At 43.0% G+C, this 144,179-nt stretch overlaps 3 protein-coding genes across 6 annotated transcripts; 1 reads left to right on the forward strand and 2 right to left on the reverse strand.

Annotated features, from left to right (window-relative positions):
- Nucleotides 1–5,472: 5,472 nt before the first annotated feature.
- Nucleotides 5,473–8,969, reverse strand: LOC144270014 (voltage-gated potassium channel KCNC1-like). Its single transcript, XM_077826176.1, has 2 exons — nucleotides 8,478–8,969; nucleotides 5,473–6,276 (listed from the first exon to the last, which is right to left on the reverse strand). The coding sequence occupies exons 1-2, from the start codon at nucleotides 8,967–8,969 to the stop codon at nucleotides 5,473–5,475; spliced, it is 1,296 nt and encodes a 431-aa protein (XP_077682302.1).
- A 26,160-nt stretch (nucleotides 8,970–35,129) lies between these two features.
- Nucleotides 35,130–82,244, forward strand: LAS1L (LAS1 like ribosome biogenesis factor). Its single transcript, XM_077827255.1, has 13 exons — nucleotides 35,130–35,325; nucleotides 35,737–35,862; nucleotides 36,067–36,136; nucleotides 37,924–38,005; nucleotides 39,953–40,147; nucleotides 43,771–43,817; nucleotides 49,816–49,925; nucleotides 62,261–62,346; nucleotides 63,627–63,842; nucleotides 64,666–64,804; nucleotides 65,451–65,833; nucleotides 68,910–69,057; nucleotides 81,857–82,244. Exons 1-13 carry the CDS (start codon nucleotides 35,132–35,134, stop codon nucleotides 81,945–81,947), a joined length of 1,887 nt encoding a protein of 628 aa, XP_077683381.1. The 5' UTR covers nucleotides 35,130–35,131; the 3' UTR covers nucleotides 81,948–82,244.
- A 6,274-nt stretch (nucleotides 82,245–88,518) lies between these two features.
- On the reverse strand, nucleotides 88,519–114,630 carry ZC3H12B (zinc finger CCCH-type containing 12B). 4 transcript variants are annotated; one of them, XM_077827251.1, is made up of 7 exons: nucleotides 114,519–114,630; nucleotides 107,236–107,377; nucleotides 102,666–103,441; nucleotides 97,664–97,803; nucleotides 96,278–96,512; nucleotides 96,067–96,173; nucleotides 88,519–94,835 (listed from the first exon to the last, which is right to left on the reverse strand). In XM_077827251.1, the coding sequence occupies exons 3-7, from the start codon at nucleotides 103,274–103,276 to the stop codon at nucleotides 93,412–93,414; spliced, it is 2,517 nt and encodes an 838-aa protein (XP_077683377.1). In that variant the 5' UTR covers nucleotides 103,277–103,441; nucleotides 107,236–107,377; nucleotides 114,519–114,630; the 3' UTR covers nucleotides 88,519–93,411. The 4 variants fall into 4 exon arrangements, with proteins under 4 accessions (XP_077683377.1, XP_077683380.1, XP_077683379.1 ...); XM_077827254.1 differs by lacking the exon at nucleotides 107,236–107,377; XM_077827253.1 differs by lacking the exon at nucleotides 114,519–114,630 and having other exon boundaries at nucleotides 107,236–107,501.
- Nucleotides 114,631–144,179: the final 29,549 nt, after the last annotated feature.

The following is a 144,179-nucleotide window of genomic DNA, read 5'->3' on the forward strand; positions in this document are numbered from 1 at the left end:
ATGACAAAAGGGAACAAACACCAGATTAACATGGGACTGAGGTAAACTTGGGTCTAAATGGAAGTTTGTGACTGGGAGAGATTTTAGGCCTTGCTCTGATTTCCAAGTCATACTGACTGTGTAGATTGGGTTCTGTCATATGCGGTATGAGAACACCCCCAGCTGGACAAAGACTTAATAGTCAGTAATATTCATTAATCATGGAAACCTTTAGTTCTCTATGCAGCAACTGGGGAAAGAAAAACAAGAAGTTGGTGGAGGATGGAGAGATGAGCATCTTTCCAATTATGAGAGAGGAGTACGGCAACAGCATTCTGGACCATCCCTTATATTTAGAAAGTAGGGGCCAAGTATAGCAGTGGCATACAATAAACGGTGGTGAAAGTTACACCGCAGGTTTAAGTTGGACTCCTAAAATGGGTGTAATGGGGCCAAATGCTGGCCCTATTAAGCTCAGGTGGCACAAAGTGGCCAGATTCCAGCTATAATTAGCCAGCAGGGAAATCCTCTTGTGAAGCCAGGTGCTATGTCTGCTACCCACCACCATTTGTCAGTGCTGGGGAGAGAACATAGCAGAGCTACATTGTGTAAGGCAGCGGCTCTCCTCTGTGCAAGGCAGTAGCTCTCAACCTTTCCAGACTACTGTACCTCTTTGAGGAGTCTGATTTGTCCTGCATACCCCCAAAGTTTCACCTCACTTAAAAACTACTTGCTTACAATATCAGACCTAAAAGTACAAAAGTGTCCCAGCACACTGTTACTGAAAAATTGCTCACTTTCCCACGGTTACCATGTAGTTATAAAATAAATCAATTGGAATATAAATATTGTACATTTCAGTGTACCGTATATACAGCAGTTTAAACAAGCCATTTTCTGTATGAAATTTTAGTTTGTACTGATTTCACTAGTGCTTTTTATGTAGCCTGTTTTTAAACTAGGCAAATATCTAGATGAGTTGATGTGCCCTGTGGAAGACCTCTGCGTACCCCCAGTGGTATGCGGATCCCTGCTTGAGAACACTGGTGTAAGGGGATTGTTGCCCCCTTACTGAAACTTAGTTAGTGGGGCTTTTTGGTTGGCCTCTCCCAGTATCAAAAGAAAGGGGAAGGGCTGATGAGAAATCAGGATCCTGAGACTGACAGTCCCCAGGGCCAATGGGGAGAGGCCAACGCTCCAGGTCAGCCTGATTGACAGGCAGGCAGACCAACCAATGAGGGAGTCAGGAGCCCTGACCAGCTGTGCTGATGGAGAGCCGGGGTTGAGCGACAGCGGGGAGACGTGGGCCCAGAGCTGGGGCGTGGATGTCCACTGTGCCACAAGTAACACAGGAGCCGAGCGTGGTGAGCAGCTGGGGAGAGCGAGGGGGGACCCTGGGCAGTGACGGCCCAGAGGAGGGAGATGTCACCAGACAAGAAATCTTGTAGGCCGGACTTGGAGGAGGGGGGTTGTGACGCCGATGGGAGGGCCGATGCTGGGAATAAAGGGTCCTACCACCTAGAGCCTGAGGGTGCGTGACTGCTGCCAGAGCGGGTGTCTGACCTCTGCTATCACTGCAGCACAGCCAGGGCCTGGGACGTGTGAGGAACAGACTGAACTTTCCTTATGTCCCAAAGACTGCTGTTTGTGGATTCCCTGTGCTCACGTGGCAGGGTTACTTGTTTCCTTTAACCTTTTCCATTTTTCCCCCCCTTACAGTTGTTTAATAAATTGTATTTGCTTTGAACTGTATGTAATGGTCAGTGGTTCAGGGAAGCATCCAGTGAGAAGAGAATACCCCAGAGTGGGGATACCCTAGCCCCTGCCGTAAGTGACCACAACAAGACTGGGAGTTCAGCCTCCCAGGAATCCTGGGCCCAGCCTGATTGAGGTTACAAGGACTCTGCTGCATGGGAGAGTGGAAAGGAAGTCCTCGAAGCTAGGCAGGCCTCCATGTAAAGGAGTGGAAAGGAGGACTCAGATTCGTTCGCTAGCCAATTCCACCTGGGTAGTGCATAAGCCGGGAGAGTTCCCCATAATAGCAGGACCATCCCCTGCAACTTACATCTGGTCATATAAAGGCTGTATACCAATGGTATAACATCCCCACATGTAGGCAGCTGGCCTGGCTCTCCAGCCCATGAAGGTCTCCGTACCACACCCAGCCTTTTCAGATCCTTCCTTCAGAGCAGTTTTAGTCTTAAACTTAAAACATCAAAACAAAGCTGTTCTTCTACCCACCACAGACTCCAGCTTGCAGAGGCTTTCCCCCTTACCTCTTTCAGTGCTGAAAGGAGAAGAGACCACCCTACTCTTCTCTTTCCGTCAATCCCCCTGCTTCAGCACCAATTACAAGAACCCATCTCCCTCCTGCAGATCTCACCAACTGAGCTCTCTCAGCCCTTTATAGGGTTCACTGGATGCTTTTCTAGATGGTTTTGATAATCAAAAAGGGCTGACTGGCTCCAGGCCCTTAAAGGGGCAGACTACCTTGTTACACCAAGGCTACTCTAACTAACACTAGCCACATACAGAGGTTCAGATTGCTATAATATTGCCCTGATGGCTCCTCTCTCCCCCTGCCAAGCAGATTTGGGATGCAGGGGAGAATCTGATCTTATATTTTATGTGCCTGAGCTTCTGTTTCTCACTGGATGGTTTTTTAATATGTGAAATGTTTTGAAGCATATCCTTTTTTCTTTAGAGACAATTAATTCCTTTGTAATTGCATTAATGCAAAAAAAGCAAATAAAGTTTTAATAAAAATAAAGCAGCCTTTAAACTCACGCCCTTTGCAAGATAATCACACCGATGAACATAGAGTAATAGAAATTTTAATAAAGGTACAGTCATAATAGGATTTAAATTCACAGATGGAATAGTATAAAAGACATGTTTTTCTTCAACTAAGCAACATAACTTTTGTCCATCTTTGCTGAAATAGCCACAACATCTGATCTTGTTTCTTTACCTCAACAGAAGCATACAGTATTGGATATTATAAGGAAAAAAATTAGGAATAGATGGCATATAAAGATTACAAAATTAGAAATGTAATCTTTCTAGTTTATAACAATATAGGCAGATAAAATGTAATGAACATTATATTTAATACTGTTTTGTTTATGTTTTGTTTCTTGACAGAATAGTGCTGTTTAATTATTTTTATTAAAAGTAGAGCTTTTCTGGTTACATAAAAATCATGAGATATTGAACAGGTATTGATCCAGTTGACATGGGAAGTGAAATCCTGATCCTGTTGAAGTCAATAGAAATTTTCCATTGATTTCAGTGAAGCCAGGATTTCATCCAGGGACACTAAAAGATACAGAGGATTTCTCATACAAAACCAGCCCAACCAGTGGACTAGAACAGATTGCTTTTGCAATTTCAAACAAACTCTTTCCACTAGGATATGCAGCCTCCGGCTGCAGTCCAAGGGAATTGCCATTGGAGGACTCCCTTATTGCACACTGAATGCACCACCAACTTATTGGGCCTGATTCTGATCTCCCACTGTTTTTTTCCTACCCCATTGGCAGTGGGGTGTGTGAGGATCAGAATCAGGTCAAGTGAGTTTTAAAAGGAAAAAAATCACTAAAAATATTGACTGTAAGGACTGCAGATTTTAGATCTGTTCACTAGTTCACACTGGCCTCTATGTGCAGGCAAATCAGACAAAACGTACTACATCCCTTGCTTCTTTAATAAAATAAAATAAAATAAAAAAGGGCAGAATTCCTTAGGGCCAGATTACTTCCCCCCCTAGTCAAACTCATGGAGGGAAGGTGTTGTTCCACGCGGGAGTTTGACCCTGCCTAGAAGGAGCAGTGTGTCAGCATCCAACTTTGTGGATTCCCTGCCACCTGTGTTTCCACACACAGATCCTGTGCCAATGGACTCCAGTGAAAAAGTACTATAAGGACTTCCTCTAGTTCAGGGGTCTCAAACACATGGCCCGCGGGCTGCATTTTGCTGTGGTCCGCCAAGCTCCCCGTGCCCCCGCCCCAGTTATTTCCTGCGGCTGCCAAGCTCCCCTCCCCTGCCGCCCCGGCAGCGTACCTCGTCCCCGGTCCTCTACCTACCTCCAGGCACTTCCCACCACCAAACAGCTGGTTGGCGGCACTTAGTGGTTTCCAGGAGGGAGGGGGGAGGAGCGGGGAGCCATTTGCTCAGGGGAGGAGGCGGAGAAGAGGCATGGCAGGGGCGGGGATTAGGGGAAGGTGTTGGAATAGGGGCAGGGAGGGGGTGGAGTTGGGGTAGGGACTTTGGGGAAGGGTTGGAATGGTGGTGGGGAAGGGGTGGGGAGAGGCGGGGCGGGGCCTCATGGAAGGGGTGGAGTGGGGGTGGGGCCAGGGGCAGCAGGGGGGCAGTGTCAATGATGTAGCCCTCGGGCCGATGTATTAGTCTTCATGTGGCCCTCCTAGTAATTTGAGTTTGAGATCCCTGCTCTAGTTGCAGCTGTCCCAGGTCCTTTCCTAAAGGTGGAAGATTCCCCACCACTGGTAACAGGGCTGATGGGAAGATAATGTGCATCCCTACATCTCTTCTCCTCCCAGCCTGCCATAGCCTAATGCAGGCTGCCTCACTGTCCATGCAGTCTTCACCCACTTCCCACACCAGGATTCAGTAAAAGCCTCTTGGTGGGGTCCAGTGCCATGGAGATAACTGACTCTCCCCATTCCATGCAAGGTGAGATCTCACAGGTGAAAGATCCCACTCTGGGAGCAGATGCTCGGCACAAGATCTGACCCTTAACCTTATATGTTAGCTACACATTTCTCTCCATAAAGAGGGCATCTATGAAAATGGAGGTGTGACTGTCCCTGTGAGGCACACAGAGCCATATCCTCAGCTGGTGTAAATTATCACAGCTCCTTTGAAGGCAATGGAGCTGCACTGATTTACACCAGCTGATTATCAGGCCCAGAGAGTGTGCAGAAGACTGGTGCAAGGGTGTGCGCCTCATACATTTTCCCATTAGGCCCCACTTTGAACTGGCATTACTGGGGTTGAGAGTATTCAGCACATTGCAGATTCTTGGTCTACGCTTCAGTGCAGCCCTTCATCCCCGCGTTCTCTGGGAATCTATTGTCATAGCTTTGCACAGTGAACAGCATTGTTTTTTCCTGCTGGTGGGGAAAAAAAAAAAATCTTGTGTGATGAAACTGTCCAAAGTGAATTTTCTCATCTTGTTCTGACAAAGGATAGGTAAGATTCCAGTGTTAATTGGGTCACACTGAGTGTCACTGTAGTGCTGTTTGATATAGGGATAGGCCATAAAGAGCATTAGCCACTATAATAGAAAGCTATAACTCAGATCTGGGTACCTGACATTGATTTGAAATATACCAACAGGAGCAAGGGGGCAGACTTAATGTGGCATGGACTTTTCATAGGAGTATGTGTTCTTCCCACGATGTGGTGGAAACAAACCACACTGGAATTAATTCTGAAGGGCCCCGAGGCAGCAATGATCTGAAGTCAATGGCATTATTGCTTTTTGCTCATTTTCAGCTTCTGTTTGGTTATGGCAGTGGCATAATAGCCTTTAAACTTGACCAGGAAAATGGGGATTGGAATGATAATAGTTAACATGCCAAATATTGCAGCAAAGGCTGCCATCACCTGGCCAAAGGTGGTGAGAGGGATGATGTCGCCATAGCCCACAGTAGTTAGCGTGATCAGAGCCCACCAGAAGCAAATGATAATGTCTGTGAAGTGCAAATCCCCCCGGTAAGAAGGATGAACACCTAGCAACTCGCCATAGAAAAAGAGAGAACCAAAGAAGAGGGTTTCAAAGGCCAGGATCATCAGCAGGAAGCAGATCTCTTGGATGATGGACTTGAGCGTGTAGGACAGGACTCTCAGGATCAGAGGGGTCTCTATTAGCTTGATTATCTTCAGAAGTTTGAGGAGGTAGACTATGCGGACAAAACCCAGCCAAAGTGCTAGGCTAGGCATTTTCTGAATCTGCTCGGTGGTGAAGAGTTCAATGTAAACTGGGAAGAGGGAGAGGAAATCAGCCACATTCAGAGGATTTCTGAGGAATTTCTTTTTGTCTGGACAGAAGAAAAATCGCATGGAAAACTCAAAAGTGAACCAGAGGACACAGAACAGCTCCAGGTGGAGCAGGTAAGGGGCCTGGTGATAATAAGGTTCATGGATGCTGTGGATCACATCGGAACGGCCGAAAATGGTAAGGTTAGCAGCAAAGTACTCATACTGTGCCTTCGTCTCCTCACAGAATATGATGACGATTCCAATGATGAACAGCAGAGAAATAATGGCCAGACACTGCAGAGGGACAGAGAAGTCGAATGTAGGATCAGGTCAGTGTGAGGGTATCACAAAACTTCAAAGCCTCACTTCACATCCAGGATTCTCAGCATCAAACATTACCTTCTCCTAGACTAACTTTTACCCAATTTCTGTCTAGGAATTGATTCACATATTGAAGGTTTCTTTTTCTTTTCCATTCTTACCTGTCCAAGGCCAAGAGGGGGATCTGGGTCAAGGAAAATAATGTGAACTATTAGCATCTGGACTTGTAGAGAAGGGGAGACATCTGACAGCTGGAGCAATATGGACAGATTCACTGAGATTGCCCTAGCACAGGGATCGGCAACCAATCGGCATCCGCAGATTCAGCTGATCGTGGCTCCCACTGGCTGCGGTTCGCTGTCCCAGGCCAATGGGGGCTGCGGAAAGCGGGGGCCAGCACATCCCTCAGCCTGTGCTGCTTCCTGCAGCCCCCATTGGCCTGGAGCGGCAAACCATGGCCAGTGAGAGCTGTGACTGGCCGAACCTGAGGCTGCTGCAGGTAAACAAACCGTCCCAGCCCACCAGGATTTCCCTGATGGGCCATGTGCCAAAGGTTGCCGATCCCTGCCCTAGCACAAAGTGCTGGCTCAAGTGACTCAGCTGTTCTAGACAGACTGGAAAATGTCCTCTGCCTTCTCCAAACCTGCAGTTGCTGCCCCAAGTGCCTATTTGGAGAGGAGAGGAGAGGAATTAATGAAATGCACTAAATAACTATTTAACTGTACACAGCACAGTAGCAAATGCGCAGTCCTAGCATGAAGAGCAGTGGGGCACAGCAAAGGGCCACAGCCATGGCACAGCACTAGCAGGGAGACATAACAGCATTTTAGTTACAGAAAATAAAATGAGCTGAGAGTTGACACTTTTTTCCCCTGATAGAACAAGCAGAAATCACCTGAGTGTTAATTAAGCCCCCTGGCATAAGTGTTTAGCATTAACTCAACCATTACCTGGTTTAACTTCCATTCCAAGGTTTAGAAAAACAGGTGACCTGGTAGAACCCAAGGTAAAGAAGAATGTTTGAATCTGAGTCACTCCAGTGAACAGACTCTTAACGAACTTCACAGGCTTCCAAATTACATGCCTTGTATTGTTTAATAACAGGTAGATAGTAGGTCTAAAGCTGGTCAAACTCTCCTTTACAAATAACAGATTTACACTGGTGTAAATCAGGAGTAATTTTAATGAAGTCAGTGGAGTCAGCTGTAAAACTGGAGTGAGGTCAGAATCAGACCCTATATTAATTGCACATTTATCCTGTTTCCGGTTGGAGAACTTTCATGAATTGATCCTTATTTTCAAAAATATTTGCTGAATGCTTTGGAGGCATAATTTAGAGCCTATGGATCAGTGGTGGGCAACCTGCAGCCCAACAGGGTAAGTTGATTGAGGGCCGCAAGACATGTTGCTGGTGTTGACCGTCCGCAGGCACGGCCCCCTGCAGCTCCCAGTGGCTGCGATTCACCGTTCCTGGCCAATGGGAGTTGTGGGAAGCGGCAGCCAGCACGGCCCGCCGCTTCCCACAGCTCCCGCCGCTTCCCACATCTCCCATTGGCCAGGAATGGCAAACTGTGGCCACTGGGAGCTGCGGGGGGCCGTGCCTGCGGACGGTCAATGTCAGCAACGTGTCTCACAGCCTGCATTCAGCATACCCTGATGGGCTGCAGGTTGCCCACCATTGCAGTAGGTTGTTTATGAAATAATCACTTCAATTGTTTATTAATCATGTTGAATAGGGAAGGGGGTCACCTAAGTCACATGGTCTGGTTTCAGCTCCCAAGTGGGATTAGTAAGATTTTATAATATAAAAATAACTCATAGTAAATAGCTCATTTCTAGTATGAATTTTAATTAGTGCTAAAACTCATGAAACCTCTAGGATTCACAAATTGCCCTGGAATACCCAGGCAAATACTTCTATGTAACTAATAGCAGCATCACCTACCCAAATCAGAGCAAGCTGAACTGTGCACTAAAAATATTGGTGAATCAAGTTGTTATTCTGGGATGTTGTATTTAATTATTCAAGTACTGTATCTGTAAGCAGGACTCTGAACCCGTGCACTAGAGCTGCAAGTTCCTAAGCTTTTTCCACTGAGGTTTAAATTCAGCTAACCCCAACAGATTCAGGCTCATGCTGGCAAATCTATCTGGTTCTACACTGGGAGCATTACCTTGGCACTTAAAGAGGAAAAGGGCTTTTCAAAGATAGACCAGATCTTTGGCTGCCATCTGGCCCTCCAGCTGAAATCCCTTCTTTCCACCTGGACTACGAGGCGCTCGTCATCGGCATGTTCGTTCTCATCCCAAACATTAAATTCTTCCAGCTGGCTGTCTTTGTTGGTCAGCTTCAGCCAACAGCAGGGTGCCAGCTGTACATCACTTATCTCCCAGAAAGCCAGCTCTTCCTCTAAGACTGATCTGCAGGTGTCTGCAGGACAATGGAGGTGTTTGGTCCTGTAATAGCTCAACACATAGCCAAAGAGCTGAGCACTCCTGTCAAAGAAGAATTCTTTGGTGATAGGGTTATAATCGTATAGTGTGCTGGCATGGGGCTCTGTGAGGCTGCACAGCTTGGTCCCTGGGAAGGTCCGGAGGGTGCTGCAGTACATCTCATGTCTGATTCCTCCAACATTCAGGATGATCTTCTCTTTTGAGCCATCCATCCTTCAGGTGTCAAGTGGTGAGTTCACGTTCTGATTGGCTTCTGTTAATCTCTAGCAAGCCTACAAGAGGGAGAAAGGGTAAGAATGTAAATTAAAACAAAACCCTCAAGGCTGCAAATCTGAAGCAGGGCAGTTTTCCATGTCAAGTCACACCACGCTGTTAAAGCTCATTTTGTAACTTCCCTGAGCACTGGAATTTCCTAGAGAAAGTGTCCGACTCCTCTCACTACTGACATATTCTATTCAATATAGGCTCTTCTACTGAGCTCATCACTCATCTGAATGCCTTCCAATAATGCACTAAGCAACATGACTGTCTGTCACGTGTTGTTTGTTCTCTCATCTTCTCCCTATGGAAGAAGGATATACTGTGGCATGTCTTGTTTTTGGTAGAGGTTTTTTAATGTAATATAATTTATTTTTTAATATACATGTTGGCATGTATTTATGTTAGAGAAGGCAAGGTCCCATGTTCCAGAGGAGCAGAGCTTTTGACAACGGTCTTCATCCCAGAGCTTTAGGTGATCTTTTAGACTTCACCTATCCTGCTGGGTGTGGGAGATTTTCTCCTCTCTCCACATTACCTTGATGATCTGGAGTGTCACAAGTGAGATGATATGACTGCATGGCTGTCAACTGGACCATGTTTTCTGGGAGGGGAAGATAAATGTTCTCTGAGGTTCCCCTTTGTCTCTTTATTCCTCCCCTCTGGACTCATGTTGGGCATAACCATCTGCTCAGCTGTAGGATGCTGTTTCCTCCTGAAGTCTATCAACACGACGCCTGGGTCAGCCTGGAGAGGCTCATGAACAACATGAGGCACTCCCTTCTCCAGGGGCTGAATGTGATGCCTCCATAGCAATCCCAGACCCTGTTGCCCAGGACTCTGTCACTGAGCAGCATGATTCATGTACCGTTACTGATAACCCAGTTTCAGCTCCATTCTCCAAAGCTTAAAATATGTTGAGCCCAAATGTGTAGAAGCTGTTTCTCAGTTCTGTATTAATGTCATTACAAGAGAAATTTCATGAGTCAACCTCAGTCTCCTGCACCATACAACCTGTGGCCATGACAGAGAACTGGGGCATTTCAGAAAGGACCCATGGATATCATGCACATAGATACCTCTGTCATTTCTGACATACTGCACCGTCTTCTATGGCAGTCCTGGGATATACCTCTCAGTTCTGACCTGTATCACTGCGAGCTGTTCTAGACCTGTCCTCTCTTTCCTTCCCACTCACATATGTGCACCCCACCCATTCATTCCTGTCTGTACTTTATATTATGGTGTGGTCCAATTGTCACATTCTTCTGTCTTTGTGGAAAGCACTTGGGCAGAGAAGCACCAGCTCCCTTGTGTGGTACCAAGGAATGGGAGCTCAGCGCCTTTCCACTTGTGACCTACTGGTAATCAAGATTTGAACCTACAGTCCAGAAGTGAAGGGCTTGGACACTATCACAGTATGTTACTAGGCTCCCCATATAGTGCCCTTTCACCAGAAGGCTTGGTAAGAGAAGGCTGGGGCTAGCTCAGAAGTTCACTAAAAGCATAAATTAATTGCTGTTTGGCTGCCACAGTGACTGCCCTCAACACACATGCGCACACACCAAGGGCCTGATCCAGCTTCCAGTGAAGTCAATGGCAAAACTCCTATTGATTTCAATAGGAGCAGGATTGGGCCCACACAGTACATAGATACACACACTGCTTCGTGCTTGCACCACATAAACTCAAATACTGCAGCGAGGATATGAGTGACACAGCAAGTTAGACTAACCTTCTCAGAGTTCAAAAAACCTGTTACTGGACCTTTGCGAGAGCATTCTCTTTCCTTTTACAAGCAAGTAGCTGTGTAAAAAGCTGATTTTAAATGCCTTTGCTAAATTCTTATTCATCTGCTTAGGATGCTAGATGCCTCTTGCTCAACAGTACAAATCCCAAGTGAGAAATCAACTAAAAAGCTACATTTCAGAGCCTTACCTTGGAGCTATTGCAGTAGCTTTGTGACCAGAGGAGAGGAGAAGAAGCCTAGGAAGAGACAAGTTCAGTGAAAACAGAATGTTCAGTGGCTGGGCTCCAAGCTTAGGCTCAGGGATGCTAGAAAACAAAACCAACCAATCGAACAGAAAAGATGTTGAACCCCCCCCAATCCCCTCCAAGTCTGTCCTATCAGCAATCACGTTTCATCCTCTAAGGAATAATACTCAAACATGTCAACAACTGCCAAGCCAGATGTTCTCCTGGCCACATTATTCTTCCCTCTGCCACCCGCTGTGCTTCTTACAGCCTCAAAGAACAGTGGTATTTTGAAAATATGTAATGCTCAAGCTTCCTGGGCCTAATTTAAAATTAGAATGTTGAGCAACAGAAATGCAGGGAAAATTTGTTGCTTTCCTGACTGTTCCTTACTCAAGTTAAATTAAAAAAAGAGCTGTCACCCTCCTTTCATGTAAAGTGCTTTCCATTCATTTCTAGCTGCAGAGGAAATAAACTTTTGCACCTGCAAATTTTTAACTTGTTTTGGTCCCTGATTATATTAGGAAAATTTTAGGTATCTAACTGCTGAGACTGTTAAAAGAAAATTCACTATTCAAGACAGAGTGTTTGAGATGGTCTTTTAATTACTCCTCAAAGTCCGTTTCCAGATTTTCTCTGTCAGACTACCTGTAATACTATTCAAAGGAATTAGAGACAAAAAGGACTTTTCACGTCACCTTTCTCACCCCAGCATTAGGCTATTTCCTAAGAGGGTATGTCTACACTGCAATAAAACACCCAGAGATGGCCTGTGACAGCTGACTTGGGCTCACAGGTCTCAGGTTGTGGGGCTATAAAATTGCCTCACGGAGTCCCAGAACATGAGCTCCAGCCGAGCCCAAATGTCTAGACTGCAATTCTATAGCCCTGCAGCCTGAGCCCCGCAAGCTCGAGTCAGCTGACACAGGCCAGCCGCAGGTGTTTTATTTCAGTGTAGACGTACCCTAAGGCTCCAGTCTAGTTTTAAATTACACAAGCACAGAGGCAGATTCAGACCTCATCAGAGAAAGATCTACCAGATATTCCACCTAAGATTGGTTTGTTTCATTTTAACCCACTGCACCTAGTTATGCTCCCTAGGGCTCTGCAATCCCTCTCACTTCTTTCTGAAAAGAGGTATTTGTACTTGGACTTTCCATGCTGATTAATTGGGCCAGTTTTGGTCCCCCGATATGCACCACTCCTGCAGCTAAAAAGGCTGTACAGCTGCACTAGCCAGGCAGCTGAGGATTCCCAGGGTGGCGCACAGCCATCACAGACAGCCCCATGCTACGTGCTTCTAAGCGTTCAGCACAGGGACGTAGCTGGTGGAAGGGGGTATGGCAAAGTGTTGCTGTTCCCTGGCTGCCAGAATGGCCCCTTTCTGCTAGTTGTTGTTTTAACTTAAAGCTCTTGGCAATTCCGGGCCCCAGGGCAGAACAGTCACTGGGTGCTCTTCCAGGATGTCCAGGGCTTCCATATGCCTGCCTGGCTGTCTTTGTCGCCGCCGGTACCACCCCGTGTGCGCCTAAGAGCCCTGTGGCCTGTCCGGGCGATTTAAAAGGGCCTGGGGCTCCTGGCTGCTGCCGCTGCTACTGCAGCAGTGGTGGTGGCCAGTGCCCCGGGCTCTTTTACATCTCCCAGGCCCCTGGACAATTGCCCCCTTTCCTCCCCTTCCCCCCGTCGGCAGGCCTGGCTCTTGGCCTCAGGATCATGGAAGCACTAAGTCACCTTTGTCCACCCCCTCACACTCATGCAGTGAGCGAAGCTCGGCCAGACACAATGGTCAGGGCCGTTGTGTGAATACGTTTCCCTCTGCTCCAGATGCCGGGGGAGAGGAGGGGGATGAGTGGCCCCAAGTGAATCATAGATGCTGCTTCACTCCTGTCCCCGTCACAATCACTTCATCACAGACATCAAGTTTGACTCAGTCTTGATTAATCCCTTTTGAGTGTCTATCACCAACCTGTGCCCACTCAAGTGTTCACCTACTGTGACTCTAGTGCCTTTTGCAACATGGAAACCCTGTAGATACCTAGTTCTTTCCCTGGCTCTTGTATAAATATGGGTGTTAGCTGCTCTCCAGGCCTCAGGTCTTTCTCCAGTTCCTTCACGGTGTTATGGTCTGGTGTTAGCTGCTCAATTTTCCCATCTATTCTAAGGTCCCACTTAGTTTCATAGTGGATGGAAGAAATTAAGTCCACAGGCGTTACAGCACCTCCTACAGTACACTTTCACATGAGCACATTAAAACGTTTGCACTCAAAACGTTTGTTACTGAAGCCTAGAGGTATGTTCCAGATGCGAAAAGCCATTGAAATAATAGGAAACAAAATGATACAAGCTGTTACTGGGCTCTGAATAAGGCCCTTTGATAGCAATACAACAAGAGCCTGTGTTTTCCGATCATGGTTAAACACAGATGGAAAGTCCAAATCCAGTTCCAGAGAACAGGGCCCTTTTCCAAGTTTTCTGTTTGTCTGGTATTTTCCGAGAATTTACTTTCCCTGCATGAAGCACTGCAGGAGCTTGGCAGTGACCTTCAAATCTCTTCCCGCATTTCACTTTTCTTTGGGTAATGAATCTCTTGTTTCATTTTGACCTCGATTTATTCAGGCCCAGGGCCTGGCAGATTTGGGAAAGTTATTACTGTAATAAACTTTGCTGTGTTTTCAAAGACCATATTATAACAAAACAGATTCAGATCCACTAGTAGATGAAATGAAGATAGTGAAAGTGACTAGATCCAGCTGCTAACAACATCTGAGCTATTGTTTCCTGTTTTCCAATACCAGATTCTTTATAGCATTTCTCTGTATTTTCTCTCTGATTTAATAAAAACAGCTTTTGTGTATAACAAACCTTTTAGGATGTTTTTCCCATCTGCTCATACTGAGATATATAGGAAAGACCAAACTATGCTCTCAGTCACACCAGTCTAAATCTGGTGTGGCTTAATTTACTTACTGGAGTTACTCTGCATTTACACTGGTATAAACGGGGAAAAGAAACTGGTCCAAAGTAATTTATCATCTGAAAAAGATAGAATAAACTCCCAAAAAGGTTCTTGAAAGAAAGATGATTTATGAGTTGCTGGTGGAGATGATTAGCAATTTATTAAATACAAATGGTGCCTAAGAATACTAAACAAGTATAAGATATGCTGGGGTCCTGAAAGGCTGACAGGAAACATAGCCACTGGGGATACAAAGCAGTTCACCGGTTCAACTCCATCTCAAGTCAGTAGCAACTGAGGGACATATTCTCTTCTACCAATCTGGCCACTGTTGATGTTCCATAACCTGCTGGCCTAAATTAGAACATCCCTCTTAGGCTGCTCTAATGTACACCAGGACTGTTTGAGAGAGCCATCACTGGCCCCTGACACCTCCTCCAGCCTTCAGCACAGGAAAGAATGTGCCCCTGAAAGTCATTTGCCTGTTTGAAATGAGTTAGGGGTCAGACATATCCATCCAGTTCCTAAGCAACAGGTGTCTGCATCATAGAAATAACAATCACAACTGGCAATAACTGATTTCCTTGTTCTCAGTAGAGAAGGTAAGGAGCAAAACAGCCAGAGACTGAACTCCCTACTCACCCCTAGAAGCAGTCCCTCCTCACCAAGGAAGAGGCACATTGCTAGAGGGAGCTTGCACAACTGATGCTTATACTGTTCCTCTTCTAAGGATAAAGAGGCAGACTGGAGTCTCTGGGGCTTTCAAACTAGCACTTTTCACCAGAGCTTAATTCACTTAAAAGAATAAAAGAGAAACAGATGAGAAATCCTAAGTGCTTTAGAACATGGTGACCTAACTCTGCTTTGTAGTGAGGAGAAGAAAGAGAGAGAGATGGCCTCAATCATTGCTGCCAGAGAGTGATGTAATTGTTAGGACAACAGGCAGGACTAGGTTTACTGGTGTTAGGATATGAACCATCTGCAGAACACACAACAACTGAAGTCTTCATTTCCAGAAGTGACACCCTTTGTGGGGCACACATTCCAGAGTCAGAGCTCAAGCCACATCCTCTCTCCTGAATATGGGGATTTATCCCTCCTGAATATAAGTCGTAGGGACACTGTAGGCACAGGAAAAACTCAGCCCTATGCCTAGATCTCTTTCAGGATCTTCCCTCAGGGCAGTTTTAGTCTTGAAACATAAAATATAAGCAAAACACCATTCTTTCCTCCTCAGGGCTGAAAGAAGAACATACCCTTCTCGTCCAGTTCCTGCTTCGGAACCTACTGCAGAAACCCATCTCCCTCCAGTTGAACTCTCTCAGCCCTTTATAGGGATCACTGGACCCCTTCCTACCTGGGTCTGACACTCAAATGGGGCTGGCTGGTGGCCCTAGGCCCTTAAAGGGGCAGACCATCCTGTTACACATGCATAGTGCATATATCATCTGCCAAGCACTAGCAAACAAACCGATCTTCAAAGGTATTAAGATTACTTGAAAAGTAACTGAAAGATGGCAACAGTAAAGCTGTTTCCTCTTTTGAATACATTGTGCACTCCATACTGCCTCATAATAGTCCAGCTAGAAGCTTAGCCAGCCCAATTCTTAGGTTGTGTGTGTTCTTGATAAGACCAAATGGAGCAATCCCTATGGTTCTTGGTATATGGAATTAGAAAGGTCCTATGAAGGAGAAAGGGGATTACGCTATATTATCTACACCCTAAAGCCTGAAAGTGAGTTTGAGCTATAGTACACTTCATGCTACCAACCCTCAAATCACTGTTCAATACTAAGATGACAAGAATCACTTACAAGGCACTTCCAGATACACTGCAAATCATAGTCCCAGATGATGCTGTGGAGCATTTGTCTCCGCTGAATTCACTGTAGAAAGTTGATGCTCTGGAAGAGGGTGAATTTCCACTGCTGTCTGCAAGACAAGATGAAACGGGCATGGTTTCCACAATGAGAGAGAAATGGTATTTGAGGATATCAAACTGTTAACTAGTGATCAAAATGCAATTAACATGAATAACTGTAAGGTGTCAAGAATCATCCCGTTTCCACCATTTTCTCTCATTCAAACTTGAGGAAGAAGGTTTTGGAGGCCATACGGGTTCCTCTTATTCTACAATATATTTAAACTTCACCCATTTTTAAAATGGGAAAAGAAACCAAAACAGGGAGAGGTGAACTGATATGCTAGCATCAGAGCTGTGATTAGAATTCAGGACTTCCTGGTCTCTAACTCCAGGCATGACTCACTAGACCACAGACACTTGGAAGTATTCTATTACTATGTACAAAATTGCGCTCAAGATAAAAATTACAGATAAATGAGCCTAGCTGAACTAAAGCACATGGATGAAATACAGTGATAAGGACACTTCTATGCATTCAGCAAAACAGAAATATATTCTCCATCCACTTGATCTCTTATGCCTGGTCTGCACTACAAAGTTTTGTTGGCTGAAGTTGCATTTTGTCACTGCAGGTTTGCATACATCCTCACCCAAAATTGGTTCAGTTGGTGAAACCCCGAATTACACAAGTCCATAACCAACATACTTCTGCTTGCAAAATATCACCATGGACAATGTTACCTATTTTGGTAAAAAACAGTCCATCAGCAATAGTCTCACTATGCCCTACTTCCCTCAACAGTGACCACTCTAGTCACTGTTTTGAACACCACTGCCCAGGGGGCTCTGTGACCAGAAGCCCACCCCTCCCCCTCTTTAAAATCCCCAGCATATTTTGGAAATGCCTCTTTTCCTGGGAGCCCTCGTGTGCGAGCACACCTGTAAGTGTCACTGAATATCCCATTAGAGCAGTGTTTCTCAGCTTTTGTACTGGTGACCCCTTGAATATAGCAAGCCTCTGAATGCAATCTCCCCACCCCCCTTATAAATTAAAAACACTTTTAAATGTATTTAATACCATCATTAATGCTGGAGGCAAAGCGGGGTTTGGGGTGACAGCTCATGACCCCCCATGTAATAACCTCGTGACCCCCTGAGGGGTCCCAGCCCCCAGTTTGAGAATCCCTGCATTAGAGTAAATAGGAATGCCGAGTTTAAATCCCCCCACTGTTCATATTTTGCATACCTTTGTCATGTCATCTCAGGTGGGACTTCCAACAGCGCATAAGTGAATTAGGCACCTAATTCCCATTGAAATTCAACAGAAGTCAATGGGGTACGTAATCCACTTAGGTGTTTTTTAATATCACACTCCTCTCCAAAGTAAATAATCCCAGTCTCTTCAGTCTTTCTTCATATAGAAGTCTCTATATGCCTCCAATAATTTGTCTTCATTCTCTAAACTCCTTCTACAGAGCCAGAGGTTTGAAGTCTGGCTAGGGTATTGTTGTGCTTCACAGCATCCAGTTGTATGGGAGTGTACAATAAACATATCGTCAGCTGGATTGTCTCTGCTAAAGTGATCAGCAGGAACCAGCAGGATCCAGAGTTAACAATTTATTGAGATGAAAAGAGCCACTCACACCGTTCAGAGCTATTCTTTCAGGCTGACTGCAGACTCAGGCAGACTGTACTGCATTTACACTTGGATCACATGGGGGTGATTTTTTTCACACTTATAGGGGCTAGCGATTTACCTTTTAAACTAATATTCTTCTGTGCAGTTCCATAATGATGGATGCATTTTGCAGCCAACTTCTCAGCCACGGAATAAGTGGAGCACTCTAGGGATGGAGTAGATGAACTCTTGTAGGACTTTTCCATCTCTAACGTCTCTGATTCTATAAGCAGCAGCTATGACCCATCTAGTGAGGGGGATAAATCATGTTGACAGCCTCATATCATGGTGGTGTATAAATTAAGTCTGCTAGGGACCTTACTAGATAATATGTCCGCAGCATATGAAATACCAATGAAAGGATTTTTATAAAACCAGTAATTGCGAGGCATCAGTGTCCCACTCTCAAGGCATGTTTCACCAGTAAAGTTTATTTCAATATTGTAATGTTTATTGTGCGATACAATGCTGGAGAACTTTGTGGAGTGGAGTTTCTCCAGCACCAGACAGCACTAGAACTAGCTGTCTCGTCCAGTTTCCAGGGACAATTTATTTAGATTAAGCTAAATTCATTCAAAAAAAGAAAAGGAAGTCTCTCTACGGAAGAGGTTGTTATTTTTCTAATAATCCAAATGGGAAAGGGTGGCCATACTGAAGGCAATAACTCCCTTTGTTGTACCTGGCCAGGATTTTCACTGCATATACCCTATTTCAGTTCATACCATTTTAACTGACTGATTTCTATAAATTATTTCCCTTGTAGGGTTGTGTTGCTGCTAAATTCCTTCAGCTCCATGAGAACCATCAGATACGTGACAAGAGGCTGTGAGGCCCATTCCAGAAGCAATACCATAAAAAAGACCATGCCTGACATGTATGTATGTATGGGCCCTGATGGCCAATCTCTCTCCTACTGTCTAATGCACACAGAATTTCTTTGTTCTGCTCCCTGGTCTCCTTCCAGAAAACTCTTTGTTACCAAACTCCTCACCAAACCACATGAGTGTCTTGCTGGCCCTTCCAAGTCCCTACCTGATCCACCCCACTCACTCTGCTCTGCTAAGAGGTCAGTCTCTCTATTCCAATCTGTGCACAACCCCCTCTTGGCCTTTCTCTTGAGCCATATTATCATCATGTTCAAACATAATGTCAATAATAATGCAGAAATGGCAGAAGTATTAAGCACTTACTACATGGAAACAAATATTTGATAATGGGCTGGCCAATGTAGCAGCTAAAGGTATAACAAGATCCCGTGGGTGGAAGCCGAAGCTAGACAGATTCACGCTGGAAAGGTGGTGTACATTTTTCACAGTGAGGGTAATTAACCGTTCGGAAAATTTACCCATGTACATTTTTTTGTGGTAGATTCTCCATCACTGGCAATTTATAAATCAAGATTGGATGTTTAAATTACCAAAAATAAATAAAAATTACACTAGTTCAAAGAGGAATTATTTTGGGGATTTCTATGGCCTGTCTTATACAGGAATTTAGTCCAGAGGATCACAATAATTTCTTCTGGCCTTGGAATCTATGAAAATGGGTAATATCCATTGCATTGGTTGATTTAGGGTTGAACCTTTTAACACCAGGTTTCAACCCTGAATTCAAATTGAGAATTAATCCCAATTTCTATGTTAATGACACGCTCTACTCTGTGCTCCTGAAAAAAAATCCAGTATTCCATATTTAGTCCAGGGAGCTTTGCAGCATCTTTCCACTCCAAGTAGGCATGATCAGCCAAACATCTAAGTGAGATCAACTGCCCCCCACGGTTACCCCAGAAAACAGAATGTAGGTACTCCCCAGCCCCTGAGTAGCTACCTAGTGTCCTCTCCCAGGTTTACCAAAGGCTCCCTCAAACCCAATCTGTTCTCATCAGGTATGGGTCTTCAGCGTGCCCAAGAAAATACTAGAGGATACAGGCCTCTGATGAATGATTGACACAAGTATCTTTTCAAAAACAAAGCACCCTTTCTTGGTGCAAACACAAATTCCTAATACAATAACAAGCTAAGAATTCCCTTACTGATGTTATAAAACACAAATCCTTAATAACAAGCTAAAGAGCACCCAAACTGCAATAACACACAGTTAAGGTGGCTGCTCATTGCTTCTGTCCTTGAAGCTTCAATATTCTTAGTAAACAATGCAGCATGGTAGTTCAGCAGACCTGGAGTTTACTAATAAAGGAAGACCACAAACAGGGTTCAGTGGTGAAGGCACTTGGCCAGATTTATTGTCAATGAAGCATGGGCCTACCTCCCTGGATCAATGTCTACAGTTACACTAACCTATGTCTGCTCATTACAATGGACTTAGCTCAGTCAGCAGCGGGACTTTCCTTAGCCCCCCTCAGCTGGACGAAAGGGTTAAGGCGAAGTACCCTGACACTTATAGGCTGAAGCAAACAACAGGAAAACACAATTTAAACACCCTCTTACATATTTCATGACATGTTACCTCCCCTTGTTCCTGATATCTTGGACAAAACATCCCTATTCATTATTTTGTCAAACCATCTTATCTTGTATTAGATTGGAATGTATCTGTACTAGCTAAAATATATTTATTTAAATATCTAATAAACTAGCAACAACTGTGCCAAGTTCATGTACTGGACAATGAACTTGTAAGCATCTACTTTGCTACATGGCCTGACTTTGGTTCATAGCCTCTGGTTCAGGCTTCAAATCGTGCACCAGGCGTAGTGCTTCAGACTCTATCTACTACATTCCCCTGCTTTTTGTCTTTTTATGGGGAGGATGTTTACCCATCATCACAGAAAAGCACAATGCATGGACTGAAAATGACCCAGTGGGCTACACACGGTTTCTTGGTCCTTTTGCTTTACCCATCCATACATTCATGTCCATAGGCGTGCGCACGGGGTGTGCCCAGGCACATCCTAATGCCCTGAGCTCCGGCTGGGAAGGCTGCTCCTCCCCTGCTGGAGGCTCGCGGTGGGGGAGGAGGAAGAGGAGGAGGCTGCAGCAGTTGCAGGCAGTTACATCGCTGCTGCGCTGCTGGCCCCAGCGGCGCACGGTGAGTGGAATCGGCCCAGGGGCCCAGCCCCCCCAATATTTGGGGCCAGGTGTCCTTCCCTGGCCCCACCTGCCCCCCCAGCCCCCTGTTGCTGCCCCCACACACCTCTAGAGCACAGTGTCCCTGCATCTGCCGCAGGGTCCTAGTGCCCCCCGTTTCCACTGCCAGGGCACTGACTGAGCCTGCCCTTCCACCTCAGACCCTTCCCTTTTCTGGCGGGACCCTCCAACTCCACCCCCCACCCGCAGTCACCGCTCCTGCCCCATGCAGGACAAGGAGGCAGCCCCATTCCTCACCCCCAGTGAGGCTACAGTCGGGGGCAACAGCAGGGGAGGAGGCGCATGCAGCACCCACCGGCACCCACCACGGGGGAGGCGAGGGAGATTCCTGGACCTGAGAGGGGCCCTAGGAGCACATGCAGTGACAGTGGTGGGGGTGAGTGTGCTGCTGGGGGGGGGCAAGAAAGGGGGGCTCCTCCCCCAGAGCTTGCTGCTGCCGGCAGGGAAAGGGCTGGGGGGAGTCCTCCTCTCTGGCCCCTGTCCTGGAGCAGCCTGCCTGCACCCCAAACTCATCCCCAGCCCTGCCCCACCCCAGAGCCCACACCCCCAGCCACAGCTTTCACCCCCCACACCCTCAACCCTCTACCCTAGCCCTGAGCCCCTCCAACACCCAAACCCCTCATCTCCAGCCCCAGCCAGAGACCTCATCCCCCGCACCCTGACCCTCTGCCCCAGCCCTGAGCCTCTCTAACACCCCACCCCACCATCCCCAGACCGAGCCCTCACCCCCTACACCCCTACTCTCGCCCTGAGCCCCTCCCAAACCCCTCATCTGCAGCCACACCCCACAGCCCTCACCCCTCACCTCTGCACCCCCTCCCATCCCCAAACTCCCTCCCAGAGCCTGCACCCCAATCCCCTGCCCCAGCCTAGGGCCTGCACTCCAGACCTCCCCCACCCAAACTCCCTCCCAGAGCCTTGGGCAGGTGGGGGGGCGGAGTTTGTTGGGGTGGAGTTTGGGTAGGGGCAGGTTCTGGGCACCACCAAAATTTCTACAAACCTGCCACCCCTGGTGACGGGGTCCTCCCTGCCCACCCTCGCGGGGTGTATTTGTTGCCTGTACAAACTTCCCCAGCAGCTGCACAAAGTTGTAATTGCGTCACACAGCGAACCCCACGCTGCTACCGTGACCTCCCATGGCCGCCCTCCCACCCGAGCCTGCACAGCCAATCGCCGCCTCCCCAGCACTACACGTGACCTTTGTTGACTTACGTCCGTCATAGCACACTTCCACCGCTGGGCTCCAGCTTGTTTGGCGCTCTTTGCGCCCGCCCCGTAAGTGCCATTGTGTCATTGGTCAAGGGGATGTCCAGGGGGTGTGTCATAACCATACAGCTAAGGGTAGCCTAGAATTCCTCCTTACCGGCAAGGGGTTAAGAAGCTCAAATAACCTGGTTGGCACCTGACCAAAGGGACTAATGGGGAAAGGAGATACTTTCAAATCTTGGGGGGAGGGGGAGGCTGTGTAGTGTATTCTCTGGGGAAAGCAGAGAAGCATCAGGACAAAAAAACTCCTTCTCTTATAAACCATCCTGTACAAGTCTCTGATATTACAAAAAGAGTAAGTAAATAAGGCAAGGCGCGATAGATTACCTTTTGTTTTCAACTTGTGAATTTTCCCTTTGCTAGAAGGAGGTTTATCCCGGTTTTTTGTAACTTTAAAGTTTTGCCTAGAGGGGAATCCTCTGTGTTTTGAATATGAGTACCCTGTAAAGTATTTACCACCCTGATTTTACAGAGGTGATTATTTTACCCTTTCTTTAAATAAAATCCTTCTTTTAAGAACCTGACTGATTTTTCCATTGTTCCAAGACCCAGAGGTTTGGGTCTTTGATCATTTTGTAACCAATTGGTTAGGATATTATTCTCAAGCCTCCCCAGGAAAGGGGGTGTAAGGGCTTGGGGTGATTGCTAGAGGAAGAGGAACTCCAAGTGGTCCTTTTTCCTGGTTCTTTGTTAAAATCAGTTTGTGGTGGCAGCGTTACTTAAGCCCAAGGTACAAGGGAGAATTTGTGCCTGGGGAGTTTTTAACCTAAGCTGGTAGAATAAGCTTAGGGGTCTTTCATGCGGGTCCCCACGTCTGTACCCTAGAGTTCAGAGTGGGGAGGGAACCCTGACAGGGTGGGATTTGGTGAGCACTCTGTTCTGAGCGGCGGTGTGGTAAGGGGCCCAGGCCAGACTCGGGGGGTTGGATACGGGCCAGAGGGTCTCGGGGGCAGTCAGGGGACGGGGAATGGGGGCGTTGGATAGGGCGCAGGAGTTTATTTATACAAGTGGCAAGTTACATACTGCAGTGCTACACTGAGTTGGTCAAAGTCAAATGCAGTGGGGGTGGATGCAGGGTAGATTACAGCGCCAAAACTAAACAGAAACCTTCTCCCTTTATGTACATTACACATCTCATTGCCTTTACTATACATCCACTGACTGATTCTGCTCGCTCTTTACCTCATCTCTACATTCTTTGTCCCTTATTATCTATTTCATAGTAAATAGTTCTCTGTTTTCCCTCTTATCTTAGTTGGCCTTGACATTCTGTCTTCTTGGCCTACTGACCTATTTACTTATCTTAATTTAGCACATTCTGTTTTCAACCTATTACTTTATTTTCTTCCCTGACCCTAGCTTCCAAAAAATTAGGTCTCCCTCCAGGTGTTAATTACTCATTTTGGGCCAGGCATTAGCTACATTCCTCTGCTTCTGTCATTCTTTTTATATCAGCATTTGTTTCATTTGCGTTATATTCCTGTCTTTCTGTGCTTTCTTTTTCAAGTTTATTACCCAGCTGCACATTTCCAAGACCACAGTGGTGGTAATCATTTGAACCACCATTAATATTAGGCTTAAAGTACGAAGCAGGGGTGCAAGCAATATCATCCCCAATTGCTTGTTACTCAGCAATTAGTTGGGCAATGGGCACCAATTGCTCTATTTTCCTTTTTAAACTTGCCCTAATGAGTTGGTTATGGTAGTTACTATGTAACTTTCATAAGCTGTACAAATAATTTCTTTACCAATTTGTTTTTTCCTTGCCTTTATATTGTTTGCGGCAATTAGTTTGTTACAGTTTAGCAATATTATACACATTATAAATGAGGTACTGTTTTGTTAGTAGCCAGGCCCTTATCCATGAATTACAGGTTCAAAAACAGTTTCCACTGCCTGGTGGTCAAAATAATTAATGTTTTGTTTTATATATATGCACTCATATACAAACATATTTTTCATATTACCCTTATTTTAAATAGGTCCCCACATTCAAATAATCTTGAAATATACTCAGTCATTGTATCTAGATTTTGGAGTCTGCTATTTGAAAGATACCAGACTGAGGATTAGTCTTTTGCCCAGCCCGATTCTCATGCACATTCCTGATAAGATGCTAGTATATCAATTAAAAGAGACGTATGCACCAATGATACAGCTGCTTTTACAGAGTAACCAAATTCATCCATATTTCAGTGATTAAAATTTAAAACCACAGGCGAATAAAATGAACTTACTTTGCTTAATAATATCCATTTCTAAACAACAATTAGACCTGGCCCAGCTTGTGGTTTCTATAATGTCTCTGTAGACAATTGCGTACTTAATTGTCCATATATAGTAGACTGAAATTAGTTGACCAGTATGTTATATACAAAGCACTTTGTTTTTCTTTTCCTGATACCCAGGGGCTTCTTCACTGTACGCTGATATCTTCTGGTGTCTTTGGGATCCACTCTTAACAACTTGAGTTGGTTAACACGATAAGGTTTTTGCTTGTTTGTTTTACATTTCTCTTGTTTTCAATAGCCCAAATTTGATACACACATTAACTTAGTTTGTTTACATTGTAATAGGGACCAAGTACTCTAAAAAACAAAGTATGCTTTTGTGCAGACTTTCCCATTTTTTTAGCACAAATGTAACTGCTTCAAATGCTTTTGCAGTTTTTGAAGACATTCATTTTTACTTCCTTAAAATGTACATTAATTTTTTTATACTATAGTGCATAACTGCTAAAATAGATGCTCGCAATACACTACACAGAAGATTGTTCTCCCCTGCCAAGCACTCCGTTTTAGCAAAAGAGTTGATAACAGAATTTTTATCCAAACTTTCTAGAGTTAATTTGCTTGTCGCACCAATTCCACTTTTGTTAACTATTTAGAAGCACAAACTTTAACAACTACTTCCCTTTAACATAACATAGAAGAAAAGAGTATAAACATTAAACCAAACTGAATTTTAAATGCAGGTCTATGCAAACACTTTGAGGGTACTAAACTTTTATGACACTGGGAAACCTGTTGAAATTGTTTGGTTAGTGTTAACATTTTGCAACATAACCAGACATAGTATATGGTTTTTTATATTTTTTTACCATTTTTGCTATAACATTCTTTTAACTATATTTTAATATTTAATAAAGGCGCAATCAAGTTTATAAAAAAAACAAGAAACTGACATTTTGCTACTATTACCTTTACATTAATATTGCTGTTTCCCCTTACATTTTCCTTTAAATAAAAAGCCTGTGATTAATAAAAGAGAATTCTTTTTGTTTGCAATTGTATTATTTATTGAGGCAAAAATATATGTACATATATTTATAACTGAGGCCTTTTTGAGCTTTGCAAAAAAACCCCAATTAATTGGTGGTATGGGTTACACTTCAACCATAATATTAAAATAGTGTGGTAACAGTTATATTAAAAAAGTATAAAATCGACTTTTGTTGCAACAAAATAAAAACAAAAAAGTAGCCACGTGACACACACACACACACACAACATACAATGCAGGACAAAATACATAACATACAGGACAAACTTACAATTAAAAACAAATGGCACCAGAATTACAATCATAACTACAAGATAAGGCACTAAGAGCTCAAAATTATTAAAACAATGCATTTTAAAAAGGCAGACAAACAAAATAATTAAACATTTAAATAAGCAAGTTATCTTTTTATTAAAAACTTTTAATAAGGACTGATAAAAATCCATATTAAATTATTTCCCCTTTGCTGCATTAATTTAGTAACTTAAGGCATTTTCCATTACTTTATATTACTTTTATTGTAAAAATGCTATTAAATGGAAATAAGAAAAGCCCATATTTCTTATTAGTTAGTGGTTAGGATTAGAAGTAAAGTTAACATTTCTGTTGCTTGGCAACTGTATCTTCAAGAAAGTTAGGAGTATTTCCAGCTGTTACATTCCTGAAGGGTTAAAATAATTAATTCATTGGGCTTAAACATTTACCTTATTTTCTCTTTGTTTCTTGATTTGTTTTATTTTTAGTTGCTTCATCTTTTTAGCAATAGAGTTTTCTGTAATAAGTAAAACTTTTAACTTTTAAAACAAAAACAAAGCAGAAGTGAGGAGAGGCGGGAGGAGGAGGGATGCGAGCAGCCTTGGAAGGGAGGGAAACCTGAGTCAAAAAAAATTAACTCTGTTAAATTATCTTAAAGTACAGGCAACAACAGCAAATTTAGCAAACAGAGAGGATATAATGGAAAACTTAACCAGTATGTAAAAATTTTTGAGAAAGAAGGTTATGTTATTAGCTTTGAGGGAGGAGTGGGGCTCCATGGATCAAAGCAGTTGGGAACCTGTGCCCATGGTTTTTATCCTGGCCCTGAGAGGAGAGTGGGGGTGTTAATTTTTGCACAGGAACCCGGGGGGGCATTTAACCAGGGCCACAGGGTGGCTAATATGCAGGAGCCCACAACCCGAGGGGGGAGGAAGTGGAAGGGGGCATTGGGGGGGTTACCTGTACTGGGGAGAAGCGTTGCACTCCCTGTCACGGTGGTAGGTTGGCTGGCACAGGTCTATGATGCAGTCAGTCAGTGCCTCCCTGCGGGCCTCTCCCTCTTCCCAGGGTGGGGAGTCAGGGCCTGGCCCTGTCACCCCTACCGGCCGCGCTCTGAGGTCCCACAGCAGGGCAGGCAGACCGGCCTAGAGATCCTTCCAGACATGTCAAGACTCACTCATTGGGTGTGATACTCACTCATTAGCATGTTATCTCATACTCATATTCCTGAGCTTATCTCACTTGTTCTAAAGCTGCTTTCCAAGCTTGTGTACTGTGGTAACCCTGAAGACTACATGTGTGAGGGTAACATGCCACCCTTACTTCTGCACTGCTGCTGGTGGCAGTACTGCCTTCAGAGCTGGGTGCCCAGCCAGCAGCCACCATTCTCTCCTCTCTGTCTTCAGAACTGGACAGCCGGAGAGCAGCGGCTTCTGGCCAGGATCCCAGCTCTGAAGGCAGCGATGCCGCCAGCAGCAGCTGAGAAGTCAGGGTGTCAATGCCATGCCATATCACCCATACTTCTGCATAATATTTGACCTTTGTGCTGGGAAGGGTGGCTAGGGGATTGGGGAGGGGGACTAAAGCAAATTTTAGGGTGACTATAGCTCCCGCAAACCTCCCCTAGCTCCGCCTCTGGTGTCGCTGGGAGCAGTCCTATAGCCATCAAAGAGAAAAAGATGTAACTCATCATCTGGAAAGTAAAATACACCACACAAATAGCAGAGCAGTGTCTTCACAGATGCAGGTTTCAGAGTAGCAGCTGTGTTAGTCTGTATCCGCAAAAAGAAAAGGAGTACTTGTGGCACCTTAGAGACTAACAAATTTATTTGAGTATAAGCTTTCGTGAGCTACAGCTCACTTCATCGGATGCACCACTAACAAGTTTCTGCAGAGGGAAGATCCTTGTGTTTACATGATAGATGGTGTGCTTTCTACTTTTGTGAGGAAACTGCTAGGAAAGTTTACTCACATGCAAATGATCAAAAATATGCTGTCTCACTTACAGATGTAGACTTTGTTAATTCGGACAATCAGCTTCCAGACACATCTGTTTGTAGGCTTGGTCACAAAACAGGTTGGAAGTTGGAAAAGCAGGGGGATATTACTCCTCTTGAAAAACAGAAGTTCTTTTGTGCAGCCAGAGCATTCGAGTGTAGCCAAGTATACATGTGAGAAGCTACCTTTGAATGATGAAATGTTAAAGATGGCAGCATTTGTAAACTTTGATAGTAAGGAAAACTGCACTTTTGAAAAGACACATTGAGCACTTTGCTGACAGATACCAGTACATGTTCAATCTCTCCACAACTGAGATAGGGAGGTTCAAGAGGAGTTGGTTCATTACCAGTTAATGCAGAAATCAGATATCACTCAGTGTGTACAGTTGAGGCAGCACTACAAACTGACAGAGAAAACACTGCTGTGCCATACAAGGTGGACACTATGTGGGCATATCTTAGCAATGTCAAAAGCCCTTTCTCAAAGTTCCTATTACTGTCCAGGATTGCTAGGCTTGTCTTAGTTTTACCTCATTCAAATGCAGAAGAGCGTTCAGTCTCGTTCAAAAGAATAGGACACTATTCAGACCTTGGACTAGGGGGGAAAACACTGTCCTCTATTATCCAAGGGGTTGTCTTCACTACTGGGATAAGTCAACCTAAGTTACGCTATTCCAGCTACGTTATTCACATAGCTGGATTTGATGTAGCTTAGGTCGACTCACCCCAGTGTCTTCACTGCGCTGCATCAAAGGGAGATGCTCTCTGCTTGACTTACCTTACTCTTCTCGGGGAGCTGGAGTACCGGAGTCCACTGGAGGGCGCTCTGCGGTTGATTTAATGGGTCTTCACTAGACCCACTAAATCAACACCTGCTGCATCTATTGCAGCAGTGTTGATCTCCCTAGTCGAGCCCCAAGTGAAACTGGCAAATTCTGAAACATGTTTCAAGCATGAGCCACCAATTTTTTTTATAAACACAGCAAAGGGGGCCACTTGGCAATACAATAAAGCATGCGAATAAAATGTGAAACCCAATTAGATATTAAAAGAAATGTGGAATCTGAATCCTTTATCTATGGTTTGTTAGCTTCTAATTAACTAATTTAATTTAATTATTTTATTTTTACATTCATATAATGTATTGTTCAGTTGTGTTATTAATCATTTAATTTTATTTTGCATTTATTTTGGAATCTGATTATTTTAGTTTGCTGTAAATGTAATCTGAGCAATAATATACAAACCAAATAATATTTGTGACGTAAAGTGTTTTTCAAATGGATGATAACTATGACAAGGTGCTATGCAAAATAAACATATTGATAAAAGTTCCTTTTTTGTTAGGTTTATATAAAAACATTAAAAAAAATTTCTCTTGTTCTGTCCACTGACTGTGTCCCTAAACCAGGGGTTATTAACTCTAAGGAGTCTCCAACCATCCAGGTTTTTGTTTCAACCAGAAAATAATTTTTATTAAAAATTCCTTGGTTTGCCTTGCATATAGAATTCTCACATGCCCTAGACGTTAGTATGAATTAGGCCATTTAAGTGTTTTGTATGCAATATTAAGTAGTGTACATTTTGAAACAAACTATTAAGTGGTGATAAGATTAAAAATGGACTATTGGATGTCACCAAGGATGAAAGATGAGAGTCCCTGTCTTAAGCAATGACCTAACACACAACCTGGAAAGTCTTACTCTTTGGGCTTGAATCTCCCTCTTCGGGGCTGTAAATCTTGTTCTTAAGGACTGCCAACCCTTGACATCTCTGCACTTACTGGGCAGGCTCAGCCAGGGTGGGCAGGATCCAGCAGCTGCTGCTACAGGGAAAGGACCAATAAGTTGCAGATGCAGGGGAGGGACCAATCGAGGCTGCACTGTCTGCTCCCCAAGGAAAAATCCCAGACATTGCCTCTTTTTTGAAAAGTCTGCCCAGATGGACAGCAGATTACCTAAAAAGAAGCAACGTCTGGGAAAACCCAAATATATGATAACCCTACCCAGCCAGGGACAACGCCCCTCCCTTCCCCCAAAATTCCACCCATGGTGTCAGAGAGAATTTGGGGTTTTCTCAACGTTCCATTTTGATTTGACTGTATTCACCTTTCAGTTCTCCTTCTGCTTCAATCTTCCAAGTTCTTTTGAGGCAGATTAGATTATTTAATCTTTCTGCAGACTAGTATGGGTGAATGTCCATGGATATAACCTAAAGCAAAGATAGAATTTGGTATTCTACACAAGTTCTACTATTTCCATGAAGATTATTTCCCTTAGAGGTGCCCCTAATGGATTCATTTCTTTCAAAATGTATATAAATTTTTTGTCTCATGTAATGATTGTCTAATGTATGTGTATTCTGACAATAGCTATCTAATCTCTCAGAATTTACATTATTGAAAATAAATGAAACTAAGTAATCATTACCCAAGAAATAAATCATAATATTTTGAAAGTGATACAGCTCCACTTCCACCCCCTACTTGTCCTCTTGGTAGTTCTCTCAGAAATAATCTCATGAAGATATAATTCAAAACTCTATACAAATTCTACTATACTCCCATCAGGCTATATAAAATACACATGTAAAATTTCCCCTGAAATTCCTTTTCACAAAAGAGGTTTAAATAAACTGCAGTCTAAATCTGTCATGGGTCTAGCTATGATTTCTTTGTTATTGTTTTGGTGGCCTATCTTCTGATTAGATGTTATAAAATCTTCATTTAGGGTTTACTGGTTATTTTTCCTATGCTAATGATTCCAGATTTTGAAATAGTTGAGAATGATTAAACATGTTTTCAGCTGATAATCCATCTTTCCAGACGTACAAACCTTCTAGATGATAGTCTTTTCTTCCTCTTACTGGGTTCTATGGGAATAGAAGTTTATTGATTTTTAGCTTGGCCCTAGCAGTTGCCAGAGTCCAAACTTTCTGTGCACAAAAGAGTGGAGTTTAATAATAAAGCACCTTTATAACTAGGCCCAGGTAATAACCAAAGAAAATATATATTGAACTTTGTGGTTTCCATTTCTGTCCACTGGCAGAGGAGGCATTAGATCCATAGGGTGAGAGTCAGAATAGGAAATGTATCCAGAGATTGTGCGTGTTTAGGATTGGAGGAATTACAGATGTGGTGGATGGAGGTTTCCTGTTATATAGCAGGAGGGGAGAACCTGTGATGTACTCCGTGAAGGCTGTGACAGAAAGGGGGAACAGAGATCCTGGTTCCTCTCCCCAAGTAAACCTCAGACAAAGCATATCATATTCTACTGAAGCAGAAATATTCACACAAGCAATTAAAGCCAACTCTAGTTTCATAAATTAATAGATTCAAAAATTCTAAGGCCAGAAGGGACAACCATGGTCCCATATGTCTTCAATTTTGGCTGGGTTGTATTAACCAGCCCTGGGTATTAGAGGAACAAATGTTTTGCGAAGCAGAAAGTTTCAAAACACCACTATCTTGAATAATGTGAATCCGGTGCAAACTATCCCTTATTTTAAAGAATGCCAGAATACATTTGCTCCTTATTTTACAGGCTAAGCTCCCTTTTTCAAAGACTCACCTCTAGGGAGCAGAGAGAGATTCATGTTCAAAAAGTGCTCTTCCAACCTGCAGCAAATGAAACATGCTCTTTAGCCATCAAGGGCAGGCCTTTCCGGAAATGCCCAAGAAAAACAAATTCTCATGGAAGATCCCATCTGCATGAAAAGAATCTGTGTCTGTAGGAAATCTGGAAACTCTATGGCAAATGCTGATGGTGAGAGAACAGTTTCCTCTCCGAGAAGGTGGAAGCACTTCTCCCTTAAACAGAACCATACTGTCAGAGCAGGTGAAGCTGAAGGAGAGCCCAGACAAAGACGAACTTGATCATATAGGTGAAGGAACTTAATGGATTTTTGTAGTCTGTATACTAGGGTCACTCACTCTAGCCCTTTCCTTCTGTCTCTGTAACCAAGCCAGATGACTGAGTTTGGGTGAATCCCACTTACAATATTTCTTTAAGGCTTTGTTTAGCTTGTATCCTCTGAAACATCAACTCCCCTAAGATCCATACTTGCCTTATATTTCTGCAGATATCCCCAAAACACAGACTCCGTATCTATTAAGCGCTACAGACCATGATCATCTCTTCCAGCCACATTGACCATAGCCTGGCTAACAAGTTCCTTAGCCTGGCTTCTGAAGATAGGACAAAGAGCACAGTAAGAGCAAAATGTAGAGATTAAATATACACAGACATTTGAAAAAGACCACACAAAGCTCAATAATTAAATAGTCCTAATTTATGGAAATAGCTCTCCAAACTTTTCCTCCAACGAATGCTATTGTGATGAGACACACCAGATTGTGTGTGTGTGTGTGTGTGTGTGTGTGTGTTTCCTTGGTGTATTGTGAGGCCATGTGCTTTCAGCTACTCGAGAAAGGAAAAGTGCCATTCTTGTATGGCAGTGAGTGCCTTCTCACAATTCTAAAATGAGCTGGGGCTCAGAAATACCAACAGGATCCTTGATGTGTTTTGGTATTTGTTCATGACACAAAGAGGAGAGGCAGCATGGAAAAGTTTTCAAGTAGCAAAGAGGTTTTGGGGCTTGGGTTAAGTTCTGAGCAAAAACTCAGACAGATTCTTAGACCCAGATCCTCATCTAATATAAATGGTGACAGTTCCATTGACTTCAATGGACATATACTGATTCTGATACAGAATACAGAATCTGATTCCCAGTATTGCAAAGGTGTAATCACACTGTCATGGCTCATCAGCTGCAAAAAGGGTGATTCCATTTTCAAATGACATGTTGGGTTCCAGGCCTCTCTCCCTGCCCCTCTGATCACACTTCCAAAGAAAGGCCATCTGGATCTCAGAGGCATCGCTGTGGTTTCTCTTCTTTATTTAGGGGCAGGGCACTATAACAGAAATGGCCTCCCTCCTGGGGACAGCCACACCTCTCACTTTGAACATGCTAATGCGGGAATTAATGTTTCTCTGCTGCCATAGGAAGTGGAGTACCTATTCCAGAATGCAGCCAGTGACATGCTGGTGTCACTCTGGAAGCACCATTCAGCAGATGTGATGGCCAAGGTGCTGGAGGGATTCCAGGAAGTGGCTTTTCCTCATTACAGTGTCCTCTGTGTGATGCTACTGTGTTCATATTGTGCTTGACCTCTGATCCGGAGTCACTTAGGTTCTCTAGGTCCCAGTGTCCATATGGGTAGCATTGATACTGAAGAAATTCTGAATTCCATTTTGCAGTCTTAACCTCCATTTTGTGTCTCTGGCTTCTCTCTGGAGTAAGCAGAAATCATTTCACCACAGAACGTTGCAGGTTACTTACCATTGGACATTGTAAGTCAAATGACCAGAACTCAGCATAAAATGAGGTATGGACATGAAGTTGCCTAGATCTGGAGCATGGGCAGTAAGTTAGATGAGGTAATCATGGCTCTGAGGTAAAACAACACAAGTAGGCATGTGCCAAATGAGATAATGCTGGACAATAAGCATGTGAAACATAAGGTTGAGAAGAGGTCAGTTTGCTTCTTCTGGTAGCTAAGGGATGAGGTAATATCTAGTAGTGAGCATACTCAGTAGAGATTAAAATAGACAGTATAAAAAACAGTTCTGACAGGACAGCATAAAAGGCAGAGGATCAGGAGGCAGCAGTCAGTCAGGAAACAGCAGGATGAACTACTGGAAAGGAGCAGGAAGAGCTGCCGGAGAGAGAGAGAATTCCAAGCTTTCTAAATTGGCAGTTGACTGAAGATGACAACAGCAGCAACAGCATCAGCCGCTCAAGCGTCAGCATCAACCATTAATAACTAGCAGATAACATAACCCTGCTAGTTTTTAGTTTTAAGTATAATAGTTTAGTGTAGTTTTAGTATTTGTATGCTTGAAGTGTGCATGTGTGTGTGTGTATTTTAATTAAATTTTACATAAGAAAATTACAAAGTATAAAATTAAGAACTTGCTGTCCACCATCTGTGGCAGAACACATTGTTTAGAATAATTTAAACTGCATGCTATTGTAGTTTAGATGCTTTTTTAATTTGCAATAAGAGATTTGTGTCTAATTTATGTTTTAGATCATTAGTGGTTATTTTAGATTACATTGTAGAAGGGATTATTAGTTACATCAATAAAATACACTTTGTTTTGGAAAGAATACTGCTGGTGTCAATCATTTATTGGAAGGTTATATCCATGTCCTTCAGTGTTCCCTTAAGTGCCCTGAAAACCCATACTTCTGGAGGGATAGCTTAAGGTGTTGATAGGCCGGTTATTCTGGGGCACTCCAAAATCCATTTTTCGGGGTAATAGCATGGGGATAATATTACCTACCTCTGGGAAGGGGGGTTGTGAGGCAGAATATGTTAATGTTTACCCTTTGAAAGTAATAATACTCGGCATATATTGCATTGTTTGTCTGAGATATGAAAACCCTTTCAACAGGGGGATAAGCCTTATCCCTGTTTTACAGCTGCAAAGTGCTATGTAAGTACTGTTATTCATAAATGGAAGCCATCTCTCTCCACAGCACATACTGAGGATCCTGAGGAGGACTGACTCATTGAAGACCACTGAATGAGACAGATATTTGGTTGAGGTAAGCTCGGTGTCACTCAAAAGCTTGTCTCTCACCAACAGAAGTTGGTCCAATAAAACATTACCTCACTCACCTTGTGTCATGTCCGATTTTTAGGTTTTGTCTAGACTAGGATTTAAAAGATGTGATGAATTGTCTAACCTGATATAAAGTAAAACATCTACACCTCTGTCAAGGCAAAATAATTTCACTTTCACATGAGCTAATTTTATTCAGTTGAAAGTGCAACTACCCTGCAAAAGAAAGAAAACAGAAATGTGATAATTTTCATTGTGTTGCAAAGTAGTTTGTTTTCAACAAGCCATGCTGACCTACCACTTTGCTAGACGTGGAATAAAGGGAGGCCGTGGAGTCAACAGAAGCTCCTGAGGCTCTGTTTAAACTCAGCTTAAAATTTATTTCAATATTTATATAAATAATTATTTATATTTATATTAACTTGATATACTGTTGTGGCACCCATTTGAAATCCAAAGAGTTGGGATGACCATATTTCTCTAAACTGAAAACGGGATGCACGGAGGGGTGCCCCAAGCTGCCTGGCGTTGCCACTGGCCCAACCCGCCTAGCATCACCGTTCTCCCCGCCAACGTGCCACACCCCTAGTGGAGCCAAGTAGCCGAGACGGGGGCGGAGGGGAAGAGAAAGGGGTATGGGCTGGGCCCTGGCCAGCAAACCAGGGTAAGTGCGTGAGTCCTTTGGGGCTTGGAGCCAGGAGATGAAGCTATCTGACTGTGATCCAGCTAGCAGTGGGATGCCCCTGTGGGAGCTGGTATAACAGACTGGGCCAGGAAGCCGGCTGGGTAGCGGGAGGGACCAAGGAAACACCAGACAGCAGCCCTGGGGAAGTGCGGGGAGAGGCCGCGCTGAGGGAGGGTCTTGCCGCGGGGGCGAGGATGCGGGCGCGTGCGTGCTCCGCAGCAGCCCGGCGCAGAGCGTCCCCTAGCAACCCAGCGGGTAAGAGCACGCACGCGCCCGCATCCTCGCCCCCGCGGCAAGACCCTCCCTCAGCCACGTGCTCGCTGGAGGAGCCAATGGAAGAGGGCGGAAGCTCACAGCCCTCTCCGCTTTGATTGGCCGGGGCCACGGCCCCGCGGAAAGGCTGGGCTCCGGGCGCGCGGCATGGCGGGGAGCGGGGCTCGCGCGGAGCCGGGGCGACGGGCGGCAGCGCCGGCCCGCGGGAAGCGCCCGCCGCGGCGGAGCGTGGTGGCCTGGAGGAGCAAGGCCGAGTGGGACCAGGTGATGGTGGGGCTGTACTGCGGGGACTGCCGGCTGCAGCGGGACGCGCTGGACCGGGTGTCGGGCTGGCGGAGCAGGTGAGGGGGCGCCGGCGGAGGGGCTGTCCCAGGGGAGCCACAGTGCCCCAGGCGGGGCCGGGCTGGAGCCCCGGCTGTCCGGCTCTGCCCGTCCTGGCTGAGTGCGCCTTGCACTTCCGGCCCCGGCGTGCTGGAATAATTTGTAGAGTGGGGGGTGCTGAGAGCCCTGGCTCGTCCAGCCTCTGAGTGTCCGTGCATCTCCATCCAGCACTTGCAAAGTATCTCTTATTCTGCTCATAAGCAGAGACCTGCTGAGGAGACTGTTCAGTGAATTGGTGCAGTGAAGGAGTATTTTACATGGACTAGGCTGTGAATCCAGCAGGAAGACCTCAAGGCAATTAACTTTTTGCCGTTTCCCCCTTTTTAATGGGAATGGTATAAGAATGCTTGTTATGCTTCCCCTGTCTCTAGGTATGGGCACAGAATGCCTTTAGCTGTGGATTGCACTGCAGATCTGATTCGCTGTAAAATCTTGGATACATCTGGCAACATGAGATCTCATGAACTGGTCCTTTTGTATGGTCTGGCTCTTGTGAGGTAAGACTTAAAGGTCTTTGTACAGTTGGAAAAGGACAGACTCTGGGGGAGTGCAGTATTCTCTGGCACAATTCCATTTTGTAGCTGCTTGATAGCAATATCCCCCTTGAATGTGTGGGTTAACTCTCCCCCTGAGTGTCAGGGTTTCTGGTAGCTGTTTTTAATCTTTGAAATACTCTTCTCTTGTCTGTAACCTCTGCATAGGTTTGTGAATCTAATCACAGAGCGGAAGCAGAAAATTGTCAACATTCCCCTGAGACGATTAGCTAAAGAGGTACTTTTGAATAAGAGTTCCTTGCTGGTTTACATGTGCATGTAGACAACATACATGTTGGTGTCTAATTGTCAGTGATGTTTCTCTGTTATATGTTAAAACGTTTGGCCACTTGTTGCCTGGCTGTTGCCAGCTAAAAGGATTTAGTGTTTGAGAAAGATGTAGCCTGCTCCGTAGAGGGGGGGGGAGGAGAAGCACCAAATTTAGTGTAAAGATTATATTTAGTTGTAAATCAACATTTTGATGGTTATCAGCCAATGAAAGTCAATCTTTCTTTAGAAAAATAAACTAAAAGATGATTTAAAGCAAGGTTTTCTGTGGGGTGACTTAAAATGCTTTAGTTTAAATCAAAATCCATCCTAATCTGAGCAATTAAGAAATGTTATTGCAACTCAGGGTAGTTTGTCTAAAACATTGGTTTTGTATGAATTTTAAGTTAGATTAGGATTGGTTAATAGAATTATTTTCATGAATATTGTTTGAGGAGCAAGGGGAACCTAGTCCCATGAAGAAACACAGCTTTGGATGTAAAGATTTCCCTGCAACATATGTAGCACCTCTTCTTCCCCCTGAAAAAATATGTACTTGCGTCTCTTGGATATTGAGCTGTGGCTAGATAGGGGCCATTATAAAATCCTTTGGAATTTAAGGCCAGTGTTGAAATCTCACTCAAGGGCAAAGGCTAATGCAGCAATAATCTCCTGTGCAACACCGGTGTGACCATGGTCTGTCTCCTTTTGAAGTGGATCACTTCAGAGGAGAGAAGTGGATCTTCTTCCCCCTCACCCTGAATACAAAACCTCAGGATCCAGCTGTAGTAATGGGATCAAACTAAAGCAAAAGAAACTTGAGATGAATGGCAAGAGAACTCCTGTGGCAGTGATGTCCTTCCTCTTATTGAAGAATTTCCAGGGGAAGGGATGAAAGTCGGTTAAATGCTTGTCTGGTCAGTTCTGAGACTATACTGTAGGCAACACCCTGCCTTGTGCACAGGGCCAAAGTCTGTTTGATCTTTAACTTTCATGGTTCTGTACCACTTTAATTTTCAAGGACAGAATAAAATGTCTCCATTACCTAAACAAACATCAAAATCCGCAACTCCCTGCCTAGTCAGAGCTTATTCTTAAGGGAAGTCAGAGTTGAATATAATATGTTGTAATGTCTTTAAAACGAATTGACTCAAAAGATTTCACAAGAGTAAGTTATCCAATTAAAGGGACCCTAGTGTAAATCCATACTTCTATCTGCCATTGTTGCATGTAACCTTCAATCTTGAGAATGGAAAGACGAGGGAGGGGAGAATTGCTTGCTGTGTATTTTGTGTAGTCAGTTTTACTGTTTTCCTCTTGGTTGGTGACCTTCCCGTTGTTGGGGGTGGTCTCTAACAAAGTGTTGGGGGAGAGGAAAAATACTTACAAAATAAATATGTAAATGAGTATAAAAATAAACTGGTACTTGGGGCTGGTGTATGATCTGAAGTTACTTCTAACTCTGACTAGATTTCAAGGTGATTGTGTCCCTTTAAAGTCACAAGAAAAGTAGCAGAAAGAAATGGTGAGGTGAAGGTGTGGGAGATGGTACCATCAGCTGAGGCTTGTAATGCACTGAAGAGTTGATGAGGCAGAGATATGCAGGAAGGAGATATGCATAGGAGAATATCTCTGGCCATGGGGAGGTTTTTTTTTACTCTCTTCTGAGCTCTGTCTCACCTGGGTGGCTGTTTGCCTGCATGTCTGGCTGCAATTAAATGCAATGCCTCATGTAATAATTGTGTGGTTCTTTCTAAGATGAACATCCCAATTTGGATTGTGAACCTTCGCCATGATCTGACCCATGGGAAACTGCCTCAGCTAGTTGCCTGCCGAAAAGGTGAGAGTCATGTACACACAGGCACACTCTGTGCCTAAGGAGCTTTTATGTTTCTGGGAGCTGCTGGTTGTTGTGTTTCTGCTGCTGCCAGGCACAGTTTTCAGTATTCTACTATGTGGTGCTTTGGACATGGGTTTGCCGTCTCCATGGTAGCAGAGAGCAGATCCACAAACTCCCAGGAGAGGTCAATGTAGAGACAGATGTGGCAGCAGCCCCAGTGGGCTGGGCAAGGAGGGCCTTGCCAGCTGATTGTGACGGGCGTGCCTATGACTGGAGGGGGGCAGTAGTCTGGGGGAGGGGGAAGGAGGAGAATCTGGGAAGTGGGGTGCTACAGTGGGTTATCCTGCCAAAGGGGAAATGTGGCCTTAGGCTGGGGACAGCAGAATGGTGTAGGTGAGAGGTCAAGAGATTGAGGGAATGAAGGAGGCAGGCCCTTTCCCTCCAAAGCTTCCAGTTTTGGGAGAAGAGGGGGAAATCTAAAATAAGAAACTGAAAAGCCTCACAAGCCAACTGAAAGGGATGTGGAGGAAGGGAGGGAAAGGACAACAACTCCATTGGTTTTAAGGGAAGGAATGACAGATGGAGCTGGCACCATTTTATGGTAACGGAAAACTGGTTATGTTATAGGTGCTCCTGCACCCCTTCTGTCTGCCATCCCTGATTGCGGGAGCTGAGTGGGGCAAGAGTGCTGGAATTACTCCTGTACAGCAGAAATTAATAGATTTAAAACAAGATTGTCAGACTGTGTTCAAATTCTGGCACTTAAATCTACATAGAGGGACTTGGATTAAGAGATCTGATTTCAGAGGTGCTGACAATTGGCAGCACCCACTACCATTCTCACTGAAGTAAGATTTTCAGCACCTCTGCATAAGCGGTCTGATGTCTAAGTATGTATCCAAGTCTGCAAATTTTGGTTTAATTATTGAGGTGCTAAATAGAAAGGGATTTTGCTAGAAGTTATCTAATCCAGGTTTTCTTAACCTTTGGGTTGGGACCCTAAACTGGGTCACCAGAATGTTTCTAAAGGTCAGATGACAGCTCCTGTCCCACAGGCTGGCTGGGCTTGCCTCCCTGCTCCATACACTACAACCTCTGGGGGCCCAGTGCCACTCAGGTCTGGCCCAGCCATCATGATGATGGCAGTCCAAATTTGAGTGAATGGCACTGAAACCCCATGAGCTAGGTCACAACTCCACTCACACAAATTTGGTCCAGTCAGGGGGATGGGGCCAAATCTGAGCAGTGCTGCAACCCCAGAGGTTGCAAAGCCTAGAGCAGAGAGCCAAGCCCAGCCAGCCCCACAGCACAGGAGCTGGCACTGTGGAGAGTGTGCTGGGCAGGACATACCCCTCCAGGAGGGCAGGACCTGACTAAAACCACCCCAGGGCCTCCACCCCCTATTTACTGCATCTCAGCAGGCCATAAACACTTACAAATGGGTCTTGAGCCTGGAAAGATTGAGAACCAGTGGTCTCATCTGGAGTGGACGCTGAATTTTTACAAGTGGTTATAGTAGTGAGATAGTGACTAGAAAAAAAGTTGTCAGACAATTGGATGTTTATAGTCTTTGCTTAGGTAACGAACACTATAATTAGGTGCTTGAATACTACATTGATGGGCACGGTATAAGAATCTGATCAGTTTTCTAAAAACTTTCACCTTGTGGACTGAAATCATCCAGGTTGAGAATCTGACAAGGTGACAGCTGACAACCCCCCAGGGCTGTCTGTGTGTTTTGGCTGTCCAGTCAGAAGACACTTCCTTTCTTAGCAGGAAGTCACATTAACCATAGCGTTTGTATTATTTCATCTCTGAATTCAGTAACTCTCAAAAGATCTTAGTCACTAGTGCAGATTAACTAAGTGCCTGCTCTATTCTAATAAAGAGTGAATTTCTCTGGGATAAAGAGGGAACAAATGGGCATGTTGCTGTGTTTACCTTCAGGTTGTGATGTGGTGCTGGAGTGGCTACGCCGGACGTACTGGAGCCGTCAGCTGGGTAATAGTCTGGCTGGAGAATGTGAAGAAGAGCAGAATGGGGAGGTAGAGGCAGCAGCAACTGAGGCAGAGGTGGACAGTGACACAGAGGAGGCTCAGAACCCACAACCACCGGGCTATCAGAAACACAAGGAGCTTCATGGTGGGTGTCTGGGGAACAGTGACAGAGGTATCAAAGTTAGATCACTGTCTTCTTCTAGTAGCTGGGAGCTTAAAGAACACATAAGTACTGCTGCTACTGCCACTTGATGGCTATACTCCCCGTTATAGGCTTCCATCCCCAGAACAAGCATGTCATGCACAGAAGTCACTCACCAGCTGGCACCTCCTTGTGATGAGGTGTGGGGTTGCTGGGCTTTCCACTTAGTCACTTAATTGGTCCTCTGATGGCTGGTCTTCTATGCCCTGATCCTCCCAGCCAGGTCATTTAAAAGTTTGATGTCCTTCTCGGGTATCTAAGGGGTCAGGCCCCAAGCTGGCTTCTCCCGTATGGCCTTTTCAAAGTTCTTTTGCCCAGCTTAGCCCTGGGCCAGCACAAAGTCCTGCTAAATCAAACAGAACTTAATAGAATCACACTTTTTATAAAATCAGAAGTTTCAGGGTTTCTCTTTGGGTTCTTCAGTAGAAATCCAAAGTTACACACTAAATTAAATGCTACAAAGAACCTTGTATCCCCACACCTCCCAAAAAATCTTGAGCCTCTTGGGTTTCTCTTCAGCTCCCCATTTCTCTGCCTCCCTGAAGCCTGGCCCCTTGTTCTAGGGACTTACCACAGGAGTTAGCTCTGCTTCTGTGGCTCAGCTTTTCTCTATAATCAGCCCATAACTGCTGGGCTTCTTCCTTTTAAGTCCTACATCCAGCTCAGGTGTGGGAGGGCGGGGCTAATTAAGCAGGGCTGGCTAGCCCTGGGCCTCCTGGACCTTAAAGGGGCAGGCCATCCTGTTACACTCCCTTAGCACAGCTGGTACAATTGCTGTTTGGGGCTTTGATGGTTATTGGTGGGTCTGACTTTTCTCATACCAACTGTCTGGATTTCAGCACAAACACTGTTCTTAGCAGTGGAACCCCAGTACCATAAGGGTAATATGTATTAGGTTGGAATAATTTAGTGTTGAAACTGGTCAAACCAGGTTTCAACTCCTGACTATAAATCTAAGGGTTAATTCCAAATTCCACTCTAATGCCCCACTACACTCCTGAAAAGCCTAGATCACCTATTTAGTCCAGGGGTCTCTGCAGTGTCTTTCTATTGAGCGGGGATGATACATAATCCTTCTAAGTGATGTCAGTTGGTCCCCATAAAACTGAGTGCAAAATAGGAGTCCGCTTTTTAAAAAAAAATAATAATAATCAGACCCCAGGTATACGTCATCAATTCAGCAAGTGCTGATCCGGTGCCTCTTAGTAACAGGAGACACCTTCAAAGAGAGAGGACACCAGCAGATCAGATGCACCTCAGTGGTCTGTCACTAATTCTTTTTTCTAGTCCTGTGTCTAACTTACTAGTGGCTTAAGCCAAGTGTTAGACTGAGCCTCCCAGCTGGCCAAGTAACCTCTCTGAAGAAGGAATTTTAGTCAATTTCATCTATAGCCCTATCTCTCTTCTGCATTTTCCTGCTTATCTGCAGACACATGCTGTTCGGCCTGGTCCAGGTCCTTCTTCTGTTGAATCAGCTCTTCTGCCTTCTCAGAAGAGATCTGGATCAGTAGCAGTTTTGTATAATTGAACAGTATTATAGTTATGGGAAGTGCTGAGTAGTGAATAGTAGCTGAAAAGGTAGAAGCAGTTCTCACAGTAGAATCATTCTAATGCCTCCTGAAAAAGCCAGGTTATTAGGAAGAATGTTGGGTGCAGGATTTATTAATATATCAATCCCTCCATGAAATTGAGTCTAGGGGTCACAGTCTAATTGAGCTTTGGACAGATGCTCTCTCAACCAGAAGTTAGGGGCTTGATGCAGGAATTACTGGGTGAAATTCTATGAAATGTGTTAATCCGGGGGTCAGACTAAATGAACATAATGGTCCTTTCTTGCCTTTGATTTTTTTTTTTTTTTTTATCAGTTGGTCTGCTTTCAGACCCTGCCTCTCGGTTGTGAGCCTAGTCTACGTTACTTGGTGGTTTTGTGTGTGTAAAGTGACCGAGAGACAGAGGGTATTGGCTGAAGGAGCCAACGTCTTATGGTTTGGGACTCAGGCTTGCTCTACCCTACAGAGTTAGGTCGACGTAAGGCAGCTTATGTCGACCTAATTATGTCAGTGTACACACTACAGCCTTGCTCCTGCCGATGTAAGTGCTCTACTACACTAATATCATAACTTCATCTCCACGAGAGGCCTAGAGCTTATGTCTGGGTAGTTAGGGTGATGCAGTGTCCATTTAGACACTGCATTACTTACATGGGCTATTGGCTGTCATTCTTGTCAATTTCACGGCTCCATGCGCCTGCCTGCTCCCCACTTGGAGCCTGGCTGCTCCCTGCTCCCAGCCCAGCTGCTGTCAGGGCTCCCTACTCCAAGCCGGGCTGTGCCATCCCGGCTCCTTACTGCCAGCCAGGCTTCTCCCGGACACTTCCCGCTCCCTATGGGGAACCCTGGTGCTGCAAGGAGGCTCCCAGCAGCTGGGAGCCTGGCTCCCCCACTCCTCCGGCTCTTGGCTCAGCAGGGAGCCTCGGGGCAGCTGCCGGATTCCCAGCAGGAAGCTACATGTGGAGCTGAGAGCTCAGGCTCTCAGCCCACCACACTGTTCCTCTTAAGTCAGTGGAAACGCATCTGATGAGAATGCGCATCACCGACGAGAGAAGGGTAGTGTGGACGTAGTAACAATTACTGTGGTGGTTGAAAGTTTACCTAATAAGTCGACTCACATTTCTAGTGTAGACATGTCCTAATATGATTAAATTATTTAACATAGTTAAAACTAGAAAATACTCTGAAGAATTCCAAGAAGACCTAATCAAAGCCAGGTGATTGGGCAACCTGATGGCAGATAAAACTCAGTGATAATAAATGCAGGGAAATTCACTTTGGAAGAACTGTTACATCTTCAGCCAGAACACTATCTTCATTTTTGGTCATCTTGTCTCATAGATACAGTAGAAGCAGAAGAAGTCCAGACGTAGACAAACACTTAAAACTGATGAAAAGAAATACAATTTGACTTACATAATTGGCCTGTGGAATTTGTTGCCACAATATATCCTCAATGTCAAGAGTTTAATAGGAGTACAAAAAGGATTCTATGTTTATAACATCCACAGTTCCATTACATAGGACTTAAAACAAAATTATAAGGGCTAAAAACCCTCATGCTTCAAAGCACAAGATAACTACTAATTGTCAGTACAGGAAACATCTCTTCCTATGGTCAAGTTCTTTTGTAGTTGTCTATGACAGGGTTTCTTGCACCTTCCTCTGTAGTATCTGGAAGTGGTCAGTGTTGGAGACAAAATATGGACTAGGTGGACCACTGGTCTGATCCAGTATGGCAATTCCTGTATTGAACTGAAGAGACTGAGAACTGCTAATCTAGTATAATCAAAGAATTGCCAGGTATGGATTTATATAATCTCTGCATTTCACTGTCTTAAGCCTCGAGTAAGCATTGAACAGTATGTAAATGGCTTGCCCAAGGGGGGTCAGTTTGGAGAGGATAGCTCACTAGTTCCTTAAAGATAGGAAGGTTCCATTTCTCTCTGTGAAATGGGAGTTATATTAGCTCCTCATTACCTGTTGTTTAAACCATGTAATTGTATTTATTTCTAGAGAAAGTCAGAGAGCTGCTGGTGTCCTACAAAAATCAGCAGTTTGGGGTAAGTGTAATTTGATTAACGCTTTGAGTGCTGCTTCTTTCCCTGCTGTGTAACTGCTTCTGTGCTTTTTATCACAAATCTTCTTATTCAGACTCAGAAAACTGACATGCCTTGCAAGGCCTGACTTGGAATATCTGTGTGCAAGATTGGCTAGTTCACATATAATTAAGGCTTAGTTTATGTCACTGAGATCGTGAAGTCACGGAATCTGTGACTTCCAGAGACCTCCATGACATTCTCTGCTTCAGCCCCAGGGGCTGAGGCACTCTGGAGCTGGAAGCCAGCGGGCCCTGGCAGGGTTCCAGCGACAGGTGGCAGCAGTGATAGGGGGCCCCTACAAGGTTCCAGCAACAGATGACACGCTCCTGAGGGGGCCGTCCTCGGGGTTCCAGTGACGGGCAACAGCCTCGCACAGGGCGAAGGGAAGGGGGACACCTCAGGCGAGTGGCTGGGGGTGTCCCTTTTTCTCTTTGGGAAATACGGTCACCCTGCAACTCGTAGCTGCCATGGGCGGAGGCCCCCCGCGCTCCTCCGCAGCTTTCAGCTGCCACAGGCAGAGGAGGAACCTCACAGCTCCCAGCCACCACAATGGCGGGGGGAACCATAGAGCCACAGCAGCAAAAGTCACAGACAGGTTCTGGCTTCCGTGAATTATGGATTCTTGTCTGTGACTTTTACTAAAAATAACAATGACCAAATCTTAGCCTTACATGTAATTATAGGAATATCTTTTTTCCCCACCAGTAATTTTTAAATCATCCTGGGGGAAAAACCTGCATAGGAGTGTCATGCCAGTACTTCTGATGATTCTGCCCTTGCTGCTTTGCAGTCCTGCTATTAGTAGAAGTAGACTGAAACTTAGGTGATTTTTGCCAGTTTCAGAAGTGCCATTTCTTATCGAAAGTGTGAAGGCTCTGTGTTGTCAGTGACATAGCAGTTCATCCAGTGGCCTGTAGATGGGGCTGTGAGCATTGCTGATGAAGAGAGCTCTCTGTTATGTAGCTTGGCTGTGCTCTTTTCTCTCCTGGTACTAAGTGTCTTGTGTGATTCATCAAAGCAAAGCAGGCACAGGTTCACTTCAGAGAGCAAGAAATGTGGGCTTCTTGTGGCTTGGGACATGATTAAACGTTATAGCATGGTTGTTTATGTTTATATGTAATAGCCCCAAACCTGTCTCTGCAAATCCTGTGCCTTTTTATTCCTGCAGGAGGTTTAACAATATACTTTTAATTATTGGACTCAAGTCTTTAGAAGCTGATTGATATCAGTCATTTTAAAATAGTCTAAGATCTTCAGTCCAGCTTTTCCATCAGCCAGCCTGCTGTATTTGTGTCAGGGTTCAGTTGATAGGGATAGTGCTGGGCTTCAGGAGACCTGGATTCTACTCCTACAGAAATTCTACCACTGACTTGCTTTGTGATTTGCGACAAATAATTCAATTTCTCAGCTTCCTTCTCCTTAAAACAACAACAATGATATTTATGTCCTTAGTAAAGCATGTTGAGATACCCTGGTGACAGGTACCTTAGAAGACCTTCAGATAAGGACTGAAGCCAGTGGGAGTCTTTACATTGGCTTTATATGGGCTTTGGATCAAGTCTATTGAGAACTCATCTCCATTTCCCTAAAGTAATATTTTCCAGTAACTCCTTCTCCTCCACCCCACAGACCATTAACTAAACCATAGGTAAGAACTACAACTGGCAACTTTACAATGTTTTAGAATAAACATCCAGATTTCTCTGTGAGGCATATGTGGAGATAATGACGCATCCCCATCCCAATTCCTAAAATCCTTGGGAAACAGTGTATTTGGTAATTGTGTATGTAAATAACATTTCTGTCTGAAAAATGTTACTGCTGTTGCAAGTAATACTTACATTAACTGAAAGATTAGGAAATAATTTTTCTAGTTTATTCTGTTTGTTTCACAGTACTATATAGAGGGAAACTATGAAACACAGTCAGTGTCTTTCTCCTGGGTCATTACAGTAGTGATAGGGGAGAGGAAAAAGTTACAAAATGAATAGGAAATTGTGATTATAAAAGTACATAAACTGGCAGTGGAAGGGAAGAAGCTGGTGCATGATCTGGAATTACTTTTTAACTCATTAGCTAGATTTCAAGTTGACAGGTGTGTATATATAATGTTTTATTGGCTGGACAGTTGTCTCCTGGCAATTCCTTAAATCTGGTGTGAGATTTTCAGAGGCACAAGGGGCAATAAAGGCACCCAATTCCCATTGAAAGATAATAGATATTGGGCACTTAATTCCCATTTGTGCATTTAAAAATCCCCCCTCCCCTCCCTTAGTTCTGTGTCAACTGCTAAAGAAAAGCAACATTATTTCATCAAAATGGCATGCATGAATGACCATGTGTAAATGCCCTGCTATTGATATCAACTAACAAAATAAACCCTTTAGCATGCTTGCTTCTGAAACCATACCCTCCAAACATGCTATCCTGTACACCAGCCTTTTTGTTGGACATCTCTTAAGTAAGGTGTTCTTTCCAGTCTGTGCTTATTAACTATAGGAAAGGCCTGGGAATGTAGCTGAGTGCTGGAAAATAAATCTTCAGTGGAATAAACGGTGTGAACATTTTCCTCTCATTTTTAATGTATTGAGTATACCATTTTGAGAATTATGCCCACCAAACACTATAAGAGATCCATGGACAGGATCTCTGTAAAACTCCTATTTGAATGCTTTTTTTTTTCCCCCTGTTCATTTTTTATCTATTTGATTGTTATGTTAAATATATGATCTGAATTATAAATTCATAGATATAGTTCTCAGCACATAGGTTGGTTTACTGCAAAACCATTGCTAAATATCTGCTGGGGAATATTTATGTATTTCTTACCAAAAAGGTTTGGGGAGGAGGGTCAGATGCAGGGAATAGTTTCCTGTATTGGCTCCATTCTGGAACAAATAAATCACAGTTCTTCAGTACTGGGATTCTCAAAACCCCTCTTATCCCCCATTCTTTCTCATTACAAATAAACTGTTAATCAAAACATGGCCCAATTTAACCAGACATTAAATGTGATACATTGCAATGATGGGACAGGTAATAAATGGGCCTTACAAGTCATTTTTTGGAAAGTTCAGGCACTCCCACCCTTTTCTGGAGCAGAGCAGGAAGTGGCTGTTCCAATAACTCAGGGGTCTTTTGTTTTGTGTGGGTTTTTTTTAATAGTCTGCCCAAAGCTATTTATAGTGTCCTGGACAGCACCTGGCAATGCAGGGGGAGAGAGTAGGAAAGATGGAGAGAAGGTAACATAGTTGCTCTGTGTAGGAGGGGAAAATTTCTAAATACTTTTTTTTAAAAGTTTTGTTTTTAAAACAATTGATACATCATGGATTAAATTCCCCAGCCCCTCTTTTATTGTCTCTCCTTCCTCTGCTCTCACTGTAGTGCCCAGATATCCTAGAATATTCAAGGGGAAAATCCTTTGCAATCAAAATCACATTTAGTGAGGCATGACTTCATCATTGCAAATCCAAGAAGCTCCAGATTACTGGAACTTGGCTAAGCAAGTTCCGGATGGAGTGAGTAGACTTTCATAGAAGCAATTACATGTGGCTTATAGTTTTAGAATTAGCAACAGACTGTTTCACAGACTTGGTATATAGATGATAGTAATAATTTGCATGTATATAATGACACATTGAATTAAGGAGTGTTGAAGGAATTTACAAACACTGAGACTTTACAGTACAATAAGCAAATTATCCTCATTTTAAAAGTGTGGGGGAAACTGCTCCAGAGAGGCTAAATGATATTAGTGACTGTGCAGTATGCTGTTCTACAACTTTATAAGGTAAAGTGTTCTTACACTCATATGTGATGTGTTTGGTAAGTGTTTTCATGATGGAGGGAATACATATAATGAACAATAGAAGTAATTAATGGCAAGAAATAACTTTTCACACTGTTAAACTCTGTGGAAGCAATACACTGGTAACAGAAGAATGAGATTATTATTATTATTTCTACAAGATTTCCATCCAACAGTTCAGAGGTGATGTGAACTAGCTTGATTAATTTATGAAGTAATCCTAATTGTATCTGAGATTGGTTCTGATTTTAAATATTGCATTGGATACAAATGATTCTTACATCACTGAACTGGAGATATTCTTGAATTAGCTGCTGTTGATAAAATGTAGTCTGATTTTGCATTTTAGAGACTGTAAAATGCCAATGGCTTGCTCTTTAAGGTCCATACCTGGGAACAGTGGATGTCTATAGACCTAAAAAGATGTATGGATCTATAGAATCAATGTTAAATTTTGGAAATTAACTAGTTTTACAAATGGCTTGTCTGAACTACAGTTCAATTATAGTACAGTTATACTGGTGTACAGGTGCCTTTATACTAGTATAGCTATTACCATTCAGCAAGCTATCCTGGTATAAGACATCTTTATATCAGTATAATTTTATCCATACTAGGGCGGTTGTACTGCTTTAACTATACTGGTAAAGCTAAGATCACTGAATTGACTGTAACAGTAAAACATTAATGTGTAGATCAGACCTAGGTGAGTTTCTTTAGTAAATACTCTAACATAAGGACACATATTCCTGCACATGTTCATGTTTAACCGGCTTGGAGATATTTTAATGATTCGTGATATTCAGGTCACATCTCAGACTTGATTTTTGTTACTTAAAACATCTGTTGCACCTCATCATTGTGACTGTGCTAAGCAAATTAAACACACGCAACTTCAGACAAGCACAAGAAATCACGGTTCTCTAGGTTCTTCCAGGGCCTAACTGGTATTCCTTCAGTCTCATCATCTGCACAACAACTTCTGTGCCTACCCCTGTGTATGGGACTCCTTAACTCTCCATATTCATCAGCCTCCTCGGAACAGAATTCTGCAGGAAGTCCTGTTGGTGATGAACACCATGTGCTGAAATGTCTTGTTTTAAAAAAATCACTGAGCACACGAAGGGTTGACCTACTTTTATCATGTACGTGTTGTTTGAGTCTGATTTACACTGTCAGCTTGGCGGTGCGTGGCCATGTCTCTTTTCCATACAGGATGAACTCCACCATATTAGTGCTCAGTAAATTAATGCCATCTACCCCCTGACACAGATATTAAAATCAGAAGGCATATTAAGCCACCCCTCCCCACAGGACTCCGGTGTACCACAGAAGGGAGTGAAATATAGTCCAGAGGGCCCTGTGCTGAAAAGTCTCTGCACCTTCTCCCATGCACAAAAACTGCGAGAGCATGTCACCAAAACATTGGGAAATTTACACTTTCAATGATGTCACATTCCCTGCAGCCTCCACTGGCATTATGCCTGTGGTTTCCCAGCTGTAAACGGAAGGTGCCCTATACTGGTACTTTTCAGGGTAGTGATGGAAATGCTACTTGCTCTGGGTGCGAATGTCCCTATTAGCAGAGTGTCTAACTTTGTGCTAAAGGGTGTGTGTGTGAAGCTGAAAGTGAGTCTGATTTCTAGAGTGGCAGCATATGTCTCTAGTGTTAGTCTTTCCTATTCTTGGTATAGCCTGACACCTTGCTTGCTGTTTTCCAACTGCTACTGCATCCTGAATGCTGCATAGATCACTAAGCTGATTTGACACTTGCGTCTCTGCCATGTGCTTAACATTAATGGCAAAATCCTGACTCGAGTAGGCATTATCTATTTTACAGGTGTGCACTTGGGAACAGAGATGGACTTGCTGGAGAGCAGAGGATAGAACCAGGGAGTCCTAATACTTAGTTTTCTGCCTCCGAATCCTTGATCATGCTCCCCTTTCAGTTTAGGCCTGTCCTTAGTCAGAACACTTCTGTATTAATGCTTTATAATGCGGTTGAGAGGGAAGCTCTGAGAGCCACTCTCAGGGTTATGAATTAAATGCCTGGATTATGCATCTGCTCTTTATAGTAGTGCCTCCTGCTCTCAGTGACTCCCATGTAGCAAAATATATTTATTTACTGATACTGTTTTCTCTCTTATGCAGGTTCTTCAGGAGCTTCAGTCCTTACGAAAGGCCCGCAAAGCATGGTGTAATTCTTCCTCCGAGGTGGAGTGGATTTTGGCTCAGATTAAAGACTTGTTGCAAGAGAGCAGGTACAGTTTATCTGGAGAGCAGCCGCATACTCCAGGCAGGAACCGTAACTCTGTACAGCTGTAGGGCTGTCTGCTTGCACCATTTTACTGGGTACTTTAAGTTAGTCACAGACAAAGTCATAGGTTGCTGATGATAACTCACCTATGGTCTTAGTTCTTGATTTCTGCTAAAGAATGTTTCCCCTGCCAGGGGCCTGTGTGTGCAGCTGGCCCTTGGATATGTGACCACTCTTTCTACTTCCTTTTTTTTTGTTGCTCTAACCTCAGCAGCCATTTGCTTGTGGGTGGGTGGGGATAATTGACAACTCAGTCAAGGTCACTTTGACCGACGGGGTGGTTTTGTGTATTTAACCCTTTGGCAATATGCTCTACCCGAGAAGCAGAATAAATCCAGTTCTGTAAAGCACTGATGTGTAGTGCTTCATACAGGCAGCTGGCAAAATGGCAGCAGAGATGAAGAAATTGAAAGAAAATAGAGCAGTAGTTCCTTGTGAATGTTCTACTTCCATCTGAGAATTGTTTCACAACAGCCTTATGAGGTGGACATGGTCTAACTTTCGCAAGACCTCTATGGGGCAATATTAGCTCTGTTCACATCATTAAATATTTGTGTAACAGTAGATCCTGGAGGACTCGATTGGGATGGAGCCTCATTAGGCATTGTACAAAGTCGTATGAAGCCCCAGTCCCTGCCCCAAGAATCTTGCAGTCTGAGACAAGTGACACATGCAGGGCTGGGAGAGAGATATCAAATATATAATATAGGTTAAAAATGCAGCTGCAAAGTTTTTGATAATTAGAAATATAAAGAATGTCACATGCTCCCATTTGCACTTTAACCTGGACATCATAAATTGGTTGATTTTCTTTTAGGTATCAGTTGCAGGGGGATCCTAAAGAGGGAATTGAAAGATCATTGGATGGTAGTTTTGCCCTTCAGTTCAGATATAGGGGGTATCAAGGAAGAAAGCATAAAGATGTCAGTGTAAGAAGCTGACAAACGGGTACTTGAGGTTGGCATCATTGGTGGGGCAAGGGGAAACACACTAGGGGACAGAGCGGTGAAAGGTTTTGATGATGAAACAAGATGCTTGACTCTAATGTGAAATGGGATCGACTGGAGAGATTCAGGTAGGTGCTGATGCAGGAAAAGAAAGTGAACTTAGTACATTTTTAATTATGGCAAAACTGAAGCAGACAAGCTTTGCAACTAGATCTGATCATATATTGCAGTGATTTCCTAATGCTACCTTGTCGATGCTCTTGTCTATTTGAACACATATGTCCCAAGATTTTGGGCAAAGCCTTTGGGAATCAAATATATAGGAGAGAATGATCATTGCTCTGACTGAAGGGAGTGTCATTTCTCTGGAGAATCCTACATTGTATAGCTTCTCTTCACGTTAAGACTATTACATAGCCTGGTATGTTTGTTCCATTAAGAGCAAGATGGTACGGTAAACCATCTTGTAGTATTCCTTCATGATTGTTTCTGTGAAAACTTTGCCCCCACAAACCCTGAAATCATAAGTTAGCAGCTTGTCTGAAGCACTGCTCTGGGTTTGGTGTGTCATCAGATGTGTCCTCTCTCAGCTTTTGCTCTGTTCTCCACTGTTCTCACTATGCTGTATGAGTGTGTACTGTGTACATTCAGCACTTGAAGTGCATTTCCAAATGCATCCAGAATGTTGTCTGGTCCTTAATTAGTTAGGCTTCTCCAAAAATATTTCACTTGACAACTTGGAGCTGTTTGTGCCTCTGAATGGCCTTTTAGAAGCTGCTACTCTACTTATACTACCTGTGACAAAGTTCCTGCTCTACCTTGGTGGGTCTTGCGCTTACTGGCGGATTTGCTCGCCTTGGAGCTTCACAGCAGCCCTCAGCTTGGCCGTTTTTCTGAACCCACAGTCCAGGTCAACTCCTCCTGTGTCTGACCAGGAGTTGGGAGGATTTGAGGGGAACCCGAGCCCGCCCTCTACTGCGGGTTCCAGCCCAGGGGCCTGTGGAATGCAGCTGTCTAGAGTGCCTCCTGGAACAGCTGTGCGACAGCTACAACTCCCTGGGCTACTTCCCCATGGCCTCCTCCCAACACCTTCTTTATCCTCACGATAGGACCTTCCTCCTGGTGTCTGATAATGCTTGTACTCCTCAGTCCTCCAACAGTCCGCGTTCTCACTCTCAGCTCCTAGTGCCTCTTGCTCCCAGCTCCTCACACGCACACCAGAAACTGAAGTGAGCTCCTTTTTAAAACCCAGGTGCCCTGATTAGCCTGCCTTAATTGATTGGCTGCAGGTGTTCTAATCAGCCTGTCTTAATTGTCTCCAGAAGGTTCCTGATTGATCTGGAACCTTCCCTGTTACCTTACCCAGGGAAAAGGGACCTACTTAGCCTGGGGCTAATATATCTGCCTTCTATTACTCTCCTGTAGCCATCTGGCCTGACCCTATCACACACCAAAGATCATTATATGCTACGGGAGAGGTGAATTTGTGTCAGCCCAATTAAAAATGTTTGGAGGTGATGAAATGCTAAGGAATCGGTGGCCTTAGGGTTGCAGACTTAAGCACTCTCAGAGCTCGCAGTGCTGGCTTTCCACCATTGGTATAGCAGCGCTGCACTAAGGTTTTCTCTAAATTATTTACGTTGCAAACTCCCTTTTTTAAAGCATATTGTGTGTATCATGCTGTGAATATTTAATGTGGGTGCTTGGAAGAATTCTCTTCGGGTTTCTGGCTGAATTCAGTATCTGAGCAGTGGTTTCTCTTTGCTAGCACCTGGGCAAAATAAACGGTAGCCCTTTTAATTAAAGTATCTGCTGTACACAGGTCTGGGTACCAGGCTGGAGTTCTGTAGAGCAAGAAAGCATGAAACAGAATCCTCTTGGAGTTAACTTACATTCAAGTGAAAGTTTTTGTGTTGCTCTTGGTTACTGTGGCTGATGGGTGTCACTACAGCCACTCCTCATACTGTAGCTGAGGGTATACAGTAAGCATCTAGCAGTGATTCTCAACCAGGGGTACTCAGAAGTCTTCCAGGGGGTACATCAGCTCATCTAGATATTTGTCTAGTTTTACAGTGTTTTACAGTAAAAAGCACTAGCGAAGTCAGTGCAAACTAAAATTTCATATGGACAATGGCTTGTTTCTACTGCTGTATATACTATACTGTGAAATGTAAGTACAATGTTTATATTCCAGTTGATTTATTTTATAATTATCTGGTAAAAATAGGAAAGTAAGCAATTTTTCAGCAGTAGTGTGCAGTTACATTTTTGTATTTTTATGTCTGATTTTGTAAGTAAGTAGTTTAAGTGAGGGGAAACTGGGAGGTACACAAGACAAATCAGACTATTGAAAAGGGTACAGTAGTCTGGAAAGGTTGAGAGCCACTGCTTTAGAGAACAGGCAGAGTGTGAATGAGGCTTGAAGTTGGAATGGTATCTCTGCTACTTCACAAGATACATCTCTAGAAACTGCCACAAAACTAAAAAGTAGATTTTTTTTTTGTCAGCTCTTGCTGTTAATTTATTTAATTGTTTTAACTTTTGATAGTCAATGTCCTTGGTTTGTGGAGAACTGGATGGCTCAAAAGACCAGGAAAGTGATATAAAGCCTTTCTGCTCCAGGTCATTGGTACCAGTTGTTGTAGGAAGAGAGCCCGAGACATGAGAGTTTGTGCAGGATTAGATAATGGTGAGAGGAAACCTTGTGGCTAGATGGTTAACTATAAAAGCTGTCTAGCCTAGCTTTCACTTCCACCTTTCACTGTTCAAATTTCACCTCTGGGAGCCTCCCTTGTAGTTTCAGGGCAGTGACTTGGCGCAGTGACTAGATGACAGAGAATGGGGCTTGAACGTAGCCTATGACCTGAAGGAGTTTTTATAAAGTGGGGGAAGGATCTGCCATGCCGCCACACTCCACTCCCTTAAAAATAAGTACTTGAATAATGTGTCCCTCGTAGCTTTATTAATAAAATGTAATTGGATGCCATTACTTAGCTGTTTTTGTTTTTGCATTATGTAATGATTACTAGGGCTTTTTCTCTGGAAAAACAAAGACTCCAAACTGTGAAAGCAGGAAGAAAGAAGGGGGAAGTGAGCATCTGTTAATGTAACAAGATTTATAGCTTGTGACTTGTGTTCCAGTTCTTTACTAAGTACTTTCATGGGGTAATCCGATCGCTGGGGTCACGTGGGGTACCATGAATCTGGCTGCATTGCACTGCACTGCACTGGGCTGTTACTGTTATGTAAGGAAATTCTTGCTCATGGCAGCCACCTCTGGAGGATGGGATTGCAAAATACCAATTCTCCACTTGTAAAACCAACAGAGAGCTGGAGCGTGCAGTGGTGATGGTGCTAGAGAGAGGTTTCGCAATTGCAATAAACTGCCTTAGACTTGTTTTCATTTTCTGATATTTTCCTCCAAGCCTCCAAGAAAATGTATTTCCTGTAACTGCTGGTTTCACAATTTTGGACTTCAGTCCAGCCTCCTTTTTGTTCGTGCTTGGGCACAGGTAACTTCTCTGGCCCAAGGACAGGACAACCTCTGGATGGACTTTCTAGCAAACATTTTTGTGTGCGGGGAGGGGGGAAAGAGGGAAGGGGCATCCCTTGCCCCTACCCCTGCCATCACATACAACTTTTTTCCCAGTTCCACATAGTCATGTTGCCTTTCAGCTGACACGGTATTAATTCTGTGCCCCATACCTGCCCTAGATACATAGAGAGAGGCACCAATGGGTGACCCAGCATCTGCTTGCCACATTCCTACATTGGGACCTATGCACCTGCACACTGTAGGATCAGCATTGACATGCAGCATGTCAGCTGCTGGAGTGGAGCCTTTTGCCTAGGGGACTGGGAGGACTCCAGGCATTATATCTTTGTTCTCAGTCTGGGAGAGGGATGGTGCTCTTTCCCCATAGAGGAAGGGAGCACTGCCCAAGCAGGGGAGAATGTGAGTGTGTCTGCCACTAGAACCTCTTCCCATGGAGTGCAAGATGAGCAGGGCTATTTCTTTATCCTCCTTGCTCCACATTGGAGGCCTGAATAAGGAAGAATTGAGTCAGATGAATTGACTTTCTTCTTCCCTCCAGGGGAAGGAGGAGTTGAGTTGGCAGAGAGAAAAGTCTTGGTGTGCGCGTTTCTGCACATTTGCTTTGGTCATGGCAGATAGGAAGCAGAGAAGACAAAGCGTAGAGCAAAGCTCCCTTCCTGAACCAGCCCAGACTATCAGCTGGGAATGGCAGGTTCCCTAGCATGCTGGGCCTTGAGACCTGATCTTGTCATGCATAGGGTCCTGTGTAAATCATAAATGTAATTTTATTTTGTTTTTAAAAATCACCACAGTGTAAATGGCAAAGTATTGAATTTCACAGAGTTTGCACAGAATGAATTTTACAAGTAACTTTAGTCAATTTCAAGATTTGATTTGATTTGATTTTTTTTTAAGTCAGCATTTGGTGGCACTTTCATGCATCCTTCGCCCTCTGTGAAACTGTGGTTTACACAGGGCCCTCCTACTCTTGCACCATGTGGCAGGTTTTGGGGGTTTTGTTACATTTTTGCAATGCTTTTTGTAACTTAAGCTACCTGAAATAACAGGGATGTGCTGGTAACGTTTCCTCGTAATTCTGCTCCCCGCTCAATGGTTAGTGCCAGGGTCAATGGGAATTACAGGCCCTGCAGCTGTACTAGGCTTGGTTAGTCCTCCCAGCATGGTGCTTGTACCTATATTTCAATGTCAGCTCTCACAGCTTTAGAGCACCAGCCCTACCCCTTGTCAGTCCTTCACTGCTCAATTCTGTGCGGGCCCCAGAGCAGTTGCAGTGATGCTTAACTGGTCTTGTCTGTGCCTGGTACTCTGCTCCCACAGAGGATACATGCAGGGCGCAAAGCAGCTAACTGAAAATAAAACAATGTAGGATGTGGATTTTTTTATTTTGCAATAAAAATTTGGGGGTGGACAGTGGATGTCTATCTTCTGAAAAACACTTCACCCAGTGGAGGGTGGTCAGTAAGCAAGCGTGCACACACGCTAAATTCCCTGGGATAGAGGACTGTATTCATTTAGTTAGGGCTAGGGCTGCAACTGTAGGGAGGCAGCTGCCTCTTCTAAAGTCCTGAAAAAGGGATGCTAGGTGAAAGCATGCCTAGTTGGCAGGTCTCACGCTTGCACCAAAAGCCACTGGTGTCTCTCTCTTCTCCCTGTGCCCGCATGTCCGCTGTCCTGAGAGTCCCTAAACAAACTCCTGCTTCCCATCTTGGAGTCCACTGTAGGGAAGATGATGAGCAGTTGACTGAGATCTGGGCTATTTCATACAGCCATGTCCTTTGGGATCCTGTTCTGATCCACTCCCGTGCCTGAAACCTACAGGGCAAGGCTCAAGAAAAGGAAGCTACTAGTCCAGCAACAACACAATCCTACAGAAACATGAAATGGGCTTCTTACTTCTGTCACCACGTGCCCGCCAAAAGTGCTTGATGCCCATCATAATGAATTCCTGGCCTCTAGGCAGTGGATGCTGGGACAGTTTTATTTCCTGCCCTGGTATCTGGAGATGGTTGTGTGAGAATTTAGGCCTTTGTTGCTTACACTGTGTGGGCAAAATAGAACGGTTGGAAACAATCGCTGGAATAAACCATTGAACAAACCGAAGGGAGCATAATGCAACTTGGATGTAAAGATGGATATTGTGTTAATTTATGTATGCACAGCTATGAGGCACAATTGGAGACGTGCTGTAAAAGTAATCTACTGAGCGCTTATCTGAAAAATCAGACCCCTTCAATGTGTGTCGAACTGAGCATCTACAAACTGAGGCATCAAAAAGTCATTAGTTATAATTGAAAATCGTGGTGCACGTATGCATGTCGGCCTGTAAAATATAGAAGCATACTTCTTTTCATCCATTTGCCCTGTGGAACTGATTGATGAAATGGGACAGGTTCCACTATGCACAGATACAACCGCGTTCTCAGAAATGCTGTGTGCGAATGGATTGCACTTGCCTGCACTAAGCAGGTGAGCTTGCTGGGGAAATGGTGAACCACTGGAGGAACAAACTCTACTGGAATTTCTTTGCTGTGACTCGTAGCAAACATATTCAAGAACTACCCCTCTTTCAGATAGGGAAACTGAGGTACAGAGACGTGAAGTTGCTTGATGGAGGCCATGTGATAAGTCAGAGGGGCAGAGCCCGGATTTGGACTCGGGATCATCTGGCTTTCAGTCCCATGCTTGGGCCATTAGACCACATTTCCTCTCATTCTATCTTTATTACTAAGTCCAGAGCTACAAACTTGTAAAGAACAGTATGGGCTGTTATATTTATAGTTAAGGGGAGGCTGTACCTATTTCCAGCAGCTGGAAATGATGCTCTGACTGGAGTGACATTTCTCTTCCTCCCACAGGCTTTCTTTGAGAGTCAAGCGTGATTAAAAGCATCTCCCATAAAAGAATCCTACCTGTGTCTTTTGCCTTTTTTTATTAGCAGTAGTACATTACTATATTAAAAATGAAAATAAGACCCTGTCACATTATTGTTTCCATTGATCTTTATATAGCAACACCAATGCTATAGCATAGCATAGGTTCCTACTGGGTAATGCCAATGGATCTCGCCTCTTCTGAGTGCAAACCTCTCTCCCTTAATTGGAATTGTCTGTAAACTGCAAGTGAATGGCCAATAAGCCACCGAAGCATTACAAATTAAAAATAGAACCTCTGCTCCCTACAGCTTGTGGCTCCCAGTTTGAAGTTCTGCCATGAATCTGCCAATTGCCTTTTGACACCAAAGAGAGAGCAAAGAATGGTATTTGGATGCAAAAGCAGCAGAGAGAACAGGAGGAGTGCTTTATGATGCATACCATTGGTCTGATAAGTACCCTCTTGCTTAACCGTACAGAGGCCCCAAGGAGCCAACTGGAACTGCTCTGTGTTGTGCATGTTTCTGGCAGTGCTAGAAATACTCTGTCAGTCCAGGGAATTCTAACTAGTGCCACAGGTACTATAGAGATAACACCTCCAGGAGGCCTGCAAAGAGAGTCTAGTTCTTAAAGGACTACCATAGCCCTCTTTCTTGGGAAGATGGGGCATAACAACTATTTCCTGTGAATTTTTGCGGATATTTTACTTCTTAAAAATGGGAAAATTTTTGCTTTCATTTTCATAGTTAACCCTTAGAAAATGTGCTAATTTCCCGGTGGCTAGAAGGTGCGAACTGGCGATCGGTGTATTCTGCTCCAAGGATACTCTAGTGTTTGTTATTGGAAGAATCTACTGTATCACCCCTCTTATTCAGTGCATATATGAAGAGAATTAGTGAGGAGGCATAGGCTGAAGCATTTGCAGTATGCTGGTGATGCCCAGGTTAAAGTTGCTGTCTCATCTGATCTGAAGAGTGCAGCCAAATGCATTTCCTGGCGTCTGGGTACTGTTGGACCATGGATGAGAGCAAACTGGCTGTAGCTCAATCACTGGGGGAAGGAAGGAGAGTACTTGGGTCAGGATCTCTCAGTCCTTTTGGGATGTACAATCAATGTTTGTGACCAAAGTCCACGACTTGGGGTCTGGTTTCACTCCCAGCTGTTTCCAGATGATCAAATAGTGGCATTGGGTGAGGTTGCTGTGTTCTCTCCTGGATATGGAACTTGCACTATGATTAAGGCTAAGATTTTGTCATGGTTATTTTTAGTAAAAGTCATGGTCAGGTCACGGACAGTAAACAAAAATTCACGGACGCCGTGACCTGTCTGTGACTTTTGCTGCTATAGTTCCAGGGTTTCCCCCACTACTGTGGTGTCTGGGAGCTGTGGGGTTTCCCCTCCACCCAGGGCAGCTGGGAGCTGCAGAGTGACCATATTTCCCACAGAGAAAACGGGACACGCCAGCCGCTTACCTGAGGCGCCCCCTTTCCCCCGCGTGAGGCTGTCGCAGGAACCCTGAGGAGGGCCCCTCAGGAGTCAGTCACCTGTTGCTGGAACTTTGCAGGGGGCTTCCTGTCACTTGTCACTGCTGTCACTGGAACCCTGCCAGGGTCCCACTGGCTGTCAGCTCCAGAGTCCTGCAACACCTGGGGCTGAAGCAGAGAATATCACAGAGTCTCTGGAAGTCACAGATTCCTTGACTTCTGTGACCACAGTGACAAAAACGTAACCTTAACTATGATCGGTGTCTTCTCATCTCTAGACTGAATATTGCAATGCAACATATTTGGGACTAGATCTGAAATGTAATGGAAAGCTGTAGCTAGTGGAGAATGTTGGTAGGCTGCTTGATGAGTACAGTTTCTTGCCCTCAGCACACTAGGCTTGTGCTCCAGGATCTGCTGAGACTGGGTATTGACAAATGGATGGAATTTAAAATGGTGTGTTTAACTGATGAAGCCCTAAGTGGCCTCAGACCTTCCTACCTGAGAGGTTGCCTTCTTCCTATGACACTCTGCCCACTTAGGATGAACAGGGGTGCTTCAGCTTGGTTTGCTTTTGTATGAGAGCGCTACTGGTAGTGTATACTCTGTGAGGGTCCCTTTCTTGACCTGTTCTCCCACCCCATCTGAAGTGGCTGGCCCGGCCTGGGCATACAGCAGTACAGTCTGGGCATTGGCAGGGAATTGAGGCAGTTGGAATGGAGATGCGTGGTGGGGAACTAAATCCTGCTGACTGATGATTAAATGAGATGTGGCAGGGTGTGGGTAACGGAGAAACACCACTGCTTTGGATGACTGTTGTAACTCCATTTAGTACTGGTTTTATATGTATGTCAGAAGCACCTAGAATTTGGATGGGAGTTCTTTGATGGCAAGTTTTTTTTAGACTTTCCACTCCCCTTCCCCTACCCTGCCCCACTTAGCATTTATCTGGCCATTGTGCCAGGGATGGAGGCAGCTGTCTGGCCACCAGCTGCAAGTGATGTTGGGACTAGTGGAGAGGATCCAAGCCTGCCCCCATAGCATGACCCTCTTCCTACCTGATGTTCGTTCCTTGCCATTCCCTCAGACTGAGAACCATCAGGGAGGGGAAAAGGGTTACACTGGAATGTAGGGAAGGCCTGGCATGGAGATGATGGCACTGATCAGCTGAAAGATGGTACTGTATTGTCAGAAGTGGTAAGGTGGGCAACGAGCAATAAGATACCGGTATGCAGTAGTGGGAGTGGTCTCATGTTTGTAGGAAAACAGAGAAAATGCTGGGAAGGCAGGAAGGAAATGCGTCTAAAAATGACAAATTTACTAGTTCACTGGTTTTGGCAATCCAGGTGGCAGAGTCCAAGGCTAACGGGGTCCAGTAACCTCTTCTAGTGCTCCATACAACCTGAGAAGACACGTCATTTAGCATTCCTACATGACTCTGGGTACTGTTCATTGCTATGGTTCTGTCCATATAGACCACATGTGTGCAGTGGTGGAAAGGCAGGAAGATGCCTCTAGAGATTAAAAGCAGAATTAGTTTCCAGTGCTAATGACCTGAGTCAGCTGTGCTTGTCATCCCTGTTTGCGTAATCACAAGGTTGAGCCTGCATCTCCATGGCTGTAACCTTAAATAGTCAGTGAGGAACAGTCATTGTATCTAGGAATACAGTAATTATCCTAGAACAGATTCCAGAAAAGAGAGGGATCTAAATTAGAACCTATTTTGTAGGGCAAGTCACAGTCTACGGATAGCCTTTCTAGTAGCTGGGGTCTCCCTGAATCACTTAGTTGCTGCAATTTGGTGTCTATAGACTCTTAGATCAGGTCTATTTAACTTGTCTTGATGTTCAGATTTGGGTTTGGGGATCTCCCCTTCCCCCCCAGACAATAAAAGCCACAGACATCCTGTAACAAAGTATGTCTTGTTTAACTCTGGTTCTACCTCTGTAAACCCAAAGAAAATAGAAGCAGAGATGCCATTTTCTCTCACTTGAGCATTTTGCATTTGAAAATTGCTGGTTTGATATTTGTGCTGTTATTTTTAATGCTGTCCTTTGTGTATTACCAAACACTGGACTGAGCAGAAGCCCTTATTCAAATAATGAGTGGCTGTAGGAATTTATACCTGAACCTACTGCTGCTTCTCACTGCCAACCTCCAGTTCAACCTATCTGAACCAGAGAGTTTAAATGACTTTCCTCTGTCTCCCACTTCAGTTGCACCAAGCCCTTGCACTAGCAATTGCACGCCATCTTGGGCTGTGAGCTCCAGATCTCCCATGCTAACCATGGCTGATGTTTGGATGGGAGACATCAAAGTACATCCCAGGTATTGCAGAAAATGGCAGTAGGGAGTGCCCGTCTTCTGACATTTGAACTAGTATCTTTAACATCGTGATAGGGGGATGCTTTTCTGCCAGAGGTTCAGAGATGCCATCTTTCAGATGGGACTTAACAGGGCTGACTGCTTGTGGTCCTTATAGATCCTGGTTGTTAGACCTCTACCACACATTATCGAAAAGAATCATTTTAACGAAAAACATAGTGCGGAATCCCCTGCACTGCTTTTGAAATCTCAATGCCTAGGGATTCCCCCCTCACCAGAGTACAAGTGTTAACTGTAATGTCCTGGTCACATTCTGGTTTGGAGGGTTGTGTTTCCCCTCCCGTTTCAGTGGGTATCTTAACTCCCAGACTAGAGCTCGTATAGTGTTTTGGGGCCTATTAATAGGCTTGGCAGAACTACGTTTTTATTTTAATCAATTTTTAATTGAGGTTTCTACTGGGTGTCATCGGCCTGGCTAACCCCCCAACCATGGGAGAGACCACCCCGCTACTGAATGTCTCCTGCTGGAGTACTCCTCACAGTCCTGGCTGGGGATCTCTGCTCTGTCCCTCCAGGACTGCAGCCGCCTCCTCGCACCTTGTGCCCGCAGGGATTGTGTGTCAGCAGCCCTGCAGCCATGCAGGGAGCCCTCTGCAGTTCCACTGTCATGGGAATTGAGTGAGCGGGTCCTGGTGGAACAGAGCAGAGACCCCCACCCCAGCACTCCCAACTGGTGTGTGAGAGAGCAGTTTTGTGATGGCAGGGCTGCAGAGGGCTCCCTGCACAGCCACAGGGCTGGTGACACCAATCCCTGCAGGTGCAAGGGGGCGGGAGGCTGCATTTGTGCTGCTTGTTTATCGATTGGGGTTTTTTTTCTGTTGATTTGAGGGTGTCAGCTGAAGTCGACATTTAATTACCTTAGTTGATTAAAGTCAAATCCTGCCTATTAAGGAGCTGGCACGTCCCACCACATTTCAGCAGCAGATGAAATGAATCCCGTTGTATGTAGCATGTGAAGTGTTTTGGGGGTCAGGACAAGAGATGCTTTGGAAATGTGAGGTACGGGTGGGACTAATGGGGATTTCTATTTGTTATAGGGAGGTGGTGGCTGAAGCTCTTCTGGATGATGGCTCTCTCATCCCAACTGTGGAACAACTGGAGACTTTAAATATCAAATGTGAAGGTTAGTGTCTCAGACTTTATGTGAAATCCCTTAAATCAGGGATCGGCAACCTTTGGCATGCGGCCCGCCACGGTAAGCACATCCCTCAGCCCGCGCCACTTCCCGCAGCCCCCATTGACCTGGAACGGCGAACCACAGCCAGTGGGAGCCGCGATCAGCCAAACCTGCAGACACGGCTGGTAAACAAACCGGCCTTGCCCACAAGGGGACTTACCCTGGCGGGCCGCATGCCGAAGGATGCCAATCCCTGCCTTAAATTAACACACCCCAGGGTAAGGCAGTGAGTTAGGCTTAATATGTTTTCTCATTATGATGAAAAATTAAGTTTGCATTAGTGTAATTTGTATTGAAACATGCTGTGTGCTTACACCAGGCCTATTCTCGTGTCCCTTTTGTCTCCGACAAGTTTTGGTAAATCCTACCCCATCTTTTTGGAGCCCCTTTTATTTTCATGTCTACCTTCTCATGTACTCACTCCTACATGCATGAAGGCAGACCTTCCATGCCAATGCTGCAGTTAAGTGGTTGCAAGCAGAGGGTTCCTTCTAAGTCTGATTGTGACTCTCTTTCTGTATCCACTATAGCTACGGGTTTCATGGAGACCACAGGAATTTCCATTGGAACTGGTCAAAAATAATTCTTACCCTTGTATGACTGCCTCTAGCTGTGACTTGCTTCCATGTTGCTGCTCACAGGTTGAGAGAGACTGAACTGAGAGACGTCAACATTGGCCCCTTTAAAATGCTGTCTAAAGAGTGTTGGGCACCCAAACCCTATTGTCATTGGAAATCGGGTGACTAATTCCCTTGGGACTAATTGAAAATCCCCACCTCAGAGGTTCCCAGGGGGTTATCTGCATGTTGCTGTAATTATATTACAGTAGTAGAGCTCTTCGGAGCTGCTCAATATACTATGTTGCTTTACCCTTTACTAACCCTTTTTATAGTACCTTTTTAGATAGATTAGCTCTCAGTTCTGTGGGCGTTGAGCTTATGATGGCAAAGCATTAGCCAAACAGAGAGGTTTTCCTGTGGCTTGCATGATTAGATCAGGCTTCATATTTTCTGCTTTCATTGAAAGATTGTATTAACTACCTAATTATCCATTCATTGTTTTTTCCTGTCTTTGCTGATAATGACTGCTTCAGAGTGGGATGTCAGGAGTAATATAGGGCCACTTAATACAGTATATGCTACTCGCTTTGGAGCTATCACTGAACCAGATGTTATGTTTAAAATACTTTACCATTTAAGTGTAGTGTTTTTGTTTTTTTCCCATAGAAAATAAAGAGTTGCTGGATTTCAAAATCCCTCAGACATTTTACTACTTCTGGCAGCCTCTGCTAAAGGGCCTCCAGTCCCGAGACTTTACACAGACCCTGCTGGAGAAAATGTTTGCTGACCTGAAGCAGTGTTCTGAATCTTCAGAACTCAGGCCTCAGTACCTGATCAACTGGATTGCTGAGATTCTGACTGCCAACGCCAAAGCAAAAGCCAGTGAGTGAGTCTGAAATTCTTTAGGTTCTATATGAAGATGGCTTTAAAATCCTCTCCTGTTCCAGTGCAAGGAAGATGGTACTACTTTCAAGTCAGAAATTCAGGATCCTAATTATACTGGTCACATTAATTTCCTATGGCTTTCAAGATCTCAGTTTTCATGCTTTTTAACGTGCACTTTCTGGGTACCCTTTAGTTCATCGTAATATATGGAAAAATCATTTCCAAAACTTCATTATGGGTTTTATCAAGATTTGAAAGGTGGTAATTTTTCCTGTAAGGGACCAATGCACCAGCATGGTGTTGAGAGGACTGCACTGCTAAAGTGCTGTTTTATACATAAAACCTAAACCAGTAGTTTGTGTTACTACAGATGCCAGCTGGACTTCTCATAATAAGCAGTTCTTAGGAGTCCCTGGCTTCCAGTGCTTTGCTCAGACCACCACTAGGTCAGACAGTGCTGCCTTTGCAACACCCTGGGGTTACTCTTAGTGTCCTGACCAGACCCCACTATGGCTGTTCTCATTTTATTCTTCCTACTTAGCATATGTTGCCTTTGGGTGAGTTGTCTTTCACTTCCTGTCCTGAACTTTTTAGAGTTGCTGAAACTGCCAAATCATGGTATGTTGTGCTTCATTCCAGAGGCAGCTGCATTCCACAGCTGGTTGGAATGGTGGCCTGTGAAGCACGTTAACTCTGCCTCTTAAGGGTGAAAGGTACTATAAAAATGTAAAGGGTTGGTTATAAACATGTTTCTTATGTTGTGAGGCCCCTCTCTTCTTTATCTTTTTTTTGTTTTTGTTTGTTTGTTTTGTTTTTTAAGGGAGGAAAATGAGACGCCCTTCACAGAGTCAGATAAACAAAAGGAAGCTGTTTCTCTGTAGAGTTTCCTTGCAGTGGATAAAGCTCATTGATAAATGTTTGGAAGCTCCCTGCTGGGCAACCCCACACCTCCTGCAGCTGTAAGTGTGACCCTCATCTCTTTGAAAAAGGAAAGAGGGGACAGGAAACAGATCATATGCAACCTGGTCAGAGCCATTAAAAAGAAGTATGTTCAGTTGTGGCTGGGACTCCTTCACTGACCTGCTGTCACCCTTGTGGAAACCTTGTGGTGTATATAAACTTATATTGTTTCTGCTCTTCTTTCCACTGGTGCTACAAGAGAGAAAGCAGCAGAATTTTTCAGGTCTCTCTTTCAAAAAACAAATTAAGAGTGGAGTAGAGAAACTAGAAATTGGTGATCAAAAAAAAATCCACATTTGAGGTATCGGAAAAGCAATATGGGCAAAGAATCATTTACAGGGCTGGTTGAAGTTAATAATGTAGTGAGATCTTATAAGGGTTGTAATCTGTGCTGTTTCATGAAAATCATTAGGGGGGAAATTAAGGAAAAAAAATCAGAATCTTTAAGAAAGCAAAGAGGGAGAGTGAGTAGCCTAGGACGCCACTCAGCTTGGGAGGATTACCACCTCTGTCATGCGCACCATCCCAATGGCATGGGAGAGCTCGTTTAGAAGAGCCCTTTTTAAGAGCTGCTCAATTCCATAAGCCTCTGTCCTGGAGTCTCTCCTTGCTTGTAATGCTTTGGTTCCCTCCTTCTCTTTCTAGGATCCTGTCAGACATGGAGCCTCCCTTGCCTTCAGATGCTCAGGAGAACCTTCTCTATCTTTCCTCCATCTACACCCAAGAAGGAGACTCTCTCTCCAGTCCAGGCTCTTCTTCAGACAGCAGTGGGCAGCCAATTTACACCATTGAGAGCTTACAGTGGAAGGCCAGACAGGAGAGTCAGGCCAAAGGCCAGAGGGTGGAAAGGCGAGAAACTGTACTGGGTGGTGTTGGTGATGAAGAAGACAAGGGGGAGGAGGAAGCTGAGGAAGAAGAGATGGAAGCTGAGCCAACGCCTTTGGAGGAACTTCTTCATGCTGATAACATGATGGTTATTGCTGAGAAAAGGGCAGCACTGCATGGGTCCATCTGGCAGATCAGTGCAGGTAAAAGTGATTTTAATACTTACTCTGATGCCCTGGGTCTCTTTGTCACCACTAAATGTAAATTGAAACGCACAGTGGCCCCTCAAACCTCTCAGCCTGGTTAAGACTGAAGCGTACTTCAAATCCATGTTAAAGCTAAACCCTGTAAACTGTTTTTTCACAGCCTGCCACTTATAGGCATCTCCCTTCTCTTGGCTCCCATAACGCTGTGGTTACTTTTTACAGGTACACACAGTTAATGCTTCATTAACTTTCATATCACTGTACTTAAAATTCCACTTCACCTAGTTGGTGGAGAAGGGTGTGGGCTAGCAGTGAGCAGTAAAGAAAATATGAACGTTTCATGGACTTTGGCAGTACATGCTGAAAGCCTCCCCTTATCAGACCAAGAGTTCATTAAAAATGTTATTTATGTATTTCCAGTGATGTGCAAAGTGCTTTCCATACAAGTACCATGCTTCAGGAAGCTTGCAATATACACAGCCAGCATGCAAATGGATGAATACCAACACCACCCAGTACCCCGCACACTAAACCCAACAACTGGAATTAGACCAAAGTTTTACAACCCTTAAGAGATTAAACTATTGTGTTTAGGGCAGTTTAGCAAGCACATTGTTAGTTATAAGACTACTCCCCACTACTATTGAACACTTATTTTTGAGGGACTAGGAGGATTTTAAGGTTTACAGGGTTCATGGAAGAAGCACAATTTGTTGAAGACTTTGGTGGGGGGATGGGATGAGGAGGAAAGAACTGGTGAGTCAGATCAGGGAAGGCATTTCAGATATGGAGCTGCATGAAAGGAGACATGGGCAACAATGCGAAAGGCAGTTCACTCAGATACTTTTCCTAAGTACGTTATTTTTTGTTTGTCTAAGCAATTACTCTTAATCAGATTGATGCTGCGTCACTGGAGCTGAATATTCAGGTGAGTGGGAGAATGAAGTAACAGTGAAATGAGCAACTTTTCCATGGTAAGCAGGAGTTGGAAACATTCGGTTCACATTCTATGGCTGGCTGGAATAGAGAACATTTTCAGTGCTGTGGTTGGTTTGCGTACATGGCTCTGCCATATTGGTTCCACTTCCAGTAGCCTGAGACAAGTGAGGTTGCTTTGTTTTACCCTTCTTCCTGCACCCCCCAACTCCATTCTCCTTTGGGCTAACATTCTTACTTGGAACATGAAATACCACTTATTTTTTTAGATTGATCAGGTTCCTGTTCTCCCCCTCCAAAGTAGCAGCCGTCCCTTTATCAGGAAAGCAAACGAGTTTTGAGAAGCCTTGCTTTCCAAACAATGATATGCGACACACCTATCTTTGACTTGGCTTTTGAAATGTAGGAGATGACTTGGATTTGGCATTGTCTGCTGAACTTTGAATATGAAGTACAAACAAACAGCCTCATTACTGCTGTCCAAGTTGGCAGATAATTCCTGTGAGAGTGTGCAGCCTGTAGACTATCAGAAACTGAATAAAGGAGTAGGAAGTGGTGGGGAAGATACAACTGTGCCCATCACTGTTGTAAGACCCTACCAGTTGATAAGATAATGTGTACTTTCCAAGTTATTGCTGTGTTCCCTCTTTCACATCTCTCTTTCTCCCCCCCACCCTGACCAGTCATGTGCAAAAGATTTTTTACAGGTTATTCCCCCAGCTTTTGTCTTGCTTCCCTTCTATTCTGTAGGGCAAGTTCCTGTTTTCAATTACTACTGTATTTTGCTAACACTTTCAGGCTGGGATTTTTAAAGAGGCCCAAGTTCAATGTGAGATTGGTGTCAAACTCCCTTATGCTTTTTTGAAAAATCCCAGTTTGAATCCCCCTTATCTTAAGTGATCTTGTTCCAATTATCCAACTCCCACTTGGTTAAAAATATATTTCCTCTCTTCCGCTCCTGTCTTTGCTGATGGGGATACCGGCAAAGAGGTTACTGTGGATGGAAACCAAAGGAGCAAACTGCTTGGTGGCAAACATATAGCTTTCTGCTCCTTAAGATGGGGGAGTGTCTTACATGTGTGCAAGTGGCTCTTTCCATGTACTAGATCTTGGACTTTTTTAGGAACCAAATCAGGTGCTTTTCGGAATTAACACACATGAACGGCTTTGTTAGTTTTCAAATGCCACAAGTATATTAAAAAAAAAAATCTAAATTTAAATAAAAGAAATTGCTCTAGAACGTGACTCTGAAGAAGACTTGGGGGTCATGGTGGATAATCAGCTGAAAGTGATTATCAGTGCGATGCTGAGGCAAAAGGGGCTAATATGTTCCTTAGATGCATAAATGGGAATCTCAGGTAGGAACAGAGAGGTTATTTTACCTGTGTATTTGGCACTGATGCAATCACTTCTGGATGCTGTGTGCAGCTCTGGTGTCCACAGTTCAAGAAAGATGTTGATAAATTCGGGAGAGTTCAGAGAAGAACTATTAAAAGATAAGAAACTGTAACTTATTGTGATCGATTCAAAGAGCTCAAACTTTTAATGAAGAAGAATGCTAAAGGATGACTTGATCAGAGTCTACAAATACCTGCAACATGGGGAACAAATATTTGATAATGTGATCTTCAATCTAGCAGAGAAAGGCATAACACGATCCAGTGGTTGGAAGATGAAGCTAGACAAACTCTGACTCGAAATAAGGTGTAAATTTTTAACAGTGGGGTAATTAACTATTGGAACAGTTTTCCAAGGGTTGTGGTGGATTCTCCATCACTGGCAACTTTTAAATCAAGATTCAATATTTTTGTACAAGATCTGCTCTAGGAATTATTTTGGGGAAGTTCTGTTGCCCAAAAGTTCTATACAGGGGGTCAGACTGGATGACAAGAATGGTCCTTTCTGGCTTTGGAATCTGTGGGGTTTAATAACTCAGAGTATCCCAAAATGTTTGGACAAGCTATACTTTGGAGAAGCAGCAGAAGTCAATCAAAATTTGGAGAAGTTATTCCCAAATGTGTGCTACACAATTCTTGCATGAGCTATGAAATGTATGAACAGCCCACATACTGTTTTCTGAAGTTTATTTAGAAAGTGCGCACTTGTTTTGTACCATGAATGTTATTTTCCCACCCAGATGGAGTGCAGTGGAAAGACTTTCCTCTTGGGAAACTTCCAGGTCAGACAGATGACCCTGATAGCCTATTGGTGGATAGTTATTCTATGATGTCCATGCTTGATCAGCCAGTGACAAGAGACGGTGGAAGGAACTCCCCCAGTACAAAGTAAGTAATGGTATGGGTGGGGGTTTCTGCTATTATGCCACAAGTACATGTTGTTTATGCTCAGCCCTGCACCACCACAAGAAGAGTCTGAGACAGCTGTTCCTGTTAATAGCTGTAGCAGTTTGAGAAATGTTTAATTGTTCTCTCTCTCTCCACTAGCATTTCATTGACCTGTAGTCTGAGGATGCAGGAAGAGGCCAGAGAGGGTTACTTTAAAAAAAAATAAAAAAAAAAAGGGGGGGGTGTCTGTTTTGAGCAAAGTGGCTGAATCTCACAGGAAAAAGGCAGGGGCATAGAGACCTTTACCTTGACAAGATCAATTAACACGGTAATGTGGCAGTCCAAATTGTACTATTTTAACCACTGGCAAATGCATTCAGTGATGTCACTGGGTAAAATATGCTGTCCCAGCACCTACTATCACTACCTCCTACCCAGATCCCTCAAGTTAAGTTAAAAATCCAAGTAACCAGAACAGCCACTCTATGATGTGATGTGGTCAGGATGCCTTTAATGGAAAGAAGCATGATCTTGTGGCTTAAGCACTGCACTGGAAGCCAGGAGACCTGGGTGTTGTGTTCCTGGCTCTCGCACTTACTCACCGCTTAATCATAGGCAGGTCATTTAACCGCTTTGTGCATCATTTTTCCCATAGTAGCCTATCTTGCATGGGATAGGTGTTGAGACTTAATGAACAAGTGTTTATAAAAGCACTTCGAGGTACTCTGGTGAAAAGAACTAAAAGAAAAATCAATCTTATCACAGGGGGCTACAGGAAATGAGTAACTGCAGAATGTGTGTCATAATATAGAATGGTGCTTCTTTTACATAACCATGGAGATGACTATACCTGGAAATTGGTGTGAGCAAACAAACTTATCTCACTTAATATGCTCAGTGTGACTATTACAAAATGTTTACTGAATGAGTTCATTAACCATGTAGTAGTCTCAGCTATCCAGTCTCTGGTTAACCACAGGTGAGTCAGGCATCCCTGATGGCTATTCTCTTCATGCTTTGTTTCCCTGTGAGACTTTGTGTGTGCTTCTATAAACCTTCAGAAAATCAGGGCTGCGTATAATGGGACGAAAGTTATCTTTGCCTGGCAGTGACATGCACACCCTCTGAATCTCATCCAGCATCTCACTATGCATCTTTAGAAAGCAGTGGCAGTCATTTTCTGAATGGAGGAATCTTACCCTACACTAATGTTTGTCCCCTATATCTTCTCCTAGCAAGAATAATTTTGAGAGATATTTTTTTTGTAATTGCCGCCATTATAAAAGCAGCTTTTTTCTTTTTTTCTGTCTGAGAATCTGTGTGTTGTCTCTTTTTGCACCTCAGGGTTGGTTTTTTTTTAACCTGTTGGACAGTTAAATGCAGTTACGTCTGTGGAAAGATGAACCTAATTGTCACATGCACAGTTTCAGTACTATCCTGCTGAGGAAACCAGCTCCTGGCAGTCCCATCTTCATCCCCCCATATGTCCCACCCCTTCCTCTGTCCTTCTTTAAAAACAAACAAACAAACAAAAACAGCAGTGGTGGGTTTTTGCTATATCCCATCAGGGAAGCTATTGTTTTTCACAGACTGAGATGAATGTTTGGAGTTGAATTTTCAAACCTGTTCTGGCTGTGTTAGAGATCAGGGATTAGACTTTCAGTCGATATAAACTGAAACAGCACCGTTGACTTCAAAGAAACTACACAATTTATACTAGCCAAAGATCTGCCCCCCCTGGGTTGCACCCAGCCTCAGTGAAGAATTACAGGATGTGCTGGAGATGGTGGTAGTATTGGAGGAAGCTTTAGCTGAGTCTTTTCTTCTAGGGAATGGGACCGCTCTGGTTAAGGTGGAGTTATCAATTCCATTTTAAGATTTTTTTAACTTGGCTGTGGTATTTGCCCTGTTAATCCAGTAGCTCTGCCTTGGCAAGGCTGTTTCACTGTCCAATCAATTTTGTCTCTTACATTGCAGTACAGGGGCACAGAAACTCTTTCTTCTTCGAAAACAAAATATAAATAAATGGCAGTTCCTGCATTCCTACGCATTGCATTTGTGATAGCTACCACACTTTTAGACCTATGGTTCTCAAACTGGTCTGTAAAGCCTGTCCTAGTGTTCTGGAGAAGGAAACATGAGATCCATATATTTCAGGATTGGGGTGTTGGGAGAGTGAGAGGGTCTGTGAAGTCTCTTGCACATCATTGGTCCACAGAATGAACAAGATACAGAACAATTGTTGGTGTCTTTCAGGCTATGGAACATACAAACAAGTTCTTCTTACCTCAGGCAAAAAGAAGCCCTCAGTAAAGAGACCAAGTGGATTGTGGTTTTCTGCATGCAGTTCAAGGCATTTTGTTCACTTGGTTACTGTAACAGAAGCAGCTATGGCAATTTACAGTTGCTATGGAATAATTCAAGCTCATTAGATATTTCTGTAGTGTTAGCTGACCTTTCTGAGCTGGCTTTGGATTTTGCTGTGAGTTGCATCAGGTTAACCCTTGGAGAGTGACAGCCCCATTTTCCAATTGGAACTCCTCAATTTATCCATTATTAGCTCAGTCTGCCTAAGTCATAGAAACTCAAAGAAGAGCTCTGTGTAAGCTTGAAAGCTTTTCTCTCAACAACAGAAGTTGGTCCAATAAAAGATATTCCCTTCCCCACCTTGTCTCTGTGACAGTAAGCACAGATGGTCAACTGAATGGAGCCACAATAGTACACTTTTCTCTTAGTCAGCACCAAGGACTGTGTTGCTGCTTGATTGGTCAGGGTAAAATTAGACATTGGTGTGTTTGCTTCCATTTAAAGGGAGATCTCCAACCCCTCAGACCTGTAGCCTGCTGCTTGTTTTCGAAGTCACCCAAGGCATGAACTCTAATCATCAGGACATGTTTCATGTAGGGTAAATATTGGAATTTAGAGATCTATTTTTAATTAAATCTCTGTATCCCAAAATTGATATTGCTGGGTAGGGAGCCTTTACCTTGAAGAATATAACATCCAGCTATATAACTAGTATTTAGATTGATGAGAGAAGACATCAGAATGGGGAGCTGTGGTAGAACTTTAGATTTGTCAAATTGACAGCAAATGCTCTGATAGGAGACTGGTTGCTTGTTCTTTAATGGTCATTCATTTCCCATCAGTAGATTTAAGACTTGTCTACACGGCCCCACATTCGGACTACTGGGGCATGAATTGCAATGTGTGCCAAAGCACTGCATTTTAAGTCCCCCGTGTAGCTGTTGCAGGCATGAACTAAAAGGTGCGTGATTCACATTAACATAGTTCTGTTTGAAGATCATTTATATTAACATGAACTACATAGTTTTTAGTTCATGCCTGCGGCATCCACAGGGGGGAGTTACAGCATACCACTATGGGGCACGCTGAGGTTCATCTCCCTCCCGCTCCAGTCGAAACTGCAGGGTCATGTAGACAAACTCTTGGTTTTGCTATACAGTATAGACTCCTGCTTATGGAGGCTGCAATCAAATGCATGAAAGAATGGTGTGATTCATTACTCAGGTTTGATTGCAACTTGTTATTCTAGATGCCAGCTGCAGAATATGCCCTTTGATTCAACCCAGGTAGGCATAATAGACATACTGTAGTCCAAACATATTTCCCAGAATTGGTGGTGATACAGCTTTTCTGAAGTGTAGGGAATAATAGCTACCCTACAGTCCCACTGTCTGGGACACTGCCATTTGCGGTCTACATGTGAAGGAATTCCCATGTATAGAAACTCATCAGTCCATTGGTTAAAATGTCTGGAACTTGGATTGTATTAAAGTTTGCCTGTAGCTAGCTGTAAATGTACAATCCCTGCCTCTGTAGCACACAGTGTTTTCCTTCATTAGCAAAATTCAGTAATGTTTACGATTTTTATGGGCTTGATTATGATGCATCTGAGTTCAGAGTGCCTTGCCAGCGAACTCAGTGGGAATAGTAGGGGACCCTAATATGGAAAGCTGATTCCTTAGAACTTTGGTCTCTTAGTGCAGAGAGTATCTTATTTGATAAGAAATTTTTTTAAACTTGTCAAGGAGCCCTATAACCAGGTGCTGTGGCGTGTGCCTGTAATCCCAGGTATTTGGGAGGCTGAGGTTGGTAGATCACTTGCGCTCAGGGGTTCTGGGCTGCAGTGCGCTATGCGGATTGGGCATCCGGTGCCACTGACAGCCTGACCAGGAATGGCTAGGACAACACGAAAGACGTGATTGGCACTCTCTCTGTCAGGGCTGATAGACCGATCAATCAAGGTGACCAGGGCGCCCTATGATCATTTCTTCCCCTACATCTTAACCACATTCCAGGTGATTTAGTACATCTTTGTAGATAGGGTTTGAAACAGTTATCAAACACTTGCTAGCTAATGGACTAAATCTACTAGCTGGAGGCTAACATAAAAGACTTGCAGAAGAGTGGAGTAGCCCAGTACGTCCTGATGCCTGGGGAGGGCGTGGGGGAGAACGGGCATGAGCCATTGCTATAAGGTTCTCTGTCTTTCTTGTTGCCCTTTGCTTCTTGTTGTCCGATATGTTTAGAATTCTTCCTGTCTGCTAGATGAACCGGGAGTTTATTTTTTCTCCGTTCCTGACCACACCCAGCTACTGCAAAATGCAGGGGGGAATAGGGTGACCAGATGTCCCGATTTTATAGGGACAGTCCCATTATTTGGGGCTTTTTCTTGTATAGGCGCCTATTACCCTCCACCCCCTGTCCCGATCTTTCATACTTGCTGTCTGGTCACCCTAGGGGGAAGTCTCTGCTCCCCTCCTTGGGGGAGGGAGGAATGGGCATTGAAGGTCTCTACAGCTTTCCACCCTTCCTTTCAGAGCTGCTGGAAACGAGAGGGGAATCTCTCCCCACCTTCATGCTCTCTTCTTCACCCTCCCCCATTCCCCAGTCACTCCTACACCTCATAATGTTAAGGGACAGTGAAAGCTAACAGAGATTTACTTTTTGCTGAGCTGCTGGAAGCAAACACAAGAGGCAGCAATTCTCTCCTCCATTGTTTGAAAGAGGGGAGGAGGGGAAGAACAAACACTCATCACCATAAAGTGCCTCCCTCAGACACTAAGTCCATGCTTTTAGTACTGCTGTGGGAGCCATTCACGCAGCTGATAGGCATCTGGTTATTGTCACAGCTGCTTTCTTATCAGCAATGGCGTTAACCACATTCTGGTCACTTTCACTCCACTCCTGCCAGCTTTCACCCACTCCTCACAGAATGTGTCCGACTTGCCAACATCCGCTGCAGTTTTCAAGCATTGCTTATCCTTGTACTAGAATTTTACACAGTTATCTAACGTTGGCTGTAGTGTCTGAGCTGTAGGAATCCTACAGGCAGTGTTTCCAATTTGTGTGATTGTGGAAGTGTAGATTCCAGGGGCACCAGAACAGGGGAGGCCAGGGCCCCATCACTTTTAGATGCTTTTTACTGGCCATAAGGGTGAGCGATGGGATGCTGGGGGTCTGTGGAGAGGAGTGAGCTTAGGGTGGTGCAGGGGCATGGCCTCAGGAGAAGGGGCAGCACGGGGGCCTCCCCCCCTTTTAGGGAGCTTCCGTTGCTCCTTGTAGACTCAGCATTGGTGTGCCCTCTCATGGCTGGGCAGCTCTCAGCTCTCACGGCCCTGCAGATAGTCAGTCCGGCCCTGCAGTGGTCCATCCCCTCTCAAGACTTGGTCCTGCAGCCAGGTCACATTTAGTCCCATCCCTTCCAGTGTAACACAGTACAACAAGAAATTCCAAAACCTTGCATCAGGTCTCTGGTTTTGCACCCAGCAGTCATCACACCACCTCTCAAGGCTCTGAATTTTCATTATGTGCATCATCAGGGGCTTGACACCACCTTCTTAGTGGCTGGTAGGGGAACCTAGACCCATCCTCTACACAGGGACCCCTGGATGAGCAGCCAAGTTGTGCCAAACACACTCCTGCCTCCCTTCCTACCATAACCTTTGTCACAGCTCCTTCTGGGCTCTTTGTAATAAGAAACACCATCCAGGGCTTCTCCCCACAGGTCTGGTTTCTCATCCTGGTGTCAGGGTCAACCACGAGAGCTTGCTTCAGTCATGTGTATTCCGCTATCTTCCCTCTCTAACCTTCTTCCTTACCCTGCAGGAGCCTTCCTGTTCACCACAGGTCTCTCCACTAACAAAACAGTGACTACAGATTTCTTGCCTCTGTCCCTGGAGCACCTGTCTATGGTGTACTACCTCTCTTTACAGCCATTACCCAGCTGGGCATCATCTTTAATTAGGGCTGGCCCACCTTCCAGGTATGGCCAGCTGGATTAATTGGTCTTTCAAGCCCACATTAACCCTTTCACCACTATATGGGGTATATATACCATCACATAGATTGACAAGAAGGAAAAAACTCTTTGCATTTAGAGCCTGTGAACAGTTCCTTACAAGTAGAAAGTAGAAATGGCTTTAGACACATGGTTCTTGCTCACCTGCTGTTTTGAATATTGTATTCTCTTAGCATTGCTGCACCTGATTACTCTTCCTCATTTCTTTAGCTGCTTATGTGAAATTCGTTTGCTGTATTAAATACTGTGAGGTAACTGAAGCTATTGTAATTGCACAACAAAAGGAAGTAGCAGGTGAATACTATGATACTACTGCTAGCAACTGTTCCTTTCCCACGGAAGTTGATGGAACATCACCTTTGGTACATCAGAGTTGGACTGGCCATGTTGATTAAGTGGATTTTGGGGCATATAATAACTTATCAGCAGGGGCTATAGACATTTTCAGGGTAAAACCTGCCAGAGTTACCTTGCCAAAACGAGAACTTCTAGAGTGATTTTTTCTCCCTCTTGTATTTGTTGATACAACTTTTAAATGCTACACACCATTTGTGTCCTTAAATGGATAGTGCATTTGTGCAGCAAGGCTTACTATGTGTAAAGTATTTTGAGAGTCTTGGTTGAAAGACACCAAATAATTGCAAAAAAATTATTATTTATTTTAAAGCCAAAACTAAGGACCGTCAAATATGTTTCTTAAATGAAAATGATGAGCAAGTAAAAGCTGTGTCTCTAAAAAGCAGTCGCACATGAAGAAATCCTTGGCAAACCCTTTGGGAGACTTTCCCCCAGACAGCATAATTTTTATAGAATGTTACTTGTCAAGATTTAAATGCCTCCTCCTTATAACTGACTTTGCAGTTGTTTCATGGGCTGTTAAGAGAATATTTAAAAAGTCAGGCTTGTAGTTGGTCCCAACTGACCCTTCGAGCCTGGAGAGGGCAGGTATATGGGTAAAAAGCCACCTGTGTCTTTAGAGTCATTGTACTTTTAAAACAGTAAAGAAAAGGTAATTTGGTACAGAAGTGGATTTCCAACCTCCTAGGCAAACTTTCTTTCTTTATAAAGTGTCCTTTGCAATGTGGCGTTCAATTGTCTATCACAGTAGTGACCCCTAGCAGAACGTATTTGTCTTTATTTCTGAACATCAAGGCCTTCAGAAGTCATTCACTGTGCTTCCCTACTTAGGACTTCACCCCAAATAACAAATTCAAAGAAATGCTTTTTTCTGTCTCTCCACAGATGACCTCTGACAATCTGCCATGGTTTCCATAGACTGAAATGAGGGGTAAACTTTGCTTGACACACAAAACAGGACAGAGATTTAAAAAAATTGATTCCTGTCGGGTAGGGATGTCCATTGGTAAAACGATAGATTGACTTATCAGCATGTCGAGCAGTGAGCAGCTGACATTGCTGTAGAACAGAAAAACAGAATAGAAATTAGTTTGTTGGTAAAACTAAAGACCCAGATGAACGTTTTCCTTCAAGCGGATAACTGGAATGTTTACTGTATAATGGGGGGTCTCAAAGTCCCAGCCCGCGGGCTATCTGCAGCCGAGAACCTCCCCAATGTGGCTTGCAGGGCTCCATCAATTTTGGAGCTGGGTCTTTCTCTTGGCCCCACCTGCCACCCCCAGGCACTCCCTCCCCGGGCGATTTAAAATGGCCCGGGGCCCACCCACCACCAGCAGTGCAGTGGAGCTGAGCGGCTTCCTGCGCGCTTGGTCCACGTGGCTGCCGGCCCCAGGGCAGGGTGGGGCTGCGCCTCCGCGCACTGTCCCCACCCCGAGCGCCCCTGCGGCCTCTGGGAAGCTGCGGGGGTGGTGCCTGGGGGCAGCAGCACGTGGAGGCCCCCTGGCCTGCCTCACCTTGGAAACCCAGGTAAGCACCGAACCCTCCAACCCCCTCTCAGAGCCTGCACCTCCGCCTGCCCCCAAACTCCGTCCCAGAGCCTGCACTCAGCACCCAAACTCCATCCCAGAACATGCACCCCAGACCCCCTCCCCAACCCAAACTCCCTCCCAGAGCCTTAGGCGGGGCGGGTTCTGGGCGGCATGAGTGACATTACTGGCCCGCTGGGAGGATTTGAGGACTGGCACTGGACCTAAGGTTAATTGAGTTTGAGACCCCTGGTGTATAACATAGCTATGGAACAACAGACAGGAAACATTGGTAAAGATACTTAACTTGGGAGAAGCCTTAAAATATCTCCTGAGTTCTTAAGCTAGTACTGTAACTTTTTCCACCCCAGTTGCACTCTCTCATCCACAGCTCTTACCTTGACTGGAGAATAAATGACTGATAATCAGAGTGATGTTGTATTTTTGGTGGGAAAATTTACGGAAAAGTGGATGTGCACATTTGCTTGATCCAGGAGGATGAAACCTAAACGGGCTTTACAGGGATGCATACTGTGCTGGCAGATATATGCATGTAGTGCCTTCACTTCCACCCCAGAAAGTCATGCAGAGTTTTAATAATGCTTGGGTGAAAGCCCCCAGAATCTTCCCACAAATGACAATGTGGGGATCTGACCCATTTTAGCTGTTTTCGCTGTACTTTCAAACTCTCTGCTAACTTCCTGCCTGCAGCAAAATGTTCTTTAGGTGCATGCATCATTCCCCTTGAAATCCCCATAATGATTCTCCTCTCAGCAATAGAATAACTAATGACACATGGCATCTAGTTTATCTACATATCTGCATCCATCCAGAGAGCTTTTGTGTGTGTGTGTCTCTCTCTCCCTCCTCTCTTTCTTGTTTTGTAAGATACTGGGGGAGGGATGTTTGTGTGTGTGTGTTTGTTTTTGTCTCTTGATGTATAATTTGTCAGTGCTCAGTAATTTGGTGTAGCAGGGGTGTTGCAGAAGTGAATGCAATAGGTGATAGCAGAATACAGGCCTCAGTTCAGTAGTAAGTGTGAATTTGTGACAGAGTTGTTGGTGTGAGGGGGTGTTTTGTTCAGAGTGGAGTGAGGAGGAAGGATGCTGGTCAGTCATTCTTATGATCTGAAAGGCTACAGATAATCCTGAAGAGAGCAGTAACTGCTTCTTGAGATAAGTTCCCAGTAGGCTGGGGGAAACTTTGTGGTGGTGCTTGGGGGAGAGGCCTTGACTGGTGGGGTTTATAGAAGCAGCCAGAAGGAAAACCAACGATACACAACGAATGATACCTTTGGAAATGTCGTTTCTCTGTGACTCAGGCTTTTATTTTTTTAATGTCTTGTGGTTGGGAGTGAGGGTTATTTACCTCTTTTATCTTCAGCTTTCTGCTCTCCCCAGCATCTCTTGGAAGTGAAAGAGGAAGAGGGCAAGTGACGTATAGGATGCAGCTGCCTTCCTGAAGAAATCACCTAACAGCTGACTTCAGCTGCAGCTTCTTGCAATTACAACACAGCAGAAACTAGCCCACACATAGCACTGCACTGCAGAAGACATGCAGCTTGCGGTACCTGCTTTATGTAACCTAAAGTCAGGCTAGATGATTACAATGGTTCTTTCCAGCTTTATAATCTATGAATCTGTTCCTTATGCTTCTTGAGCATCTCTTATCGAAGTGGTACCCAAAGCAATTTGTAAACTGTGTATCTACGGAAATGATCTTGCCCACTGCTGAAGTGCAGCCATCTCTGGGGTGGAACTTGGCAGCAGTTTAACAGTGCACCGCAACACATATTCGTATCCTAAAAAATCAAAGATTGAAAAGGCCTTCCTGACCACATGAAGTCCACCTTCCACTCAGTGCAGCTTGTTCTCTGCAGTATTTGTCTCCAGAGTCTTTTGCAATTTAGTTTATTGGATGTTTTATTAAAAATATAATGAAAACAATTAGTAGTGGAACAATACTTGATGTTGAAATTACCACAGGTAGCTGTAGAAATTGTGAGTTGCTGGGAGACATACTTGAATGAGAATTCTTTGATGTCCAATTTTAAAATGGCAGTAGTGAAGAGGTGTCTGACCTTGTGAGACTCGGCTATAGCCTAATAGACGTTGCTATTGGGAGATGCTTCGAGAAAGACTTAGTTTTTTCTTAGTATCATACCATTATTCATAATTATATCTCCTTAGTTTTTATATTCTGTATATTTGTAGGCAATTTTAGGGCAGTATACAAGAGCCAAAGAGTTAAATAGTTTTGTGGGTTGATAGGGTCTTCTTTAAATGCTATTTATGTGGTATGCATTGTACAAGATACACAAGACAATCCCAGCCTGAAACAGCTTACAGTTCAAAGGATAAACACAGAAGTCTGGAACTCTGGGAATCCCATAGGATGGATGAAGTTGGAATTTTTATATGAACTCCTGGTAGGCATTGCAAAGGAAGAGAGTCAGTCTTTATGCAGGATTTAAATGAGAAGATGGTGGCTATGTGAACAGGTATGGTGGGAGGGTATTTCTTCATATTGTATGTTTGGCACAGACAGGAGTGGGAAAAGACAACAAACTGTGTGTCAGAACTGGCATTGTTGATGAAGGTGAGGGATAGGGGAAGATGAGCTGAGCACTGAGTCTGAAGTCTTTCGTGGGAGTCCTCCTTGTGCACCCATCTCCATGTCTTTGTGAAAAGTGTGTGACGAATCATTTCTCTATCTTGTAATTTGTAGCCACCTTTTTTTTTTCACTTACAAATATAGATTTGATACTGGCCACTAACTCCACAGTCTCAGGCAGTGGAGGGCAGATTACCAGATGGTGTGTCCCAGCTCAAAGCTGCGGCAGGGAGATAAATTAAGAATTACTGTGGGCCCTAAAGGAAGAGTTTCACCTGACTTCGAATTCAGTGGATGCCTCTGGCTACTGGTGGTTTAGGAACGGTGCTGCTGAGTCTTGAATCCCTTCCCATTTCCTCAGGTAGGGACTGCTCTTTGCACATAGGCAAGCAGAGCCTTTGGTTTTCCCACCTCTGTTACTCTTATCACTGTTTTCTCCATACTTGCCTGAGAGCAATAGCTGTGCTGGCAATAAGATAGCCAGAAGGGAATCTGTCTGTGGGTGGCTGGGCATAGCTGCTAGCATGGCACAGCCTTGCAGATCATGTCAAAAGGTAGTTTTGACATTTCAGAAATAGGATTCATTTTTAATAGTCTTGCTTAATCACTGGATTTCAGTGCCCTTGAGCGATGAGTCAGCAGGAAAGACACTGCAGTCTGTATCTAAACCCAGGGGTTTCATCAAATAGTGTCAATAGAGAACATACACTTACTGTGGAGGACGCTGGGTTGTAGCTGAAATTTGATCTGTCCTTGAGCATGAAGAGAACAAAAACGGAAAAACTTGAAATTGACAGCACGGACTGCATTCTGCTCTCCATAGCGCCAGAGTGCAGGTTTCAGGTGAATCCCTTAGACACTTAACTGTTAAATTTAACCATGGTTCACATCTTCTCAACTCCAGGAAAATGAATAAGAGCTGTAAAACTTACTGTTTGAAGGTCTTCTCACAACCTGGTAGTGTCTTGACTAGTTTCAACCACACGTGTGTCTTGCAGTGTTGATGGGCATAGCGTGGTTTACCTGTGTTCCCCAGTTGTTCTCCCTGGGATAAGGAAACACTGTTAAAACATCCCCATAGAGGGTAATTTGTGCCGTGGAAAGGGTTATTTATACTGATTGTGAGGGAGCGAGCCACCATCTATGTTTGGAAATGGCCTAGAACACTGTGGGCATTGCCCAAACAATAAATTCCTTAAACAAAACTCTAAGTACGCTCTGGTTTCTAGAAGTTATTTATATGGTGGTAGGAGCCCCACTTATGGGTAAGGACTGCACTGGGCTAGGCACAAGAGACTCTCCTATGATCTAAGCAATGGGGAGTCATTGGCTGAGCCAGGAGTGACATCTACATCTCCTGACCCCCAGGGCTGCACCTTTATTTCAGAACCATCCTTCTCATTATACTGGTTTAGCATCCTGCTGACAGGTGGGAGTTCCTGATGTTATTCATGATCTGTGCCCCTTCTTGCCGAGAGCAGGGTGGTCACAACCTCAACAAGGACCTCAGTAATAGAAAATGGCTGATACAGCAAGGCTGTGAGACTTGTGCCTACTTGTATTGTGCATACCAGGTATCTCCTGGCATAGGCAGGTCTCAAGTTGACTGCTTGCTGAAATACCATGTTGCCTGATATATCTGTGTTCCCGATTCCAAAGAGCAGTTCAGCTGAAATATTATTGCACAGGTAATTCTGCATCCATTTGCATCTTTCACATTAGCAGATGTTATATTTACCTGTAGAGGGGAAAGGCAGCTTCATAGTTGATCCTGAATATTGACTGGGGACGTTCAGACACTGCAGCTCGAGTTAAAAATGAGCCAAGAGTGTGGTGCCAAAGGGCACGCATCACAAGCCCTTTTTCGCCTGCTCTCATTGGCAAAGTTAAAAGTGCTTTTCAAAGTGATTTTTCTTCACTTTAGCTCTTACACAAATCACTGAGGCTTTTAAATTGCTCTTTTTCTTCCTTTCTGCAGCTCTCCTGAATCGAATGGAGGTGTGATGGAAGGATTATTGTGGACCCAGAATGACCTCCATAGAATAAAAAGTGGCCTTCAGCTCTTCTAAGCAGCCAGTTTTAGACAAGATAAGTAGCACAAAGAGATATCATGGTGATATTAAAATAGTCTATCATGCAAAAAATTCCTGGGGGAAATAAAAGTGTTTGACTATTTTATAACTTGATTTGTGCTTGAGGTCATTTGTCTAGTAACTCTAGTCTATTTAACAACAAAAGTTAATTCCTACCTCTTTTTAACTGAGCTATGTGAAATATAGTTTTAGGGTTAACTTACATTGGAATCCTTCACTGTTTCTTAAACTTTTATATTTAATAAAATATTCTCCAGTTAAAAGTGAACCCTCTTCCTGGATCTTGGCTTCTCTTTTGTGTTCAATTGTTCTTGAAAAAGATACTTGATTTCCAATAGATCACTATTGAGGTCTTTCTTTTTTCAGTGAAGCACATGTTCTGGTTCCTCTCATGATTTAATCATGTACATGGCTGAATTTCTCTTGTCAGGAAAGATAGCGTCTTAATTTTTAGAAGTGGTTAGATGTAAAAGGATAACCCTGAAACAATTGTCCCTGTTCGATCAGATGTTGCCTATATGGTAGACTTACACACTACTGTGCTTAAAAGGAAAGTCAGTTTGCATAAAAATCCCAGAACTGTCCTTTGGCCTCATGGTTAATGTCTTGGGACAAGATTCTGGAACAGTTCCAAGAGAACCAGCTATCTCCAGGCTGGGTTCAGGGCTTTGATCAATGACCTGACTTTAATTAAGGTTTCTGCTCCTTACACAGCAGAACATTTAGCAAATTAAGTGATAAAGGCCCTGATGCTGCAAGGATTCACAGATTCAATTCCAGGATTCGCAAAAAGAAAAGGAGTACTTGTGGCACCTTAGAGACCCACCAATTTATTTGAGCATAAGCTTTCGTGAGCTACATCTCACTTCATCGGATGCATCCGATGAAGTGAGCTGTAGCTCACAAAAGCTTATGCTCAGATAAATTGGTTAGTAGAGACTAACCAATTTATCTGAGCATAAGCTTTTGTGAGCTACAGCTCACTTCATCGGATGCATCCGATGAAGTGAGATGTAGCTCACGAAAGCTTATGCTCAAATAAATTGGTGGGTCTCTAAGGTGCCACAAGTACTCCTTTTCTTTTTGCGAATACAGACTAACACGGCTGTTACTCTGAATTCCAGGATTGAGGTCCTAAGTATGTGAAGGGAAATATTACAATACATCAGTGTGTTAAAATGGTGGGAAAATTTAGAGCACACCATAGTCAAGGTGCAACAGACGAGAATTTTTTCTGGAAAAGAATGCAAGGCACAAGCAGCAGCTAACAGGGCTTCCTGAGTTTTAAACAAACTACTGCAAATGAAAAAACAGTGAAATCCATGCTGATTTTAAATACAAAAAAGAAGCTTACAGGAAGTGGAAGATTGGACAAATGACCAGGGAGGAGTATAAAAATATTGCTCAGGCATGCAGGAGTAAAATCAGGAAGGCCAAATCACACTTGGAGTTGCAGCTAGCAGGAGATGTTAAGAGTAACAAGAAGGGTTTCTTCAGGTATGTTAGCAACAAGAAGAAAGTCAAGGAAAGTGTGGGCCCCTTACTGAATGAGGGAGGCAACCTAGTGACAGAGGATGTGGAAAAAGCTAATGTACTCAATGCTTTTTTTGCCTGTCTTCACGAACAAGGTCAGCTCCCACTGGGCAGGACAGCATGGGGAGGAGGTGACCAGCGCACTGTCGAGAAAGAAGTGGTTCAGGACTATTTAGAAAAGCTGGATGAGCACAAGTCCATGGGACTGGATGCGCTGCATCTGAGGGTGCTAAAGGAGTTGGCGGATGTGATTGCAGAGCCATTAGCCATTATCTTTGAAAACTTATGGTGATCAGGGGAGGTCCCGGATAACTGGAAAAAGGCTAATGTAGTGCCCATCTTTAAAAAAGAGAAGGAGAAGGATCCGGGGAACTACGGGCCAGTCAGCCTCACTTCAGTCCCTGGAAAAATCATGGAGCAGGTCCTCCAAGAATCCATTTTGAAGCACTTAGAGGAGAGGAAAGTGATCAGGAACAGTCAGCATTGATTCACCAAGGACAAGTCATGCCTGACTAACCTAATTGCCTTCTATGACGAGATAACTGGCTCTGTGGATGAAGGGAAAGCAGTGGACATGTTATTCCTTGACTTTAGCAAAGCTTTTGATACGGTCTCGCACAGTGTTCTTGCCAGCAAGTTAAAGAAGTATGGGCTGGATGAATGGACTATAAGGTGGCTAGAAAGCTGGCTAGATCATTGGGCTCAACAGGTAGTGATCAGTGGCTACATGTCTAGTTGGCAGCTGGTATCGAGCAGAGTGCCCCAAGGGTTGGTCCTGGGGCCAGTGTTGTTCAATATCTTCATTAATGATCTGGAGGATGGCGTGGACTGCACCCTCATCAAGTTTGCAGATGACACTAAACTGGGAGGAGTGGTAGATACGCTGGAGGGACGGGATAGGATACAGAGGGACCTAGACAAATTAGAGGATTGGGCCAAAAGAAATTTGATGAGGTTCAACAAGGACAAGTGCAGAGTCCTGCACATAGGACGGAAGAATCCCATGCATTGCTACAGACTAGGGACTGAATGGCTAGGCAGCAGTTCTGCAGAAAAGGACCTAGGGGTTACAGTGGATGAGAAGCTGGATGAGAGTCAACAGTGTGCCCTTGTTGCCAAGAAGGCTAATGGCATTTTGGGCTGTATAAGTAGGGGCATTGCCAGTAGATCGAGGGATGTGATCATTCCCCTCTATTCGACATTGGTGAGGCCTCATCTGGAGTATTGTGTCCAGTTTTGGGCCCCACACTACAAGAAGGATGTGGAAAAATTGGAAAGCGTCCAGCAGAGGGCAACAAAAATGATTAGGGGACTGGAACACATGACTTATGAGGAGAAGCTGAGGGAACTGGGATTGTTTAGTCGTCAGAAGAGAAGAATGAGGGGGGATTTGATAGCTGCTTTCAACTACCTGAAAGGGGCTTCCAAAGAGGATGGATCTAGACTGCTCTCAGTGGTGGCAGATGACAGAACAAGAAGTAACAGTCTCAATGCAGTGGGGGAGGTTTAGGTTGGATATTAGGAAAAACTTTTCACTAGGAGGGTGGTGAAGCACTGGAATGCGTTACCTAGGGAGGTGGTTGAATCTCCTTCCTTAGAGGTTTTTAAGGTCAGGCTTGACAAAGCCCTGACTGGGATGATTTAGTTGGGAATTGGTCTTGCTTTGAGCAGGGGGTTGGACTAGATGACCTCCTGAGGTCTCTTCCAACCCTTTGATATTCTAGGATTCTATGAACAGGGAATGAAGCCACACAAGAAAGCAAAGTCAGGAGTGGGCTGTAAGGAAAAAGTAAGGGACAGAGATACCAATTTTTAAAAAAGTGACTGTGATTACCCATCTGGACAGACCTGCCTTTCAAAAAATAAGTGCTCAGACTTTCTGGAAAACAGATCCCATTATGGCATCTTCAGTTGAGCACTCAAAATAATCACTTCTGAAATTCTTGGCCAGCCTGGGATAAAGGTAACAAGGGCTCTTACAAATGAGAAAGTACAGATAAACAGCAAGGCCCATATTTTTAAAGGTATTTAGGCATTGATCCATTCAGCAAAGCAAGGTCTAACACCTAAATACCATTAAAATTATGTGCCTAAGTCCAGTAATATAGAAGGATACGTTAGTGGTAACTTGTCCAAACTTCTTAACTTTGATAAATTTGGAAGACCTTGTAGAAAGTGACTGAAAGCAATTGAGAGCGTACTTAAAATTTTTGAACATATATAGCTCGGAAGACAGATAACAAGGGAGTAAGCCAGCAATTGTTGTATCTGATAGTTTTGGGGGTTTTATCAAAGCAAATGTAGCAGTTTAGAAAGGAAGGAAGTGTGATCTTGGCAAATACTATCTCATACATCTAACTTCTGATTCCTTTATCTTCTAGAAGTTCTGTTGTTTTATTAGAAACGTGCATCAAGTATTGTGAATTTAAATCTTGTCAAGCAAGCCTGGTTGCTTTCTTTACTAGAAGTACAACTGGACTGGGTGAAGGGAACATGGCAGATATGTTTTCCTAAAGCATTTGAATGTTTTTCCATCCCACATAAGATTTCCTGGAAAAGGATCATTCCTGTGCCTTGAAAGCTATCTGAAAGACTATGACCAAAGGGAAGTTATAGACAGCCATGAGCAGGTGAGGGGAGGTACCTGATAAATTGTCACCAGGATAAATATTGGGTCCAGGCATGGAGTGTGAATTGTGGATTCTTGGGGGAGGAATCATAGAATCATAGAATATCAGGGTTGGAAGGGACCTCAGGAGGTCATCTAGTCCAACCCCCTGCTCAAAAGCAGGACCAATCCCCAATTAAATCATCCCAGCCAGGGCTTTGTCAAGCCTGACCTTAAAAACTTCTAAGGAAGGAGATTCTACCAGCTCCCTAGGTAACGCATTCCAGTCTTTCACCACCCTCGTAGTGAAAAAGTTTTTCCTAATATCCAACCTAAACCTCCCCCACTGCAACTTGAGACCATTACTCCTTGTTCTGTCCTCTTCTACCACCGAGAATAGTCTAGAACCATCCTCTCTGGAACCACCTCTCAGGTAGTTGAAAGCAGCTATCAAATCCCCCCTCATTCTTCTCTTCTGCAGACTAAACAATCCCCGTTCCCTCAGCCTCTCCTCATCAGTCATGTGTTCCAGACGCCTAATCATTTTTGTTGCCCTTCGCTGGACTCTTTCCAATTTATCCACATCCTTCTTGTAGTGTGGGGCCCAAAACTGGACACAGTACTCCAGATGAGGCTTCACCAATGTCGAATAGAGGGGGACGATCACTTCCCTCGATCTGCTCGCTATGGCCCTACTTATACATCCCAAAATGCCATTGGCCTTCTTGGCAACAAGGGCACACTGCTGACTCATATCCAGCTTCTCGTCCACTGTCACCCCTAGGTCCTTTTCCACAGAAATGCTGCCTAGCCATTCGGTCCCTAGTCTGTAGCTGTGCATTGGGTTCTTCCGTCCTAAGTGCAGGACCCTGCACTTATCCTTACTGAACCTCATCAGATTTCTTTTGGCCCAATCCTCCAATTTGTCTAGGTCCCTCTGTATCCTATCCCTGCCCTCCAGCGTATCTACCACTCCTCCCAGTTTAGTATCATCCGCAAATTTGCTGAGAGCATGCCATTGAACTGTTACTCCCTTTGTCTTTGGCCAACCCACTTTCTGATAGCTTCCGCATTCCTCCACCTGCGTAAGAGGGATTAAAGTCCTGAGGCTCCCCTCCAAACAGAGGTTGGGGAGCCATGGACAGTACATCTGAATGAATTGTCCCTGGCTCCCAATGTCACAATTTGAATCCAGCAACTAATATTAGTATATTAATTAATGGAACTAATTAGAGAAGCTGCTAAGATAACTTTTTGGCTTTGAATACAGATCAGCATGACACATTGTACTGGGAAGATTGTTTTGTGTACTGACTTGATTATTGTGGTATCTACATTTATTAACATGCCCTGATGTGTCATTATAATGGTAATCCAAACAGATTAATGTGGCATGAGGACATTTTATGGAAGCACATCTTAGGGAGGCAGCAAAACAGATTTCAAATTACCTATATTATTGGGGCATGTTAATTTAGGTTTCCATTTACAGATTGACCTGGAAAAGCAATTAAAAAAACCCCCTAAGAATTTTTAAAAGGGTAGGTGTTAGGTACTGATGATGTACTACTGAAATGTCCATAGAAAATAAATAAGTCTACAAATCAGTTTCTTTGCAGAATCAGCATTGTATAAAACTTTTTTTTTTTCAAATTCAGCATAGGTTTCTTACGTAATGTGTGCATTTCCATTTCTTGACTGTTTAATTTCTTTTTTTAAAAAATGTTCTAGCATCAGGTAAGCCTCTACCCACAAGAACTCTGGTTCATGTTATCAGTAATATGATTTCTTTTTTTAATTAAAAAGAATAGGCATCTTAAAAAAAATGAGAAAGATCTGTTTCTATAGCTTACATTTCATCTGAAGGGACAAGATTATTTAAAAAGCTAGATAAAACTATTTGGGTCACTCGTATATTTGGATACAGTTGGAGATAGTTGATTTCTCTTAAAGATAAACTAAAATTTCTTTAAAAAAGGTAATTACACTCTAAGAACCCAAACCATGCATAGAAAGTATTAATTTTTAAAAAAAATATTCCCTCCTTTATTTACCATTCATCATGCTCTGTGTTCAGTTTCTCTTTAACAATCAAGATTTTTCAGCTTCCTAGACAATGTGTTTTACCTTGAAATGCAAACCCCTTCATTTTGGCCCTGATCCGTGGTGCACTTAAGCATTTGAGTAACTTTTACACACATGAATAGTCCTTTTAGCTAAATGGGAAGACTTGTTACTCAGGTGCTTCTGTGCTTGTAGGATCTTGGCAAATGTCAGTAAGTAAAAAGGTTCAGGTTTAATCTCTTAATCCTAAACGAATGTAGACTGAAATTTGGACACATCACAGTGCTTTTCATACTCCGTTACCTAAAGGAATTTATAAAGTAATGAACTAGAAACAGGTAGTGCAGGAACTTTCATAAGTTTATTGAATAAGTAAATCCATATATAATCCATAACATTAAGTGTTCTGATCATATTTAATAGCTGTGCAAACCCGTTACATATTACTGGGGGGGAGAGAACAAGTAATATTTTACAATCAACCTAAAATGTCTTCCAGGTTTGCCTCGTAATACCACTAACAAACCTTTAAATACATTCAGACAAGTTTTATGGGGATTTTGCACACTACATCACTAGTCACCACCACATGCATGTGCTAAACAGGCCAAAGTGACAGACTGAGCTTCTTCCTCAGAGGCTAACCAAACAGTGTAACCGGGAAAGCATACTGTGATTTCTATGTGATAGTGCACTTACATTCTTTAGCCTGAAATATTGTGGTGGGATTTTTACATATAATACACATACAGACAGTCTCACACGCAACAATCTTTCAGCAACAAGAAGCCTTAGGCAAGAGAAACGCTCTGTCATTAAAAAAAAAAAAAAAAAACTGTCAACATTTACTGTTGAAAGTTCCACGTGTATAATGGTGAAACATCTAATGGTCTGAACTGTGAACTTACTGCACCACTCCCCGTTCAAGTAATCAATTGATAGTTCAAAAGTGGTTAATACTTAATTCCTCAGAACAGCATCTCTCTAAAATTGCTGTGCTTTTTTTGACTACTCCTGTTCTCACATGCTGCTGTGGAGTAAGACTGGGCTCACAGTATGCCCTCTGATGGAGTTTTCTTAGGTGGTGGTAAGGAAACGGAACCATATACATGCCATCTTCCAAATGTTTTGATATAGTAAAATTTTTAAAAGTGAGTAATAGGGGAAATTTCTTCATTCACACCTTGATCATTCTGATTTTTTTAGTCATTAGAAATCACTCCAAAAGGCAAAAATTCACATTTTCAGAGGCAAACTGGCTTTAAAAAAAAAAAAAAATAATAATAATAATAATAAAAAAAATACTTTGGTGATAAGTTATTTAGTCAGTCTGCTTTACAGTTTGTTCTTATCAACCATACACATTCTTTGCGTTTTAAAAACAGTTAAATTAATCAAAACTTTACAAAAAGCTAAGAATACGGCCATGCTAGTGAATGCATTACATGCAGCATCAGGTAGAGCATTGCACACTTAGTACAGTGATTTACGAAGACCATGTACTGGTTTAACGTCCATTTTCACTCTTTTTGTCATTGAGACTTACATTATATTTGGGTCAACCAAAAAACCCAAAGAGTTTTTATAAAATTTTACAACAATTAAACAGTAACGTTTAATTCTACAAATGGATAACGCAAACTACTGTAGCTCAATAGTACGCCAACAGGACTAATAGTAGTCAAATAATCTATATACACAAGCTAATACAATACTAAATACAATGTGATATTTACGAAAACATTAAGTAGCTTCAGGTAACATTCCAGAAATACATTTAATTTATTCCAAATCATTACTCAGTTGCCTAATAAACTGAAGGTAATGTAATCTTCAGTGACAAACTACATAAAAGTAAGATAGCTGAGGAACACGAAGACCAGCAAGCTAGGGAGCCCTGGGATGAAAACATGGCCATATTGACTTCAATAGGTCAGGATTTCACCCAATTTTATTTTTTGCTGTTCTTTATCTAGGACTATGATAGTCTTTGGAGTTTTTTTCTTTTTAAATATATACTCTGGAATTGTTCTATTACACAAATTAAAGTGTATTTAAATATTGTGCTCTCAAAAAGAGCATTTATACAAACTCATATTTACAATAATGATCATGTGTTTCTTGGGATCAATTCTTCTGTGTTTGAAGAAATCTAAGCTTAAGTGCTGAAGGTTAACAAACATCAGTGTTTTGAATTGGCATTTGAAGATATCTTAAAACATATGTGGATCATTGAATGTTCTAAGTTAAATTAGCTGATCAAGAGACACTAAACCATGTTTATAAATTATTACTTTTAAGAGGAGGAATAACTTTTAAGCAAAAATTCTGCAGACCATTTCTACAAGACTTCATAATTTTTTCCCATATTTCTACACAATGTAAACATTCTTGGCTCATTTTAGAAAAAAATGCCTTCAAAGAAGTGCCTTAGAGAAAGGGTTTGCTGGATTTATACTAGGATTCTACTCTCACTCCTTCCTAATAAATACAAGGCCCTGAAGAAGACTGAATTTACTACCAGGTTAAAGTCAGTGAAAGAGTTAAAATGACTAGACAATTCCTACAAGATACATTATCTCCATAAATCATCCAAAACCTTATGCAGTAACCTCTGCTCTGTATTACAAATAAAGTATGCTGAGAGACATCTCTACCAAACCGTCTTGCAAGAGTTTGTATAGTTGGGGAGAAGGAAAACATTTTTCTGCATACACATTTAATTCCATGCAAGATGGAAAGTGTGAGTACACAAAACCTCATTTTAAAACTAAATCATACATGTATAATTAACCTGTTAAGCAAAGTCTACAGCAGTTATATTGTTTACAGTTCTATTTATAAACACATGCAGATGATTCATTAACACTGACAATTTTTACATAAAATTCCATTGCAAGAATGTATTTGTTTAATAAATAGACTAAAGATAACTTATGTAATATAATGCTTTTAAGTGTACACACAATATCTGTGCACACTGTAATAAAGTGGATTTGAAAAGTTGTCCTTGTTTGTCTAAAAACTACAAGTGCCCATTTTAAATAAAAAGATTCATAATTACCCATGGGCTACTTCCCTGTGACACACAGTGTCACAAACATGGTGAAAATGCAATACTGAAGTTAATCTAGAGATGGTTTTTGTACATTTTTTTTATACAATCAAGAAAAAGAGAGATACAATTTGTATCAACAAACAAAAGGTCATTTCTGGTTATTTGAGGCATTACTCTCAGCTGCTTTTACCATAAAAGAGAAGAGAATATGAAGTAATTGGAAATTAAAAAATATAAAATGCTAGTTAAGATATGCTTTGAAAGTTGGTCAAGAGTAAAAATATTTTTCTATAGTTATATGCTAACTTTTTGAAGATTAGTTCATTTTTATTAACAGCAATGATCTGCAACTAATTAAAACAATTATTTTTAATACTCCAGGTATGAAGAAAACAATCTTCAAGTTAATGCAATTTGAACACACAATGATATGGCCGTGACAAAATATGTAAGTAGTCTGAGAGATACCTGTGTGGACACTAGAATATTTATCATGTGTGAAATGGTGTGAACAGCCAACGTACTAATACATTTACTTTAATTGCATCTGTAACTTTTTCACATTTTGCACATGATAAATAGCCCACAAGATACACTTAGAATCAATGCAGGTTTTACAGTAGCAAGTGGAAGTAGTGATGTAGTAGTCTTTGGTCCTCAGACAAACAGAAACAGAAAGCAGCATGCAAGCCATTATCAAAACACCAGAAACAACCCTGACTGCAGCCTCACGTTCTGTGTGTTTCACAGTAAGAAACATTTAGGCAGTGTCACACCTTCTCATGAAGAAACAAAAGGCCATAAACCAGGCCTTCTCAACTTTCATGAAAAAAACTACAGTAGAAGTCAACAAGTCCTAGCTCGAGACATATCGAGTTAGTAATGGTTCAAAATGTTGAAATATACATCGATTTAAAAAGGGCGTCCATTCAGTGCAGCTTAAAAAAACCAATAAACGCCTCTTATGGAGGCATTTAGCTACAAAGGTTCCCACCCCTGAGCAAAATACTAGTTGCGCAAACAATGCCACACACAATTTTTTTTCTTGCCTGTCAAAATAAAAACTTTAAAATCCTTCAGGAGGAAAATGCACACCTTTGGGTCAACCTGAAGTGCAAAGTAGGCCAGGTTGCAGCAAGCCAAAGATGTAGCATCCCTTTTCAGAACCAGCCCCTCTCCCCTTTTAAACATTGTCTATTCATCTGTTGGAGTGTAAGTCTAACCCTTCAAATACTATCCCTAGCCACAAAAGAAGGGTTGCAGTTTCTACTAAACTGGATATTCACACTTTAACATCCACTGCCTTCCCCTCCATTTGAGGGTGAGTAATGAACAGTGCATAAGTAAAGTGACAGTCTACAGTTGACCCTTAAAATGTACTATTGTACATTTTGTACTCATCAGTACTTCTGAAGAGGAAGGCTACAGTTTATCCTACTTTTAACATTGAATTGGGGCCAACCCTGCAAGATTCTGAGCACTTTTGCCTAAATGCTTTGCTGGATTGGAGCCAATGGTGAATTGGGGCCAAAGTGCTCAGCACCTTACAGGATCAAGCCCTGGGTGGATAGATTTCAAAGCTAAGAGATACCAATTATGTTGACATTTAAAAGTGAAAAAGGGAATAGATCAGGTTTGTTTTACAAATGGAGGATTATTGTAATTGTTGGCAAGTCATCCCATTTAAAAAAATATTTGACCCAGAGGAATGCAGTGTCAAAGCCAAAGTCTTATGATCCCGGAATGTATTGAGCGTATTTTGAAAAGCCAATTATATATTTATAATCAAATTGAAACTATACATTGATACATGCAATATAATTGCTAACAATAGTTTTGAATGAACAGTTTTAGACTCTAAAAGTATAACCTTGTAGTTCTTAGTTAAATTATATATTCATGCAAAAATGTATGCACTTCCTGTAAAATACCTTTAAAATGCCCTATTTTTGAAATCCTAAAATATTCATTATATTTACAATACAATCTGCTTTTATATAGTGCCTCACACATATATTTAATGATTGCTATAGGGTACAGAATTTTATACCACAGAATTAGAAAATATTTACAATAGATTTGCCTACTTCCCTTATTTTTAATTTTTCCTCCAAATCCTGCCCACTATACACTCAATACTATTTGTTTTTAAGAGCTCAAAAAGAGCCTCTAACATTTTAACGCCCTGTTCTCAATTTGGCAACAATCATAGCTGCCAGCTGTTGTGCGTCTGTCATATGGGGATTTTTCTCCATTACCGAGAGGACAATACCAGCAGGGAAAATATTGCAGAGATTCTTGTATGTCTGATACTGATGTTCTGGAATAATATGCTGTTCCCGTGGCTCTCCACATACCCCAATCCAGGGATTCCTCCACAGTTGCTCCATCTTTTCAGGCATGCTTCTTACCATTACAGGTTCATAACATGGTTGCATAAGATTGTTGCTCAGTGGATAGGAGTGGTAAGCGTAAGTATCAGCAGCACATGGTAATGGATCCCAACTAGCATGCTGTTCTCGACAGAGGGGTGGCCTTCTCTGCCGCATAGGGTTACTTTCATAAAGCCGTGAGTCAGAAATACTGTCCATTCTTGTCATCACCAAGGCACGACTTGGCTGTGCAGTGGCTGATGGATGAACATTCTGAGGCACTGGGTAGTCTCCTGGACAACTGGACCGTGCTCCAACAACTGGATGCTGGACATGCAGTGCTAAATGGGAAACAGACTGTTTGCGAGGGAGTTGTTTAGGCTCTTCAGTTCCATAACTCTGAACTCTAGTTAAGGCTTCATGGTAACCATGGGAAAAAGGCTGAAGACGATTTTGGGATGAAAGTCTGTGGACCTTCACATTGTCTTCTGCTCTGGTATCTGCTACACCCAGATACAAATCATTGTAAGAGGAATAAGAATCATTACTTGTATGGCTTAAGCGATTGTCAGGACAGGGGCTTGAATTTCTAGAGTACATCCCTTGGTCTGCATCAGCTCCATAATACTCTGTGTTACGCATACTGCTTATGCTCAAATTGGAGAAATCACTGAGCATGGAATAGTAGCCATGGTCTCCTAAAGATTCGTATTTGGGATACTGGTCTGTATAGCTAACAGAAGTGCCATGGCTATTGGTGACCAGTATGGGAGGATACTGCACACTGGCCATGTGTTCTAGTGAGGATTTTTGATGAGTAAATTGCGATGAACCTGGTACAGGGCTGCTTGCAGAACGAGTATTTAATGCACCAACAGCATGGCTTTTTGAAGGAGGGATTGTTGGTACACTTAATGCAGAAACAAGAGAAGGGACAGAGTTGGCTTCTGACTTCCGAGCTACTGATAGCCTTTCCTCAGGTTCCACAGCAACTGATCTAATGCTTGGGTCTGACTGGCGTTTGGGGGCAATGCGTTTCACTTCAGAATTGATTTCACCTTTGGAAATGGAAGATCCTGTGCCACATTTGGCCAAAGCTCCCTCACTCATAGTTTTCACAGCAGACAATTTGGCACTTATTCGAAGCTCATCTGCTACTGACCTCTGAGGCTGATTTGCGCGTTCTGGATGGTAATATTTACATTTGTGTCCATAAGTGCATTTTTTGCCTGCAAAAGAAGTCTCCAAATTAAACATGTCAAAAAACAGACAATCACACAGAAAGCTATATTACAGTAAGCTAAACCATCTATAACCCACTAACCCCTTCTTTTTGTCTCATGCCTGTACAGATGTTAATGGGCCACTCTACCTTGAGTAGTCCCTTACAATATGTGCTAACTACTTATGCTAAACAATCTGTTGCACCTTGCATTTTGCTATGAGGCTGGGAGAACCTTCCCAGACCTGAAGAAGAGCTCCGTGCATCTCAAAAGCTTTTTTTCTTTCTTCAACAGAAGTTAGTCCAATAAAAGATATTGCCTCACCCCAACATGTCTCTATAATGAGCTAAACAAAAAGATTCAGTGTTCCCTACTGTATTACTTTAACTACTTTCTGAGTTGGAGTGTGAAAGTAGATGCTTATGAAAATAAAGAAGTGAAAAGAGCACAGGCACCGACTTTCATTTTTCTGGGGGTACTCCACCCCTGCTCTGCTGAGGCCCCTTCCCCCAAGACCCCACCCTCACTCCACCTCTTCCCACCTCCACTCTGCTTCCTCCCCCCCACCACCTCCTGCCCACCACTTTACAGCTGATCGGTGGCAGGTACTAGGGGGAGGGGACCGCCAAACAGCTGATCAGGGATGGCTGGTGTGTGCTGAGCACATACTATTTTTTTCCCTGTGGGTGCTCCAGTACCGGAGCACCATGGAGTCAGCACCTATGATAGAGTAATCTGGAGTTTTGTACATACGAGGGCAGCTACTGATCATGTCTCCTGCTCAAAGCTCAGCTGTGAACTGTGGTGTTCTCCCTCGTATTATAATTGTTGAGCACTGATAATCTGCTCGTTGCTGTACAAGACAAAAGAATATCTCTATCCCAGAACTTATACAGTACGGGACTTCTCCTTTGAGTAAAACCTATACAAAATGGTATGATAGCTTTTTAATGTGGATAAATGTCCACTATGAATTTGGACCCAGGGCTTCACAGTTGAAAACCTAAGTGTCTTAAACTTTTGAACTATTTGCCTATCCCAAATGCTCTGCTATATATGTTGCTTTAACAACAACAAACAAAAGAAGTGTAGATAGAAGCTAATGTCCAATCTGGATGCTAGCAAGTAAAACCAGTTTCTGGTTTTAAAAACTTAAGGGAAGTCTAATTACATGATATTAACTTTTTATTAAGTCTCCCCTTGTACACAGAACTCAGTCTGACTGTTGTGAACCTACCGTAAGGGCATGGTTGTTTTTTATGTTCAGGAATAACAGGCCTTTTTCTTAGGAAATTTTCAAGGCTTGGACCATGACGTCCTAAAGGATCATCAGGAGGCATAAATCTGGGGGGGGCGGGGGGTGGGGAGAGGAACAACAAAAAAAAACCCCGATGAAATATGAACTTGAACTTTAACTGTAAATTCCACAATCTGAAGAAAGAACATACTTGTCATTCACAAAAGAATACATTAGCAGGCGTTCCTCTATGAATTTCTTCCACTCTGGCTTTTCATTCTGAAGATCCCGATAATTGTCATTTGATACAATGATGCCATCTGAGTCAAAAGCCAGTTTTACTATGAACCGGTCATCATAGCAGACCACCCTTCTTCCCTGAACTCGCCGAGATGGGGTGAAGACAAGAATTTTTTCTTTCTCCAATTTACGTAAAATTTCTTGATCTGCAAGATAAGTTTAGATGGTTTAAATAACTGCATTAAGAAACAAGCCACTCCAAGTTTTTACTAAAAACGTTTTTTTGGTTGGTTTCAGAGTAACAGCCGTGTTAGTCTGTCTTTGCAAAAAGAAAAGGAGTACTTGTGGCACCTTAGAGACTAACCAATTTATTTGAGCATGAGCTTTCGTGAGCTACAGCTCACTTCATCGGAGCTGTAGCTCACGAAAGCTCATGCTCAAATAAATTGGTTTTTTGGTTGTTGTTTTTTAACTTTATATTGGAAAGGGAGTTCAATAGTTCCTGACTAATAATAATACTTTGCACTCAATATGCTCATGCTATGATCATGGGGGGAAATGTAAGCACCTACACTTATATGGCACTTTTCCTCCAGGGATTGCAAAGCACTTTACAAATATTCGGGCTTCTCACCCGCTCCCATTCCACCAGCAGTGTACAATCAACCTGCTACTCCTAGCTCAAAAATCATATGCAAATACTGTGGGCCAAAGTCTATGCTTGCTCTACATCACCATCCAAGGATTCCACCTCTGTCAGAGGAATCCTGGGCTACTTGGCCACTATAAAGCAGGTGGAGTCAGGCCAAGAAGCTATCCTTATATTCCTAAAATCCTTCTCATTGGGAGGAAATAATAATTCTCTCCACAGTACAGAAATGTATTTTATCAGTATTAGAAAAACCTGTATTATTCCTACTTGCATGTACTTATAATGGACTTTAACTAGCAGTTTCAGTTTGAGGGCTGAGCCTTCAGGTCGTCATCCTCCACCCAAAAGTTGACTATTTCAGTAGTAAGAAAAGGAGTACTTGTGGCACCTTAGAGACTAACCAATTTATTTGAGCATAAGCTTTTGTGAGCTACAGCTCACTTCACTGGATGTAGTATGTATTATGTAGGATGTAGTATGTAGGATGTATTCAGTAGTGACATACATGTAAGTTTGTGAAGCTGTTGTGAGTATCTTTTGGGATGAAAGACAAAATATCATTTTACTGAATTAACATTGCCTCAAATTATTTGCTCCATGCTTAAGATAACCCTTTTAAACAAAGAAACAATTTTTTTTGCTACAGTCTTGTAATAATACAATTATTTTACCACAGGATGAAAATAAATCTTTTTGAAATGCTACCTGTAATTGGTGCATCAGGTCGAGACTGCTCTTTTCTCCACGCAGGTACAAATACAGTGATATCTTTGTGTCCTTTCTCCAGAAACCACTCAACAGCTAGCTGAATCCCCCGACAGGAAAATTCTTCTTTATTCCCATGGCTTAAAAATATGGCAAAGTATTCATTTAAACTAGGATCAGAAAGAGTTTTAGCAAATGACAACAAAGAACTAGCTAATGATGCTTACTGCCATGGTATAGGCATTTTATAATACCTATACACAAAAAGAACAAATAGGAGATTTTACCAATAGCAAAAGAGTTTGATAAAAATTAATCTTTTTGGAAATGATTTTTTTTTAAAAAGGGAAGGAAACGTCAAGTATTTCTCAAAGATTATAGTTTACTCTGTTAGTGAATTAAGTCGTATTTCAATAGCATAGAATTCAGATGAAGCATCTTTAAATCACTCTACAAACTTGACAGGTTTCAGAGTAGCAACCGTGTTAGTCTGTATCCACAAAAAGAAAAGGAGTACCTGTGGCACCTTAGAGACTAGCAAATTTATTTGAACATAAGCTTTCGTCATCCGATGAAGTGAGCTGTAGCTCACAAATGCTTATGCTCAAATAAATTTGTTAGTCTCTAAGGTGCCATAAGTACTCCTTTTCTTTCTACAAACTTGATTCACTTTTGAAAATGGCAACATTTTAGTTTTAGAGAAATATGGATTTCTGGAGGGTTTGCTGAAAATCATTTAAGGCCCTGATCGTGCAACTCACTATGTTCATGGATGTACCGCTACATTACAGCAATAGGCAGTGAATTGCAGGAACAGGTCCTAAATCTTCAAGTGATGTTATAGGCCTTTCATGCCCAATTCAGGAGAGCACCCTAGTCAGCACTGCAACTAAAATCCTATGGAAGTCAGTGAGAATTAACTTTAAATTATGCTTTGTGCTATCCTGAATCAGGGCCTTAGTATTTTCTTTGATCAGTAGATTAATTTCTCACCAGTGACCTAATTTTACAGTGTGCATGTATATAGGAATATTGGAAATGTATCTGGATTTCATATGTAACAATTCTGATTATTTTATTCTGATTATTTACATCTTAACTGCACACTTTTTAAATGTGTTTTATGGAGAAGAGAGGCCAGATGGGGTAGAAAAATAATTGAGAACTGTACAAATCTACTACAGCTCACTCACTGGTATTTTGGTTGTATGTGAGAACCCAGACCAGATCCTGCATTTTGGAAAAGTAATTTATTTCAATGTACTGTCTGTTTTATATTTGCATTTAAAAAGGTATTTTGCGGTATTTCAGTTAGGGGGTATGATGATTCACTTTTGTTTACCCACTGTGTATGTGCAGTTCACAGATGTACAGCTCCAGATTTCTTATAAGCTACTTGGTTAGAGTGAAAAAGTGATATATGCTTATAAAAAAGATGATAAATAGTAGTGCCTGGACACCCACACAACTACTACACCCACTCCGTAGACGAGCATACACTGTAAAAGTCTGCAAGTACTTTACTTGCTACTGACTGCTTAAAATCAGTCTTTAGTGCTAAACTACTGTACAAGGGTACTACAAAATTCTGAGCAAAATTAAAAATAGCACTTGAATATATTTGATAAAATAACTTGGATGGTGATTCACCAATTGCCATATACTTACAAACATCAGGCTTTTTACAAATCAGAGCTGTAAGCCAAAACATTCCTCATTTAGGGTTTTCCCATTAAGCCTGCACCTTTCAAACCGACAGCCCAGTGATTGTTTAGGGCACATACAGGTAGCCGCAAACTCCAAAAAATAAACAATCCATTGAAATTAATGCAGTTTTTAGAAATTTAGGTGGGTTATTAAGAAGCAGTCAAGCAATCATGAACTGCTACTAATTTTGCAAGTTCCTGATATTCTGGCAACTGAATTTTAGGAATACTGCTTTGATTCTCTAATTAGCCAATACTGACCACGAACGTTACATAGCTGGGCGCGGCAGTGCATGTTTACATTAGAAAATTAGTATTCCATTATAGAGCTGCACAGTTGTGAAGATAAAACTTGCCATTGATGGCACAGCTTTTATTTTCCACATTCCAATTATGATTTCATGGCGTATTGATTTACAAAATATTACAGAGTGGGTCAACATTTACATTTGGGCCTTTGCCTAGTCTCTGTATACACAAACATGAATCTCACAGGAACACAGAATCTCACCCTAAACGTCAACATCATTAACTATTTTACAGCTCATCAAAGCATAGGTGATGAGAGGTATCACATTATGAAAAGTCCATTTCCCAAAGTGTGGAGGAGGGAGCAAGGGGGCATTTAAGACTATTGTGGGAGGGAGAGAATGAAAGATAGATAAATTAAGATATGAACACTTTTAACACTACAGTCTGGAGTTGCGGGGGAGAAATGGCAGGGGGTGCAATTGATTTCATTTTCCTGAAGGAGAAGGACAGCAGGGGTCACTTAGCTTTCAGAAGTTCTGGAAACACTGAGTTAAAGCCAGGGCAAATCGGTACTAACTAAAGAAATCTGTTAATCATGTTCCGTCTTCTGCAAACTAATAAGACAGCATGCACTGAAATACACACCTTGCCACTTCCTTGGGGCAGGAGTGCACCAACCTGGAAACATACTTCAGTCAATGTCTTGCAAACAAAATGTTCCCTGCAGATTTGTCATTTTGTGTAGTTTTAGGGGGTTTTTTTTTGTCCTTATGCATAGGTGTGTTGTCAAATATCTCACAGGTTTTATACAATATACTGTAGAATTAGTATTAAAAAGTTTTATGAAACTGTCTTTGGGGGAAGGAATAAAGGTAACTGTTTATGAGCTATCTTTATGAATCTTAACCTTTGTTAAAACTATAGTTTTAGGGAAAGACAAAGGCAGTGCCATGAAATATAAAAAGCGCATCGAGACATCCTCTTTCATGCTCAAATGTAATAGAGTAGAACCTCATAATTATGAGCAACTTGGGAATGGAGGTTGTTCATAACTCTGAACAAAATGTTATGATTGTTTTTTCAAAAGTTTACAGCTGAACCTTGACTTAATACAGCTTTGAAACTTTACTATGCAGAAGAAAAATGCTGCCTTTAACAATCTTAATTTAAATGAAACAAGCACAGAAACCGTTTCCTGACCTTGTCAAATTTTTTTTTAAAAAACTTCTCCCCTTATTTTTAAGTAGTTTATGTTTAACACAGTACTGTATTGTATTAGGGTTTTTTTGTTTTGGTTTTTTTGGTCTCTGCTGCTGCCTGATTGTGTACTTCCAGTTCCAAATGAGGTGTGTGGCTGACCAGTCAGTTCGTAACTCTGGTATTCATAACTGAGGTCCTACTGTATAGAGAAACAGATGTTTGCATGTGGTCTGTTTCACTAATACCAATATCATAATTAAAATGGTAGCTGATCAGCATAGTCCAAAAACACACAATATGAAGGCCTGTGAAAAAATATCAAGTGAAATACTAGAACAAATGCACATACCTCTCTTTGATAAAAAGCCACTGGAGGAGAGTGTCAAAAGCAAAGTCAGTGACTGAAAATCATGTGGTCCTATTTCTGGGCAAGTTCTCTGTATTTGACTGGATCTCTTTGATAGTTTGGGGAAAATACCAGACCAAAGCTAAACCTTTGAACGTTAATCCCATGTGTTCACCTCAAAATGAAAATCTACTCTTAAAGAGCTTGCTGCATAGGGACCAGCAAAGGGAGTCTAAGCATCAAGTTCAGCTCTGTTTATTAAAGTATTTAAACTGGGGAGATGCTGCTGTTTTTACCAGGACAGAATATGGCCCTAAATATGTAACTTATTTGGCAGTTTAGCTACATTGTCCAAGAAACAAACATGAAAAATATTTACTGTTTTACTTCTTACCATATGTTGATTAAAGGGATACCATCAATTTGAAAATAATATTTCTGTCTGAACTGATCTATACCAGTAGTTCTCAAACTTATTTGATCAGGCCCCCCTTCTTTATGTCTGTAGTCATTTATACCCCCTCTCCTCCAAAAAGCTACATATACAACTGCCCAGCTCTGAAGGCAGAACAGAGAGCAGGGGCTGCTGGACAGGCACACAGCTCTGAAGGCAGCACTGCACCAGCTGCAGCATAGAAGTAAGGATGACAATGTTAAAAGTGACATTGACAAATATCAATTTTCACAGCAGACTTAATGCCCTATTCCTACCCTTAGTTTTGTGCTGCTGCTGTCACCAGGGGGCTGACAACCAGAGGGGGGGGCCCCCCCTTCCTGTGAGGGATTGAGGGGGTGGGGAGGGGAAGGTGGGTGACTCATGGGAGGGACACAAAAGGGGGCATCAGCTAAAGGGGGGCACGTGAGCTCCCAATGTGACTTCTCTGTGCCCCCAGCCCGGGCCGCCATGCTCTTCCCGTCCACTCCCCATACCACATTACTTGGGGGGCCTCTGTCCTCCCACTGTGCTGGATACTGATTTCAGGCGAAAGGAGGGCAGCCCCACGCCAGTAGCTCCTCTGGCATGGCTGTACTGTTCCCCAGCCCTTCCACACAAGATCCTTTCCCAATGGTAAGCACTATATATTGAAAAATCACCCTTAGCTGAGACTACCCGTCTTGGCTATCAAGCTTCTTTTAAAACAACTCTTCCACCCACTCAGATGTCCAAGCTGCCATTAGATATTTTAGAACAAGACTGATAAAGTCTTTCAAAAACTTAAAAACAAAACCTTTGCTGCAGTATAACTAAACTCTTACTTATTGGCTAATAGATTTATGGGAGCAGAGGACTGCAAAAAAGAATGATATGGAAGGAGTTGATTTATGGGGTAGGGATTGCAAAAAGAGGAGCATCAACATATTTTGAACAGTGGATGAAAGAAACCAGATGTTAAACAGGACCATATAGTCAACGTAACATGATTTTGTCATTCAAATTGAATATTTGTAGATAAACATAATGGTGTATTATTTAAAAAATGCTAACACTGAGGCCTACCTCATAGCCACGTTACTTCCATCAATGACAATTGGTCTTAAGTTGTCAGTGTTATCCACTACTTCATCTTCAAGTGACAGTTCAGGGCTGGCCATTTCCTTTGGGCAAGGACCCCTGGGCACCAGAGTACCACTACCGCTGCTGACACCGCCTTGTCCCTCTGATTCTCCCTTGTTGCCAAGTCTCACGAGTTCTGCCAAAATATCATTGATTAGAGCATCTGCTCCCAACTTGTTCAGCACTGCCTGGATCTGATCTCCAGCATACCCAAGCTTTAAAGCAAAATCCATTTTAGCCTGATATTCCTTGTCCAAGTTTATTGTACACTCTTCCAGTTTCAAGTCCTGAAGGATACTGCTCTGTGAGAAACTTGGACGATCCAGGCAAGGAGAGCGACAGAGTTGCCTATGTGGTTTAGTAGAAATGTCTTTTTCCCTCCACTGAATATTGCTACAGCTGTTCTTGAAGCATGGTTGTTCAGGCTCACTTTCTGAGCTTGTCCATTCCTCAGATTCAGCACTGCAGTCCCCAGAATCCTGTTCCACATTCCTCTCTTCTTTGGAATGCCTCTTCTCCATTTTCAACTTCTCCACCATAGACCAGGCCGTCATCACGTTCAGCTTCCAGCCAGAGATCTCAAACTTCTCTTTCACTTCCAAAGCTGCCTGGGATTCATACTAAATTGCATCTTGTAGGCTAATTGAAAGTGCACACAAGGCTGGAGTTCATCTGTCTTGCTTGATATGTGATAGTGTATACAAAGCCAATATGTAATCCTAAATAAACAAAACCACACAAACACGCACTATCAGCTTTTGTCAAATTCTTCAAAAAGGTTTGACTACCATACTTTTGTTTAAAAAGCAACAGAGGTCCCCAACCAGTCAGATTCCCCTTTAATTGTGTGTAATTTTTATATATATATATATAAACTTAATGGCAACACTTCCAGCACAATAAATTCACAGTTGAAGTAAAAAAAAAACTTCACAGGAGCTTTTGGGAATGAGGAACATGGTATGTCAACAGCACTGAGCATACAGAAGCACAGAAATTGACTATCCATAATTTTTACTAATAAGCTCTTTACATGCCTGCACCATGGCTAGCTCAGATATAACTAGGCAGGGTTCTGGAGAACATACATTGTAACTTAGGGTTTGTCTACACAGTGCGGTAATGTGCTATTATGGGGGTGTGATTTCCAAAGTGCACTAATGTATTGAACACTAGAAGTTCCCTGGTTCACTTTAACACAGTACTGTTTTACAAACAGCACTCCATTAAAGCATTAAAGCACATTAGGGAAGGGAAACTACTTACCATATACAGTAACTGGAGTTCTTCAAGCAGTGTTGTGCATATGTGCATTCCATTGATGATGTGCATGCGCCTCGTAGTAGAGATGGAACCCTTTTTTGGCCAGCAGTACTTGTAGGGCATACATGTGCTCTTCAGTTCTCATGCTTCTCCACCACCATCTGGTTCCTTCTCAATGCAGAATCCCTTATAAGAGGGCTCTGAGGTACAGGGGATGAAAGGGCAGGTTGTGGAATGTACATATAGACAATAGATCTCAAACTCCAGTTACTGTACATGGGTAACTTTCCTTTCTCCTTTGAGTGACTGTCTATATGCCTATTCCACTGATGGTGACTTCCAAGCAGTTATATTTAGGAGGTGGAAGCTTGAAGTAGTTAACTAAATAACTATTAAAATGTAGTGTTGGATTTAGAGGCTTCTATTTGGGTATAATATCAAGTGAGCATGTGGATCCACACAAGCAGCAGCTTTACAAATGTCAGATATTAAGTTTCTCAGTGATGCTGGTGACACAATCTGCATTGTTGGTGGAGGGGCCCTGATCATAGCTGATGTCTTTACCTTGGCCACCTCATCACATTTTAATACAATCAGAAATCCCATTAGACTGTCTCTGGACTGAAACTGCAGAGCCCTTCATCCTTGCCTCAGTGAAGACAAACAAGTTTAGCAATGTTCTACACAGTTTCATTCTATTCAGGTAGTAGGCTCTCCTCACATCTAATGTATGCAAGATTGCCTCAGATTTGGATGCATGAGATTTTTGAAAGAATCCTGGTAGGTATATTGGTTGATTGAGATGGAAACCTGTGACTACTTTAGGAAGGAATTTAGGATATGTCTTCATTAATACCTTATCTGGGTAGAATACTGTATATGGAGGGTCAGTCATAAACACTTGAATCTTTCCTACTCTTCTGGCCAAAGTTATCACTATCAAAAATTTCATTTTCACTGACAGGTGTAATAGACAAGAGGCAACCAAGGGCTTGAAGATGAGTCACATGAGTGCTGTGAGCACTAGACTTTAAGTCTCGAGTTGGTGCTTTGATAGGTGGGAATGCTTTACTTAGGACTCTCAAGAATCTTACCACGGTCATATGATCCTCAATCAGTAGGTGGCAAACTGAGATCACCACTATATGAGCCATGATTAAGCTAAGAGACAGATTCTTCATCTTGAGTTTGAGTAAATCGTGAGTCTGCAGGATTGAAGGGTAATGTGGAATCAATTATTTCCACTGGCACCAATGAGAGAATCTTGTCCATTTTGATGGGTAAGTTTGTCTTATCCTTTCTACTGCGTATCATAACTTCCATAACTGAAGAAGAGCAGGCCTGCTCTACTAATGACATCCATCCAGCCTGCATGCAGTGAGGTGCAGGGATGCTAGGTTCAGGTGTAGAATCTGTTCCTGGTTCTTACACAGTAGGTCTGGAAGCAGAGGTAAGGTCCTGGACTAAGATACTGAGAGACTCAATAGTTTTGTGAACCAGAACTGGCTGGACCATGCTGGAGCTCTAAGGATTGGGTCCTGATGGCTGATAAGACTCCTATCTTTACCATATGAGGCACATACACACCATCAATGGAATGGCATATGCACAATATGTTAGTGTACTTTAGAAATCACACCCCCCATTGTGCGTATTACCCTACCACATAGACATTTCCTGAGTCCCCTTCAGTCCCTTTCTGCAAGGCTTTGCCATCATATAAAACTGTTATATTTATGGCATACACAAAGAATTAGAACATAAGAACGGTCATACTGGGTCAGACCAAAGGTCCCTCTAGCCCAGTATCCTGTCTTCCGACAGTGGCCCAGAGGGAATGAACAGAACAAGATAATTTTCAAGTGATCCAAATCCAGAAACAAACAATATTCTTCCTGAAAGGCTGAAATGTAACACCACTTTATTTCTCAGAATACAGAAATCTAACACACAACAACCAAACACAGAGAGAGGCACAGCAGGCTGCAACCCACTTTGCTCAACACTGGCTCTTTTGCAGACTGAGTACTGAAGACCCAGATCACATGCTTCCCTACATGCTTCAATATACCACAGTAACCAATCAAGCTGACAAGCCGGAACCTATTAAAAATCACTATATGGTAGGCTAGCAGATAGGCAGGGGTCACTACAGAGATGCACAAGGGCCCTGTGAGAGAACTGTCTTGGGCTTGTTGTTTTGTGCTCGTAACTTATTAAAAATTCCTGAAATGAGAAAGTACACGGCAGTACTTTGATAGACCGTACCCACAGTTAGTATCTCTTGGCAAAAAAAAAATTGCTTAGGGAGTTTTAACAAGAAACTTGACTGTAACTAAAACAACTAGATGAGGTGGCCTGTGAAAAGTGATATCTGAACTAGGCTAAGCATTTGAAAGATGGCTATTAATAATCATAAAAGGAACTTTGTATCTTCAACAATCCATGTCCTAGAAAAAATGATGAGTCCAAATCCTAATGTATGTGTCGCTAACTGGACAAAAGTGATTTGGAAAGTGGTGCAAGTAGCTCTGGATCAGGGGGCTCAATAAGAGAATTCTCTGGCCACAAAGAGGATTGCTGCTATCTGATCAACAAGAGAAACTGACAGGCTGAACAGAGAGAGGATTGCTTTCAAGAAATCTGAGCTATTTATTTTTCTCTTTTTTCTCTGCAACTAAACTGAAAATGCCTTCTATAGTTTAGTTTATGAGATGTTAGTTTATCTAGATGTTACACAAACCATTTCCTTTCTTTTAATTTCATTTTCTGTTTTTAATAAATCTTGTTTTTGTTAAGATTACTGTTGCACAAATAATTTTATGGAGATGTCCCCAAAGAACAGAGAATCCGGTAACCACTAAGGAGAAGTGCTGAAAGGCAAAGAGCTTCCGGAACCTATTCTCTCTTCACAGTCTCAGTTGAGAATCATAGACAAAGGTGTCCTCTCCCAGTGAGCTGTATTGCCATTAGACTGGGGGTGGGTGGGGTGGGTGGAGTGTATATAAGGGCTTGTTGTCATGTACAGCGCTACAGTAGTGCTTTAGTTAAGATGCTACTACACCAATGGGAGAGCTTCTCCTGTTAGTGTAATTAATCCACCTCCCGAGAAGCAGTGGCTATGTCAACAAGAGAAACTCAAGCTCACCCTTCGACATAGCGCTATCTAGACAGGGTGTCAGGTTGGTGTAATTATGTTGCTCAGGGGTGTGGATTTTTCACACCCCAAACAATGTAGTGTTTTGCAGACCTGGACTTAGAGGAAAAGCTGAAAGACCAAAGAAGAGACTAGAGGTGACTGGGTTTTTTGTCAGGAACAGTAACACCACTTGGAGGAAATTTACGTCTCTTTCATGTTCCTTTCTTCTCTCCCTTTCATGTATCTTCCATCCCTTTAGAATGAGAGCAGAGATTAAAAGAAAGAAAAAATTATCAAGGGAACATATAAGAACTCAACCAACTAAGTGAATTATTTATCCAGAAGAGCATCTATCATATACATTTGCATTCAGAAACTTTTTTTTAAAGCAGATTCTTGCCCCCCAAGAGATCAAAGTGGCTCTTATGTAGCTTCTGTGGTCTAACACATCAGAAAGCAATATGAGAATTACTCCCCTGATGTACAGTGATTGACTCTAAGTCTGTTGGCTAAAAATAAAAATCAGAATCTTTCTTGAAAAAAATCATTATTGCACATACAACGTAATTAGAATCAAAATAGTGTCTGACACTGTTAACTTCCTTTTTATTTTGAAGCTAAAAAGTACCCGAACTAGCTTTTCATCCTAAAAATATGATAAAAGAATTTTTCCACAGAAAGAAATGTAACAGCCACTAAAATTAGAAAGCCAATAATGGAAGTGCTGACTAGCATTAATTATAATGATGTAAAATAAACCTATAATATTATTTAATATAATAAAAAAATCTTATTTTTAAAATGGAAAATTGGTCTGCCCCTTGTTCACTGAAACCCTGCTCTGGCACTGCAGACTCAGGCTTGCACATTCCAGTGCTTTCTTCCCCGGCTGCAGTCCCACAAACCTGCCTTTGGCCAGGGCTTTCCATGGAGAGTGGTGGTCCCAGGTTGTCAAAAAGCTGCATAACAGTTGCTAATATCCAAATCCCATTAACATTAAGGTCAATGGGACAGGATCAGTTCTCTGGAAAATGATGCTAATAATAGAAAGTTGTATTTAACAGGATTGAAATGGCATCCACCATATTTGGTAAACTACAGATTATCAATTTATTCTAATTTTATTAATAATTTTAAGAGTAATAAAATTAATAAAATAAGAAACCACTTTACAAATGAAGCTGACAAAGATTTATCTGAACAAGGAATTCTTTTTATTTTTTAGTATGGGGCAGTTGGAGAGTGCCCATCGCCATAGTATCCGAACACCACTACTACTATTAAACTGTACATTTATATAAGGCCTTTCAATCAGCGATATAAGACCACATGTCACTTCATTTACATCTATCACTATCCTCTCCACTAAACTGCAACTAGCTTTGTGGGAGAATCCAGGACAGGCTTTCCAGCAGCAGAAACAAAAACAACTTTAGGAAAAGAAGTGCACAATAATTTTAGGAAAAGAAGTGCAGAATAATTTACGGGAACCATTCTGGGCCACAGAGTGTCAGACAATGTTCAGCACCTTGGGGAGGTTTTGCTCTTTGAGAAACCCCTCGTGGGCAACCTACTTCTCAGGCTTCTAGCTCCCTGCAGTCTGACTGCTATCACGGTTGTGATTTGAGTTGGAACTCTTGAAGAGTCCATGTCCACTCTGGCTCAAAAGGTCCCTCTACAGGGGGGTCTAGAGAGCCCGGTTCAGAAGCAGGTCTCACTGACTTGGTCATTAAGAAGACCTGAAGGTGAGCTATCCTTCTTAGCTCAGGAACTGAAGGACTTGCAAATTACACATTTACTGGGAATATGCAATTATCCCAGACAGTAGAGGCATTTTGAGTATCCATCCAAAGCTGGGAGAACTCCCTTGCATGAGGGGCAGTGTTTAAACCTAGGTGAATCAAATAATGCTACAGCAAGTAAGATCTAAAGGTTGCAACAGGCAACTGAACTACTAACTACTAAAGCTACTAAAAACTATTACTATACTCTAACTGTAGAACTATTTAGTAAGGCTGTCAAGAAGGCTGACAGTCTCTTCGACTGTTGGGCTCTGTCTCTAAGCTGTGAGTCGGTGAGAGGAACTGAATAGTGGCAGGTGCACCTTGCCTTTATATGCCCTCACAGAGAAGCACGAGGACATGTGTACCCAATGGGTACTGATGGCTGAAAAGACTCCCCTCTTTACCATACAAGGTGCATGCACACCATGGAATGGGCATATGTACAAAAGATTAGTGCAACTTTTACTCCTGGGGTAATTCTGCACCAAAAAAAAATAAAAATAAAAATTCTGTGCACAATATTTTAAAATTCTGCATTTTTTGTCAACATAATGAAATATAATCCAGCTAGTTTCAATTATTTTGTTAATTTATTTAAACTACTATGGATGGAGAATGGGAGTGGGGAGCATTGGAGGAAATCACCAAACCCCCTTTGTCTAATAGTAATGTAGCTAGTATTGACTCTTTACTTCTAATTATTAGTCAACAAATATATTTAGCCACACACTCAGTGGTTCATCATAGGCAACTGAAGAGCAAGTGAGGGCTGGTTATACTGTTATACTGAGTTATATATATATGACTCACAGTTTATACTGGCTATTGACCATCTCCAAAAGGTCAGTAGAAAAGAGTTCATGGAGCACATTTTGATAGGAAATTTTTTCAGTCCAAAAATTCAGTTCTAATCACTAAAGCACCATAAGCATTTATAAGGCCACACCGTCCTTTACAGTAAGTCTCCTTTACACCACTTTGGCCTTAAAATTTTTACACCTGTTTTATACTCCTGGGGGAATTCACTAAGAACAATGGGAACAATTCATTAAGCAGGCAGGCTGCTACTTTCTCCTCTGCCTGAGGGAACAGAGCCTGCCTCCTGCTTACCTCTTCAGAAATACCCCAAAGCCCTGCCCCTCAAGCATGCTGCAATAGCAAGCTGGACAGAGTGTCTCTCTCTCTCTCACACAAACACACAACTACCCAGGGCCCCCCCATCCCCACTCAGGTGATGATTTATGTCTCTACCGGCTGCTCTGGGTGCCCAAACCGACCTGTCTGCACTGCCAGGGAGTGGGCACATGACCGCTCTTGCGGCTTCCCCGTCAGAAGTCACTGACGTGGAATTCCCCCAGGAGTAAACTTTAATGTTCTTAGGTTTTTAAGGAACTCTCAAGGAAAAATTAATTCCATAATTTAGAACTGCATGGCTATACACCAACACCAATAAGTGTCCTAAAAACACTGAGAAGGGAAAACATTAAGAAGAATTGTTAGGGTTAGAGAACAACCACTTAGGCCTCATGCCTTTATCTCCCTAAGGTGCAATCACACAATTCTCCAGCTCTTAGACAGGGTCCAGGTCTACAGCACCATGCTTCCCCAGCAGGCCCAACCAGTTTTTCCATTTGGGAGCTTATGACCAGTGAATTACAGTGACCCAAAATAGCCTTCTTCAAACAGTCTATGTTTCTATCTTAACAGTAGGAACAAAAGAACAAATAACAGGTGCAGAAAATGAGGCAGTTATCTGTAGTATTATTTATAGATATAATCTCTTTTGGGCTACCTGTAAAATATTCTTCTGTCTGAATAATCAAAGGGGTTAAAGGAACCAAGCAGGGAAGACAAAACAATGACACAGATAAAGAGTCTTGAAGAATCAATAGGGAAGCTGTTTACTGGGGAATAATGCCTATCTGGCTCCGTCCATGTTTAGAATAGTTCTGAGACCAGGTCTAAACTGAAAAGTTACGTCAACTCAGCTATATTGCTCAGGGTTGTGAAAAATCCACACCCTTGAGTGATGTAATTAAGCCAGCCTAGCCCCCCACTATAGCCAGTGATAGGCTGATAGAAGAATTATGCCTTTGATCTAGCTACTTCCTCTCGGGGAGATAGACAACTATAGTGACAGGAGAGCCCCTCCTCTTGCTGTAGTGATTGTCTACACTGAAGTGCTACAGTACCAGAACTGCAGCACTGCAGCTATGCCAATATATCATTTCAAGTGTAGACTAGCCCTAAACCTATGTTCAAAGGGAACCCTAAATCTTAATATGCTGGGCTCAGGAAGGTCGGCTGCCCACTGATGCAAAGGAACACACAGAGACAACATCTGTCTTATAAGAAGGACAGTCTGCTTCTCCCAGCAAGAGATGAGGGGTTACCTTCTCTAAAGGGAACATACAAATACCTGCAAGGAAAGATTAAGGTATAGATAAGGGTAAATAAGCATGTAAGACTCTCTGAGTAGTGCTGTTTCTGTGTTACTGCAAACGTAGACTGTCACAGGTTCCTGAAAGGAAAAACTTACAGGTGCTAAACCTAGTTGGGCTTGTTGTGTTAACATGGCTGGGAAATGGGGGCCACAGCCCAGAGATCCAGTCTAAAGTGGCTGGAGTACATGGTTCCACCCAAAGTAAGGTGCAGGAAGCCACGCCTGTAATATGACAAATAGGGACAAAAAGGGGCCTAAGGTATGGTGTGCCCTGTAACCATGACAATAAGAGAAAAGAATTTGTAAAAGAACAAAAAGGTCTCCACACATCTACCTTACTTCCTAGGCAGGCCTATCTTCCCTCACATTGCAAACCCCTGGGGGCCTGGGTCTCAGTCTGTTCCCCAAAAGTAACTAGCCCAGAGAGAGACAGAGAGAGAGAGAGAGTTCCCTTTTTATCCCGTAGGTTATTTATTCTCTCTTCCTGTGCTATTTTTAGCCCAGTTAGTCCAAAACCAGTTTGGTGGGTTCCACAGGAGACCAAGTCAATCTCCTCCAGGCAAATGCTCTCCCCCATTGTCTCGTAATAACCCCCAAGTGTTTGTTGAGGGAGGTCATATCTTGGATTGTTATTTTTACATTTCTGCTTGTTTTTCCAACAGCTTGCTATTAAATTAAACCAATATATTCACAGTAACCCCCTTACAACAGACGAACATATTGTACTCAGAAATTATTACAAAGCAACTCCAAATCAGTCACACCAAGTATCAAAATATTATTCATAACCTTTAGTTTCGTTATTCCTTGGAAAATTTAAATTACAATCTTTCCTTGTAAAACACTTTCCTCCCTCCACCATGTGCACATTGGGATGTGCTCTTGTAGGGTCCACATGAACAACAGGAATCTGAGCATTGTAAAAGAGCTTTAAAGGATGTCTTGACAGAATACTTACACATTTACAGAGTTACTTGAACTTTGCAAACTTAGAGAAGAAAAAATAAAAGGAGGCTAAATTTTGAGCCAATCAATCTAGAAATGAGGGTTTGGTTTGAATTGTTAGGATGTGACTCTTATTTATCCTTTAAGTACTATAAGTTACTGGAGAAATTTACCCTAATTAATACATATATCACACACAAATTTCCATTCCAAAACAGGAGTATTTCAATGTTTTGTTAGTTAGGTTTTTAGAAACACACACTTGTTGTTTATTAACATTGTACATCCAAGGCATATCCCCCATCTTGTGTGTACGCTGTTATTTCATTATGGAAACTCCTTAGGTTCAGCAAAGTTCATTTCCTCTGGTATATTTGCAGTAAAATACTATGTCAGGTATTTAATAGCTACTTTCCAGTATACAATATGGATACTATTATCCAGTTTTCTACCTGGGACAGGAGTTTAACTGAGGCTTAAATATGCCATCTCAGTCTACCCAGACCTGAAGTAAAGGACATACCAAAAAATAACAGAATAGAAAGATTAAAGAGATATGTTATCAATGGGCCATATCATCAGCTGATGTAAATCAGTGTAACCCCACTAACCTCAGTGGAGCTATACCTATTTACACCAGCTAACAATATGGCCTGAAGTCTTCAGCAAAGAACAACATTTCTCAAGTTTAAACTTTGTATTTCTGATGTACATTATGTGGCCCAAAATGAGAAGCGGTAGAATAGTACAGGTCCAAGTTTTAAAATCTTTCCAACTCATCCCCTTCCCAAGTATTTTTTTAAAATAAGTATTTTTCTCCATCTTTACTTGATTACATAAATTGAAATGTCACTTTTTTTTTTTTTTTGCTGTTTAATGGAATCATGCCTAATTTCTGGATCCCTGGAAAATAACCCTAATCCTTTCACCGGTGTGAATCTGGTCATACATGAGTAAGCAGAAGTTCATAAACTTGGGAGCAGTCTTAAAAGTTTAAGGTTTTGAAGTGGAAGGGGAGCATACAAGTTAAAAATCATTAACCACCAAATAAAGACATTTTGTTTTAACAAGTATTTTAAGTAATTTGTTTAAACCAAATATCAGAGGCTTAACCTAATTAAATTCTATGAGAAACATTTATGCAATATTTTAAGCCACTAGAAACTGCATCCTTTTCCTTAATCCCCACACAGGGTATGTCTATACTACAGCTGGGAGTGTGCTTCCCAATATGGGCACAAAGACATGCACGAACTCTGCTCAAGCGAGACCACTAGAAACAGTCGGTTGGCCACAGTGGCAGCTCAGGATACCCACCCAAGTGCATACTCAGGGGGGTGGTAAAGATTGTACTCTGGCAGCTAGCTTTAACTCTCACCTCTGCCACTGTGGCCATACTGTTATTTTTAGTGCACTAAAAATAGCTGTGCTAGTGTGCCTCTGTCTACCTGTGCTGAGAAGCACCTTCCCAGCTGCAGTGGCTTCTACTTAAAAACAATATAACAAAAAAACAGTAATATAAAATGTAGAGCTATACTCTGTAAAAATATGATCCCTGAATAAAAAAGGATCCTTCCTTGCTTATTATCTTTCTCTCTGCTGTTACTATCTTGTAAAGTGAGAGTTTCTGTCTCTCTTCACAAATTCTAGGCTTACCAAAACATAGCAGTCACTGTAAGGATGACGTTTTACGCAGCATAACTAGAACTGGAAGCAACTGGATTTACTCAAAATTTAGAACCAGGTTTAAAATAATAATGAAATACCCATGAGAATTATTATGCTACTACTCCTTACCTCCACATTTAGACTTTAAAAAAAAACAAACACAACTTAACTGCACAGGTCAAGTTTGCTCTCAAAAGATATTTTTTACTAAAAAATAAAGTACTACCCATATGATAATGTCATTGCGCTCTCTTTCTCTCTCTCTCTCTCTCACACACACACACACACAAAACGTGCTTTAATATCTTTAATTCATTCATACTTTCCTGATTCCACAATATCCTTAATGTTATGCTTTTTAACACCAACATACCTAACCTACCACAAATAAATCTCACAGGTTTCTCTAGAGACTAGTTATTGCTTTAACTAACTAAAACAATATATTGAAAACAGAAAGCCAGGTTGGCATGAATTCAAAACTAATTTAAAAACATATCAACTAGACAGGCCACTTTAAAAACAAACACTGTCACTGCTGCTAGCATACTCACTTCTGTTGTGTCTCTAACGAAAGCAGCTCAGTCGTAATCCATGTTGGCAAGCTGTATTGTCTATTCACAAGGATTGCTTTCTGCCAGACTAAGTGTGTCAAGGCTTCCTAGTCTTTGGCCACTGGTGGATGTGTTATGAAAGCTCCTTCTACTAAAACACGCCCACTTCCGTGACTCACCCAGGAGTTTTGTGTCTTTATTTACTTTTTTATGTCAACTCTTGGTGGAAAACTGTTAGCTAGGGGAATTCAGCTGTGTCATTCCTCTTGCATGGCAACAGAAAATGTACTGTGTGTGACCTAATGATCACTATTATCTTTGAATGAATAATTATGAAGTAATAATTATAAATTTGTTTTAAAATAGCTCCAGTTAACTTTCAACTAATTTAAAACTAAATCACATACAGAATTCTCTCTCTTTGATAAGTCATGGACTCAGTGATAGAGAAGACACTGCAGTGGAAGAGGTTTTGTTTGTCCCCCACTAGCCCTCTTCCTCAGTTTCTACCAAGCCATAACCAGCACCAGTAGGACCCATCACATATCTTCCATCTCTCTTGGGATAAAGACACAATTAATCCTGACAAGCTGACTTATTACTAAGTAGTGTGCAAAGCACTGGGCATCTCCAGAAGGGTGTGTACAAAGGAATTCTTCCACTTCCTTAGCCCACAAACAGTTACAGAACCTTTTCACAGTGACTACTTCAGCCTAATGGCTCAAGACAACTCTCTATGCCACAAATTCCCATTACTGCCAAGAGAAAAACAAAAGATCTGCGTGGCAGCAGATCCCTTAGTTTTTCCTCCACTATATCTGCACACAGGGATCCCCTATGGAGCTAGACTCAGCCTGTGCAGACAGAGATCTCTCGCTGCAGTGGCCTCCACATCCCATCCTACATACCCATTTGTACAGCAGAACTGCACCTATTCCACTGCCATGAGAACCACCACAGGTGTAGGAACAAATCCAGCCCCACATCTACATGCACAAAGCTCGCAAATTTGGGGGAAATGTAATATGTCTCTGCAGTAGCTGGCTAGTCACCCACATTTGGTTCAGCATATTTTCTGCCCTAATAGTCAGGAGAGGAAAGTGATTGTGTAAATACTTTGTTTTCCCAACATTTCTGACTTATTTTCAGCATTTTATAAGCTTTGTTTGACACACTTTCACTTTGTTGCTCAGTATTAATTCATAATTTGAAAATTTGAGAGAAGAGACTACAGTATAGCCAAAGCAATACTCAGAAAGAGTCCCATCAGCAAAAATGCTGACATCTGATTAAAAACATTAGCAGTCCAAACACATTGATTTCTGCGAGGGAAAAAACAGTATATTCCAAAACTAATGGAAACAGAGAATTACATTAAGAACTCACTTTTTCATCTAGCATTATTTACAAATCTTGGAAGTTTTTAACATGCCTGATTCAGAGATCCTAAACTGGAAAAAAAATGCTTCCAGAAATCTTATCCAGCACCCTGTTTCAACACAAAGGGAGCAAGAACATCTCAGAAAGGAAAAGCAACACTACTATTACAGACCATATGGAAACAGCGTCTTCTCACTGGAAGAGACTGGAACTCTATAATAAATAAATGGAATGCTTGGTGACCCAAGATATGCTGCTATACAAAAGGCTTTTATTTCCTTATGTTGTTTACCAGTATTTACTGTTAACATTAAGATGTTTAATTATTGCCAAATCATGTTTAATAGTTTAAGTGAGACTTTATCTAAAAGAATACTTAGTATTTATGAGCGCTGTTTGAATCTTTTTTATTTCAAGAACAGTTCTGAATACTTTCTGCCAAGTCTTTTTCAATCAGTCCTACAAAGTACTGAGCCAGAACACTGCAGCGCATCTCCTCAGCAACACAGGATACTGCGAGTATGTCACACCTGTCCTCTGCTCTCTACTCTAGTTTCCCATAGAATTTAGAATCAAGTTCAAGGGGTCTTGGTCTTTATCTCCAAAGTGCTGCATGGGCTGGGCCCAGGATATCTAAAAGACCATCTAAAGCTCCAGGACGAAGACCATAGACAACTACATTCCTCTGGCACAATGGAACTCTCAATATGAAGAATAAAGCTTGTCTGTGTGGGAGACCAAACTTTTTCTGGGGACAGTCTGAGACTGTTGAATGAACTCTCCCAAGAACTAAGGGCTGTCACAAACTTACCACTTTCTGCTCCAAGTGCAAGGTCCATTTCTTTAACGTTGCCTTTTCTAACACAGAGCAACAGGTAGTTGTTGTTTTTTAAAAATAGATATAAAAAACCAAGACACCCCACGGCACACACTTCTCCCCGGGGAGAGGATTAAAGAACAAACACATGACAGATGCCCAGTCACACTGCTTAATGCACTACTGTGAGGTGCACAGATTCTATGGTGATTAGCACAGTAAAAGGACTAAACAGAATAGCTAGGCAGAAAAATGTATGTACTTTCTTTAGAGAATCTCTACAAATTGATCTCTCTCTCTCTCTCTTTCTTTCCCTCTTCCCCACTATATGAAGCTTGGAGGGGGCACTATTATATGTATTCCGGTACCTCTCACAATGTGCAAAGTGCTGTCTGAAAAAACAGGAAGATACAATCCCTGTCCCAAAGACCTTACAATCTAAGGGCTTAATTCTCAAAATACTCAAGCACATAAACAACTTCACTACATACTGACTCCAGTTTAGTAACTTGAAATGTTGACATGAAATGTTGTTTTCTCCTACAGTACTGTACTTATTTTGGGTGGGAAAGTCACACTGACTTTCACTGGGACTTGTGCTCTTAAGTCACATAGGCACTTTTTAAATCTCTACTCTTTATTCCTAATTCTCATAGGCTGTAGTCAATAAATAAATAAATAAAATTAAAAAATGATGGGTTCAGGGGACTGAAAGTGCAATAGGGAGCCTTTCACTTTTAGATTTTCTTTTAATACAAACCATTACTTAGTTTGCCATGCCTGTTCAGTTGCCTGCAAGAGGTGAGTTTATGGTACTTATCCAGTTCCTAGTGACTACATCACATCACAAAAGATATCACAATTGGCTTCCTTGTTGGCAATCTGTTCAGATACCCCAAGGAATGAAAGGGCCAAGGAAACTGATGTACCCTCTAATCCCAAGAACATATTTCCTTTCTTAACACAAAGTCAGGGCTAGGATACATTGACAGAATGGTCAGAGAGAAGCTTGCACTGCTACTGCCCATGCTGCACCTCTCTAGTATTTTTTACGAACACTAAATTCACTTTAGAGGAAGAACAAAATCTAATAAAATAATTAAAATGAAAGGGGGGAATCCTTTGTGTTTTATTTGAGGCAAGTGTTATATAGTGTATATCTTTCTCTGTGGCCATCTTTCATCAATTTAAAATGGTTTTGGAAAGGCTGTTTCTAAAAACATAGATAGGTTATCTTCAATACTCTATTTCCATATACAATACTTGTCCTTTTCTTAAAATACAATACTAGCTGTCACCTACGGCCCCCAACTAAAACCTCTCCAGTGCATCATCAAGGATCTACAACCTATCCTGAAGGACGAGCCCTTACTCTCACACACCTTGGGAGACAGGCCAGTCCTCGCTTACAGACAGCCCCCCACCTGAAGGAAATACTCACCAGCAACTACACACCACACAACAAAAACACTAACCCAGGAACCAAACCCTGCAACAAACCCCACTGCCAACTCTGTCCGCATATCTATTCAAGGGACACCATCACAGGACCGAACCACCTCAGCTACACCATCAGGGGCTCATTCACCTGCACATCTACCAATGTGATATATGCCATCATGTGCCAGCAATGCCCCTCTGCCATGCACATTGGCCAGACTAGACAGTCTCTACGCAAAAGAATAAATGGACACAAATCTGACATCAGAAATTATAACATTCAAAAACCAGTAGGAGACCACTTCAATCTCTCTGGTCACTCAATAACAGACTTAAAAGTGGCAATTCTTCAACAAAAAAACTTCAAAAACAGACTCCAACAAGAAACTGCAGAACTGGAATTAATTTGCAAACTGGACACCATCAAATTAGGCCTGAATAAAGACTGGAGTGGATGGGTCTTTACAAAAACTAATTTCCCCATACTAATTTTCCCCTACTGTTACTCACACCTTCTTGTCAACTGTTTGAAATGGGCCACCTCATTACCACTACAAAAGTGATTTTTCCTCCCTTGGTATGCTACTGTTAATTGAATTGTCTCGTTAGACTGACCCCCAACTTGGTAAGACTATTCCCATCTTTTCATGTACTGTGTATATACGTGCTCCTGTATTTTCCACTCCATGCATTTGATGACGTGGGTTCTGGCCCATGAAAGCTTATGCCCAAATAAATTTGTTAAGTCTGTAAGGTACCACAAGGACTCCTCGTTGTTTTTGCTAAATGACAGAATTCCCTTTCCGTTAACTAGAGTGAAAACACTTGTGAATGGAAAGAACAAAACCTTGCTGGTTTAGTCATGCATTTCCTGCTTTCCCATGTGACCTGTAAAATGGAATCTTAAGTTTAACAGTAAGAAACTTCCACAAGTCTTGAACATTTTACCAAGATCCTGTTTTATTTCTGTTGAAAAATCTTAATTGTTTTACATCAGAGGTGTACTTTTAGTGTTTTCAACTTCTGGGGAAAATATTTCAGAAAGGTCAAGAGGCCACAATAAATAGCTTTGTGGCAGATTCTCTGTTCTGTTTAGCTTCCTTTGTGACATGCAGGTGTTGCACAGGAAGCAAAAACCATCCGCAAATTCCTTGCTGAGATTCCCGTCATGCAGGGCCAACATAACTGGCTTCTTTGCCTCCCTCCCCGAAGCTTCTGGTGGAAAGGAAAATGCTGTGGGCAGGAATGGAAAATGTTTTCTGCCTATCCCCAGCTAGCACATAATCCCTACAGGACTGTTCCCAACTGTCACAAGTTAGTGCAGCCCCCAAGCTGTTGTAACCTCACCTGAAGCAAAGAATAAGAAAGCAGAAACAAAAGCTCTTTGAGATGTGTTGTCCATATGTATTTTATTCCTCTCTCAGTGCATGTGTGTCCCATGTGCTTGCGATCAGATCTTTTGGACAGTAATGTCTGTTGGGGCCACACATTAGCTCTGAGTCTCCTCATGTTCCCATATCAAGGGCATAAAGTGTGGAGTGGCTCAACCACCACTCAGATTCTTTGCCAACACAGAGTCCAGATTTTATAGTACTCTACTAGCAGGGAACATCTGTTTGGACAACACATTCTGAAGAATTCCAGTTACTGCAAGATAAGTAACTTTTCCTTTCTTCTTCAAGTGCTTGAATTAATATATATACATTCCACTCTTGGAGGCTCAGCCCCCAGCCCTGGAGCGCCAGGTTGGAGATGTGGCCCCCAGCCCTGGAGCACCGGGCAGGCAGGTAGCATGGCTGCCAGTGCCAGGTGGATGGTGCGGCCCCCAATCCCAGAGCGCCGGGCGGGCAGGCAGAGGATGCAGCCCCAGCCCCGGAGCACCAGGCAGGCGGGCAGGCAGCCTGGGGTGCACAAGCACTGGCTCTACCCCCCGGAGTCCCTGGCCACAGGCTGGCCCCCACTAGCCCTAGCCCCAGCCCGGAGCTCCAGCCACAGAGGAAGACCTGCAGAGCACCAGGAAGCAGGAGGGGGTTGGGGGCGGAGCATGGGCGGGGCCACACAGTGCAGTTTGGGGAGGCTCAGCCTCCCCTAGCCTTTATTATCTGCCACCCATGGACTGAACCCCATGTGGCTGCTTTGCTGATGTCTAAAATGGGTATGCTTCACAAGGAAATCAGAGAAGGTGCTTATGCACTAGTAGAATGAACCCTAGTCTGAGCTGGCAAATCTAAACTAGCTCTGTCGTTACAAGCCTTGATGCAATCAGAAACCCATTTTGACAGCCTTTGAGCTGATATCAGCTAACCCCTTATTCTTTCAGAAAAATCCTACTCACTACTTTGCGGAAGCCCTGAAAGGCACAACTAATTCTCCAGTCCCAGACAGTTCCTCCTTAGAAATTTCCTCTGACTGTTCAGTTTCACATGCTGGCAGTTGAGAAACTGCAGGTTCATGATGAATAGGAAAGAAGAATTTCATCCTAGGTGGTGGTGTACATATGTGATGACTCAGGTGATAGGGACTGAGAGATTCCAACTAGGCCACCTTCGGATGTTATAGAGGTAAGGGGCCTGAGGGCCCAGGACAGGATACCAGCAGGGGCGGCAGGTTTGTATACTTTTTGGTGGTGCCCAGAACCCGCCCTTGCCCAAACTCCGCCCCCCACTTGCCCAAGGCTCTGGGAGGGAGTTTGGGTGGGGGAGGAGGTCTGGGGTGCAGGCCCTAGGCTGGGGCATGGGATTGGGGTGCAGGGTGCAGGCTCTGGGAGGGAGTTTGGGGATGAGAGGGGGTGTGGAGGGAGGGGGTGCAGGGGTGAGGGCTATGGGAGGGGCTCAGGGCGAGAGTAGGAGTGTGGGGGGTGAGGGCTCTGTCTGGGGCTGGGGGATTTGGGGTGTTAAGAGAGGCTCAGGGCTGCGGCAGAGGGTTGGAGTGGAGGGGGATGAGGGCTCTGTTTGGGGCTGGAGATGAGGGGTTTGTGGTGTTGGAGGGGGCTCAGGGGAGATGAGGGCTCTGACTGGGACTGGGGATAAGGGGTTTGGGGTGCTGGAGGAGCTCAGGGCTCGGGCAGAGGGTTAGGGTGCAGGAGGATGAGGGCTCTGGCTGGGACTGGGGATAAGGTGTTCGGGGTGTTGGAGGGGCTCAAGGCTAGGGTAAAGGGTTGAGGGTGTGTGTGTGGGGGTGAAAGCTCTGGCTGGGGCAGGGCTGAGGATGAGTTTGGGGTGCAGGCAGACTGCTTCGGGACAGGGGCCAGAGAGGAGGACTCCCCCCAACCCTTTCCCTAGCAGCAGAAAGCTCTGGGGGGAGGAGCCCCCCTTTCCCACCCGCAAGCAGCACATTCATCCCCACCACTGTCACTGCACGAGTTCCTAGGGCCCCTCTCAGGTCCAGGAATCTCCCTCACCTCCCCTGTGGTGGGTGCCAGGGGGTGCTGCATGCACACCCTCTCCTCCTGCTGTCCCTCAATGTAGCCTCACTGTGGGTGAGGGATGGGGCTGCCTCCTTGCCCAGAATGGTGACTGCGGGCGGGCGGGGCCCCCTGTGCTGGTGGAGGGTCCTGCCAGAAAAGGGAAAGGTCTGAAGTGGAAGGGCAGGCTCAGAGTCAGTCTGCCCTGGCAGTGAAGATGGGGGGCACTAGGGCCCTGCGACAGCAGTTGCTGCAGGGGGGCAGCATGGAGCTGCTCAGAAGAGACAGCCAGGGAAGGAAGAGGCAACCAGGGACGCTCTGCTCCGGGGCCCGGGGAGGCGCGTGGGGGGCAGCAACCAGGGGCTGGGGGAGATGGGGCGGGGGGGCGGCAGATGGGCCGTTGGGACACCCGTCAGCAAATATTGGTGGAACTGGGCCCCTGGGCTCTGAATATTGCAGGTGCTAAGGCACCACGTGGAGATATAACTCGCCACCCCTGGATACCAGGACATATGTCTACCCTCATGTTTCCTATAAGATCTGGACCGAAACAAGTTCTTGATTCTGCTTTCAACCCATAAAATTCCTAGGAAGGCCATAAGGAAATAAGTAGGGGATCCCTGTCCATTATGTTGCACTCAGAAGACAAAAAGAATGAGCATTCCAAGGCTGAGGGAGGGGCTACCAAAACCAGAATGTTCAATTGTAAGGGGAGGTGGTGGTCTTGGGGAGACACCCATTGCTGATGTGACTGTGGGTATTACTACCATCAAAGGAATGTTAAGTTCTGTAAATAGTAAAACTAATGAATCCTACACTCACAAGAGTGCCCCGGAACAGAAGTGGGATTTGTGCAGGGGAGTCAGCTGTACCTGGATCTGAAGCTGGTAACAAAGAGCAGTCTAACAAAGACATCTGTAAATGAGCCTCCCCATCTTTTAAAGGCCTTTTAGAACAAGATTTACAGATTGAAAATTTGCTGGGGATATGAGACTTCCCAGTACTGCTGCCTCGCAAGAGACACAATACTTAAAACCAGGTGACCTGGGGTAGATGTTTGTAAGCCCCTGTACTGGGAAAAAATTCCAGCGTGGGAAAGAAGATTAAAACTTCCCAAACAATTAAAGTTTATCAAAAATCTGCCAACAGGCAACTCACCCTAACATCAACGTACAACAACTAATATAATCAGCATTGAGATGCAGACACTAGAAAGCTCAGGGTTTGTCTTCATGTACAACGCTACAGTGGTGCAGCTGCACCGCTGTCGCACTTTAGTGAAGATGCTTCTCCAATCGGCATAGTTAATCTACCTCCCCAAGAGGCATTAGCTGTGTCAACAAGAGAAGCCCTCCTGTCGACATAGCACTGTCCACATGGGGTGTTAGGTCAGCATAACAACATCACTCAGAGGTGTGGATTTTTCACACCCCTGGAGCAATCCAGTTATACTGTGATAAATGAAGTGGGGGGATAGCTCCCTTTGATGGACACCCAGCCAGTCAGTTAGCTGTAAAATCCCTCTCAGTAGCTGTTCTCTACTTGCTATACCTATAAAGGGTTAAAAAAACCAGGTACAGAAACAAAAAAGTGGGCATCTGACCAAAAGAGCCAATGGGAAGGCTAGAACTTTTTAAAATGGGGAAATAAACTTTCCCTTTGTCTGTTGTTCTGTGGGCTGGAGGGACAGAGCAGCCATGCTATAAGCAGCTTTAAGTCAGGTCTGATCATAAATCATCAGATCATACCTAGAACTACTTATCTGAACTCTAAATGTGTAAGTAGATCAGAATGTTTAGCTAGACGCAATCAGGATTAATTCTGTTTATTTTTAAGGCTTGTGGATCTCCTCTGTGCTAACCCCAGATGCTTTTGTTTGCTTGTAACCTTTGAGCTGAACCCCAAGAAAGCTATTTTGGGTGCTTAATTTTTGTAATTGTTTCTTTTAAGATGGAACAAACAGCCTAAGTTCCAGATGTATTTTCTTTCTTTTTGTTTCTAATAAAATTTACCTTTTTTCAGAACAGGATTGGATTTTTGGTGTCCTAAAAGGTTTGTGCATGTTGTTTGATTAGTTGATAGCCACAGCTAATTTTCTTTGTTTTCTTTCTCAGCTCTTCCGGGTGTGGGGGGGGAAGGGCTTGAGGGTACCCCACAGGGAGGAATTCCCAAGTGCTCCTTCCTGGATTCAAAGGGGGTTTTTTGCATTTGGGTGGTGGCAGCGTTTATCAAGCCAAGGTCAGAGAAAAGCTGTAACCTTGGGAGTTTAATACAAGCCTGGAGTGGCATGTATTAATTTTTAGAATCCTTGCAGGCCCCTGTCTTCTGCACTTGAAGTGGCAGAGTGGGGATTCAGCCTTGACATATACCGATATAGGTTTGTAGTGTAGACCTGGCTTCAGTCTCTCAGCTATGGGTAATGGAAAGGAAGAAAAGTGGTTGGGCAGTTCCATCTTTATGCCCTCAATACAGGAGCACAAGAACACTCCAGGTGCACATGCGGGCCCCAAAGAGCCTCCTGGCCAAAAGATTGATTAAATGCACACCAGGATTAGATTATTATATTGCACACACATATAGATTAGACACAGACAAATGTTAAAAAAAGAACATTAAACAGATAACTGATATACATAATGAACTTCAACTGATGATCAAAAATCTGAAACCTTAATTGACCTGCATTTCTCACACTGGTTGCTTACCAGTTAAGTCGACAGGACTCACTTGAGAGAGATCGCTGACAGAAGTTCCATGAAGTTTCACTCCTCTCCCTCTGCAGAGATTATTAGAATTATTAGCGATTTTCTGTGTCAATACCTCTGAAAAAAGTGTATCAATATCATTATAGTTTATTTAAAAGGAATTTAAAATTATTTCTGCTAGAATTATCAAAATTCAGTTGCAGTACAATATATTGGCCCAAATTAAAAGAAGTCAAATAGAAGCGGTGTAATTAACAAGCACTTAACCCAAACAAATCTGCTTGTTCAGCTGAAGACCACAGTCCCTACCAATTATGTAATACCAATTACGACAGCATTTGTAATAAATGCCTGCAAGTGTTATACACAAATACAAAATGTATCACATCTGCACACAAATTACAGTCGTAAATGATACTTTTAAAAAAAATAACGTATATAGCATTTGTACAGCAATAGGATATTATTCCAAGAATGTGGCACAGTTTCTCTCCAATGTATCATTTGTAAAAGTTGATTTTTATAGTTTTGAAGTCCCTCATGATAGCATCTAAAAATTATGTTGTAAAGTCAAATTCATCTGGAATTTGGTCCCTCCCTCTTGTTTTTTTTAAATGTTTGTGTCATTTTAAATAAATAAATAAAAGGACAGAGACACAGAGAAAGGGGAAACACAGAGGCCAGTGCAGGGATAAAGATGGGCAAAGAATGGAAAAAAAATTATAATATTTTTTTCAGAAGCATGAGCAAAATTCATTAAACTATTTGACCCGCTCTAGTGGTGGCTTAATACCAAGAAAAATACTACTTCAAATCAGGGATGTCACAAATCCATTTTTTTTTGCTATTTGATCAAACAGCAACTAGTAACTATTTCTATTTGTTAGATACTAAACATAAATAAATACATGATCTAATGAGATTTCACCCAGCAGTAAAATATGCCAGACTAATATCCTGGATATTTCTCTCTCACTCTCAAACACTGCACGCATGCATGCATGGTCACCAGAGCCCAAAATGCTTCCACAGAGATTATCCATAGAGGGAGTAATAACCCACTACAATGCTGAGAATTTGAAATTCAAACTAATTTTCTGAGTTTATGATTTCTGATGTGGGAATATGCACTTGGTCTAGTTTCCATCAGCTGAAATGGGAATGTAATTTGGATTAACGTATTTTGAATAAGTGACAGTACAGATTCAGTCAAATCCTTCCAAACTGCCTTGATTTTCACATAATCAAGCAATACATCTTGATACGTCGTTCACCATCAGTCCAGTATGAAACAGAAGGTTATTTTCATACATTGATTAAGTTATGGCAAAGCCAAGGAAGCCTGAATCAATGTTTACTTTGTTGAATGTTTTCTCAAGCTATAAATTTCAAATCCAGAAATGAGTCATTTCTTCAGCATTCTCAAATGCCAAATAATGCAACATACCTTTAACTAGAGTTCACAATCTCAGGGGAATTGCTGAATCATCAGCTGCCAAAAAAATCATAGAGCAGCAGTGTCAAGGAACGCTTTCTGCCATGTTTGGCTAGTAGATAACAACCAGTTGTTGACCTTGCTACCACAATCCATCCCTTTGTCAGCTAAAGACTTAACTACTGCAAAACTCTATGTGAGCATAAGTTTTAAATCAACCTAGAAACTTAAGACGGTGAAGGTGGCAGCTTTTTTTTTTTTTTTTTTTTTTTTTAAGGTATGCCTACAATTGGATCTGGAGGTATAATTCTCAGCTCAAGGAAACATATTCTGGCTAGCTCTGCTTGATCTAGTGCACTAAAAACACGAGTGTCTTGGCAGCACAGGCAGAAGGAAGGGCTAGCCACGCCAAATACATACCCATCCAAGATCATGGGCACATACTTGGTGCGGCTAGCCCGTCCTGCCCCTTGCACTGCCACAACTACCCTCTATTGTTAGCAAGCTAGTTTGAGCATGTCTCCTCAAGATGGGACTAACTCCTCCAGCTCCAACTGTAGACATACCCTAAGTCAGAGGTCTCCAAACTGTGGGGCATGCCCCACTAGGGAGGCACAGAGGGGCCTGGGCCAACCCCCATGGTGGGGGGAGCGCCATCCAGCCCTGCCCCACCCCAAACTCTGCTCTGGCCCAGCCCTGAGTCACAGCCCCCAGCCCCACACCTGGCCCTGGCCCCACTCTTGGCCCTGGCTGCGGCTCCACTCCTGGCCCTGCCCCAGCCTTGGCCCCTGGCTATGGCTCCATTCCCAGCCCCAGCCCTAGACCCACCGCCAGCTGCATCCCCAGCCTCGGTCCCGTTACCCCTGTCTGTGTCCACCCCGCCTCTGCCCACGCCAAGCCCTGGCTCAAGGGGGGACACCCTGAAAAATTTGGGGAACACTGCCTTAAGTGGTGATCCTAGCAGAAGCACGTGACACCAGTGCACTACACTGGATACCTATTGGTTTCTAGGAGGAATTTAAATTTTTGGTTTTGACCTATAAAGTCTTAAATGGCTTAGGCCCTTCTACATGAGACACCATATAATATTCAAGGGTCAGGACAGTCAAAGGGCAGTCCAGATCAGTGGTCCGAGTTCACACAAGTGGTCCAATAGGCAGGTGATCTAATCTAAGGGAAATGTACAGCAAGATAACTGGCAGGGTCAGGCGGGGTGGAATCAAGCGGGGTCCAAGTAAAAAGTAGTGGGCAATTGTTTGTTGCTCAGACAAGACCAGAAAGGACGCAGGAAGTTTATACTGTATATGGTCACCAATCAATCAGGGTCAATATCATGTGACCAATTAGGTAGGAGGTTGCAGAACCCTAGAAGCTGGCCCACTCACATCTGTAAATTCCTTGAAAATTGGATGAGTCAGCATGGCATGATGCCCAAAGCTGCTTCCCAAGAGCCCACTGGGTTCTGTGCTATTGAAGTCCTCAAATCGTGGTTTAAAAACTTCAAGGAGCAGAGAATCCTCCAGCAAGTGACCCGTGCCCCATGCTACAGAGGAAGGCGAAAAACCTCCAGGGCCTCTTCCAATCTGCCCTAGAGGAAAATCCCTTCCTGACCCCAAATATGGCGATCAGCTAAACCCTGAGCATATGGGCAAGATTCACCAGCCAGATACTACAGAAAATTCTTTCCTGGGTAACTCAGATCCCACCCCATCTAACAACCCATCCTAGGCCATTAGGCCTATTTACCATGAATATTTAAAGATCAATTACCTATATCATGTTATCCCACCATACCATCTCCTCCATAAACTTATCGAGTTTAATCTTAAAGCCAGATAGATCTTTTGCCCCCACTGCTTCCCTTGGAAGGCTATTCCAAAACTTCACTCCTCTGATGGTTAGAAACCTTCATGTAATTTCAAGTCTAAACTTCCCAATGACCAGTTTATATCCATTTGTTCCATTTGTTCTTGTGTCCACATTGGTACTGAGCTTAAATAATTCCTCTCCCTCTCCGGTATTTATCCCTCTGATATATTTATAGAGAGCAATCATATCTCCACTTTGGTGTAGAAGCAGGCCCCATGGCCTGTTCGAGTAGGTGCTGCTTCAGATGAAAGTCACAAGCCACTTGTGTCAATTTCTTGAACAATCTGCAGATCACACCATGCTCTTTAACATGGCCATAGCCAAGATGGAGCAAGCACTGCGTGTGTGGAATTGCTATTGGGGATCACTCCCCCACAAGAAGGACAATGTTTAAACCCTGGTCAGGGCATCACTGAGGAAAACTAAACTTATACAACTAACAATAATCTAACTAACACTAAGGATACTACTAACTATATACAACAAGAGAATACTAAACGAATTGAAAAGTTGTGAGGTTAAGACCTCACTAAGCTCAAGCTCCAGCCTGAGGAAGGTTAGGGATGAACCTCTACAGCTCCGGTACACTGAGCATGCACAAGCCTAAGTGGAATACATGGCTGCATCTACTCGAAGAAGAATCAGGAAGTCTGAGTTCTACTTGCTGCTCTGTCATCCAACTGTTCAGTGCACTATCTTGAGAAAATCATTTGCTCTCCCTGCATCTAAGTTTCTCCATGTGTAATGTAAATCCCCACCCCATCCAGCTCCACTCAAAATGCTGATGCTGGGATCATCCTCCTAGCTCATCACTCTAACCTTATCACCTCCAACACTTTGCATTCCTCCATTGGCTTCCTCTGTCCCACTGCATCAAATACCACCCTTTTGTCTTCACCTTTAAGTCCCTTAATTATTTTATTCCAAGCTATCAGTATTTTATCCTAGCAACCACCATCATCTATGCCCCAATCAATGATGACAGCTGTTGATCACCTCTATTTCTGCTTCTCCCTCAAGCACCTTTATGCTTGAGAACTCCCCATCAAATCCAAAAAGCCACCACCTTGTCTTCCTTCAAATCTCTGCTTAAAACTTAGCTCTGGTGTGAGGACTACAGAACACTGCTATCTGGAAATGACTAGGCAAGCAGTGAGCTGCGTACTGTTTATTAAGAACAGTGTATTCATTTTACTTTTTATAATGTCCTCCTATCTTTTACCCACCCCTTTTCTGTTTCTTCTACCTGTTGCATCTCGTCACTAGCCCAGTCTGTGAACTCTCTGGAGTAGGGATTTTTCAAATGTATTTGTTGTAATGTACATAGCACAATAGAGCCCTAGTCTTTGATAGCGAAATCTAGGTGCTATTGTATTTCAAATAACTATAACAGTAATTCTGATAACAGTCAAGGCCCTTTTGTGCCACAATACCTACAAGCAGTCAACCAGTGATTTATGGCTGGACTAAAGGGCACTTATGAAAGTTGAGATTTACGTAATTACAAAACAAAACAAAAATGTAGGTGTATATATGTTTATCTTTTATTATCTCCCTCTCCTGTGACCTGTCCATGACTTGTACTAAAAATACCCCTGATTAAATCTTAGCTGGTAGCTTGCTGTTCTGGGGGCCCCCAGCGGGAGCCACTGCTTTGGGGGACTCCAGCTGGGGGGGGGGGGAACACTCCTGCAGGGCGGTGCCAAGCCACTGCTCTGGCTGGGGGGCATTAATTAATTAATCTGGGTGGGAGGCAGGCTACTGTTCTGAAGGAAGGGCCAGTGGTACCAGTAGGTGTTCTGGCTGCCCCCAGGGCTGCTGCTCCGGCTGCCATTGGGCCTCCCCTGCTGCTCTGGCCACCCCTGGGGCCACTGCTGGGGGCTGTCAAGCCGCGCCTGCTCCCACCATCCCAGACCAGTTGCCTGGGACTGCCTGAGCAGCAGCTGGTGCAGCTGGCCCAGGGGCAGCTCTAGCAGTGACTAGTGCAACTGGCTGCGGGGCTACCTGAGCAGATGGCTGTGGAGCCGCTCCATTAGTGGCTGGTGTGGCTGTCCCTGGGGCCAGCTGCTTGGGTGACCCTGGGATCAGCCACACTGGCTCTTGCAGAAGTCACGGAGGTTGCAGAAATTCAAGAATCTGTGACCTCCGTGACAGACACAGAGCCCTAATCATGACTATCTCCATGTTTGTACAGTCCAAGAGGGCCCAGCTCCCTATCAAAGCTTCTACATAGTTCTTTAATATAGATATACAATTTAAAAAAAAAAATTATAGTACAAGTATGCTAAGGTGACAAAGTCAAGCACTCAACAGTTAGGAAGTGCCAGAATTAAAGTTGCCCATTCACTCTTAACTTAGCCTTGTGTGGTATTTCTTATACTATGCACCCTGGTGCCTCTAAGAAAGCTGAGAGCACAAGAGAGAAAGTCTCCCTGCACTCATTCCTGTGCCTGGTGCTACAGCAGTCCCCAGCAGCTGGGATGAGCAATTACAGGTGAAGTCCTGTTCAGCCCCTGCAGCCTTGCACTAGAACATGCTAGGTACAGACAATATCTTCAGAGAATTTAAGCTGCCAAACTCTAATAAGTTTCTGCTGAGCACATGTGAAAAAGAGGCTCACAACTTGGCAAGATCTGGGTTGATTTTCACAGGAACAACCAAAGGCACATCCCTCACCCCAGTCACTTCCTGCCAAATTTCAAGTCCCTTCCCCAAAGGATGGAAACATCAGAGCTTCTCAATTAAACAGTTGTGCTTTTTTTTTTTTTTTTTAAATTGGCAAAATAATGTATTTACCATTTGGGCTATTAGGGAAAAGGTTATAAGCCAGTGAAAACAAGAAAATAAAATGGACAATGTCAGGCAATCTTAACTCTAGGCCAGGGGTGGCTAACCTGAGCCTGAGAAGGAGCCAGAATTTATCAATGTACCAAAGAGCCACAGTAATATGTCAGCAAGCCCACATCGGCTGCCCCCATCCCACCTCCTCCCACCCTCCGGCAGCCCCACCAATCAGCGCCTCCCCCTCCCTCCCCACACCTCCCAATCAGCTGTTTTGTGGTGTGCAGGAGGCTCGGGGGAGGGGGGGGAAGGGAAGGAGTGAGGACACGGCAGGCTCAAGGGAGGGGGCAGGAAGGGGTGGGGTGGGGTGGAGTGGGGGCCGGGCCTGTGGCAGAGCAGTTAGCACCCCCCAGCACATTGGAAAGTTGGCACCTGTAGCTCCAGCCCCGGAGTCAGTGCCTATACAAGGAGGCACATATTAACTTCTGAAGAGCCGCATGTGGCTCCGGAGCCACAGGCTGGCCACCCCTGCTCTAGGCGATGCTATCAGATACACATATAAAACTAAATACCGCTCTCCGGTAATCAGGGTGTTAATGGCCAAATGCACAATCTGACAGCACTTGCAAAGAATTTTTACTTTTCAAAAAGTAAATTTTGAAAGTTTAACCATTGCCAGACAGGTAACTATTTACTGCAATTGTGTTTTGATTTTATTACTGAAATAATATGAGAATTTACAGGGATTCTTTTGGTGATTTATAGCTGAAGGCTTTGCTATCTAGCTTTATACCCTTGCAAAATTATTTTAACTTCAGAAGCAATCAACAAGGTTTCATACAAATTCAAGTTATCTACATTCTTGCTTCACTAAAGCACCTGAGCCATCTCTTTGTGCTCTTTCAGTATTAAAACTTGCATCCCCTGCTTAATTAATATCAAAATTGTATACAATGCTGCTTAGACTACCTCTTGTATATTTCCACTATTCAAAGACAAATGGAAATGCAAGTTAAATATATGCTTCCACGAGAGACAATGGTGAAATACATTAGACTAGACATTCAGATTTCATCGTAAGTCGCAAATTAAATTACAATAACTAAAACACTTATAAAGAATTTATTGGACTCCGACACATCGTTAAAATGTGACCTACTGGACAAATGTGTCTGCAGCACACATACACAAGTGAGAACTACATGGAATTACTAAGGAATGGATATTGGGGAGGGAGGTAGTTTAGTAGTCCTCCACTTAGTTTTTCAGTATCTCACATTATGTACATTATGTATAGCTGTTTTAAAATCAATAACATTTATCAAAAGGTCTCAGAGTAGCAGCCATGTTAGTCTGTATTCACAAAAAGAAAAGGAGTACTTGTGGCACCTTAGAGAAAATTGGTTAGTCTTTAAGGTGCCACAAGTACTCCTTTTCTTTTTATTGATCAAAAGAAATATCATCTGTAAGTAAACAAAAGCATGGAGAAGTAAAAATGTTCAACAAAATCTTCCTATTTTAAATACCTCCAGAATTTGAGCTCAGTGTAAACCTTTCTAGTTTTTAGCGAAGGAAATACAACCCTTATGTCCCCTTCTCCATCAGTCCCTAAACATGCCAAGTATACCCCACCTACAAGTAATACTGTTTAGGCCAACAAGACAAACAGATCAATATCAAGGAATTACTATCTTTGTTAGCGATTATATAGCAAGCAAGGATGTATAATAATTCCTTGATATTGATCTGTTTTTGTGTTTTCCTTTTGGTAAAATTAGCTGCATGTGATTTTCATCAAAATCATCATTACAAAGTTTACAGATCTGAAGAGACATAAAACACACATACAATATGTGGCTGAAACAATGGCTGAATTCTTGATCATACAAAAATTATAGGGCTTAATTAACCTCTGTGGTAACTCACTGACATAATCTATACATTTCATTTGCGAGGTAAAAAGGCATACACAAAATACTAGTAAGATCAGAGGGGAAAAGGAGGAATGAGAGCTGCAGTACTTTAACTTGTACAGTTTAGCCTCTCTTATGTACTTAGCTGTAAAATGGTTTGATTCCAGTATATATAATTCCATCATGGCTCAACATTCCATGTCTGAAGACATTTCTAATTCCTATATTTATGTAATATAGCCCACCTAGTATTGAATAAAAGATTCTTTTTTTCCCCTCAATGATTCTGCTAAGTGACAGTGACTTGAGACACCAATTAATATTGATCAAATGAATAGTCTGCCCCATCTGGGCCAATTCAAAGTTTAAGACCATTGCACAGATAAATATTAAAAACATGGATACAACAACATAAAAGAGTAGAAGATTTAATGTTTACTCATATAAAAATTATCACACCTGCCCATATCTCACATTGCATTTTCTAAAAACATCCATTACAGTTGAACCTCAAAGATACGAACGTCAGAGTTACAGACTGACCAGTCAACCGGACACCTTGTAGGAAGGGAAGTAATCAATCAGAGTGCACTGGAGATGAAAAACACAGCAAATGCTGAACTGCAACCTTTTTCTTTCTGAGGCCCCCCCACTCCAACATACTATAAAAACACCAGGCCCCAGCAGAGGGGCCTCAGGGCTTTAAGCCCTTTGGGACTTCAGCCACGCAGGCGGGAGGGGGCTCCAGAATTCAGCCACAGGGAGGTTGGGGGCTGCAGCTGCGGGGGAGGGTACCAGGGTTCTGGTGTCGGCGGGGGCTCAGGGCTTTAGACCTGGGGAGGGTGCTGGGACTCAGTACTTCAGCTCCGTGGCTCCGTTCCTGGATTCAGCCCCCTGGGGGGTGCCGGGGCTTGCGGCTTCAGGCCTGTGGCTACATTCCTGGTTTCAGCCCCATGGCTCCGTTCCTGGAGTCAGCCCCATCGGGGACGCTGGGGCTCAGTGCTTTAGCTACGGGGGGGAGGGGGAATGCCACTTTCAGCCCCAGTGCTCCCCCAACCCCGTAGCTAAAGCCCTGAGCCCTGTGCCCCTGCCCCACTGAAACTGGGAGCAGAGCCATGGGGAGCCCTGAGCCCCATCTCACCCCACAGGGCTGACGCCAGGAATGGACCTGTGGGGCTGAAGCCCCTAGCCCCAGCACACTCCCCCAGGTCTAAAGACCTGAGCCCTGGTGCTCCTGCAGATCAGAAGCCCTGAGGCCCCCGCTCGAAGCCCTGGAGCTAATCACACATATGAACCTGGGAAAAATGCTCAAAGTTGCACCTTTTAGAGATAGCTATGAGGGCAAATCCTGTGGTAGTGATTTGACTAAGGAGTCTACACCATAAATAGGTGCTGGAATGCATAGAGAAAGGAGTATATTATGTATTTTATCCCATGGCTAATACCATCACTTTATATTTTGTGTATAATATATGACAAATGTATTTTTGTATGGTTTAGACAGCACAGAATCATAAACATGTATCTTTTACCATACTAGATTATAATATATATGGGGTTTGGGGGTTTGTTTGTTTGGTTTTTTTTTTTTTTTGGTGGGAGGGGGAGGCGAAGTAGATCAGGATTTTTTTTGGAGAGTAGCTTGACAGATTGGAACATGTGTGTGTTGTAGTACAATCACCAATCCAGTCCTGCTTGTTAAATAGGACATCACTAGTTTATATAAATCAGAGTAAGAACAAAGTTCAGTGTGAATCTTGTTTTAATATTTCTTCCCTTCTACTTACCATAAATAAAAATAAAATTAAAAATGTCCAACTGCCATAACTGCTGACTCATGGTTCTTCTGAAATGCATAACCTTCAGCACATTTTTCTACTTATAATAATTTTCAGCTGTAGAAGTCTGTACGAGGAAAATCATGCCATATTAATTATGCCTTTCCACTTTTATATTTTCAATCTAATATTACAATGTGTCTTCCTCTGTATATGTGTGGGGTGGACTGAATAATACTAAATGGTGAATTTCAGTTCATGAAATGAAGATATGGGTAATGGAGTTCAGCCTCCAGCTTTGGGTCAAATTTGAGTTCTCTAATGCTATTTTTTCCCCAGCACTCTTGGCCTTCCAACGATGAATGCTGCTCTGCTACATATTTTCTTTTAGTTCTGCTTAAAAAGCTTATCTTGCTTCCCTCCCACCATCTCCTCAACCAAGGCAAGGCTCTTGTTACATCATGCTGGTACTGGTTCTTGTTAAAAGTCTAGTCTAATAAAGCTTTTTTATAATTATTTATAGCTCTGTAAATATTGCTTTCTGTTTCCCATGCTATTTATCACTTAAAATGAAGAATACTTGGAAATAGATACCACATACTGCAGCAAGGCCTGCTGTATGTCTTCAAACCAAGTTTAAAATAATAATTGTGGCTTCTCAGTTGAACAGAGAAAAAGAAGCAGGATATATATACTGATATTTGCTACTTAAAATTTGGAAATACTTTACTTACATGCACGATTTATGGTGGATTATTTGTAATATAAATTAATGAAATGTGATTATGAAGACAAGACACTGTTCCAGCTTTATAGAAAGGTCATCAGCCTATTTTAATTTAGCCTCTTTTTCCATTTAAACCATTTCTAGTACTAAAAGCAAAGTTTTTACACAATATAATTTTAAGGAAAATTACTAAGTACTATATACTTTTTTTTAAAAATCACTCACGTATATGTGCAACATCTCTTTCAAGCTTGACAATTACTGAAAACCAAGCTATGCTTGCACACATTTTCAATCTTGCCATTTGAGAAGTTTTCCATTAAAAGTGATTTTTCAAGAAAAGTACAAAAATCAAAAATAAAATGTAACAATCAAGATATTTCAATTAATACAACATTGTTTCCAATAATTGGACAAAGGAATGCAAACATACATCTACTATAAAAAGAAAAGGAGTACTTGTGGCACCTTAGAGACTAACAAATTTATTTGAGCATAAGCTTTCCCGAGCTACATCTCACTTCATCGGATGCATTCAGTGAGCTGTAGCTCACGAAAGCTTATGCTCAAATAAATGTGTTAGTCTCTAAGGTGCCACAAGTACTCCTTTTCTTTTTGCGAATACAGACTAACACGGCTGCTACTCTGAAACCATACATCTACTACGTTACTCTTTTCTGTTTTCTCTTTCAGGGTTTGTTTGTTTTTTTAAACAAAGGAAAGGGCCAGCTCCTGAGTGAAGTGGTTTTTTACCCATGAAAGCTTATGCCCAAGTAAATCTGTTACTCTTTAAGGTGTCACCGGACTCCTTGTTGTTTTTGTGGATACAGACTAACATGGCTACCCCCTGATATTTAGCTCCTGAGTTGACTGTGTGTTAGATATAAATGCAATCTATTAAATGTTGATTTCTAGTAACAACATTTGGTTTGAAAGATGTTGTCAGGGTTCCCGTCCCACTCTGAACTCTGGGGTGCAGATGTAGGGACCCACATGAAAGACCCCCTAAGCTTATTATTCTACCAGCTTAGGTTAAAAACTTCCCCAAGGAACAAATCCTTCCTTGTCCTTGGATAGGCACTGCTGCCACCACAAGTGAGTTAGACAAAGATTCAGGAAAAGGACCACTTGGAGTTCCTGTTTCCCTAAAATATCCCCCACAAGACCCTTCACCCCCTTTCCTGGGGAAGCTTGAGAATAACCTACGAACCAAATAGGTAAACAGGTGAGCACAGACCAGCCCCTTGGGTTTTTAGGACACTAAAAAGCAATCAGATTCTTAAAAAACAGAACTTTATTATAAAGAAAAAAAAAGTAAAAGAAACACCTCTGTAAAATCAGGATGGACGGTAATTTTACAGGGTAATAAGATTTAAAACAGAGAGGATTGCTCTCTAGGCAAAACTTCAAAGTTACAAAAAACAGGGATAAACCTCCCTCTTAGCACAGGGAAAATTCACAAGCTAAAACAAAAGATACTCTAACACATTTCCTTGCTATTACTTACTATTTCTGTAACTTTAGATGTATCATTCATCCTCCCCCACAGCCTCAGCTTGCCGTGCCACCAGCACTCTGGCCCGCCGCTCCTGCTGGGCAGCGCGGCAGTGTGGCTGGCTCCAGCATGGTAAGGGGGCAGGAACCGGGAGGTTCCGGGGGGCAGTCAGGGGACTGGGAGCAGGGGGCGGTTGAATGGGATGGAGGTTCGGGGGGCGGGGGGTCAGGGAACGGGGTGGGGGGGGCTGGATAGGCGTGGGAGTCCCAGGGGGCCTGTCAGGAGGCAGAGGTGTGGATACAGGTCAGGGCAGTCAGGGGACAGGAAGTGGGGGAGGTTGGATGGGTCGGGGCAGTCAGGGGACAGAGAGCAGGGGGCGGTTGGATAGGTGTGGCAGTCCCAGGGGGCCTGTCGGGGTGGGGTGTGGATAGGGGTCGAAGCAGTCAGGGGACAGGGACCAGGAGGGGTTGAAAGGATCGGAGGTTCGGGGGGGGGGCAATCAGGAGGCGGGAAGTGGGAGGGGGCGAATAGGGGGCGGGGGCCAGGCTGTTTGGGGAGGCAGAGTCTTCCCTACTCCTCCCCCCATATAGTTTTGCAACCCCAATGTGGCCCTTGGGTCAAAAAGTTTGCCCACCCCTGCACTACAGGTACAGATTACAAATGACAATAGTACTGTCCTATATGTAATTTAAAAGCTTATTATACAAATAATATTAAAATGTAAAATAAATTTTGAAATATGGGACGGTTTAGTATTTAAAATTTCCCCCCAGCCTCTCAGAAACGTAGTCAAACAATTTCCTAGAAAAGTCTTTTCCACTTCAAATGACAAAACTCATTGACAATATAATGTAATACTTTTGATAACAACTTCCACTGAGTAGCAGCATAGACATGCAATTAACTTATCTGCATTTATAGTAACAAAAGCTGCACTAAGTTTTTCTATACTGCACTTCTAGTAAATTCAGAAAAAAACATTCATGTTTGTAGCATGGCACTGATCATTTAAAGCATACCGAAAATAAATTATTTATTATCTACTATCTGAAGTACAGTAGCACACAGGCTTGCATGAGGCCACTAGGAGCTTCCTGTGAGGCTACTGTGACTATTAGGGTCCTGGAGCCCCTTCCCCAAGCTCCCTGCTGTCACCACTGGCTCTGCTCCCTGCAGCAGCAGCCCAAACCCAAGGCGAGCACCGTGATGTTTCATTAGAATGTATGTAGTAGAACTGCCACCTCTGGCTGTGGGAGGGAACAAGACACCTCACCCCACCTACTTTGTCTTGACTGACAAGAGGACACTGACAGGGTGCTGACTGGCCAGACATCTTATTGGAGGAGGGACATGTAACTCGCCATGGGACCACCTAGCCAGTTCTGGGATAATCAGCTTGCAGTGGGAGGAGCCAGGCAGAAGCAGGACGACACCAACTGGGACAGGCTGTATGATGTAACTGGTGCTGCTGCTGCTGGAGAGCCTAGACTCAAGAGCAGCTCCGGGGCTGACAGTGTCAACCAGGGAGTGCAGATGCAGGACGGTGTAACTTTTGTGTGGTATTATTAATAGCAGATCTCATCTTTTACATTGAAAATATTTATTATTTTATTTACATGATACTTCCAAATAACCACGTGACTTGACTATCACTAGTATAATATTTTAACTGTGAAAACTACAGCCACCATGAATTTGCTATGCCTGCATGTGTGACCACAGCAAAAATTTGTTTGAGAGCCACTGACCTAGGGACCTCAATCAAATGTCACATTCTGCTATGTGCTGTACAGATAGGTAGTTAAAATAGTCATCCCCTGCCCAAAAGACCATGCAGTCTAGATTTATCACAAGAGGCCAGGACTGGATGAAACAGAAATCAGGACAGCAGCAGGGGGAAGACATGCTTACAGTAAGACTACATTTTTGCATTATAAGCAGTAGTCTCAGCTTACCATTTGTGGAGGCAAGGTTAGATGGGAGTGTTTAACAGGCAGCAGGTTTAAAACAAACTTAAGGAAGTACTTCACACAATGCACAGTCAACCTGTGCAACTCATTGCCAGGGGATGTTGTGAAAGCCAAAAAGGAATTAGGTAAGTTCATGGAGGACAGGCCCATCAATGGCTATTAGTTAGTCAAGGTGGTCAGGGATGCAACCACATGTTCTGTTTATTCCCTCTCAAGCATCTAGCAATGGCCATTGTCAGAAGACAGGATACTGGGCTAGACAGATCACGGGAATGACTCAATATAGCCATTTTTATGTTCTGTAGGTATCCCTGAGTCTTAAGGATGGATTTTGAAGTTTTGCTTCCCACAAGTAATGAACTGCAAAGGAGAAATCACAGAGGTGCTTATAGGAGAATTGAACAAAGAGGCAGTCAAGGCTAGCATCACTGACAGAGAAAACAGGATAGTCAATTGTGCAATAGGATAACTGGTTTCACAGGTACGGTAGGGCCAAACAATTAAGTCCCTTAAAAATAAGGTCAAAAAGCTTATGTTTGATTGATTGATACAATGGAGAAGGCAGAGTTAATGGAAAGATATAAGGGAGGAAGGGGGGGAGGAGTGGTCAGAATGATGAGCCTGGAAAAAGATGCTAGTGACAAGTGTTTTGAATAGACTCAAGAAGGTTTCAATTTCAAGAGAAAAGGCGGTTGCACTAATCAACACAAGATAAAGGCCCAGATAAGAATTTCAGTGACATGAACTTCCACAAGAGGCTGGATTATAAAAATACCACGCAGGAAGAAGTGGCAAGATCTAGACATGGCCTGAATATATGGGTCTAGGGCAGGGGTTGGCAAACTTTTTGGCTGAAGGGCCACATTGGGGTTGTGAAAGTGTATGGAGGGCCAGGTAGGAAAGGTTGTGCCTCCCCAAACAGCCTGGCCCCTGCCCCCTATCAGCCCCCTCCCATTTCCTGCCCCCTGACTGCCCCCCTCAGAAACCCCGGCCCATCCAACGCCCCCTGCTCCTTGTCCCCTGACCGCTCCCCCCGGGTCCCCACTCCCTATCCAACACCCCTGCTCCCTGTCCCCTGACTTCCCCGATCCCTATCCACCCCCCACGCCCCCTGAGACTCCCACATCTATCCAACCCCCCGTTCCTCATCCCCTGACCGCCCCCCCTCAGAACCCCCGACCCATCCAACCCCACTGCTCCTTGTCTCCTGACCGCCCCCTCCCAGGACCCCCCACCCCTAACCACCCCCCGAACCCCACCCCTCTCCAGCCCCCTCTGCTCCCTGTCCCCTGACTGCCCCAACCCCTATCCACACCCCTGCCCCCTGACAGGCCCCCCGGGACTCCCACATCTATCCAACTGCCCCCCGCTCTCCGTCCCTTATCATGCTGCTCAGAGCAGCAGGAGCTCACAGCCCCACTGCCCGGCCGCAGCAAGCCACACCACCATGTTGCCCAGCAGGAGCAGTGGGCCAGAGCGTGGGAAGCACAGCGAGCTGAGGCTGTGGGGGAGGGGGGAGAGCAGGGGAGGGGCTGGGGGCTAGCTTCCCGGCCAGGAGCTCAAGGGCCGGGCAGGACAGTCCTGTGGGCCGGATGTGGCCCGTGGGCCGTAGTTTGCCCAACTCTGGTCAGGAGAGACAGTCAAGTCAAAGAGAACTCTTGGATTACAAGCCCATGTATCTGGGAGAGGGAAGATACAAGTACAATTGAATTTAAATTGATGGCTGAACTTTAGGAGATGATGTCAGAAAGACAGGCTGAGATGCAGGTTTGAACAGAATGACATAGGTCCAGAATGAAGGGCTAGATTTGTGACTCATCATCAAAGACATGAAAGTTGAAGCCCTGTAAATGGATAACACTACCCAGGAACCGGGTGCAGAAGGACATGGCCAAGGATGAAACTTTGTGGAATCCTTCATCAACGATGGGAATAATTGAAGACGTAGAATAAATCTTGTATGAAGTTAATCCACAGTAGTAAATAAGAGCTACCTTTCCTGGTATAGGAACATTATCCTGTGAACAGGATAATGAGAAAACTGCAGACGAATGGCATACATTCTACTACAAACCATTCTGACTTGTTCTTTAGAGCTAAATTATAGCTTTAAGCCACAGTCTTTAGCAGGGGGCAGTGAAGAGAGATTGTAATTGCCTCTGGAAGCAAAGAGTGAAAAGGTGAAGCACGTGCTCCCCATTATATGACCTGCTCCCCTCACAACCATGGATTCTTCCTTGTGAGCTTGGCAATGAGAGAGAGCACAGAAATAGATATTCTCTAACTTATTTCATCCAGAATGACGTTTACAGATCTTAAGATCTGAATTTAGGGAGGTAGGTGAGACATTCAATGGGGAGCCCTCAACTTGGGAATTCATATTCATTCCCCATTGGCTCCAACTAACCCCAACCTTACTGACCTTATATTCACTCCACCTTTTTTCTGCACAAGTAGTTTTAATGGAGAATTCTTTTTTATAGACTATGGAGTGCTACTTTCAGATTACTTTTCCCACTTCAATTTGTTGTTGCTGCTTCTACTGTATACTTAAAGTCAGTGCAACCGCATCACAGGATTATTGATAGGCACACAAACTATAAATTTAAATTTTTGATTCCACTTATGCAAAGGAGGAGAAATGTTATGAAAAATCATTAAATAGCTGAAAAAGGTTCAATAAGGGGGGAGGGAGAGCTCAGTGGTTTGAGCATTGGCCTGCTAAACCCAGGGTTGTGAGTTCAATCCTTGAGGGGGCCATTTGGGATCTGGGGCAAAACTTGGGGATTGGTTCTGCTTTGAGCAGGGGGTCAGACTAGATGACCTCCTGAGGTCCCTTCCAACCCTGATATTCTATGATTTACTCGTATAAATAAAAAGTTGGGGAGGTGGAGGAATTGATGTACACTACAGAATGATCAGAAATAAGAGCTCATATTGTGGAGCCTAAACAAGGACACTTTTTCCCCCTGCAATATCCAGATATGAGCACCAATTTAAGAAAAAAAGCAGAGCTATATGACCTTTGTAAATTTCTAATATGAAAGCACAATTATTACTCATGGAAAGAAAACGATATAGCGTAGCTTTAAGAGTCTCAGCCTCTGATGCCTATTGCTTAGCAACCAGGCCTCTTTACCTAAGCACTTCTTTTCACAAGAGTCACGACTAACTGGTAGAGCTGATTACATTATTCAGAGAACAAGTGTTTCGAAAGTATCTGTATTTTGTTCATACAGTACTGAGCTGTAAGTGTTAATATAATTTACCTAGTGATAAAACAGAGAGAAAATATCCGTCCAGTAATAAAATACTGTAATTAGGTTAACATTTAATAAAAACAATGTAGTTTGAAATGGATGTTGCCAGTTAGTTTTGAAAAGTAACATAGCAGAATGGCAAATATTCTGTATACATAATATCATTTGTCCTGAGTGCCGCCAGACAATATACTCAAAAAGGAAAAAGAATCAGTATAATCAAGACACAGAATTTATTATAGCGATTAATTTTTTTTTACGTTTTAAAAATGATTCTTGACTTAGGGCCTATTCAAAGCCCAGTGAAGTCAACAGAAGTCTTTCCACTGACTTTAATGGGCTTTGCATCAGGCCCCTAACATGCAAGCAAAAAGGAGATCACAAGGAACAGAAACCTACCATGAACAGCATTAGTTTAACTGAAAAAAGTTCCTGTTTTGTCATCTTTATCCGTGCTGGGAGAGTTTGCCTAATTAATTAACTGTTCCTACTTTTCCATCATTGCAGATTTTGAAACACAGGACTTAAAATTACCACAGGAATTTTCTCAGGACTTTGCCCCATCTGGACTATGAGCCAAGAGACAGTTCATTGAATAGTATTACATTTTAGGTTCTTAAATTTTACCAATATATTTTTGAGGTATATTTGGTAAAAATAACTGCAATGATCATTTAACTGAAGAAAAATCTAACTTAATATTGACAACATAAAAGAGTAATAACATTGCAAGTTACTATGTGTGTCAAGAAGACGATAAATCCTGTATATTTTTAATTTTTACATATTTCTTAAACTATGTGAAATTAGTTCCTTCACTGGGATTAAAAGAGTTGGTATTTGTGTGTCATTAACAAAAATTTATTACAAGTTTTCAGGCTTCAATGTGAATTTCACAGTTTACCTTTACTTTCCCTTTTCATTCTTTATCTAACTGATTTCCTATTAACATAGGTCATCCTCTCTACATTCTTTCCTGCACACAGGTCTTTTAAAAACCTTTCTGGGGAATAAGGCTATCTGAAGCAACAACAGTCTCTGACCATTATGCCTCCCAATATACAATAACTAGAATCAAAAAGGATAACCATGAATTAATGAAACTGCTGAGTTCCTGCCAGTAGTATATGCTAGCATGCTCATAGATTATTGTAAAATAAGATTTAAAAAGCATGGAAACAATAGCACAAGAGAAAGATGAAACAGCATTTTGTTACTGGTGTTGTTATAATCTTTCAATGTTATAAGGCAAAAAAAATATAATCCTCACTTCAAAATTACCATGTACTATAAGCACAGACTAGTGGTTACTGATGATAATTACACATGTTTGCTGAAGTACTTTTTTAAATGACTAAAATACCCTTTTAACTTGTTAGAGACAAGTGACAATTTCAACTCTACAATACAAAATCATGAAATAATGAGTCAAATAAAATTCAGCTGAAATAGTGAAAAAAGTGGTGGACGTGGTGCTGCTAAGAACATAAGAACAGCCACAGTGGATCAGACCAAATGTCCACCTAGCCCAGAATCCTGTCCTCTGACAGTGGCCAATGCCAGGTGCTCCAGAGGGAATGAACAGAACAGGTAATCATCAAGTGATCCATCCCCTGTCACCCATTCCCAGCTTCTGCCAAACAGAGGCTAGGGACACCATCCCTGCCCATACTGGCTAATAGCCATTGATGGACCTATCTTCCATGAGTTTATCTAGTTCTTTTTTGAACCCTGTTATAGTGTTGGCCTTCACAACATCCTCTAGCAAGGAGTTCCACAGGTTGCTGTGAGTGGTATGAAGAAATACTTCCTTTTGTTTGTTTTAAACCTGCTGCCTATTAATTTCATTGGGTGATCCCTAGTTCGTGTGTTATGAGAAGGAATAAATAACACTTCCTTATTTACTTTCTCCACATCAGTCATGATTTTATAGACTTCTATCATATCCCCTCATAGTCGTCCCATTTCCAAGCTGAAAAGTCCCAGTCTTATTAATCTCTCCTCATATGGAAACCGTTCCAGAGCACTAATCATTTTTGTTGCTCTTCTCTGAACCTTTTCCAATTCCAATATATCTTTTTTGAAATGGGGTGACCAGATCTGCATGCAGTATTCAAGATGTGGGCATACCATGGATTTATATAGAGGCAATGTGATATTTTCTGTCTTATTATCTATCCCTTTCTTTATGATTCCTAAAATGCTGCTCACTTTTTTGACTGCGGCTGCACACTGAGTGGATGTTTTCAGACAATTGTCAACAATAACTCCAAGATCTCTTTCTTGAGTGGTAACAGCTAATTTAGACCCCACTGTTTTATATGTATAGTTGGGATTATGTTTTCCAATGTGCATTGCTTTGCATTTATCAACATTCAATTTCATCTGCTACTTTATTGCCCAGTCAACCCAGTTTTGTGAGATCCTTTTGTAGCTCTTTGCAGTCTGCCTGGGACTTCACTATCTTGAGTAATTTTGTATCATCTGCAAATTCTGCCGCCTCACTGTTTACCCCCTTTTCCAGATCATTTATGAATATGTTGAATAGGACTGGGCCCAGTACAGACAAATGGGGGACACCGCTATTTATCTTTCTCCATTCTGAAAACTTACCATTTATTCCTACCCTTTGTTTCCTATCTTTTAACCAGTTACAAATCCATGAGAGGACCTTCCCTCTTATCCCAT

Source organism: Eretmochelys imbricata, chromosome 9 (assembly GCF_965152235.1).
Source record: "Eretmochelys imbricata isolate rEreImb1 chromosome 9, rEreImb1.hap1, whole genome shotgun sequence".
NCBI classification, from domain to species: domain Eukaryota; kingdom Metazoa; phylum Chordata; order Testudines; family Cheloniidae; genus Eretmochelys; species Eretmochelys imbricata.

Excerpts from the sequence above, each read along its gene's own strand:
- LOC144270014 (XM_077826176.1), bottom strand. The coding sequence starts at position 8,969 with ATGGATGGCTCAAAAGAGAAGATCATCCTGAATGTTGGAGGAATCAGA. Across the intron at positions 6,277-8,477 it reads TTTCCTCTTTAAGTGCCAAG|TGTCTGGCCATTATTTCTCT; the intron begins GTAATGCTCCCA and ends GTCCCTCTGCAG.
- LAS1L (XM_077827255.1), top strand. The coding sequence starts at position 35,132 with ATGGCGGGGAGCGGGGCTCGCGCGGAGCCGGGGCGACGGGCGGCAGCG. Across the intron at positions 40,148-43,770 it reads GAAACACAAGGAGCTTCATG|AGAAAGTCAGAGAGCTGCTG; the intron begins GTGGGTGTCTGG and ends ATTTATTTCTAG. Across the intron at positions 49,926-62,260 it reads GACTTGTTGCAAGAGAGCAG|GGAGGTGGTGGCTGAAGCTC; the intron begins GTACAGTTTATC and ends TATTTGTTATAG.
- ZC3H12B (XM_077827254.1), bottom strand. The coding sequence starts at position 103,276 with ATGACGGCCTGGTCTATGGTGGAGAAGTTGAAAATGGAGAAGAGGCAT. Across the intron at positions 97,804-102,665 it reads GGAAGTAACGTGGCTATGAG|CCATGGGAATAAAGAAGAAT; the intron begins GTAGGCCTCAGT and ends CATATTTTTAAG. Across the intron at positions 94,836-96,066 it reads AAAACAACCATGCCCTTACG|GCAAAAAATGCACTTATGGA; the intron begins GTAGGTTCACAA and ends CTTCTTTTGCAG.